Source organism: Equus caballus, chromosome 3 (genome assembly GCF_041296265.1).
Source record: "Equus caballus isolate H_3958 breed thoroughbred chromosome 3, TB-T2T, whole genome shotgun sequence".
Classification (NCBI taxonomy): domain Eukaryota; kingdom Metazoa; phylum Chordata; class Mammalia; order Perissodactyla; family Equidae; genus Equus; species Equus caballus.
In genome coordinates, this window is record NC_091686.1 from 8,317,336 (window position 1) to 8,461,514 (window position 144,179).

At 44.7% G+C, this 144,179-nt stretch overlaps 1 protein-coding gene, 1 long non-coding RNA gene and 1 pseudogene across 7 annotated transcripts; 1 reads left to right on the forward strand and 2 right to left on the reverse strand.

Moving 5' to 3' along the window:
• Positions 1–2,314: 2,314 nt before the first annotated feature.
• LOC100051210 (liver carboxylesterase-like) lies at positions 2,315–37,639 on the reverse strand (annotated as a pseudogene).
• Positions 37,640–56,372: 18,733 nt separating this feature from the next.
• CES5A (carboxylesterase 5A) lies at positions 56,373–91,617 on the reverse strand. 6 transcript variants are annotated; one of them, XM_070262958.1, is made up of 14 exons: positions 88,644–88,771; positions 88,319–88,424; positions 87,202–87,406; positions 84,975–85,113; positions 83,398–83,531; positions 80,131–80,284; positions 78,545–78,649; positions 76,604–76,708; positions 75,127–75,267; positions 72,380–72,448; positions 69,884–70,031; positions 58,876–59,025; positions 56,965–57,037; positions 56,373–56,885 (listed from the first exon to the last, which is right to left on the reverse strand). In XM_070262958.1, the coding sequence occupies exons 3-14, from the start codon at positions 87,324–87,326 to the stop codon at positions 56,654–56,656; spliced, it is 1,575 nt and encodes a 524-aa protein (XP_070119059.1). In that variant the 5' UTR covers positions 87,327–87,406; positions 88,319–88,424; positions 88,644–88,771; the 3' UTR covers positions 56,373–56,653. The 6 variants fall into 6 exon arrangements, with proteins under 6 accessions (XP_070119059.1, XP_070119058.1, XP_070119056.1 ...); XM_070262957.1 differs by having other exon boundaries at positions 88,526–88,760; XM_070262955.1 differs by lacking the exons at positions 88,319–88,424; positions 88,644–88,771 and adding an exon at positions 91,497–91,617.
• LOC138923568 (uncharacterized) lies at positions 88,176–91,952 on the forward strand. The gene is made up of 2 exons (XR_011437322.1): positions 88,176–90,033; positions 91,366–91,952. It is a non-coding gene; the product is annotated as an uncharacterized lncRNA (long non-coding RNA).
• Positions 91,953–144,179: the final 52,227 nt, after the last annotated feature.

The window sequence follows — 144,179 nt, forward strand, 5'->3', positions numbered from 1 at the left end:
TGAAAAATCAGAAAATAAAGTTTTTAAATGCTAATTATAATATCATCAAAAAACATCAAATACTCATGGATACTTTCAATGGAAGATACGAAGACCCCTGATTTAAGGACAATAAAACATTCATAGAGAAATTAAAGAAGATCCAAAGAAGTGGAAAGAGGAACCATGTTCATACATTTGAGCTCTCGTTATTGAGATATCAAATCTCCCCAAACGGATCTGCAGAATGAATTCAATCCAAATGAGAAATCCAGCAGGCTTTTCTTTTGCGATAAATTTAAACACTGACTCTAAAACTTATACGGAAACTGAAAGGACCTTGAAAAATGTCGGAGGACTTACACTACCAAATATCAACACTTACCATAAAGGTCCGTGGACACCTACCTCACCATACACAAAAATTAACTGAGGACACATCAAACTAAATGTGGAAACTAAACTATAAAGCTTTCAGAAGAAAACGTAGGAGAATATTTTCATGATATCAGGATGGACAAAGCTTTCTCAGAGAGGATACAAAAGCATTAATCAGAAAAGAAACGAATGATAAATTGGACTTCATCTAAATTGAAAACTTCTGCTTATCAAGAGACATCATTAGGAAGGCAAGAAGACAAGCCACAGACTGGGAAAAACATTCACAATATGTACATCTCACAAAGGAATCAAACATGGAATATATGAGAATTCTCACCCCAAGAATAAAAAGACAAAAACCTCATTAAAAATGGGCGAAAGACTTGAGCAGACATTTGACAAATGAAGCTGTCCAAATTGCCAATAAGCACATGGAAGGAAGCTCAGTATCATCAGCCGTCCAGGGAACGTGACTGAAACCACAGTGAGTACCATTACACACCCACCCAAAGGGCTGAAAATAAAAAATAAAGCAACTAACTACACCACGTACTGGCACAGATGCAGAGTGTACATTGCTGGGAGGAGTTAAAATGTAAAACCACTTTGTAAAACTGGGTGCTGGCATCCAGGAGTGGTTTCTCTTGTCCTGGTCGGGCCTCAGCCTTAGGCAGACCCTGTGTCCCTTGGTCGTGGAGAGGGGGCTTTCTCAGTGGTTCTGCCTCTCCCCAGCAGTAAAAGATCTCTAGGGACAAGGAACCACATGGGTCTCCTGTCCCTTTCACAGGAGTAGAGGGATTTTAAATTTTCCTCTTCTGCAGCCTCAATAGCTCTTCCCCGGGGCCCTGAGGGAGGCGGGTTTGCTGCCCTTGCCCCTATGGTTTAGGGAGTTTCTTCCTAAGGGAGGAGTGTCTGAGCAGCACTTCATGCCTGTACCCTTGAGGCAGGCTTTCTCTGGTCTTCCTACCTGTTCCCCATCTTTCTCAGGAGCCCCTGATGGAGGTCCATGGAGAAGAGTCTGTGTACAATCCCACGTGAGTCAGTGGCTCTGAGGACTTTATAGCCTCATACCAACCCACATTTGGCCGTTAGCACTTGACCAGGAATTTTAGAGTAGTTCTACTCACACCCACGGTGAACCCATCTTCCAACTGCAGGAGACAGGGAGTCAGCATCCACATCCCATCTCTGCTCCACAATGCCTGTCTTCCTGAGACCTCAAGCTGATTGCTCACCCGCAACCTCAGCTCTTTGAATGGTTCGGGAAAGTCATGATTTTGAGGATAGTCCAGCATTTTCTTGCGGTTAGGGTGGGAGTGTCACTCCCTAGAGCTTTCTACAACCACCAGAAGCCACAAGACACCCCAGGGATTCTGAAAGAGGCAGTTTTAGGGTGACACTTGAGGGACTCCTTCCAAGGTGGTCACTGCTTGGACCTTGAGTGGTCCAGGCTACAGAAGGGGCTCAGACAAGTTGTTGGAAGAGACGGCCTCAGTGAGTGGCCTGCGAGGATACTGTGCATGTTGAAGAAAGGATTGTGGGCCTACGGAAACGACAATAAGGTCCACAAAACATGCCACTGAGTCACCACGGCACCTCCTTCCCTCTCCTACTCCAGGTACATCATCAGTCTATGCCACCTCCACCTCCACCTCTGCATTTAGCTCCACATGGCAGAGAGGGACACTACACCCTCGCTACCCCACATCTTGTTACTGGAAGTTGTTGAGGGCCCAGAGACCCCAGCAGTTCCCAGGCCCAACCTGCTGGATTCTGTTTATCCAGAGGCCAACCTAGACTGGCCAGAGGCACCTTTCTGCTTATGGCGCCCTTTCTCTTCATCCTTCTCTCTCTAAGGAGGATGGCTTAACCTCCAGCCCAAGACACAGACTCGGACTTGGTGTCCAAAAGAACATTTATTCCCAAAATTGACCATTGATACAGAAATTCCCCCTCCCTGGCCACTACCCCCTCCTATGAGACAATTCCCCAGCCTCCACAATAAGACGCCTCTTTGGGTCATAAACATCTCTTCTAGAACAGCCCTGTGCTAGCTCCCCCAGGCCCCTGAAGCCGGCTGGGCCGCTCATTCACAGCTCAACATGTTCTGTCTGGCATCGCTTCTCCACTGCCTGCTTGGCCAGGAGCTCGGTCCAGAAAGCCACTTCCTTGTCTTTCAGCTTCTGGGCTGCCTGGGTGGGGATGCCAATCTGCAGGTACCCTTCCTTCTGGTCATAGGCCAGCCAGTGGGGCAGTCCCTTGCCATTGGGGTTCCTGGGAACAGAATCAAGCAGAAATTCCCCAAAACTACTGTGTGATCTCAACAACCCTCTGAGATTTACACAGAACCCATGGTGTCATCTCCGCCAAGAGGCTCGTAAGCACAGGGAGCTCACCATCTCCTGAGAAGCCTGTCCATTTTTAGGGCGCTTTCATGTCAGAGGACACAGAGCCAGGAATTTGACAATCAAACATTAGAAACTACCACTTCCCAAAAGATATGCCTCACAGCTTCCCAACCCTGCTCCATCTTGGCCACCAGCCTCACCCATTCTGAGCAAAGTTGGCCCAGAATTTCATCACCATCTTGCTGAGTTTGATCTCCTCTTCTGAGGCACCCTCTGTGGTGAAGAAGACAAAAACATTTTGCTACTCAAAGTGTGGTTCATGAGCCTGCAGCATCACTTGAAAGCTTGTTAGTAATTGAGAATCAGAGCCCTTACTCCAAACCTGCTGAGTCAAAAGATGCATTCTAAGAAGTTCTGGGTAATTTACGAGCACATTAAGATTGAGAGTTACTAACCTAGGACTCAGCAAAGGAATGCAGTCAATTCATGAATGGGCTCCCCTCAGGGTCGCAATGCCAAATCCCAGGGTTTCCACTACAGCAACCCCACCTCCTAGGATTGCTCTTCTTTGGCTCTTGTCTCAATCTCCTTCACCCACCAACATATGTGCAAAATCTGACAAATAACGGAGCTGCAACGGCCCTAAGGATTCACCCAACCAGGAAATGCCCAGAGGCACTGGTATGTTACAAACAGGTCTGAGGGGGGTACAAGTTGCCTATAACTATTGAGAGTTAAGGTACTGAAGACATTTGGGAAAGATTTTCTTTAAAATATTACCTTCCTAAATATATTAAATTTAATAAGGTATGAGTTTTAGATAGATATATAGATGGTGGGATAGATAGACAGTTAGATACACATTTTCCCTAATTCAAGGTCAACACCCATTCTAACCTTACTCCCACTCATTCTGATATGCTTTGCTGAGTGGGAAGTGGGTGGTGGCCCTTGAGGAGGACCCTGCCAGTGACCCACCACTCGTCATATTGATGCCGAGGGATGGATTCTTATAATGATCATGAATGAGAGCACATGTCACATTAGAGCAAGAGAAAGACTGGGAACCTTCATAGTTCAACTCTGTTATGGTGAATTTCAGAGATTAAGACCTGGAGAGGAGGAATTTGTCGAAGGGCACCAAACTGAGACTTGAACCCAGATCTCCTAATCCCAAGTTCGTAGTCACCAAAGGTTCATCACCTTTTAAAAATGGGGCCCCGAAGACTGAGAAGAGCTCATCCGTGTGGTCCCCTGTCACTGCCTTGGGTCTCATGTCTGATAAGAAGCTTGGGCTATACTGAAACTCATACACGCAGGTGAGGGCTCCAGCGTCTAAGGAGACATGGATTCACGCACAGTTCATTTTACCTGAGACACACCAGGATGGTCTCCAGAGGCCCTGACCACTCAGGGAATTGGTGGCACACCTGGGTCCTGAGTACACAACAACAATAACATTAACAACAGCTGCCCATTGTGAGTGTCAGCTGTGTGCTGGACACTGTGTGGCCCTGCAGGAAAACCCTGGTTATCAGCATAATAGAGAAACAGTGTTTCAGAAAACTTCCTTGATTTGCCCAAGGGTACATAGCTGATGGAGGTGGAACTGGGTTTTGAGCCAGGTGCTTGTTGAAGGAATGAGCGAATGAAGACTGGCTGAATGAATGAATGAGTGAATCTTGAAACCCTGGGTAAATCCATTCAAAATAACTATCATTATGGGGGCACTGGGTGAAGACACATAAACCCCTTCACCTACTGATGCATTCACACTCAAGAACATCTACATACATGCAGTTGACACCACTGTATTTCATTGATAACAGGCTAGTTTTCATTCCTTTGGAGAATACCTGCAGCTCAACAAACCGCAAACTCAGCCTTTCCTTTTTCTCTGTCACCTCACATCTCTTGCCTCCTGCTCGGCCTGGTGGTGGCTGAAGAGAGATGAGGGGGTGTAGGAAGGACAAGTTGCCTCTCTGCTGCCCTCTCTCCTCCTCTCCCCTGTCTCCCCCGTCACCTCACCCTCTCCAAGCCCCAGAGATGTCAGTTTTCCTGCTGACGGCTTCACCAGAGCTGCCCATCCCTGCTCCCTCAGGGCTAACTCTTGAGCCACCGGGCCCAGGGAAGTTGGCAGTTTGCAACAATGATAATGCCCACAAGTCAGGCTGGTGGAGAAATTTTACAACTTTTTGGGTACAATATCACATCTGGAAAATGAAGACAGAAGGGAAATGAACAAAAGGATCACTTATAGCCCCACTACTCAGAGACGTCTGCTAATATTTTCACTCATATCCCTTTTATATATACAAAATTGGGGTACATTTTTTGTTATTTTCTAATGACAATAATCAGATCTTTAATTGTTAAAGATTCAACCACAAAATGATTTAACAATATACACCACCCCGACATGAGGATGTAGAATAGTTTATGTAATTGCCTCCCTCACCTCCTATAATTGCACCCTTAATTTAGCAAGAGGTGTCGTTTGGAAGAATCACAAGAAATCCAATTGTTAAATAATTGCTTCAAGGCCAAGCAGAACTCATTGAAAGGAGGGGTTTAACCTTGCCTCTGCCACTCAAAAATTTTAGATCATGTTCAGAACCCAACCACAGAAGAAAGACTGTCTGTGAACGAGAGAACTTATTTTTGGCAGGATGCTGCACCAAAAAAAAAATCTTTTTTTTTTTTTTAACATTCTGCCTTAAACCACTGTGATTTATAAAATTCCCACAATCACAACATGTCTTCAGAGGAAAGTAGGGCACAAATTTGGATAATAACAATTAGGAACAACAAGAAAAGCAGAGCCAAAGAGAGAGCTACTAATCAAAACTACGCAATTTAAAAGTGTCATGCTCTTTTTTATTATTATTTTTTATTTTTTTGGTGAGGAAGGACCTAATAAAATAATGGTAACATTATTTTATTATTTTAACTGACTATCCCAAGTGAGAGAACTAAGAAATTCACACTTTTATACACTGGAAGCCAATTTTGCCAACTGCATCAAGAACTTTAAATGCCCCTACAGTCCAGCCTAGTAATTTCACTTCTAAAAACCAATCCTAAGAAAATTATTAGAGACTTCATAAGATTTATGAACACGAGATCGAGCATAATGCTTTTTGGAGCACCAAAATATGAGCAGCAATCCTAAATAGCCAATAGGACAGGAACACTAAAGTAAATTTTAATCCATGAAATAATGGATGTTTTCAACGAGTTTTTAATGACATTGGGAAAATACCTACAATACAAGATTCTATGAACAAAAATATAGTATAAATTAATTTTTAAATTATATCTAAGACATGGAAATACTATTAGAAGAAAATATATCAAAGATTTATAGAAGATACTTCTAGGTAGAGGAGTGATGAGTAGTGCCTAGTTTCTCCTCCATGTCTTCCCGTATTTTCACAACTTTCTACAACTGTAAGAAATTGATTTTATATTCCGAAAAGTTCTGTTTTTTATCAAAGAGGGAGTGAGACAAAGACAAAAATGAGAGAACAATGTTGATAAAATCTGTGTAGACCTGGCAAAAGACCCTGAACTCTAGTCATGAAATATCAGATAAAAAACACAAGTCTGCTATAGCTGGACCAGCAGACAGTGCAGACAGGGATCCCACAAAGTAGACACATGGCAGGAGGCAAGACCAAGTTCATGAAAGAACAGATTTGACCCCAGGTGGCCCTTGCTGAAGAGTTTCCTCAGGACCCTTGGGAGGAGGAAATGGTAACCAGCACCTGTACGTTACTGTCCCGAGTGCCTGGGGACATAATAGGTAGCTGTAGCTACTTTTTATCATGCTTATTATGTCCTTAATTCACAGCCCTCCCAGCACAGTTAGAGGGAGAGGTATGGACAAGTGAACCATTTCCTGGCTTGCAGACTAGATGAAGGAGGGCTCCTAGAAAAGGAGGGGTCCTGTGAGGACCTCAGAATGGACCCAGAAGGGACACCTCCTCTCTAGGCGAGTTCATCCACCATGACCTCACATTCCACCCACAATGGCTTGGGCCAATGTAGAAGGTCCTGTGGTAGACCCAGCACACACTGGGATGGACAAAAACTAGCCGCAGACATTGAGAATTCCAGGCCACCTGCCCTCTCATGTCTCATTGCTCAGTTCTTTGGGCTTTCTTGGTCCCGGACAACTCTCAGGATCCTGTGCTTGGCTTCACTGTACCCACAGCTCCACTGGTTAATAAACTAGTTTCCAGCTAGCTCTGACCTTAGAAATCTTCCAAGACACGTCCTCCAAGATTTCCCATATAGACATAACTTTAGGTGATGAGTCCCTTTAGCACATGTTGACTGTACCTCACCATACCCCCTACTTCTGGGTATGCCAGCCTGACTTCTGCGTCTGGCACCTATAGATCTTTGGCCACCAGAGACCACTCTTGCCATATGTGCAGCAGGTCAAATCATGAGGGAATTAACCTGGGAACCAATTAACCTTGGGAACTGCCTTCAACCAATGACTTATGGGAGTTGGAGGATAAATGCCCCAGCGGCCATGCTGCTGACACGAGATAACCCTGAGAATGTCTTCTGCTAGTTTCTCAGAGCTCCCCAACTCCAGTGTCCATGTGGATACTTGCTTGACAGGGTAGCATGAATTGGCTTCCTTCTCCTTCCCATGTCACTTCCATACTCCTCTACTGGTATTTTCTGGGATCACCTCCCAAATAAACTACTTGTCTTCAGATCCTTTTCTCAGAGTCAGCTTCTGGTGGAACCAAAATAGGACATTGTCCCAACCCAGGCCGTATGGAAGTGATCTCAGAGGACTACCTCTTGGCGGTTTCCACTTATCTGTCTATGCTGCAAGGTGGGCAGGATAAGCAGTGAAGCTGGTGGGATCAGTGTCCCTTTGCTATCCAACCTCTAGGACTTACCTCTGTGGTAACAGGCTATGGTCACAGATGGGACACCAAACATCCCATCTCCAAGCAAGACCAGGAAGAGGTCACTCTTTTTGACAGGGTCATCAGTTCCTCCTAAATACGTCTTGGTGGCCACTGGAGTCAGTTCCTCAGGGATATTCTGAAATTGATCAAGAGTGAAAGTGACTGCCACTCACTGGTGAGTGACACAGCTTCTCTTCTTAGGTTAGTGGTTGATTCCTGTGCAACCACCCTTTACCCAAAGTGGCAGGAAAAGGCAGAAAAATGGGGGTAGATCCCTCTGGCCCCAGTCTTCACTCTGTCATTTAATGGGTCTGTGATTTGAGGCAAGCCCCTCCTCTCTTTGGTCTCAGCCAGTTCCTGGGATTCCCTAGACTCTTACAACAATGGAGTAGGACTTCTACAAGAGAGACGTGGCTGTCGTCTGGTCCAGCTTGCCTTCAGAGAGTGGGTAGCCCATCATCTGTTAAAACAATGGTTAAGCAATTCTGAATTATTAGGAATTAGCAGGAAGAAACAAACGGACCAACCAACCAAATCAATGGAGTCTGAAGATCACCTTGTCATGTCTTGATGGGCATGGGTTTTGGATAAGCTGGGAAAAATCAGTGAGTCAGAAGGACTTATCATATCCAGAAACTCAAGGAGTGCAAAGAGGATAGAGTAAATGTTAAGAGAAACTGTCCCAGCTCTTTGCAGTACATATGTGCATATATATGTCAGGCTAGAGTCCCCATAATGGTCACCATGAGAGAGAGGGAAGGCTTAAGCCAGACTTGTGTGGAAGTGAAGGGCTCTGGGCAGAGGACACAGAGCTCACAAATAGCCTCCCTGTCTCAATGACTGAGGACAACCCAAATCCTGCCTTTATGGCTTTAGTCCTTCAATGTAACCTCTAAATTGTTCTGAAGTGAGAACCGCAGAACTCTGCACATAACTACTCCATCCAAACCTCTGCACTAAGGGACTTGACCAAACTCTATCAAGCCTTCTAGGAGCTCAAGGCCCTGTCTTTAGGATGACCCAGTGCCCTTTCAAACCCCTGCCTGAGAAAGCTCCCTGCTGCTAGGAGAATTTACTATTTCTTCTACCCACAGCTGCACATAGGTAGGTAGGTGTCTGAAACCCCTCCTAGAGCAGTTACTTTAAAGAATTTGCAAGTAGAAATCCTTTCTCTGATGTTTAAGATATAAATAAACTACCCCAACTGTTTCCTCAAGGACCTGAGAGCCATCTCTTTGGAACGCAGACTTCAGGAGATGACTTTTGCTCTCTCTCATTCTCTGTGGGAGGGTAAACAGCTAACCTCTTTGGGCACCTTGCTCCAACTTATGCCACTGCCTCCTGTCATAAACACAAGAGAGTTTGTTTCTCCTCTGGGTAGGCACCAATTAACTAATCCAGATAGACCACTCACATGGACAAACCCACACTTCCATCCCATAGACTTTCCCTGAGCACACTCAGCCTTTAAATAGGCTCCAGGAGTTTCCATACTGGGGAACCAGAATGCTTCCACATGTCACTGTGCTGGGCCCCAAGCTCCACAAGGACAGAAGCTCCTTTATTCGGGACCTTGTCCTATGTCTCTCTTCATCTGGCTGTTGGATATCCATATAGCATCTCAGGATGCGTGAGAGACCCACGCTGATATACATCAGAAGGTGGACGGACTTCCCTCTGGGAGGAGGTAGAGATAGGTGAAAATTCTCCTACCCCGACCCCCAAACAGCCTAGTACCTGCAAGTGGCTTTCTTCCAGCGGACGCCCCCAGAACATCACCACACACCAAGGGCAGGAGGGAGCACACACCAGAGGAGCAATGGTGGAAACAGGTGACCAGAGCCCTACCTAAGCCCCCGCAATTACATCTAAGCCCAGAGGGAAGCTCCAGAGGTACACACCTGAGGTGGCGGGGAAAACCCCTACCCACAATTAGCGGAGAGGCCCCACCTAGCATCCACAATGCCGGGAGGCTCCCGGAGAGAATCCCAAATGGCACGGCAGCCCGCCAGCTGCCGCTGCCGGCTCCACTGACCGGGCTTTCACCCAGGAGGGGCTCGGGACTACCAGAGATCTCCTGGGAGAGGACTGGGGCTGGGTGGAGCTCCAGCAGCTGGCTCCGCAGCCCGGGAGGGAAACTCCAGAGTTCTGTCCGGGCAGCAGGCAAAGTCTCTACCTGCCACTAGCGGAGAGGCCCCGCCCAGCATCCACAATGCTGGGAGGGTCCCGAAGAGGAGAATCCCAGGCAGGGCAGCAGCCGGCCAGCTGCCACTGAACTCAAGGTCTCCAGCTATCCCCCAGACAGGGCAAGGGGCTCCCTGAGATCCTAGGCGAGAGGACTGGGGTGGGGTGGAGTTCCAGTGACCTGGCTCTGTGGCCCAGGGGGAAACTCTACAGTCTCACAGCAGCCTCAGCTATAGCTTCTGCACAGCACTAGTAGAGAGCACCCACCCAGCAACCACAAGGCTGGAAGACCCTGGGACAAAAGTAGCATAGCTAGATGAGCTAACCACAGACTGCAGAAGATGCCCATAGCTCTGCTGTGACCCATAGTGGACAAGTGAGATTTTGTGGGCGCCAACAGTGACAGAGCTGCAAATATAAGTGATCCTACCCCTGGCCGCTGGGAAAGCCTGTAACACCGCTGCAGACCCTAAGGAGGGAGCATGTCTAGGTGGTCTGCAACAGTAGGCACCAGCAGCCTGAAGCCCCCTTGTGATGGCCCACACAGCTGAAGAGGGAACCCACAGGATCACTGTGACTGCAAGGAGGGGCCCAGGCCCAGTTAGCAACAGCTGATAGGGTTCCTGGTTGGTGCAGTATAAACAGCTTTCCCCCCACCACACCAGTAGAAACAAGTGGAAGCAGTAACTAAACTCTATCTCTATGTGGAGGCGCAAATCTACACCATCAAGCAATGTGAAAAAATATATTAAATCTCCAGAACAGAAGGAAAATGACAAACACACGGAAAACAATCCCAAAGACAATGAAATATATAACCTAAATAATGATGACTTCAAAACAGCCATCATTAAAAAACTGAATGAGTTAAAAGAGAATTCAGATAGACTACTCAACGAGTTCAGGAGCTATGTCACAAAAGAGTTCAATACTATAAAGAAGAACCAAACAGAAATACTGGAAATGAAGAACACAATAGAGGAGATTAAGAAAAATCTAGATGCGCTGAACAGTAGGGCCAATAATATGGAGGAAAGAATCAGCAATTTGGAAGATAGGAATATAGAAATGCTGCAGGCAGAGGAGAAGAGAGAACTAAGACTAAAAAGAAATGAAGAAACTCTCCGAGAATTATCTGACGCAATTAGGAGATGCAACCTAAGGATTATAGGTATACCAGAGGGAGAAGAGAGGGAGAAGGGGGCAGAAAGCCTATTCAAAGAAATAATGGCTGAGAATTTCCCAAACTTGGGGAGAGAGATGGAACTTCATGTGACAGAAGCCAATAGATCTCCAAACTTTATCAATGCAAGTAGACCAACCCCAAGGCATATAGTAGTGAAGCTAGCAAAAGTCAATGACAAGGAGAGAATACTAAGGGCAGCCAGGCAGAAGACACTAACCTACAAAGGAACCCCCATCAGCCTATCAGCAGATTTCTCAGCAGAAACTTTACAGGCTAGAAGAGAGTGGAATGATATATTCAAAAATCTGAAGGACAAAACCTGCAGCCGAGAATTCTCTACCAAGCGAAAATATCCTTCAAATACGATGGAGAAATAAAAACTTTCCCAGATAAACAAAAATTAAGGGAGTTCATTGCCACAAAACCTCCTCTTCAAGAAATGCTCAGGAAAACCATCATTCCTGAAAAATCAAAAAAAGGAAAGGGGCTACAAAACCAAGAGCAAAAGAGATAAGTAGAAGGACAACAACAGAGAGTAGCAGCTCTCCATCAGAACAGACTAAACCATGGGACGAGAAACAAAGGAAATTGAAGAGAACCGGAAAACAAGACATAAAATGGCAGCGGTAGGCCCCCACATTTCAATAATCACTCTAAATGTAAATGGGTTGAACTCTCCAATCAAAAGACACAGAGTGGCAGGATGGATCAAAGAACAAGACCCAACAATATGCTGCCTCCAGGAAACACACCTCAGCCCCAAAGACAAACACAGACTCAGAGTGAAGGGATGGAAGACAATACTCCAAGCTAATAATGAACAAAAGAAAGCAGGTGTCACTATACTAATATCAGACAAAGTCGGCTTCAAAGCAAAACAGATAAAGAAAGACAAAGAGGGACAGTATATAATGATAAAAGGGACTCTCCACCAAGAAGACATAACACTTATAAATATATACGCACCCAACACAGGAGCACCGACATTTGTAAAGCAACTCTTAACAGAACTAAAAGAAGACATCAACAACAATACAATAATAGTAGGGGACCTCAACACCCTATTAACACCAACGGATAGAACATCCAGACAGAAAATCAACAGGGAAATTATAGAATTAAATGAAAAATTAGACCAGATGGACTTAATAGATATATATAGAACACTTCATCCAAAAACAGCAGGCTACACATTCTTCTCAAGTGCGCATGGAACATTCTCAAGAATAGACCATATTTTGGGAAACAAAGCAAGCATCAATAAATACAAGAGAGTTGAAATAATATCAAGCATGTTTTCTGATCATAATGCTATGAAACTAGAAATCAACTACAAGAATAAAGCAGAGAAAGGTGCAAAAATGTGGAGACTAAACAACACACTACTGAACAAACAATGGATTATTGAAGAAATTAAAGAAGAAATCAAATATTATCTGGAGACAAATGAAAATGAGAACACGTCATAGCAAATCATTTGGGATGCAGCAAAAGCAGTCCTAAGAGGGAAATTCATTGCAATACAGGCTCACCTCACTAACCAAGAAAAAGCTCACATAAGCAATCTCAAACAACACCTAACAGAATTAGAAAAAGAAGAACAAACAAAGCCCAGAGTCAGTAGAAGGAGAGAAATAATAAAAATAAGAGCAGAAATAAATGATATTGAAACAAAAAAGACAGTAGAAAGGATCAATGAAACAAAGAGTTGGTTCTTCGAAAAAATTAACAAAATCGACACACCCTTAGCCAGACTCACCAAGAAAAGAAGAGAGAAATCTCAAATAAATAAAATTAGGAATGAGAGAGGAGAAATCACAACAGATACCAAAGAAATACAAGGGATCATAAGAGAATACTATGAAAAACTATATGCCAACAGATTGAACAACCTAGAAGAAATGGACAAATTCCTGGACTCTTACAACCTCCCCAAACTGAATCAGGAAGAAATGGAGAATCTGAATAGGCCAATCACAAGTAAAGAAATAGAAACAGTAATCAAAAACCTCCCCAAAAATAAGAGTCCAGGACCAGGCGGCTTCTCTGGAGAATTCTACCAGACATTCAAAGAAGATTTAATATCTATCCTTCTCAAACTATTCCAGAAAATTGAGGAAGATGGAGTACTCCATAACATATTCTATGAAGCCAACATCACTCTGATCGCCAAACCTGACAAGGACAACACAAAGAAGGAGAACCACAGGCCAATATCACTGAGGAACATAGATGCAAAAATCCTCAACAAAATTCTGGCAAACCGAATACAGCAATACAGCAAAAAGATTATACACCATGATCAAGTGGGATTTATACCAGGGACACAGGGACAGTGCAACATCCGCAAGTCAATCAACGTGATACACTACATTAACAAAATGAGAAACAAAAACCACATGATCATCTCAATAGATGCAGAGAAAGCATTCGACAAGATCCAACACCCATTTATGATAAAAACCCTCAATAAAATGGGTATAGAAGGAAAATACCTCAACATAATAAAGGCCATATATGACAAACCCACAGCCAACATCATACTCAACGGACAAAAACTGAAAGCCATCCCTCTGAGGACAGGAACAAGACAAGGGTGCCCACTTTCACCACTCCTATTCAACATAGTACTGAAGGTGTTGGCCAGAGCAATTCAGCAGGAAAAAGAAATAAAAGGAATCCAAATAGGCAATGAAGAAGTAAAACTCTCGCTGTTTGCAGACAACATGATCTTATATATAGAAAAACCCAAAGAATCCATAGGAAAACTATTAGAAACAATCAACAGCTACAGCAAAGTTGCAGGGTATAAAATCAACATACATAAATCAGTAACATTTCTATACTCTAACAATGAACCAACAGAAAAAGAACTCAAGAACTCAATCCCATTCACAATCGCAATGAAAAGAATAAAATACCTTGGGATAAATTTAACCAAGGAAGTGAAAGATTTATACAATGAAAACTACAAGACTTTCTTGAAAGAAATTGACGACGACATAAAGAGATGGAAAGACATTCCATGCACATGGATTGGAAGAATAAACATAGTTAAATTGTCCACACTGCCTAAAGCAATCTACAGATTCAACGCTATCCCAATCAGAATCCCAAGAACATTCTTCACAGAAATTGAACAAAGAATCCTCAAATTCATATGGGGCAGCAAAAGACTGCGAATTGCTAAAGCAATCCTGAGTAAGAAAAACAAAGCCAGAGGCATCACAATCCCCGACTTCAAAACATACTACAAAGCTACAGTGATCAAAACAGCATGGTACTGGTACAAAAACAGGTGCACAGATCAATGGAACAGAATTGAAAGCCCAGAGATAAAACCACACACCTATGGACAGCTAATCTTTGACAAAAGAGCTGAGGGCCTACAATGGAGAAAAGAAAGTCTCTTCAACAAATGGTGCTGGGAAAACTGGACAGCCACATGTAAAAGAATGAAAATTGACCATTCTTTTTCACCATTCACAAAAATAAACTCAAAATGGATCAAAGACCTAAAGATTAGGCCTGAAAAAATAAGTCTTCTAGAAGAGAATATAGGCAGTACACTCTTTGATATCAGTTTCAAAAGAATCTTTTCGGACACTATAACTCCTCAGATGAGGGAAACAATAGAAAGAATAAACAAATGGGACTTCATCAGACTAAAGAGTTTCTTCAAGGCAAGGGAAAACAGGATTGAAACAAAAAAACAGCCCACTAACTGGGAAAAAATATTTACAAGCTACTTATCCGACAAAGGATTAATCTCCATAATATACAAAGAACTCACACAGCTTAACAACAAAAAAACAAACAACCCGATCAAACAATGGGCAGAGGACATGAACAGACATTTCTCCAAAGAAGATATAAGTATGGCCAATAGACACATGAAAAGATGTTCATCATCACTAATCATCAGGGAAATGCAAATCAAAACTACACTAAGATATCACCTTACACCCGTTAGATTGGCAAAAATATCCAAAACCAAAAGTGACAAATGTTGGAGAGGTTGTGGAGAAAAAGGAACCCTCATACACTGTTGGTGGGAATGCAAACTAGTGCAGCCACTATGGAAAACAGTATGGAGATTTCTCAAAAAGTTAAAAATAGAAATACCCTATGACCCAGCCATCCCACTACTGGGTATCTATCCTAAGAACCTGAAATCAGCAATCCCAAGAGTCCCATGCACCCCGATGTTCATCGCAGCATTATTTACAATAGCCAATATGTAGAACCAACCTACATGCCCAGAAACTGACGACTGGATAAAGAAGATACGGTATATATGCACAATGGAATACTACTCAGCCATAAAAAAGGACCAAATTGTTCCATTCACATCAACATGGATGGACATTGAGGGTATTATGTTAAGTGAAATAAGCCAGACAGAGAAAGATGAACTCTATATGACTCCACTTATAGGTGGAAGTTAACATATAGACAAGGAGAACCGATCGGTGGTTACCAGGGCAAATGGGGGGTGGGGGGGGAGGGCACAAAGGGTGAAGTGGTGTGCCCACAACATTACTAACAATAATGTACAACTGAAATCTCACAAGGTTGTAATCTGTCATAATCTTAATAAAAAAAAATAGGCTCCAGCCTTTAGCTTCAGGGACTCCAGCTCGGTTCACGCTGGACTCTTTTCCTGGTGGTATAAATGAATAAAACCTGTCCTCACCTCTTCAGCTACTGGTGGCTTTGTTTATCTTTAACAGAAGGGAAAGATCTTCCTAGCTTTTAGCAGTCAATTTTAACAAAAGAGGCAGCAAGCTCCCCCTGAAACTTCCCATTTAAATGATTGGGAGTGCGTGTGGGATTTATGGAGAAACCATGAAAGCACCAAGCCCAAGGGGAGAGGCTGCAGGGCCCCAGCCTCACACTCCTTCAGCCCCGAGCTCCTTCCCTTTCCAGGTCTCGGTTTTCTCATCTTTCTTGTGATTGTCTCTACAGGCCCTCCCAGCATTGACATTTCTGCATTCTTAGATTGGAGCGCAATCAGAGAGGCTTTGGGGAGAGAGGTCCCCAAGGCTGCACACTCAGGTGGCAGTTGGGCCATTGCTGAGAAGGTTTCCACGGAGATATCAACTTGTGTGAAAAGGACTGCGGTCCTGGACCCCGAGGAGGGTCTGGAGAAGATGGAGCTCCCATGACCTGAGATGGGAGAGGTGATGTGAAGGGCAGGGGAGGTGAGTCTGAGAGACCAGCACATTCTCACCATTGGAATAATCCAGCCAAACTCTTGCTTGTTGATTCCGATGATGTAGGGAACAGTGTTGAACGTCTTTTCAGCCAGAATCTCCTCAGGCATCTTTGGCAGCAGCACTCCATCAACCACAGTGGGCAGGAAGGGATGGCTCTGGGGAAGAGGGAGCATAGCGTCTGTGCTTCCTCTCTCAAGGAAACACCTGCCTCCGCATCTCCACCTGGCTGAGCACAAGGCCAGCACCACAGAGCTGCATGCCCATGACAGTGAACACAGAACTGAGAGTCGCGTCAAAGGAGGCTAAGTCTGTGTGACCCCAGAGGGCAGCACTTCGACCAGGGGCTAGAGGTGGTAAGGTGATGGAGGCAAGTCTCTCACAAATGGGAACATACATGCATATATATCCATATTTACATATACTAATAAGCATATATTTAAGTATTCAGATGTATACACACATACATATTTATATATATTTCAATTTGAAGTATATGTATATCTATGTGTGTATCTCTCATATAGCCAGCCCTCATTATAATATGCTCTTTATCATCATCATCTCATGAATCCACAACTGTAGCCATTTTTCCACAGCTTCATCACACCCTACGGATGTTACTCTAGCCTTTCCAGAGAAGCCTGACAGCAAATTTCCTCCTCCTTTTTCTGGGTGGGCTGCAGGGTTGATCCATTAACACTGAACGCACAGCTGACAGCGCTGTGACCCACGCCTGAACGAAGCTCATCAAACACACGCACTTTCTCCCATGTTGGGGCACATATCACCCCCTTCTTGTGCTGAGAAAAACTAGACAGCATGTCACCACTATGCTTGGGGGAGATTTTCAACAGAGAAACCACCAATAGTAAGCAGAAAAATCTGAAAAACATGGCACTAAATAGACCATGAAAAAGACACTTGTGAACACTATGAAAGATGAAACAAGAAGACACAGTGTTGCCTTGTTGGATATCAGATGGGAATATACGTGTCATCACATGACTCACACTTTCGGCCCCTCTGTGCATGTCCGTGAATGACCACAAAAGTGCCCGGAGTCTTGATTTCATGTAACAAATACATTTCAGTGGTAGTGAATTCACAAAAACAGAATTCACGATTAATGACAACTGACAGTATCTCTCTGTCTATATTTAAACATGAGCTATTCTTGATGAGTGGTTTGCTTCAAGGAGGCCGTGAGCTCCTCATCACCCAAGGTGCCTAAATTAAGACTTGACTCCCTATCAGAGAGGAATAGCAGGAGAAAAAGAATCAGGGATGGGCTCACGTTGTGTGGATAAATGTCTTAATTTTAGGTTTTACTGTTGATGGGAAATATTTGCATGACCACAGATCCTGCAAAGCCTGACTCACACGTCAGCACCTGGAAAGCTGGTTGTGGGTACAGTTATATTTCATAGTTGGTCACAGCAGTTACTAAGAGCGTGGGTTGTGGAGCCAGACTATCTGGATTTGAAACCCGGCTCTGCCAATTACTAGCTGGTCCCTTGGGAAAGCGATTTCACCTGTTTGTGCCTCACTTTCCTCATCTATAAGACAATTTCTTTTGGGGCTTAGATGGCTGAAGCCAAGCAGAATGCTCAGCACAGTCCCTGGTACCTGGAAAGGGCTGGGTAAACATTAGATATTATTCATGAGCAGCGTTGTTCCATATCCCTCGCATAGACCCCAGCCCCTTGTGCCATATTTCCAGCTCCACATACTTGTGTCATATTCCCCCCTGGATGGCAGGTGAAACTGGACAACCCCCAGGCTTTGAGACCCTGTGATTCCCAGGACCTGTGTCTGCTCCACAAGGGCCAATGACGATGAGCCAGTTCTGGCTGCAGAGGAGAAGTTGTGCCAAGTGATCTGACTCAGCAGGTCAAGGGCCCACATCCTAATGCAATATGGCTGAAAATAGGGCCAAGGATCTGGGTGCCACACTGCTCTCTTCTAAAGGCTGTGCAGTTCAGAAAGGGCTGTTGTGGGAAGCCACCTAAAGGAGCAACTCCTTCTGGGAGGAAGACACACGGCAGCCCACATGGGGGAGGTGCCTGCCATCTGCAGTGGGCCTGAGGAATGAACAGTATTCCAAACAATGGGAATGGCGTGAGCACAGTGACAGAGGTGTCACTGTGTAGCACTAATCCCAGGAACCTCAGACCCCAGGAGCCCTGGGCTTGGAGGAAGGCTATGGGGCATGGACAGAGAGAGAGCAGATGGTGCAGCACACTTTCTGCACCATGTTCGGCACAGAGCAGGGGCTCAGATATGCTTTGCAGGATAACTCCATGGAGGTGAGGGGACTTGTCTCGTAGGAGGGTCAGACTTTTAAGAAGGGGCGACATGCCCTGACCTGTGTCTTCAAGGGTAAGTCTGGCTGCACCGTGGGGCATGGGACTAGGAGGGAGCATAGAGGTGGAAGATAGTGAAATTCCAGGAGACAGGCAACGAAGGCCCAATTGAAGCAGCATCTAGTGGGGGCTGATGGACACCAGCAACAGTGGGAAGGGCAGTGATCACCACTGTCCAGAGTGGCTGCGGGTGGCTGCCCTGTGTGGGGCTCCTGCATCCCCTGGCTCAGGTCAGAAACCCAGGGTCCTGCTTCATTCCTTTTCTTTCTCTTATGCTCTACATCCTGTCCATTAGCAAATCCTGTCAGCTGTTTCTTCAAAAGTTCCAGACCAGGCCCCCCCAGCTGCTGTCCTCGCATCTGCTTTGCCCCTTCCCCACCTTCCTTTTAACACAGCCATCAGTGAGCCCTTTGTAACATCCAAGGTCACTCACTCCTCTGTTCAGGACCCTCCCAAGACTTCCCATCACACTTGGAATCAAAATCCAAGTCCTTGAAAGGACCGCCCCCCACCTCCCATTCCCTTTTCAGCCTCAGACCTATTCCTCTCTCCCTCCACTCCAGCTACACTGGCCTCCTGCCTCAGGGCCTTTGCAGCTGCTCTTCCTTCTGCCTGGAACACTCCTGACAGCTGGCAAGTCCTCCAACACTTGGCTCAAATGTCACCTTCTCATGGAGCATTCCAAACTCTGCCATGTAAATTCAGATCACTGGCAAACTCCAGCCCCATTTCCCAATTACTTTTCCACCCTAATGCTGACCATCATCACACACAGTATTGTTTTATTTGTCTATTTATTGACTCTTCCCTCACTAGAGGGGGGCAGGGATTCCCTGTTTTGCCTGTTTCGCTGCTATATACTCACCTCCTGAATCAGGTCCTGGCACATGGTAAGTGCTAACTAAATCTTTGCTGAATGACTGAATGAATCTCATTTAATCCTCACTACACCTCTTAAGGTGTTACTATCCCAAGGGACAGAGTAGAGAGGACAGAATAGTAAGATGGTAATGTCATTGGAACCTGGAAACCTTGGAAGGTAGGGGAAGAGGATGAAGAAGATGGGACGGATGCTGTTGGAGTTTCCTGCATGGCTGGGAGGAGGGTGGAGTCCTCAGGACTGAGATTCTTGGCTCCCTTCCTGACGGCCCTGCAGACAGTGCAGCTGGCACAGCTAACCAGCCCCGCAGCCTCCCATGAGAAGATCTGGGCTCCTCAGTGAAGGTTCCTAAAGAAATCTCTTCTCCAGTTATCTCCATCTCCCCATAGTGGAAGTCCCTAGTCCAGCCTTCTCTTTTGGGGGCATTTTTGGGATCAGGAAGTGGAAACAAGAAGGGGGATAGGTTGAAGAGTTGATGACTGGGAGCACTGGGCTGGCAGTCAGGGGAACGGGTTCCAGTCCTACTTCTGGCCCTCATGGCTGTGTTATCCAGGCAGTCACTGTCCCTCTCTGGGCCTTGGCAGTGTGAACACAGGGAGTTACTATGAGTCCACAGGGAGAATTCTTTCATTCATATTTAACTGGAGCTTAAAGGTCTCAAGACTTAAAACCTGTAATCAAGAAACCAAAGGTCCTTACCTCTCTGGGGTCTCCATGGAAATCAACGGTGAAAAATTTCTGTGAAGACGAAGTCAGAGGATGTCCGTCAGAAGGCTTCCTGGGAAAAAGCTGGACCCTGGCTGCCCTGGGCATGAGCACAGGGTGTAGGTGTAGGACAGGGGAGGTGGCTCTGGAGAGGATGTCTGTGGTGGTGCCTGCCCCCCCCCATCCATTTCCCCTTCTTGTTTCCCCAGGCAACAGCACCCTCTTTGTCTTTTGGGGGACCTCCTTCTTCCCCACTCTCAGTCCATGAATTCAAGCATCTATATGTCACCTGGGGTGCCCCATCTCCCTGACCACAGACAGTAGTTCAGGAAGGGACACATGCCTATGTCAGTTCAATAGAATTTACCCCATAAACTTTGCTGGCACTATTTGGAAAGAGGGTCTCTAGGCAGATAGAATGTAAGTCTAGAGTGCTGCTGTTCTCTGTATCTTCCCCAGGGGACAGATACAATCTTAAAAATATATTTGGATGCTGCTGGATCCAGCCATGTCTGAAGCCATCTACCTCTGAGCTGGAGTTTAGTGGTCAGTTAGTCACCTGAAGATTCTATTACAACACAATCCTTTTTCTGCTCCAGGCAATTTGAGATGAGATTTCTCATCTTGCATTTCAAAGTCCTGACTCCTACATGCTCACAGAAATTAACCCCACCCTACACTTCTCTTTGTTGTGTTTTCGCCTAGACTGCACTGATTGTAACATTACACTGTAGTTAACAGGTCTGATCAGTATGCAGCAAATGACCAGTAAGGTCTGTCTCCTATGGGTTGTAGCCGTAGCAGCTGTATGTATGAGTTTATGTCTGTAAGAGGGTAGGGTGGATAATCATGGAAACACTCCCGCATGATCTCAGAAAATCTCAGAAGGATAACATGGACCCGTAGGTTCTATGGGTTTTCCAAAAGTCACCAAATCTCCCCTTAGAGGATACTTTTGAGCCCCGTGGAGAACTCTTGAAATAAATTTTCCTCTTTCCAGGCATCAGAAAAGAGTTGTGTTTTGGTTCTTTGAACACTTTGGTCACCTTATTTGAGCGTGAGAAACAAAGATTCAAGCCCCAAGGCCTCACGGGCGTCAACCATGGAAATGGAGCAGAGCGCAGTGCTAGAGGACTGTTCCTGGGGGTCCAGGAGAATCCTCAGGAGCCCTGGGTCCAGACAGAGAATGTAGGGCTCAGGCTACTCCTGGGCTCACATTAACACCCTTCCCCTACAAAGTGAACGGTTGTCTTTGGCCCTAGATGCTTTATTCTCTAGGTGTCTGCCCCTGTGATGGCCCATTGCCATAGCTATCCATCAATCCTCATTCTCTGTGAAGTATCCCTGCTGACTATAATAAGTTTATCTCTTCTCTCTACTCCCACCAAATTTAACCCAGGAAACATATGGAGTGGTTCTCCTTGGGTAGTTCTTTTTGAGCAGGGACTCTATCTGATTCATGTCTATGTCACCTGCCATTTTACCACCTGCCCCCACACACCTAGCTTGGATGGATGTATGGATGTATGGATGGAGTTGGTCAATACATGGAGTATGGGTGAACTGGATGAATAAGTGGATGGTTGGATGAAAACTAGCTTATAGGTGATAGATGGATCATTGATTTTAGAAGGATGAATGATGGAGTGAAGATATATGGTGGCTGCATAATGCATGGATGATTGATAATGGCTGAATGAATGTAATGGATAGATTGATATTAGATTGATGAAAGGATATCGATGAATTGGATAGATTGGTGGGTGGATAGCTGGATAATAAGATGATGAAAGGATGGAGGAATGGATGGATGGTTGGTTGAATGGATGAACGGGTGAATGTATACTTATCCTAGAATCACAATAGAGGCAGAGTCCCAGAAAATCTAGAAAATTGGGTCACAACTGGGTTATAATTGAAGCAGCTCCTAAATTAGCCAAGATAAATTTGGACAACCTTCCCAAAAATCTTTGTTCTTAAAATCCTCATCCCTAAAATTCAAGATGGTAGTTACCTCTGGGAATATGTAACATTTAATTTCTTAAAAATATATCTGAAAACAAGACGGCAAAATAGTAAGTTTTAATAGAGCTGAGGAATAATTACACAATTGTTCATTGTTATTTTTAGGCTTTGCTAATTTTTGACATATTTCTTAACAAAAAAGAGATTTCCCATTCAGATACCAAGGCTGACACTGCTCCTGAGGCAAGACATAGTCCCAGGCAGCTTTTCCAGGGCAAGGAGACAGCTGAAGTTGGAGCCAAGTTGACAGGGTACGGGGCTTGTGTGGCCACGAGAATAGATGCACCTACCATCTTCAGTGACGTCTCCAAGAGCTCGTCCTCTGTCTTCTGGCGTAGGCAGTGAACAATGACATCCGAGCTCGAACTTTTACACCCAGCATACAGAGCAATTTGCTGCAGAGATCACAGGCAACAGCAGAATTCAGAGCCATGTCCCTTCCCTTGGTCAATGAAGGGGTGTTCCATGCCAACCTCAATTTCTAAAGGCAGCAGGGGTGGCAGAAAATGCTCTAGACCAGTAGGTGTGTGTCCTGGTCCCAGTCATGCCACTTACACAGCCTCTATCTCTGTTACCTTGTCTCTTAGAACGGGCACAATGATCTCAGAGCTGAACATCGAAGGAGAGGCTGCAAGAGTGGGGCTAAGAGCAGGGAGTCCAGAATCACTCTGTCCTGTTTCAGATCTCAGCTCATTCACTTACTAGTCATTTGGCCTTAGGCAAGTCCCTTACAAAGTGACCAGAGGAGAAGATGCAGATGGAGAGAAGGCAGGTTCCATGATGGTGGGGCCGTGGATTGTGTGCATGACTCCCCAGAGCCAAGAACAGTGTCTGGCACAGATTCAGTGCTCAGAATGTAATTGTTGAATAAATAGAAAGATACAGAGGGAAGTAGAGATTGAGAGAGAGCAAGAGGGAAAGAGCAAGAATAAGAGTCTTAGATTCCCTTCATTTTGCCAATTTCTGGTTCCTAATTGATAGTGAAATCGAGCCCCATCTCTGGCACTTCTCACCTAAATCTCCCCTTCTCAACTTAAGCCTGGTCAAGTGGGCTTCTTTTATAAATATCCAGAGAATTCCGAAAAATATTCTCAAAAATTCTAAAAATTCCTGGTGTCTTCCTTTTTTCTCCTCCTACTCACCAGTCCCTTTCAGTCTGGCTGCTGCCCCCACTGCTCCATGAAACCAGCTCTCACAGCCCTACATAAACGCCCCACATCACCGACTCCAGTGGGCTCTCCTCAGCAGAGCCTCCTGTGGCTCACTCTTCCTTGGCTTCCTAACAGACTCCAGATAAAGACAAAGTCCTCACCAGGGTCCTGTGCAGCCCCCGCAATGTCCCCATCCTCAGCTCACTCCACGTTCCCTCTGCTCCTTCTGCTCTGGCCACATCAGCCTTTCTCTCTCTTGCCAACTCTCTACTTCTTCCTGCTCTAGGACATTTGCATGCCGTTTCCTCTTTCTAGAATATTCTTTTCTCACCAAGTTAATTACCGTTCATCCTTCTTATCTTAACTCATTGATCATTTTTTCAGGAAGCCTTTCATGATACCCTCCCGCAACTCACTGGACTAACTGCTCCTTTGGATCCTGTTGTGACGTCAGCTCTCTCTGCTTTATTGCCTTGTCAGAGTTGACATTTTATAAGTTTAGAATTTGTGTGATTATGTAGTCATTAATCTGTCGCCTCCATTAGAATGGAAGCCTCATGAGGTTGCTAGATGTCTGGCTATAGCAAAATTATTTGTTGAGTGAATGAATGAATTCTCTAGAAAGCACTCCCAGGCACAGGCCCTCAGAGAGGACCCACTCAGGCTCATATGCTGCAAGTGGGTTCACCAGAACTCAGACCCTGAGAGACACAACACACAGCAACAGTCCACTGCCCACTGTCCAGCCCGGCACCCCACCTTGGCACACTTTGCGAAGTGTGGTCCGTGGACAGTGCCCTGAGCTGGCAGTCCAGTATCGTGAGCTTGAGTCCCAGCTCTGCCCCCATCACTCTCTGACCTTGGCCAGCTGCTTCCACTCTCTGTCCGAGTCTGCTCAGCTGGATAACTGGGAGGTTGGCTGAGGTGTCTCTTCAACCTTCCTACCCAGCCATTCTCACTTCTGTGATGCTTTGAGGGTCTCATCTGGATCCCATGGCAAGAAAGACCCCTGAAGACTCCAGGAGAGCAGACCTCAGGGTACAGGGGTGTCCCAGTGTGAGACCCACCTGAGCTGCGGCCTTTGAGTCCTCCTTGGCCAGGGCGGTAGTAAGGGCCACGCCACTCTCAGAGATGGCCCGGTGGAAGAGGTTCTTGGCCAGTGGAGATAACACCTGGGAGGAAAGTGGAGATGAAGAGAGTTTATGCTTATGGAAAGGGGTCTTCAGGAGACACCCCCATCCACAGCTCTGCCCTGGCCCTTCCCCTGGAGACTGTGTGGCTCAGTGGACATGACATATCCTTGCCTGGCCTGGCCTGTTCCCCAGGTTGACACTGGGACCCGGCTTCTCCAAGAAAACTCCCTCAGCTGGAGGGAGCCAGGAGCACAGAGTGTGGGACAGAACGGGAAGTAGTGGCACATGGTGATTATAACAATCAAACATATCTGAAAGACTCTTGGAAAGTCCTAGCATCACTTTAAAGACACAGTTCTGATTCCGTATTTCCATTACTCAGAATATATCCTAAGAAAAATAATCATGGAGACACACAATTATTTCTAAGAATGCTTATGCTGTTTATAAGAGTAAAAATTGGAGATAATCTAAGGACCCAATATTATGAGATTGGGTAAATAAGCTATCTTTCATTCTTACCACGGAATACGACACGACTTTTAAAATAAAATTATAGAAGAATACTTAATGATTAGGGAAATATTTATGTTGTATTATAATGTTGAGGAAGGTTTTTTTGTTTAAAAATATCCTAGGTAGATAAACAGAGAGAGAGAGACAGATAGAGAGATGATAGAAGATAGATTAATAGATAGATAAATATATAGATGATGATAGATCAAAGATAGACAAATATAGATGATGATTGATAGAAAGATAGATAGGGTGAGTCATGTCAAAAGTCATGTCATACATGTCAAAATGTCATGGGTATTCCTTGATAATTAAATTATGGATGGCTCTTTTCCTTTTTAGGGTTATCTATACTTTTCCTTTTTCTCCATTTTGTAAAACATTTCCCTCTGCATATTCAACAATAAAACCAATACGTGTTTTAATAGTACAGTAATAGTGCTGACCCTCTGCTCAACAGTGAGGCAGCTGGAGGGTTCCTTACAGCTTCCAGGACCTCTAACCTGGTTTTCTATCTTTGCTTCCCTCAGTGTCTCCCTCAGCCCCCTTCCCCACAGCAGGCTCCCAGGTCATGTCTGCGTGCCACATCCCCTCTCACATCCCTCCCCATCCCACCTTCTGGCCCCTCTTCCCTTTCACTCACCTTCCCCAGCCCAGTTCCATCCCGCATCCCAGAGACTGCTGCCCTCCCTCTTGGGCATGGACAAGGCATCAGACCACTTCAGAGGAGGCCTCTGAACGGTTCTTAGTGCTCATGGCCCCCTGACACATTTGGCTTCAAACCAAATGATGACACTCTGCCCAACTCTCAGGGTTGATTCTTGTTACTCATAAATGATACCAACCCCTATTTCCAAGAGAAGGGAGGTGAGCCCTGATGTCAAAATGATTGGGAAGGAGAGAGAGAGCTCACCAAGTGAGAAGAGAAGAACATCATTATTGCACCTGCAGCGGGAGATTCTTATGGCCTCAGGACACTAACCTGAGCTCTGAGCTTCCTGGGGGCCAAGGAGAGGTTGGCCATTAGTCTTCTCCCATCTGATGCTGTGCAGGGTGGGTTCAGTCTTGAATCCAGGTCTTGTCAATAAAGGGACTCCTGGCTACACTGGCTAGTCTCTAAAGGGTCCCATCAGGGCCAGGAACAGGGCCAGGAACACTTACAAGAACAGAGACACTTTCACCTCCAGCTGACTGTCCAAAGACGGTCACGGAGCCTGGGTCCCCTCCAAAGTTGGCAATGTTCTCCTGGACCCAGCGCAGTGCGGCCACCTGGTCCAAGTGACCCCAGTTTCCCAGGCTGTGTTCGTCCCCTGTGCTGTCAGTAAGAGAACAGGGTGGGGTGGGAGAAGAGATGTCATGGCAGGGCTCTCAGGACCACAGATGGGGCTGTGGGCTCTAGGAAAGCCTTCTGGAATAAGATGGGGCTTCCACAACCCTAACCGAAGGCTCTTCATCTGCCTTTCTCTCCTGTAGTATTGTTCTGTTGTGGGCTCTACATTCCTTCATCCAGCGGCTATTTATGGAGCATCTACCATGTGCCAACACTGTTCTAAGAGCCAGGAGCTCATCTGAGAACAAAACAGGCAAACCTCTGACTACACAGAGCTCACACTACAGGTCATAAACAAATAAAGAGAGAAGTATACAATCTATGTCAGGAAGTGAAAGTGCTTTCAGGAGAAATAAAATCTGGTAAGGGAAATGGCAGAGGTGGGGCAGTGGGATCCTATTTCAGATCACATGACCAGGGAAGGCCTCTGGAGGCTGTGGCATTTGAGTAGATACCTGAATGAATGAGAACATGAGCCTTGCAAATATCCAAAGAAGAGAATTCCAGGTGGAAGAAACAGCAAATGCAAAGGTCCCAGGGTCCAGTGAATAAAGAGTGACTGTAAGACACCCAGCTACAGAGGGCACTGTGGGCCTTGGTAAGGACATCGAAGTCAATGTAAGTAAGGGGGGAAGTCACTGCTGGGGAAAGTCATGACTCCGTTTATGTCTTAAATGATCACTCTGGCTACTGTGCAGATCAGACAGAGTATAAAAGTAGCAGGATTATAAAAGAGGAGGTTGTTACAATAATCCAGGTGAAAGGCACAGAGGGCTTAGATTAGGGTGGGTGCAAGGAGATGAGAAGTGTCGGGATTCTGAATGAATCTTAACGGTGTACCCAAGAGGATTTTCTGGTCCACTGGATGTGGATGTGAGATAAAGGGAAGAGTCAAGGCAGACCACAAGGCCTTTATCCTGAGCAAGCAGGATGGTAATGTGAGTTGGAGCAGGAGGTGCTGTGGGGAAAGTAGGAGTGTTTGGGGGGAGGGACAGTGGGAGTCAAGGGTTAAGTTTATCCAAGTGAAGTGGGAGGTGCCCTTTAGACGTCCAGTGGAGACAGCAGGAGGTAGAAGGAGGTAGTCAATGATGTGCATCTGGGTTTCAAAGAAGTTGGGCTAAAAGTTGGGACAGTGAAAGTGTCCCTGAGGTCACTCAGGGCACCAATACAAATGCAGAGGGAGACAAGCACAGAGGCTCTAGGACAAGGAGGAAAACAGTGCAGTGAAGGGGCTGAGAAGGATCAGTCTGTGAGGTAGGAGGTGGCCAGGAGCCAAGAGAAGGAAGCATTTCATAAAGGAGTGAGCAACTGTGTATGGATGCTGCCAAGATCGTTTGCGAACTTTTGCCAAGGGTGGGCCAAGAGCCAGTGGTCATTGGTTACCTGGATCAGAACGGTGATGGCATTGTCGGGGTGAATACTTGGCTGGCACAAGTTTGAGGATAGACTGGGAAGAGAGGAAGCATGAAGGTGTAAAGTAGCAGTTTTACTATAATGGGGAGCAGAGAGAAGGACCTTGGGTGAAAGGGATGAGGAGTCTTAATAAAGGCAATACATCCTGCGACATGACTCACTGAAATAACCTTCCTGAAGCTCAACAGGTCTTTCTAGGATGAAGTCCATCCCTCCCCTAGGCTTCCCATCAGCCACCTCAGGGTCACAGGTTCTGGGTCAGCACATTCTGAAAAGGTTCATAGTAAGTGTGTCCTACAGGAAACCTGGTTCTGGTTCCGTGTTGATGCAACGGAGAAAACTCTAGCCTTGTCTCACTCATGTGCCAAATGCAGAAAGAAATGGGATGAATCAACCCAAACTTCCTCCTGGGAAGTTGTCCACTGGGCTTACATGCTGGACGATCACCCAGCTCCAACCACCCATTCCTTCACCCACAAGCATTCATTGAGCTCCCACCATGAGTCCGTTCGTGCCTACCTTTCCCATGAGGTAAGATGTGTAAGCCTCTAACTGCTGTGCTGCATGCTAACTGTCACTTTAGAGGCTGCAATGTGCTGGGGCAGCACAGGTGAAAAGGAGATGAGCATTTCTGAGGAGGTAACACTTGGGTCAGGCCCTGCATAATAAATAGGAGTATGTCAGCTAGAACAGGCATTCCAGGCAGAGGGAACATTACATTCAAAAGATCAGAAGCAAGGGGACCAGTGTGCCTGGGGAATGAGGAGGTAGGTGGAGCGAAATTATGAAAGGACTTGCAGGCCTTACTAGGGAATTTAGCAAAGATCCCCCTGAGCACTGACATGACAAGAGCTGAGTCCTAGCACCCTTGCTTTGGGCACCAATGTGGAGTGAGGAGAGTCCAATATCTTACCTGAAGAATCCCCAGATGCCCAGGCGGTACTGAATGGTCACCACCACCACGTTTTCAAGGGCAGAGAGGGGCAGCCCATCATAGGTTGATGCTCCACCTACAACCAGACCACCTTTGTGGATCCACACCATCACCTGGACAGGGAGGAAGCAAGAACACTGGTTATAAGCAGCAGAGTTGAGAAGGACCTCAACAGGCCGTCTGCTTTGGTCGCCTACCTCTTAGCAATGACTCAAGGAGCCCTGAAGTCCAGCAGTCCCCAGCCACGTTGGAGCAGGCAGTTGCTCTCCTCCCCCACTCTCCCAGCTGGGGCCCAGGCCACCACCCCACTCAATGCATCCTCGTTGCCCCTGCCTGTCTCCCCAGCCTCAGTGCCTCCTCCTTCCAGGGCTCTTCCTGCTGAGACCACCATCATGGGAACAGCCAAGGCTCAGAGTGACATCTCCCCAGCACTCCCATCATCCTCATGCCTGGACTCCTCACCCAGCTCAATATACTCTGCGTGTGGCAGCCCTTGTACTTCAGCTTCATCTTAGTTACCTCTTATGTGGTGAATTAAACTTCTTTCATGCGTGAATGATTATCTCAAGAGGCACACATGCCCCCAGTGGTATGTCTTCCTGATACGACTTCCCTCTGCCCCCTCCCGATTCCTCTGCATCCCCAAATCCCACCGATACTCCAAAGCCCAGCCTAAAAGCCACCTCCTCCAAGAAGTCCTCAATCATTTGACTAAACTGATCTGAGAACCTACTATCTGCCGGGACTGTGATAAGAATTGAGGATCAGTGTGCATACAACAATTCAGGACTCAAGGCTCCATTTAAAGAGCATTTAAAGAGCTCACGTGGCAAGGAAGTGAGAGTGGTTAAAATAATAATATTGTAATAATTTTCCTAATCTCTTTACTTCTTGTGAGGAACATTGGCCCTGAGCTAACATCTGTGCCAATCTTCTTCCATTTTTTGTAGGATGCTGCCACAGCATGCCTGACAAGTGGTGCTAGGTCCAGGCCCAGGATTGGAACCTGTGAACCCTGAGCCGCCAAAGAGGAGCATGGGAACTTAACCACCACACCACCGGGCCAGCCCCTGTAACAATTCTGTTAATAAAACAACTCATAGCACAAACTATGTGCCAAGTACTCTTTAAGCATTTAAAATTAAACCATCCAATAGCTAGGCACTGCTATTGTCCCATTTAACCGACAGGGAAACTGAGGCACTTAACCTGCCCAAGGTCACGCAGCTAATAAGTGGTGGAAGCAGGACTTGAACCCAGGCGGTCTGGCTCCAGATCCACATGATGGGCCACCCAGCACACTGCATCTAATGTCAAGGGTGCAGTAGGTCGGCTGTTAGGGAAGGAGGAAGATCTTGCCTTCAACTCTAAGTGACGTGTCAGGAGAACTGTCCTGGCTTCCAGGCACTGAGAGAAAGCCTGATCATCATCATTGAATCCTCACACATGATTATTCTCCTTTTGAGGAAACAGAGCCAGGTGTCTCAGCGAGTAAAAGGCAGAATCAGGATTTCAGCGGAGACTCTAGTTCCAGAAACTGTGTCCAAAACTAGAGGTCTCCTGCCTGCAGGGTCCCAGAGCCCCTGTTCCTCCCACACCTCCGATCCCCACCTGCCTCCAGGTAGAGCGGCTGAGTCTGAGTCATCTCTGAGTGAAGGCTGAGCCGAGGTCGGGGCAGCAGAGATCGACTGAAGTTAGTCTCCGTCTGTGCAGCCCAGACACTAAGACCCTCGAGAGCAGGGGCTGCTTGGTAATGCTTTGATGTCCCTCCTTTCTCCTAACCCCCAAATCTAGCTCTTCATATGGAGCACTGAGTACAAAACAGAAGAATGAAAGAATGGGTGAACCTTTGTCCCCACCACATGCAGTGCCACTTCTAGTCACAAGTTCACAGATGCCCTCCTCCACTCCTGGGCATCATGTCAGGTGTGCCTTGGGAGATGGCTGGGTGCTCACACCCCTCACTTCTCCAACCTAGGGATCCCCTCCTTTTCCAGAAGAACCTTCCCCAACCTCTAGCTTGAGTCTGAAAAGCCTTGACCAGTGGTTCCCACCACTTACCGGCAGCCTGCTTTTCTTTGTCAAGTCGGCGGGAGTGTAAATATTTAGGTAAAGACAGTCTTCGGAAAACTTGAGAGCAATCTCCTCCTTTCTGTTGGTAATGATGTCAGAGACCATCTGCCCCACCACTGCATACTGGGAGCATCTGGGAGGAGTGGGGAGAAAGAAGTCCTGAGCCAGTCAGAGCTAAGCAAGGAGAAGTCTCCTGCAGTCAGTCTGGGCCTTGGACTGGGAGGGTTAGACCTGTAACAGAGGTGTTCTTAGCAGACTGGAGACACTGGAATGGGCAGGAAAGCATCTGAGAATCTGGGTGGGGGACTCTGGGATTCACAAAGGTCTTCCAGACCAGCATATGGTGAGGAGGCCTGGCGCCTGTCCCCTTCCCAGATCCTTTGGGATGCCCTGGGTCAAGAATAGGAGGCTGACTCTACACCTGGGAGAGGACCATTTCCTGCATGCCCTTGACTCAGCCTGGCTCCCAACTGGCCTCCATACGTTGGGATGCATGGCGACCATGCATCTCCACCAGGTAAACCAAGTGTTCTAGTCCATAGCACACTTCCATAAAGCATGAGAAGTCACTCAAATGGCAGATATTTAATGTGAGAAGCAATTCAGGGGTGTAATATTTGTGGGGCCACACCGAGAGAACTGTGTTCTAGTCCTGCCTCAGTCACTAATTTGCTGGGTCCACTTGGGTGAACTCCTTTCCTGCTCTGGGCCTAAATCTGAAAGGCCTAGGTGAGAGGAGTGATTTCTACAAGGGTCTTACAGCCCTGATATGCCGAGATTCTACCATCAACTGATCCCAGGGAAGCGCTATTGGCTGACTTAATAACAGATCTTAAAGATCCAACAGAGAATATACTTGGTAACGTTTATTGAGTGCTCCCAGCATGCCAGCCTCTTTTAGCTCTTTTTAAGTCCTCCTCTGTACTAACTCATTTAATCTTCACATCAGCCCCATAACATAAGTTCTATTATTATCCCCACTTTACAGTGGGGAACACTGAGGCACAGTGATGTTAGAGAACCTTCCCAAGGTCACACAGCCAGGAAGATCCATACTATGGAGTGTTTATGTTTCCAAGGATATTATAAGCAATGTGTCCTGATCTCAATGTACCCAGAAGGCAGGCATCACTGCCCCCAGTATGTAGATGAGGAAACTGAGGCACTAAAGTGCTTGGATGGCACAGCTGTCAAGTGGCACTGTCAGAGCCCATAAAGATGACTTCCTGATTTCCATTCTGGGGGAACTTTGCCCAGATTACCAAGAGCAAGGGGCATAATATTCATAAAACAAGAAATTAAAAAGTCAAAGAAGGGAAAAACACTTCAACATCACTAGGATTCAGGGGCCGGCCCGGTGGTGCAGTGGTTAAGTTCACACGTTCCGCTTCTTGGTGTCTCAGGGTTCATTGGTTCGGATCCTGGGTGCAGACATGGCACCGCTTGGCATGCCATGCTGTGGTAGGCGTCTCAAGTATAAAGTAGAGGAAGATGAGCACAATGTTAGCTCAGAGCCAGGCCTCCTCAGCAAATAGAGGAGGACTGGCAGTCGCTAGCTCAGGGCTAATCTTCCTCAAAAAAAAAAAAAAATCACTAGGATTCAAACAAAACCAGTATTAATTACATGGCACTGAATGAACTGAGGAAGGTGATTACCACTTTTTATGACTTTTTGTTTGAAACATTGCTGGTTCCTTAATGTTTTGTTTTTCCAGATTTAAGGAAAGCTTTTCTCTTAAGCTATCTATGACTTATAGCAATTTGGTAAAGTATACCTTTGTGAACAAAGATGAGACATTTACTTTCTCCCTACTTGATCACTCCAGAATTCAGGAACTCTTGAACATTCTTTTCATGACAATAGAGTTAGTTAATTGCATAAGTTCAGTAAGAATCTGTTCTCCTTATAACAGAATACAATTGGAAACACTGGCTTTACTACCAAGGCATTGACTGAAATGTCAAATTTCAGAGAGATGTCCATAGGCTCAGCTATGACCAGACATCTTTATGCAACTTCCTGGAAAATCTGGCCTGGTACCTTGCTTGTAGGATTCTCAGCAGCCTTACCAGATGAGTAAAGAAGGTCACGTCCTAGCAGGCCCAGGAACCTCAGGATATTTTCAGGGACCTTGAGAAGAGAGGAACTCACCCAAACTACAGGTATTGCAGGTAAACTGTGATGACAAGTCTTTGGTTTGGCTTCCTGACCACAGAGGCTACATAAGATTACTAAACAAGCCACTTGGCATAAGAAAGGGACTCCCTCAATGCGGTCTTTCTTTAACTTGTTTCATTTTGATTGGTGTCGGTCTTGGGAACCATGGCTCTGAAATGCTTTCCAGATATTGAGAATTATCCTGCCTACAATAATCGCAGAAGTCTCCCTGCTGTCCTGTATTCTCTAAAAAGCTTTAAATGCATGTTTGCAGCCACTAACCACCAAACAAATGATTTCCTGACACTTGAAAGTCAGAAAAGGAATGAAGAGAATGACCAACTGGGAACCTAAAGTCAGGACCTGTGAATATCACAGAGATTCAGCAAAAAATGTCATGACCTATGAATACCACACAGAGGATCAGAAAAAGTGTGAGAACTTCATACTGGTAGTGGAGAGTGGCACCAATGCCTTATGTTTTGATCACAATTCCCAGCCAAGCTCTGAGGCTGATCAAAAGGAGGGAATTGTTAAAGAGAGACAAGAGGCACAATTGGAGTCACACGTGCTAAGTCCATGTCACCAAACTCAGATTTAATGCCTAACAATGACAGTTTCAACATCTCCTACAAGTGAAATCTTAAACAAGTCAATCTGGAATTACCAGGTCAGCACTAACGAGGTAATTTCCCTGACCAACCCTAGCCTTCCCCTAAATGAAGTGGCCTTGCTACCAATAGTTTTTTTCGGTGACTTTTTTGTCCCTCTCCCTTCTGCCTATAAGTCTTTCATTTTGTCCAGCCCTTTGGAGCCCCTTTCTATCTGCTAGAAGGGATGCTGCCCAATTCATGAATCACTGAGTAAATCCAACTAAGATCTTTAAAACTGACTCAGTGAATTTTGTTTTTGAACAAACGCAAAAGGATGAAGTTCAGAGAGCTTCCAGGGTGGTGAACAACCATGCTTTCACATGCCATTGTGCTGAGCCCCAAACTCCACAAGGATGGAAGCTCCTTTCTTCAAGACCTTGCCCTATGGATCTCTTAATCTGGCTACTGATTCATATCCTTCAATATCCTTTGTAATAAACTGGTCATCTACTGAGTAAACTAGTTTCCTGAGTTCTGTGAGCCGCCTGAGAAAATTAGTGGAACCCAAGGAGGGGGTCAAGGGAAATTTTTATTTATAACCGGTCAGTCAGTCACACAAGTAACAAGTTGGACTTAGAATTGGTATACAAAGCTGAGGGCAGTGTTACATGACTGAGCCCTTAACCTCTAAAATCTGATGCTGTCTCGGGATGGATTATGTCAGAATTAGTTGAATTGTAAGATACCCAGTTGGTGTCAGAGAATTGTTTGTTAGTGTGGAAAACAAACATGCACAAATGCGTAGGGTGCAGAATCTTATGTGGTTCTCTTTTTAAGGGAGAAAATATGCAATGATCAAAAACTGGAAAAGCACAATCTAAAATATAAACAGCAGTTCTCTCCAGGGGGTAGAATCGCATATGATTTTCAGTCTCTTAAGTTTACTTACCTGTATTTCCTCACTTTTCCGTAGTAAGTATCTATTACACTTGCAATCAGGAAGTAAAAACAGTGAATCTTATTTTTAAAAGAAAGGAAAAAAAGGAGAGAAAGATAGAGAAGAGGAAAAAAGAAAAGAAGGGAGCACGAGGAAGGACCCGGGAAATTTCCAGAAATGCCGTCCTGAGAAGTATAAGGTCTGAATGGATGCACGAAAGCCTCCTAGGTGCCCTCTGGGGCGGCTGAAAGGCTGGGTGGCCAGGGTTACTGAACACACCAACCAATGCTCTGCTCATGAGTAGGTGGCTAGACGCACCTGGAAGTTGAGAACTTGCCTAGCCAACAACCCAAAGCACTCCCCACCTACACACCTCCTGGCTCACCCTACTCGCAAACTATGGCAAACTGCAAGACAGAAGAATAAATAGAGTCATTACTACTGATCCCCCCAACTGCTCAACTTGTTATTTTTTTTCCAAGGCACTGACCGTTTTCTACCATATGACATAATTCACTTGTCAATTTGCATGTTGTTTATTATCTGTCTCCCCTCCTAGAATGCAAACTCCATGAAGATGGGATCTTGGTTCTGTTCACTAGAGGATCCCAGGAATGCAGAACATGCCTGGCACACAGTAGGTACTCAATAACCATGTGTTGAATACAGGGCTCTAGAATGGTGTGAGAGTTCTGGAATGTCTCTAAGGATCTACGATATCTTGAGGATTCCAGAACAAAGTGTGAGGCACCTGGAGGATGGCCTTGGCTCCTTCCTGTGTTACTTTGAGGTGCACACCCACTGAAAGATGCCAAAGCCCCCGGCTTACATGGGAGGGTAGGAGGTGGTGTTCTTCACGAAGGGCCATGGATCTGCAGGCTGCAGCGGAGCAAACCTCAGGGATCCTAGGGGGGGCTTGGCAAAAGGGACCCCCAGGAAAACGGCCACGGGCTGTGCAAATCCTTCCAGGCTGACATGCTTCCCCAGGACCTTGCCCTGCGCGGTGTCCACCACAGGTGGCGAGAATGGGTGCCCTGCTGGACAGCAAGAGGAAATGAGACAGGTTAGCAGTGAAAGGTTTGACCTGGATTCCAGGGGTCTTGCCACTCTCAGCATGCAACCTTGAATGACCCACCTCAACTCTCTAGGCCTCAGTCTCTTCTTATGTAAAAGGGAGAGGAGGTTAACTGTGCTTCCTAACTCCCAGGACTGTCTTAAGGAGAAAATTGGACATGGAGGTAAAATAGCATCAAGTGAGAAGGAAATGCAAGAAGGAGAGCTGCTGGGAGTGAAGCAGACATTGGGGTTGCACTCTCAGGAGCCCTGGAGACAGTTATCCACTAGGATCCTGGCGCTGAGCTGTGTGCTGGAAGGGAGGATGGACAAGAGGCAGCCCATCTTCTCAGAAGCTCTGAACTTTCTAGGGAGAATGAGCCACAAACATACTTGACCGTGCTGCTGGGAAGAAAGTGGTCAGTGTCCTGAGAGAGGGACCAGTAAGGTCCTAACATCTATTGCCAGACTCCTCTCTCTACTTTTTTTTTCCTCTCTCTAAAACTGCAGTACATAGTTGTAAATTCTAGTTGTAAGTCCTTCTAGTGCTTCTGTGTGAGCCATCACCGCAGCATGGTTACTGAAGTGGTGTGGTTCCACACACGACTGATCCCTCCTAATTTTTATTCTGCCCTTAGACACAGTTCCAGGCCTCTCATGGTGTCACACCACCACAAAAGAAGATAAAGTCCACGTGGGGCCTGGGCTGTCAGGACACAGATGGCCAGAGCACAGGCTCTGGATTCAGGAGACACAGACAGATTCCAGAGTGTGATTTTCCAGTTGTCCTTGGACAAGTACATCTCCCTGTCTGAGTCTCAGTTTCTCCATCTATCAAATGGCACAGATGTATTCCGAGGACCTTGCTGCACCCTTGTATTAACTGTGTCTTTTAGTTTCTCTGCTCAGATGCTGAGACACTGGGGGCCTTGCTGACTCTGGAGGGACCACCCCTCCCAGAGTCGGCCATTCCTAGAGGCAGGAATCAGCTGGTCCTTTCCAGCATGCCAGAGCCCGTACCCCGATCCACTTTTTCACGGGGCTCTTACACGCCAAGCCACTGTCATCCTTCCATAATCACTCCAGGGCGAGGTACCTGGCAACTGTGGAGGGCACCCACTCCCCAGAGCAGTGTGTTTAGTTTGCATATCTTATACCCGCTTATCCTGCCCTACCTCTTCACTGTCCCACTTAATCCTGCTTACCCTGTATCAACCCCTTCCTTCCCACAGTAACCAGGATGTCCCCAATTCCTCATCCTCCCTCTGCTTCCTGACCCACCCGGACTCACCTTGTGGCCCACCAGGGTGGTGACGTGCTGCCTCACCTTGGGAACTGTTAGTTGCACACTATCTTTTCAATGGCAGTTGGCTCCTGAGCTGATGGTCATACTATACCTCAAATCCCTATTAATACACTATATTTTAAAACAACCCCTTTATTTACGATTTTTTTTTTTTTGCACTTTCTCCATACCAGGAACTATGCTCTTTAGAAACAATCACCCATTTCATTCTCACAATAGCCCAATGAGGTAGGTACTGTCCTCATCCACATTTGAGAGAGGGGGAAACTGATGCACAGAAAAATGAACTACCTTGCCTAAGGACACACAGCTGGTAAGTGCTGAGCTGGGATTCGAACGCGAGAATTCTAGCTCCAGAGTGAATACTTTTAAAATTCTGCTAAGCTGCTCTCCATGATTTGGCCATATGCAGACTAACAATCAGGAGAAAATAAACTGCAATGTCCAAAGTCCTCACCTGTGAGACATGAGGTTAGCTGGTGCCCTCCTGGACATGGCGCGGGCAGCTCCGGTCTCTGGTGTTAATGGTGCCCTGCGTCTCTGTCAAGCCCTGGGCTGGGGAGGCTCTGATGCTCCAAGTCTGGATGGAGGGCGCGCGCCGCTGCGGAACAACACCTGTCATGCGCCATAAACATCTCCCCCACCTCGTCCTAGGACAAGGATTTCCAAAAGTGATCCCCTCCCCTCGCTATTTGTATTTCAGAAAGACTCACCCCAAGCTGTGGAAGGGGCAAGGGAGACCAGGACCAGAGCCAAGAGCCACATCGTGGAAGGACAGCAGGTTCTGGGCCTGTGGCTCCTTGCGCCAATCTGAGGAGCTGGGTCTTTCCGCCCCAGAGCCCCAGACCCCGCCCTCACATCTCCCTCACCCACCCACCGCCCTATAGCCTAATCGGGAGATAACAGAAAAGCTCCCTCCCTTCCGAAGATCACCTGGGTGTTGGCACCTCCAAGCCACACCCACCGAGAATTATCCTCTTGGATGTACACGTGCTGGACTAAACTCTCCAATTATAGATAGCCACAGACTTTTTAAACAATCTGCTAAACAAAGATTGCTCCCTTCTGGGACTCTAACCTTAGTGCACTGGGAGCTTCCCAAAGGCAGACACAAGCAGATAGATGCTTTTTGGCAAGGTGAGGCTTTCTTGGCGTCCTCAGAATAAGCTTGAAAACTTTTAGAGCAACTCCCAGCCCCACAGCTGCTCAGCTGGGGAACTGAGGACAAATCTCTTCTTTTCCCTGGGTTTCTATTTCATAGAGCTCTATGCTGCCAAGTTTGGAAGCTTCTTAAATTTCATCCAGGCTCCCTTCTGCTGCCTAAATTAACTTTACAATATTCCCGCCAAGTGACTCAGATTCCTGTTGCACACCTCCAGGGTCAGTGAACTCACTACCTTTTCAGACAGGAATCTTGGGATAGAATTTTCTTACAGTAATGAAGTCCAGCTCTCTATAATCGTGGTGCCCAGAAATCATTTGGGTTCTCTGCCTCTCACACCGTTTCCAAAAGCTGTGAGTAATTTCCTCTTGGTTCTGAGCTCGGCTCTCTTTGCATCGAGCTTCACATCTAATTGGCTTTCTAGTCCAGGGCTTAGTGGATCAGCTTGAGCTGGCAGGCTGATCCTGAGTCCTGGAACTGAGTCCCTAGCACTGGGTTATTCTGCAGTCCCCATTTGTTGAACTCTTCTGGATAGTCGATGATCCCAGTCCAGGGCTCAGTGAGTCATCTTGAGTTGGCAGATTGTGCCACCCAGAACCCAAGGGTCTAGACCTTGATTAAGGCCACAGTCTTCACTGGTTGGTGTCTGCCACTTCAGTTCCTAGTTCCATATTGAGAACTACTGGTGGGGTGCGCCTAAGGCCTCTTCTTTTTTTGGCCAGTCTTCAGGAAGATCTCTTTTGTTCACTGCTTATGTGTTAATATGCACATACTTCTTTGTCTTTTTTTGTATAGTAAAAGGCTATTGCTAATGGGAATCTTGGAGGCCAAAAGCCACAAAATTGGTGGGCATGGGTCAAGCACTTCAAAGCTCTTAGAGCACTCACCACCTAACTCTAAGACTCCCTTGTGAGGATAAGTCGGTCACGAATAGGTTAGATTGATGCTGTGTCACCTGCTGGCCTCAAGCAAATTTCTGTGCAATGAGGTATGGTGTAAAACCTCACACAGTCTCCAACGCAGGGGCACATCACTCAGGTATTAATTTTGGCTCTGAGGGACGCAAGCTTTAGTTAAATAAATAGGATCTTTAAGTTTTTTAATTTTTTTTTCTTTTTCTCCCCCAAGCTCCCCAGTACATAGTTGTATATTCTTCGTTGTGGGTCCTTCTAGTTGTGGCATGTGGGACGCCGCCTCAGCGTGGCTTGATGAGCAGTGGCATGTCTGCGCCCAGGATTCGAACCAACGAGACACTGGGCCGCCTGCAGCGGAGTGCGCGAACTTAGCCACTCGGCCACCGGGCAAGCCCCAGGATCTTTAAGTTTTAAACAATTGAGTACACCACCTTCCAGCACAACCACTGATTTTATGTCTATGAACTGTGTTCCCAGAAGCTGGAGATATCTACAAAAATGGCAAAATATTACTAAGCTTGTTTTATGTCCAGAGAACTTGGCTTAATAACTGTCACATTGGGGGCCCCAACAGATGGCCAGAAAGAAGTGTGGATTGCACCTCATCTGTGGCTGGATATCTCGAGACAGAAATGTGGGTTGAACTTCATTTGCAGCTGGCATCCTACCAAATTGCTGCCAGCCCTTAACCTAAAATCACAATGACCATTATGAGGAATTTTGCAATTAGACAGCATTGTTCACTTAAGTGAATTTAAAAGCAAGTGCTCTCAAATCAAAAGACGAAATGGGATAACTATTTTAATTGATATGCAGAAGCGTCCAAAAGGCTTCAAGATCCCAAAGTAACTTCATTGAAAGATTCATTGCAAAACACTAAGGAAAAGTTAAAGACACAAGAGGTACATAAAACAAAAGACTAAGACAGGCAAGACTCCTATGGCTTCCGTCTATCCTCCTTTCACTGAGCACTCTACTACTGATAGTCCCCAAGCCTCTGTCCGAACTGTCTTTCCACCCTGAAGAGACTGTACGACCATAAACAGAAGTCCACCAAGTTAGTGGCCTGACAAACACGCTCCTATCTACCCTCATAAGAGGGCCCCCTTAAGGATGCTTCCCAGAGTTGATGGAACTCTTACGGATTTCTGGTAAACTGCTACATTATTCCTTTAAACGGCCAAGAGAAACTAAAATTGAAATTACACAAAATTTGCTAAATTCTAGTAGATACTAGAGCCTACAGAAGGGATCCTGGGAAAACTGACAGAAGCCAGCAAAGGGTGAGAATTCTTACCAGGGTCAGCTCTCCTGAATCTCTTTCGGCAGTGCCCAGTTGAGAGAGAAAAATAAAATTTCATGTTGCACCTACTTGTCCAGATCCTGACCCATTGGTTCTTTTGTATCCTCTTTAGGGATGCCCCTTGGGTCCATGGGGGTTGATCAATACTGCCAAAATACTTACTGTTTGTTCCAGCTGAAAACTGGCAAGATATTTGAAAGGATTTTTCAAGTATTTCTAATGTCAAAAGTTGACCAAAACTAAAGTTGATATTCAGAGACTGATAGAAACTTTGCCTAGGACTCACCCCCGACACTAAATGTACCAACAGGAAGAGAACAACATTCCAAAAGCAAAGTTCTAAATCCAGAACGTGAAAATCTTTTGATTTCCATCCTGCTTGGAAATAGTCTTTCAGATAATAAAAGAAAGAGCAATGTGGAGATAGCATGGTCGCACAGGCCGATTAGGCCCTTGATATGTTTTCAGCTGCAACCCAGTTCCTTGAAGAACTAAAAGCACCCGTCCTTCTCTTACAAATCTTTGCAAAACCAGAAATGCAGCTCTAGGAGCAATTCAAAGTCTACCTATCCTTTTTACCAATCCCAAAAACTCCCCGATTTCTCTCAAGAGGCTTGCAAATAGTATAAAAATTCTAACCTCAGAAAACAAACATCCTTCTTGGAGGAAGTTGCATTCTTTTCCTTTGCCTTTGAGATAGAAATATGCTACCTGGTCTTCTCCAGGAACACTATCTAGGTCATGTTTTTGAAATGCAAACTTCAAGGAGGAAATTCTTATCAGAAGAAAAACAAAATAGGGAAAGATTATTTGCAACTTAGGCAAATGAAAAATCTTAATCATCTTCTCCACAAATATTTGTAAAAAGCTTTAGCCATTTGAGCAGGTAACCTAAATTTATTCCATCTGCCAGAAACAAAATTTGGATCCAACTTCTTTCATAACTAGTGAGTTTGGTATTATCATACGTGTATCATGGATAAGACTTTCAGACAAAAGCTGTAAGATCTCTGTTTATGTTTGTCTGAATGTTTATATATGTCTATGTATGTATGTTATAGACGTATGATATTTTTCTACCTCCAGATGGTATTCCTAAAATTAACTTGTAAACTAGCTCTACTTAATTGGTTAAACACAAACTAGTGCTAAATTAAGTATTCCTAATATTCACAGAAATATAATAGGAATTAACCCAAAGGCTTTTCAGGTTCATGTGATCTGGGAATATATCGGATATTAAAGCTAGTTTAAGTTTGTTGGTTTAATTAAATTAGATATGTCTTCAGAGTTATAAGGATTAAATATAATGCACACATAAACTTTTTCTCTACCTGGGTTTACTAGTCAAAAATCTCACAGTATGTCCGTTACAAAATTCGTCACCAAGAAAAATAACAGAATGATGGCTTACTTTGTCTAATATCTCAAGAATTTTTCGTGGTTAGTCTACACATAATTTCGGGGAGCAATGATTTATATACTTATAAGTGAGATAAGAGTTTTTAGGAGAACTTCTCAGCAATACTTATATTATATGGTATGTCTACTTAAATAGTTTCCCCAAATCTTTTTGGTTACTTGACTTCTCATTGCTCCTGTAGTACACTGGCAGTGTGTGCTTATGGATGTGCTTGAAGGCCCTGGGTGCTTACGCTGCCAGATCACAAAGGGTTTCAATTTGTAGCCTGCAACATTGCCCTCAAGCAAGACTATTATCCTTTCCTAAAAGCCTTGAAATCTGGCATTGACTTGGCCTCCTTATGGATGACAGCCCTTTCAGGTATTCCTTTCCAGACTAGGGAGCTTTCATCCATATTGAATATTTGCTATGGCAAGTAATTTTCCTCCACAATCACCTTATCTGGAATTTCCAAAAATTATTCAGCTGCCTTCACATCAGCACTTGCAGACTCACCACTCACTTTCACATTTTGTGAGGAATACCAATCCTTGAGTTGTTTAAACCACTCAGAGCTAGCAGTAAATTTAATATGCATCAGCTCCAGCCTTTTCCTTCAAGAGCTGAATAAATTTATGCTTTGGCTGTGATCGTCATGGCACTGAGAGAGGGACGCTTCTGTATCTGGTTTTCAACTCAGGTAGAAGTTTCTCCATGATGGATATAGGCCCTTCTTGAAATTGTGTTAGTCTCGTTGCCTTCAATGTAGCAGATCCTTTAACAGCTTCCCGTCACTTTGTTCTTGTTCTTCAAGACCATAGCTATGGCGGAATGGGGCATGCCTGACTGGAGAACAATAACCATCACTAATTTTCCAACATTCTAGTCCATAATTACTTTTAAAGTTTTTTTCGGGTCAATCACTTGATAGGACCTCTTACTTGAAATGTTATCTATGGATTTTGTATGCCTAGGGCGTCTTGATAAACAAGAAAACACTAGACTAAATCAAAAACAAGAGGATAGATGCAAACGAGAGATGTGGTAAACACAAGATCATGAAGTGGCTGCTGACATAATACAGCATACTGTTTTATAGCAAATTTCTCTATAAGCAGAAAGAATACACTCTAAAATAATGAGAAAAAGTATAGAAGAATAAATTCATAAACTAGTCACAGTCATTTATTTTTATTCTCAAGTATTGTGTACTATATATAATTGTATGGGCTATCCATTTATATGACTGGCAGCACAAGAGGCTTGTGTACACCAGCATCACCACAAACACATGAGTAGTGCGTTGTGCTATGACATTACATTGACTATGATGTCACTGGCAATAGTTATTTTTCAGTTACATTATACCCATATGTAATCACCATCATATATGCCATCTGTTATTGAATAAAATGTTGTGATGCAGCACAAAACAGTATTAATAAATTTGCCAATCTAATGCATGCTGGCAGAACAGACAATCTACAATTGTTTACTCCTTAATTTTCACTGGAAATTAAGGCTTTTAAGGAATAAGAATTGTAATATATGTCATTAAACATACTAGAAATAATAAGGGAAACATCTCTGCATGCAAAGAAGGTAAGATGTGTGTTTTCAGTAAGAGAAGGTATGAGGAAGGGAGATACATTTTTCTTGAGGTAAAAGAAAGTAATTTTGCCCTAAATTGAGGATGGTTATTTCAAAATGAGGAAAAAGAAAAAGTATATATAGGACAAAATTATAGAAGTTTTGTGCAAAAGTAATCTTGGGAAAAGAATGATAGGTATGGTCAAGCTGGCTAAGATTGGAATATATCTAAGTTTTTAAAAAGATGAGTGAATGAATTTTAATATCAAAAGTACACTGAACAAGATTAGAATTGGTCTTCTCTCTGATAAAAGAACAAAGTTTTCTAGGACTATTGGTCTGCTCCTGATAAGAGATTGAGAAAGGTTTTCGTTTCCCTTTTAAATTAAACTGCCTAGGAAACAAAGATTCTGGGTTTTATCAAAGGAATTTCCTGTGTTTTATCTTGTCTATATCAGGTATTTGATTGATTAAGAAACTGAGTCTCCTCTATTAATAGAGCTAAGTATTTTAAAAACTATTTAACTTTCTGTTTTTGCCTACAAAGTCTTTAATTGTTACCATGGTTAAACAGATAACTAAGTATGCTTTCACAGTGACTTATGAGCCTATTTGACCAAGTGTTTTAAATTTTTTTGATATTTTTGACCAACTTCAGAAAAATCAAATTCTAAATGATGTCTTTTTGAACTGAAAAAGATTTGAGATTTTTCCAGAGGGCCCCTGGAACATCTCAAAGGATTTGTTTTCTCTCCTTATGAAGAAAAAGAGACATTAAACTAATTAGACTTATTTGACATATTAAATTGCATGGCAAGCATTATCAAATAAGAAGTAGTAACTACATTATATTTATATGAGTACATGTTATTAATATAAATGTTCTAAAAATTGTATGAAATTCCTGGAAATCTGATATGTCCTGGTATAATGTTATCAGTCATAATTCCAGTTATCTTAAAATAAAGCATGTCACAGAAATAACCACATTTCCTTATCAAGTGAGCTCTCATCTGATCTTTAACAGTGGGCATTTTTTAGGTCTGTTGTTACTTACAGACAGCTATTGTTTTACTCTCATGTTTTGGCAAAAACGAGACTCATGGAAAGGAACTTACCAAGTGCTCCTGACCACGGACACCGCTGCAAACAAGAAAGCATTGAACCTCAGGTACCCATCTCACACCTCGAGAAGGCTCCACCTGATATCAGTCCTGTGCAAACACTAGAGACCTCCAAATCACCCTGGTTAAGGAAAGATGTAGCTGACATCAAGGTATACTGCTTTCACCCAAGACAATGAATCAAGACTTCTTACTTTATCTAAGCATGAAACCCTTTCTTCTTGTCTTTCTTTCCTTTACTCGGCCATTGGCTGGAAAGATAACACCATCATCCGTATCTCCACTGCCATTGCAAGGGAGATGACCTTTCAGACTGCTGGACTGGTCATCAAAAACTCCAATCTGTCCATGACATTTGCACTGCCACATTCTTATCAGTATCCAAATCAGATCTACCCACAACCACGAAAACATCTCATCACCAGTACCTAAATCGACAGGGAATTTAGAAAAACATTTTCTTGCAGGTTAGGAGATTTACTTCCTGAATGCACTGAAAACCCAACTGACCTTCGGTTTGAACAGGCAAATGCAACAATCTCTGCAAATGGAATCCTTAACAGTGCCACCTTAGTGGGGATGGTTTGGCCCTGACAGGATTTATTTTTGTGGGAGTTATCATTCTCCTTGGTCCTCTGAAAGGACAGCTGATGCATAACCAGACAATGCCTCTTAGGTTATCTAACTGTGCCCCCAACTGTTTACCAACCAACTAAAGACACCTCATTGGTCAACTCCCCTGCGTTTATGTCGTTAAGATAAGAAAGACCTACCAGGAAGCATTCATGCTTTGACATTCACTTCCTTTGGTAGGGCCCTACTTCTCTGCTTAGGAGTGAGTACAAAGGAGGCTACGATCAGAAACCTTAAGTCTTGAAAATATTGCAGAATCTGCCACTCAAGAAATAGCTATACAAAAAAAATCCCTAGATTCTCTGGCCAAGATTGTTCTTGATAACAGAATAGCCTTGATTATTTTTAAACTGAACAAGGAGGTGTCTGTGCTGTGAACACCATCACTTGCTGCCCCTGGATTAACACTTTGGGGAAGTTGAAACAGCTACATAACATTAGTGAACAAGGCAATTGGCGTAAGAAAGCAATTCCTCCAATGGGGTCTTTCTTTGATTTATTTGATTTTGATTGGTTTGGGCCTTGGGGACCATGGCATCGAAGTGCACTCCACCATTGGGCAGGATGCTGCTTATGATGAACATAATAGTATTAGTATCCCTGGTGCACTGTGTTTCTCAAAGCATTAAATGCACGTTTGCAGCTTCTCACCACCAGGCAAGTGATCTCCCTAAGACTGGAACATCAGGAAAAAAAATGAAAAGAATGACCCACTTGAAAAAAATGTGAGCCCAAAGTCGTGACCTGTAAATACTACAGACATCCAGCAAAAAGAGGTCATGACCTGTAACTACCCCACAGGGAACTTCAAAAATGGGAGAACTTCAGAGCAGCAGCTGGGAGTCGTGCAAGTCTGTTAAATCTGATCACATCTCTCAGCTGAGAGTCTGGTCAGAAGCAGAGATTGTTAAACAGGACACAACTGGCCCAAAATGAAATCACCTGGGCTAAGCCCAACTCACCAATCAACCAAGACTTAATACCTAACAATTAGAGTTACAACCTCTCCCAAAAGCGGAATCTTACACCAGTCAATCAGGAAATACAAGGTCAGCACTAGTGAGTTCATCCGCCTGAAAGGCCCCTGCCTTCCCCTAAAGGAAGGTGACCTTTCCCCAAAAAGTCCTCTCTTTGCTAGTAACTTCCTTTTCCCACCTTTTTCTGCCTATACAAGTCTTTCCATTTTGTACGGCTCTTCAGAGCTACTTTCTATCTGCCAGATGGGATGCTGCCCAATTATAAATTGCTGAATAAAGCCAATAAGAACTGCAGAATGAACTCAGTTCAAGTTTGTTATTTAAAAGCTGAAACAAAGCTTCTGGAGACGCAGATTCAAAAAGGGATGCTCATTTGCACTACTTCTAGACAACGTGGCAGGCCAGAGAGGGAGCCCAGTGGTGGGGTGAAGACTCTGTGACAGCATTAGAGTCAGTCCCCAGAGCTCATTGCTTCTGTAAAGACTGACCCAGCCTGTGTTCCTCCCTTACTTTTATCCAGGAAAGAAACCCGGGTCATAAAGCACACCGCAATGGAGAGCACCCCTGTCTCTATCCACAGGGGACAATCTGGGTGGTTCCCATAGCAGACCACAAGGCTGTTTCTAATCACTTAGCGCGCGCGCGCGGGCACACACACACACACACACACACACCTGTTAAGGCATAACAATCATGCCTTTACCCTGGGCAGCTGACCTTTGCAACTTGGGAACACAGCCCTGCCTCTTAGCCTATGAAGATTCTAGGGTGCTGACTTAGCAAAATATAAAAGTCAGGGATGAATTATTTTCCCAACTCCAATGTTCAATCACATCTCTCCTTGTGATACCAACCAATCCTACAAACAGAGGGGGCCGCTCCCAGACCTTGCTGTCTGGCTGAAGCCTGGAAGCCGATTCCTGGCTCATGATGACTTTACAGAAGTGATGGGAGAGGTTGATGTCTGTGAAGCCTAAAGCCAGAGCTCAGTTTTACTTAACATGTGTAATCTCCCTGCCTCACATTAGCTGTAAGCGAATCAGCTCTTCTTGTTTCAGCGGAAGGTGACTGGGATTACCTTTTTTGCCTCGGGGAACTCCAGAAGTTATCCCAGGTGGAACTGCATGGTCTGAAGACTAAAATCCTAGGAACTGGCCTTAACTCCTAAGTGATTGGACAGGTCTTAGGAGAGAAGACACCTCTGGAGGCTCCAAATTAGCTCCCCAAACCTCTCCATCTCCATCAATTCATTCAGTAGGTATCTGGAGAACAAGCACTGAACTAGCATGAGCCCCTGTCCTACTGGGCCCTTCACTTGACTTTGTCTGTTAACCATGGGATTAATCAGGCAGAGCCTTCATGGTGGAGAGCAATGCACTGAGAGACCAGAGGTCAGGGAACCCCACTGGGTGATATCTGGGGTTCCTTTCTGGGAATGGGGAGGTGAGAAGTGGGGGAGGCTACGGGTTGGTGATCTCTCATGCAAAGTCCACCCTTGATCAACATTCTGTGAAACTAGAATTCTATGATATTTTCCAGTGCAACCCAGACATAAGCAGTGTTTTTGGAACCTCAGTTATTCTCATACTAACATGTTTTTTACCGTATCAGCATACCATCTGTACTATTATTAGCAGTTTTTCTTAAATGAGTTCATTCTTTGTACTTTTATACACTCATTCACAAAGGAAATTTTACTGGGCCAGCCCCACGGTCAAGGGATTACATTTGTGCGCTCCACTTCGGTGGCCCAGGGATTCACTGGTTTGGATCCCGGGCCCAGACATGGCACCACTCATCAGGCCACCCTGAGACAGCATCTCACATAGCACAACCAGAAGGGCCTACAACTGGAATGTACAACTATGTACTGGGGGGCTTTGGGGAGACACAAAAGAAAAAAAAAATGATTGGCAACAGATGTTAGCTCAGGTGCCAATCTTTAAAAACAAAAATTGCGCATTGAGATCATGCTAACATGATAAAAAAAAAAAAAGAAAGAAAATTTCACACTATTTCCATAAAAGGAAGACTGATATAACTTACTGTGAATTAAAGGTAAGCGTGGAAAATGTGTCATCGTATATTTAAAAACTAAAAGGATAGTAAAAATAAAAAGTGAAGAAAGAAACATAATTACCCCTCTAACTGATTTACAAAAGCATATAACCAAAACTAAGTTGCTCAATGGGAAAAGAGGACCATTGATGTCACTTTGTAACATAAGGGCAGGGGTAACGTTGTCCACCATCGTGACTGCCAGTTAAGTGACCAGACATTGCCTTTGTTGAGAGTCATTGTTACTGTAGCCCTTTTCTCGAACTTCAAAGACCTTCTTCCTTCCGATACTCAGATCAATGAGCAGAAATCTCATTATATTCACCCCTCCCAAGACCCTTGATGCTGGGCTGTAATTAGGGGTTCAGACCCCCTGGGATCCATCTGGTCGTAGGACTGAGTAAGGGAGATCACCTGTGGGAAGTTTTGGCCTGGGGGTGAGTCCTGGAGGGGAGCACTGCCCCATGGGCAGAAGTGGTCATCCTGTCGGGCACTAACAACTGGCAGTCAGGTCATCTGCATCAGGTGATCCCATGGGACTGCCTAGTCTGGCTCCTGCTGAGTAAGAATGTACTGTGAGAGTAGGGTAAACTGTGGGAGCAAATGGGCCCAGAATTTCAGGGACCTGTTTCCTGCTGATGTAAAGAACTGCAGTGCTGTCAGGTCAACAAAGTGGCTGTCCTCCACACGGTCATTCAGGGACCTAACCAGGAGGTGGTGTAAAGGGCCAGATGGTAAATATTTTAGGCTTTAAGAGTCATATGGTCTCTGTGGCACCTCCTCAACTCTGCTGTCATAGCAAAGGCAGCATAGACAATACCTAGGCAAGTGGGCATGGCTGTGTTTTAATATAATTTTATTTTAAAATCAAGTGGTGGGCCAGATATGGCTCATAGGACAGAACTTGTAGATCACTGATCTAAACCACGTGGCTTTGCCATCTTTAACTCATGGTTTCTAATGTTGTTATGGGTGTTGAGTCCAGTCAACTGAAGAGGGGAGGAGCATGAAGAAGTGAACACGGAGCAGGAGGGTGCATTTGGGGTCAGACCTGGATGTGGCCCTCCTTACTACCGCTCACATTCCACTGGTAAGAGTTTAGCCACCTGGCCAATCTAATTGCAAGGAAGGCTGGGAAATGTGGTGTTGTGCGCCAAAGAAGGCAGGACAGACTTTAATGGACAGCTAGCAATTCTCATCACAAAGAACCCATTAAATCCTGGATTTGATAGGAGGGATTTTTTCTAATACACAGCAATGCAAATGCATAACCACTACATGAATGCTTGAAAGTTTGTTTGCATGCCATCTAAAATGATCTTGCACAACTCTGAGAATAAGTTTACTACACTTTGGTAAACACTGAGCTTTTGTATTTCTTTGATTTAAATTCCAAGAGCCTGATGGTAAACCCAGTCCCTATTTGCTAGGTCTACTCTCTAAAGGTTTCTTTCAGCCTTTTATGAGTAAAGAACATAAATGGGTGGATCAGAAAGACAGGTAAACATCTAGTCCCAGAAAAGTTAAGATTTAATTACATTCTGGAAAGGGCTCAGCAAACTCAAATTATTATTACAGACATCTGGGGGAATACAGTGACCTCAACTAGAGAAGGCTTTATGTGTTTTCTTATCCTGAAAGTTTATGTATATAATGCCCCATATTCCCTGTGATGTCTCCTGATTGTATTGGGCATTAACAGGGGAGTGAGATTTGGAGGAGCAGGCAACAGAGAACATTAGCAGTGGTGCAAGGTGGGTTGGGGGCTTTTTGGGGAGGTCACTGGGGCTGGATGAGTGAATAAGGAGCAAGGGCTTGAATGCTAACCTAAGGAAAGCTGACTTTCACCCTGGGCAATGGGGAGCTATTGAAAGGCTTTAATCCAGGGATTGACAAGATAAAAAGGGCGTTTCTGAAATTAGAACGTGGCAGAAGCAGGCAAACCACTGGAGAGGCCAAGAGGGTCACTCTGAAAAGGAACCTCCCACACACTCGATGGAAGGGTGGAAGGTGAGCTCTTCTTTCCAAAGATAGCTAAGCTGTTTGCGTGCAAGAACTCAGCCTTTTGGACTCCCCGAGGCCTCAGCAAGAATAATGACACAATTATTTTTTCTTTGGGCTCCAAAATACTAGACTGCACAAAGTTTTGCCAGACCCTATTGTCTATGATGCTGGCCCTTAGTTCTCACTTTCGAAGGTCACAGAAGCCACGGAGAAGTTGTAACCCTCTGAGATCCCCCAAATGATTGTCTGTTCTGTCCTAGTCGTCCTTCTATGGAAGCAGGTCAGGAGCACATTGGGGGCGGGCACAAGAGTGTGTGTGGGAGGATGAGTCAGTCCACGGTCCTCCATCCCATCACCAGGTTCCAAGGGCCTTTCAAGCTATGCACATGTAAAATGTCATTTCAACATCCCAATAAGAATGAACAGTGAGAGGCTGAAATCAAAACCAGATGCTCAAAGTGCCTATCCAATTGGAAAGGATCCGTACAATTATTATTTTAGTGGTCATGCCAAGTATTGGCAAGAGTATGGAAACACAGGAACTTTCACCACTGATGCGGAGATAAACTGCTACAAGTTGTGTGGGGGCAATTTGGCAAAATCAAACCAAAAACTTAAGAAGGGCATCTCTGTTGTCCTATCTATTCATCTCCAGGAACAATTCTGGAAGATGTATGTGCCAGATGGCTCACCTCAGTGATATTGACAGTGGTAAAAGCTATGAAAAACCTCAGTGACTGGCAACAGTAAATGGTTAAAGAATTTATTAAGTATTCCTACTATGGGATGTTATACAGTTGTCAAAAATGAAGAAATATAGATAATATTGTTTTTTAATGTTCATTAAAAAACAGAATTTGCCACTTCCTATTAAAGAAGGATTAGACATTTTCATCATTTCTACTCGCTCCCCAAGTTATTCTAAAAGAGCAGTAAAATAAAGTCTTTAAAGACACAAGCCCACATGGACAAACAGAATGTAAGCGTTTTGGAAGCTGGGAGATGCACAGAGTAATGACAACTGCTCTTCGAGCAAAGTGAAAGTCAAAGAAGAGGGGGGATGGAGGGCCCAGACACAGGGATTCAAAATGAAGGCAGGACCCGTGAAAGCGGGGTGCAGATATCCCCATCTATGCACATGGGGAGTGCAACTCTCCTGTCTGAGATTTGCCCCAAGGCCAATTTGCCTACAGATGCTCTGCCTCTGCCAGTCCATGAATTGGACTGAATCCAGGGAATCTCATCCCCTGATTACAACAGAGCATCAGAAGGGCCTTGGCATTGTCAACGTGATGTGATTTCTGTCCAGAGATCTGAGTGTCTAAAAGTTCCCTGAAGTTCAAGGAAATGGCTGCAGTGACAGTGACACTTGAAACCAATGCGTGGTCACCTACCTAGTGGCCATGATGGTGGACAAGGTTGTTCTTGCATTTATATTAGTCACTGGCCACCAATGGTCCACTTTTCCCATTGAGTAACTTATTTTCTGGAATGCAATTTTGTAAATCAATTGTTGCATGTAGTAACACTAAGCAAAGAAATTTACAGTAATGAGGACACAGGGTCAAAGGTGGCAGCATTGGAAGCCCTGCAATCATCTCCTTCCACAGACACATTGAACCTCCACCTACACATAGAGCAATTCTTCCTGAAGAAGAACTGAGGTCTGATTGAACAGCTTCTTCACAACAAGCAGCAGAGGAACCACACAGAGACGGGTAGGAGAGACGGAGACATGGCGTCAGTGGGAACCCCGCCCCTGATGCCGTGATCTGCAGCAGGGAGGAATATCACTGAGGGCCCCGTGCCCAAACTCAAACATAACACTGAAAAAAATCAAAACACAAAGGAACAGGTGAAGAGAAGAAAGAAACAGAGAAGAACTACAAAAACAACCAGAAACAACTAACAAAATGGCAGTAAGTACATATCCATCAACAATTACTTAAAATGCGAATGGACAAAATGCTCCAATCAAAAGACACAGGGTATATATATATACATATATATATATATATATATATATATATATGTATATATATACATGTACACTTTTTTGTTTGTGTATTATATCCACTAAAAGCTCAAAGACTTCTACCTGTACCATATCTTAAGAACTTATTATTTAATAGAGGAGAGAAGATTGTTATAGATAAAATTACCAAGGACTATATAAATTATAGAAGTAGAATAGATGTAAATAGTCAAACGTGCAATTATTTCCATCAGGACTCTATTGTATGTACGAACAAGAATCCTACCTAAACTTACCTAAAGTACATCTTTAATACATTGGCTCTTGTATATGAAAAGTCTAGGAGGTAAAGAGAGTTTCGAGTGTAATTGTATCAAGGGGCCCAGATAGAGAGAGAGATAATAGGTAGATATAGATAGGTAGGTGGATAGATAGAGATAGATGATAGATACATGGATGGATCAAGGAACAGATAGATGATAGATGGATAGATGAATGGATGGATGGATAGATGGATGGATGGATAGGTAGATGGACAGACATGGCTAGATGATAGATGGATGAATGGATGGATGGGTACATGGACTGATAGCTAGATTGGGAGATAAACTCATTATCAATGATCCCTCTGTAAAGAAAGAAATCTGTTTCCTACAGGTCAAGGTATAAAAGCTGTTCCTCTAAGCCATCAGGGTGCTCCAGAAAACTTGTCAATACCAGCTATGCTGCCACTGGGCTAGCTCCCTCACCACCACTGAACATTCATGGCCATGCTGCCACCACACCTCTCCTGGCCTTTATCCCCCTATCCATCCTTTATGCCCCAACTTGAGTTCCAGTTCATCCAGACAGACAGCAATATCTCTGTCAACAAATTCCCTTTTATGGGCCAGGAAAGTGCCAAGTTAGGTTCTCTCTCCCTGCTCCTCCTTCCCTGGGACTAACATGAGGCACACCCTTAACACATACTTTCAGCAGAGCACAAGGGCCATGACCCAGTGGGTCTGTCTGAGCTGGGGGAAGGGAAGCTTACCCTGTAGATGTGTTACCTGAGGTGCGCCAGGCAGGGCAGCTTCCCAGGTGCAGGGCCTCAGCCCACCTCCCTCCCTCCCCACCTCTGCCCAGGGGAAGCCCCTGACTTGCAGCCAGGGCTACAGGCTCAGAGGGAGGCAAATTGGACCTCGGGGTGGGGCAGGCAAATTAGGAAAGAAAAAGACTGCTGGCCCAACCTCTGTTCTGCCTGTGAGTCTAGTCATTTCAGTCAGACTTTTCAGGTGATGGATTGTACGTTTCCCCTTTCCAGATGTTACAGGGAACGTGGACAATGATGAACGGTGCTGTTTCCCGTGGTTTTCTTTTCCGTTCAAGCTCTACAGCATCACATCAGCACCCCAGGAGCCTCAGATGGAGGGGAGCTTTTTTTCCTTTGTAATGCTGCCCTCTGCTGGACATTACGACACTCACAGGCAAACACTGATTTTGGGTCGTCTCCAAAGTTTGTTTTGGTTGATTTAGTGATTCAGGCCCAAGGTTGTTTGGAAAAGAAGAAAGAAAGAAAGAGAGAATATTCTGTGAACAAATAAGTTATTTAATATACACTATAGAAGTAATTAAATATTTTATGTTTTACAATGATGGAAAAGCAGAGGCGACTGACATACAAGCACCTGTGTTGCTGAGGAGGATGAAGTGAGGGGACCCTTTAGGGAAGTGAATGTGTAGAACACAAGGAGACAGGTTGAAAATGGCATGACCTTTGCCCCGGTCCATCTTCTCCTGCAATTCCAATGCCAGAAATCATTTTAAAAGTAAAAGTACTCATTCCCAAAAGTGCTCATCAAATTATGCCCATGAGTGTCCAGGAGCAGCTGGTGGCTAAAGAGATTGTGATGGATCCTCATCAGGCAGAGATGAAAGCTGATTTTTGGAAAACCCTCTAGCATCGTGGAAAATGCTTATGCCACATTGTTAACACTCAACAGTTCTTAATCAGGGTGTGCATTGAAAGCCTGAAAACTGAAAATACGGATTTCCAGGTCCCATCCCAGAAGATTCTGATTCGGTTGGACTGGGGAGGGTCCTGGGCATTGGAATTTAGGAAATTCCTCCAAGTGAGTCTCCTCTTACAGCCCACAGAAAACCCTGAATTCAATGAGAAAAAGCAGGATGCCAAGTGGCATTGATATTTCAACTTCAACTCAATAAAACATCTGATTACATGTGGACGGGAACAATGATGGAAGAGGGCCCTGTATCAGCATGACTTAGAAACATGCTCCCTCTTGTAAGACACCTATTCAATTTAGACCCTTATTTGAAGATGCTGGGACTGAAAAGGACATAAATCATAGGTATAATGTCATTTAGTATGATGGTATTTTTTTAAATGAGTTATGTGTTGTTTTCGAGCTGTTAGTTTTGCCAAATATCAATGTAGACCTTAGCTTTCTGCAGCTGCAGAGGAAACTGAATTCCCAGCTTGCTTGCACTTGGTCTGGTCTCTCTTCCTAGAGCCTTACAGTGCCCCAAGCATCCCCGATCCTCCCCTCCCACAGCCACCTAAGCCAGAGACAATCAACAGCTTTGGACCATCTGCTGAGGGAGGCAGGCAGCTCGGCAGGAAGAGTCCTGCTCTGGAGAAACAAGAGACTCAAGGTCTGGTCTGGACTTGCTGCTAACTCAGTGAGTGATGCTGGGTGACTCCCTTCACCATTCCACAGATTACTGTAAAATGAGAGGTCAGGGGTCCAAACTTAAATACCTGGAGGGATCAGGTAATATCAGTGAGTGAAATAGGCCAGGAGAAAGACAAAGGGAATAGTGAGGACTGTGGAAAGTTGAGAGCTCATGCCGTTGTAAACGGGCAGCCAATACTCAGTTCCTGTAGATCAGTTATCACTGGGAACAGTCGTGCAGGATGTGCACTGCATGAGGGCACTACTCCAGAGGAGGTGTCATTCACATCATAGATGTTGACATTTATCAATGGCAGTTTCCTGGAAGATGTCTGTAGAGTGTTTAGAGGGAAGGGCACCCTCTAATTGCACAAAAGAGCTGTATGGGCTGTCAGAAACCCTGGTTACCATCCGTGAATGCAACTCCAATGTGGCCAGATTTTTTAAGGTGGAGAAGCTGGAAATATGGCTGGTAACGTGAAATTTCCCTAACTTAAATTTAGCTGGAAACTAATTACAAGGCATTTTTGACATTGTGTGGGCTAAACAAAACACTCCTGGGGGCCAGATTCAGGCTATGATTGGAGATCTCTGATCCAGAGGACTCTAAGTTACTGACATCCTCTGTGCTCCTCATGTGTAATCCTGGGGCAATCACAAAGGAAAACTAATTATCCTGGTGCATTATACGGGCGTTATATTGGTGATACAGATATAATAGGGATGACATGGATATAATAGGGATGATATGGATATGATAGGGATGGCATGGATATAATAGGGATGATATGGATATAAGAAGTGAGAGTGCATCCTTTCAATGATGGTATGTACAACATTCTCCCCACCTATCATCTGGGTAACTTTAGTTAGTCCTTTTTAATATAAATTATTTCTCAGGGAGAATCTCCTAACACTTCAACCTAAATTCAGTTCCCCCATTACACTTTTTTTTTTTTTTTTTTTGAGGAAGATCAGCCCTGAGCTAACGACTGCCAATCCTCCTCTTTTTACTGAGGAAGACTGGCCCTGAGCTAACATCCATGCCCATCTTCTTTCTACTTTATACGTGGGATGCCCACCACAGCATGCCTTTTGCCAAGCAGTGCCATGTCCACACCCAGGATCCAAACTGACAAACTTCAGGCCGCCAAGAAGCGGAACGTGCGAACTTAACCGCTGCTCCACAGGGCCGGCCCTACACTTTCTTAAAACACCTTACTTTTCCTGGGCGAACTTATCAATTTTACATCATAAGATGTTCGCTTGTGTGAATGTTTCCTTTCTGTCTGTTTGCTAACCATTTAGTGAAGAGCATTTCTTTATTCACCATTCGTGTCTGGAACACATCAGATGCCCAATGTAGATCTATTGAATGACGGATTAACATCGACCCCATCAGGGTCAAAAACATCTTTTCTCCTCGGTGTCCCTGAACTGACCTTGCTGCCTGGCATTCAACTTCTGGGTTCCTGACCTTGGAGACATCTGACTTCTATCGCTGAGCAGGAGGCTCTCCAGCATTTCTCCCTCCCCCACATAACTCCTGAGCCAGAGAAGAGCCCAGCTCAAGCCAGTGATGTTCAGGACATCCGTGCTTGGCTTGTGGCTGAAACCCACCTGGATTGGGGCTGGAGGACTCATATTTCAGTAACACACAGACAGCTTCCCTGATAGAAAATCTACTTCATCCTGGATCCTGGGGGTGAATCAGGGAGTCTTCATCACAGAATTAAATTCTTTCCCCTGTGTATATTTTACATTATGATTTATTTCATATGAGTAACAACATCATGATTATGCCCAATAATGGGCCAGCCCTTCTGCAGATTTACTGTAGAAATCTGGTACCCTTCCAGGCAAACTGCATTTTTCGATGTTGAAAAGAATTCCCTAAGAATCATCTCCAGTCCATAAAACATCAGCAAATGCAACTGATTCCACAAAGTAGCTAAACTTAGAATGAAGCTAATGATTGCAGGAGAAATTGCAGAAGGAGAAGGAAAATGGAAATCACATGGAGATAACTTCTTTAAGGAGCAAAAGAGAAAAAGGCAGGCAGGAGCAGAGACAGCAAGACTAAGGAGGAGAGAGGACTGAGGAGCGCCCCGGAAGTGGACATTATCAGGGGGAGGGTTTCCGTCCAAAACTCCACCTCCAGCTCCTTCAGACTCTGTCCCAGGCTCACATTCAGGTCCAGCTGCAGGTACCACTCGGTCTTATTGTAGACCGGCCACAGAGGCAGGCCTTCCCCGTTAGGATCCCTGGAAGTGAGAGCAGAAAAGGGATGAGGTTTTCATCCTCAGACACCTGCTTGTGGGCGAAGCCAGGAGGTCTTCTTACCCAGTGCGAGCAAAGTTAGCCCAGTATCGCATCATCTTCCTGCTCAGCAATCTCTCCTCCTCTGTGGCTCCTTCTGAAGCAGATAATCACAAAATCTGACTCTCACCATGATTCCCAGACGCCGAGGTGCCCCACACGTGACGAATCACTTGCACACTCTCCTCCCCTTGGATCCTCACCAGCCTACCGAGTCACTGTGTTCATTTTGTCCATGCAGATACTGAGGCTCAGAGCAGCCATGACTTGCCCAAGGAGTCCTGGCTTCCAAGTGTCAGAGGCTGGACACACGTCTTCCCTGTCCCCCCAGTGCTCTTCCAGCCATTCTCATGAGGCTGCAGGTGCCTCGGAGACAGAGACTATTGCTCTATCTCCCTCAAAGAACTAATTAATTATTGTATTTCTTTACTTGAAAAAGTAATACTTGCTCAAAGTACAAAATCCAAAATGCAGGAAAGGAATCTAATGAAAATAAGTTTCCCTCCCATCTCTTCCCTGCAGACACCCAGTTCCCAGCCTCAGAGGCAAGGATTGTTACCAGCTTCTTGAGCACCCTCCGAAGGCAGGCTAGACATGTGCAAGTGTTTAAGGAGATACCTTTTACATACTCAGGATAATATGGAAACGTATTCTGCACCTTTCTCTTTTTACTAAAATTGTATCTAGGAGATAGTCCCACATTGTCACTTGTAAAGCCTATAAATTCATACTCTATCTGAGAAGCTCTGTCCTCATTGTCAGGAGGCCAGCATGAACTGGGTAAGACCCTGTTTTGTCTAATTTTTTTAGCTAAATATTTTAGCAAAAACCTCCTATGTGCAGTTCCTATAATTTTTTCTATTGATAACCTCATCTGATTGGCTTATTATTTTAGGCGCAGAACAGGTCATAAATTCAGGAATAAGTGAACTAACCTCATAGTAACAGTTCACATGCATTTACAATAGATCATCTGGATCCAGATCACTTTGGGCTGGAATTATGAAAAACATGGTTCTTACCTTTCAAAGCCCTAGGTGATAGCCTCATGGGTATTCTTGGAAGTGCAGGTGTGACCAGGCAAAGAAAGGGTTACTGAGGATCTGGTCAACAACTAACAAGATCTGTCAAATGTTTTTCAGACAAGAAGAAACTATGTGTCATGTTTTGCAGAGACTGATGTCCATGTTTCGCAGATGTTGCAATCTTGCGGAGAAATTCACATGTTTGCAGCAAGACCCCAAGCATTCTAAAGTTATCTAAACTCACTGGCATCTTAAATTCTCCTCCTCTGGGAGGGTCCAAACAGCCATTTTTAGATCATGAGATGTATATACTAACATGTTTACCTGCTACCCATGTGCCCTAGATAAACACAGTTGTTATGTGGTTGTTACAAATAAACCTGTTATCCTCTGCTCCCTTGTGTATAGTCTCCATTGGACCTGGGCTGGGAAAACAGTGCTTTGGGAGCGATCCCTGCTGTTCCCCATTGCTTGTGCAAGCAATAAACCCTTCTTCACCTACTTCTGCCTTGGTTGTGCTTTTTGGCTCCACACGCACCAAGAGACAAACCCACTGTTTGGTTACACAGGGAAGGTGAGACCAGAGGTAGGAGAAAAAGAAGAAAGTGGTTCTAATTTTCCCTAATTGCTCACCCCAATAGGCTTTAGTACAAAGAGAAACACTCATCAAGCAACTGTTGGCAGCTCTTTTTCATCTTGGTTTCTAAAGATGCTAGTGGATGGCATTTTCTAGGGAAAGATTGTCTCTGTAATCAGTAGATTAAATCCAACCCAGCAGTCCTCTCAGGCCCTTGCATAGTGTTGGGGCAGGTAAGGGACTTCGTGCTCAGTAGGGAGGAGTGTCTTCTCCCCAGCTAATCCCAAGCTCATGTTTCTGCAAGGGCAGGAGCCGCTGAGGCCAGTTCCTTACCAAACATGACAACGTCGCCTTTCAGGAAGGCACCTCCAAAGACAAAACGAATTTCATCAGAGTGATCTGCTTTGACAAAAGCCGGCTTTATGTCCTTTAAGCAGTGGGGCCGATGCTGAAACTCGTAGAAGTAGACCGATGCACCAGCATCTGCAGAAATTAGGAAAGGAATCATGTCAGGCTTGCAGGGTGGAGCAGGGTCCCGCCTTGCATGCCCATCCATCTGCTCCTGGATTCACAGACCCATGGGTGGGACAGCCCAGAGACAAGAGGCAATCTGAACCAAGCTAACTTCCCTCTTCCTCATTTGAGGCTAGAGTTTCCTGCTACAGCAGCACTCACACCCCGTGACAAAGAGCTCACTACCCCTCACAGTAGCCTGATAGAGCAATGGTTCTACCTCTCTAAGAAACCTTTCATACTGAGCCAAGATCTTCCTCTCTGTGACTTCCTCTCGCTGACTCTGGTTCAACTGTCTGAAGACAAAGGGAACAAAGTTATTCCCTGATTCCAAGATGCTCTCTGCATCCTGCATTTCTTCAGCTGTCTTATACTAATGGTCTTTGCACTGTAATTACCCCCTGCTCTTTCTCTGCATGATCCATTTTTCTCTGCTGGGTCATCACCATGAGTAGCAAACAAGTAGTAAGTAAGCTTTGTAGCTTACAAAGTCTCCTATTAAAGTACACACACACAAACACACGTGCACACAGGAACTTATGCATGCCCACACTTACACATGCATAGACACACACACAGACACACACAAACATGCTTACTCTTTGTCTCAGCTTCTCCTCCAATTACTGTCTTATTTCTCTAAATCCCTTCTAGCAAACCCCCACAATACAGTTGCCTTATACTCACTCTCTATGCTTCCTCTCCTCTCATTCTCTCTTTCTCTTTTTTAATTGAAGTATCATTTATGGACAATAAAAAGCACAAGTTTTAAGTGCACAGTTTGGTAAGTTTTTACAAATGTATATACATTCACATAACCACCTCTCCAATCAGGATACAGAACATTTCCAACATCCCAGAAAGTTCCCTCATGTCTCCTTCTAATCACTCTACCAAGAGATAATCAATGTTTTCATTCCTATCACCATGGATTAATCTTGCCTATTCCTGACCTCCACATAAATGGAATAACACACTATATATACTCTTTCATGTCTGGCTTCTTTTGCTCAGCATAATGTTTTTGAGAATCGTCCACATTGTTGCATGTATCGAGAGTTGATTCCATTTTATCTCCAAGTATTGCCTGAATATACCACAATTTATTTATCCATTCATCTGATGAGAGACATTCGGGTTCTTTCTAGTTCGAGGCTATTATGAAGTAGCTGCTATGGATATCCATATGTAAGTCTTGTGTAAGAACAAATGCTTTCACTCCTCTCCCATGAATACATAAGAGTAGAATGGTTGAGTAATAGAGTAGCTACACATTAAACTTTAGAAGAAACTGACAGTTTTCCAGAGTGGCTGTACCATTTTACATTCCCCACAGGAGTACATGAAAGTTCTGAACTTTACACATCCTTGGCAATACTTCCTGGTATAGTTTGTGTTTTTAACATTGGCCATTCTAGTAAGTGCAAATGGTTTCCTCATTTGGGGTTTACTTTGCATTTTCCTGATGACTAACAATATTGAGCACCTTTCCAAGTGCTTTTGGCTTTCATATATATTTTTTGTGAAGTGTCTTTTCAAGCCTTTTACCTATTTGTAATTAGATTGTTTATTTTTTTCATTATTGACCTGTAAGAGTTCTTTTTCTCTAGATATAATGTTTTCGTCAGATAATTGTGAATATTTTCTTCTAGTCTGTGGCTTGCCTTTTCATTTTCTTAATAGCATTGTTTTTCAGGTAAAATACACATAATGTACAATTTTAACCATTTCAAAGTGTGTAAATCAATAGATTATAGTACGTTCAGAATATTGTGCAACCACTACCACTATCTAGGTCCAGAACATTTTCAGCACTCCAAACAGAAACCCCAGACCCAGTAAGCAGTCACTCATCACTTGCCCCTCCCCCAGCCCCTGAAAACCACAGGCAAATCCAGAGACACAGAAAGTAGTTTTGTACAAACGCAGCCTTTTGTAGCTGGCTTCTTTCACTTTGCATATGTTTTCATGGTTCATCCATATTGTAGCATGTATCAATATTTCATTTCTTTTTATGACAAAATAATAATCCACTGTATGTAGATACTACATTTTGTTTATCCATTCATCAGTTGATGGACCTTTGTGTTGTTACTACTTTTTGGCTACTCTGAATAAGGCTGCTGTGAACATCCATGTAGAATTTTTTTTGACCATCCGTTTTCACTTATCTTGAGTATATCCCTAGGAGTGGAATTGCTGGGTTATATGGTAATTCTCTTTGTTTTGTCTTTTTGCTGAAGAAGATTCCTGCTGAGCTAACATCTATTGCTAATCTTCCCCGTTTTGCTAAGGAAGATTGAACCTGAGCTAACACCTGTTGCCAATCTTCCTCTTTTTGTATGTGAGACACCACCACAGCATGGCCACTGAGAGACAAGTGGTGTAGGTTTACGCCTGGGAAACGAACCCAGGACACTGAAGCAGAGGGTGCAGAACTTAACCACTAGGCCCCCGGGGCTGGCCCTATGTTTAACTTTTTGAGGAACAGCCAAACTGTTTTCCACAACAGGTGCACCATTTTACATTCACACCAGCGGTATATGAGGGTTCTAGTCTCTCCACATTCTCGATAACACTTGTTATTTTCCATTTTTTTTTGTTTTTTGTTCTTTTATTATAGCCACCCTTGTGGGTGTGAAGTGGTATCTCATTGTGGTTTTGATTTGCATTTCCTTGATAGCTAATAATATTGATCATCTTTTCACGTCCTTATTAACCATTTGTATGTCTTCTTTCGAAAAATGTCCAATCAATCCTTTACCCATTTTGAATTGTTTGTGTTTTTTGTTGTTGAGTTGTAAGAGTCTTTTATATATTCTGAATAATAGGCCCTTGTCAGATATATGATTTGCAGATTTTTTTTCCCAATATTTGAGTTGTCTTTTCAGTTTCTTTGTATTGCCCTTTGATGCACAATAATTTTTAATTTTGATGAAGTCCATTTTATCTATTTTTTTCTTTTTTCATTATGCTTTTCATGTTAAGTCTAAGAATCCATTGCCAAATCTGAGGTAATGGAAATTCACACCTTTATGTTTTCTTCCAACAAGTTGGCAGTTTTAGCTCTTACATTTAGATCTTTGATCCACTATGAGATAATTGTTGTATATAATATGAGGGTAGGGTCCAACTTCATTCTTTTGTATGTGTTATCCATGATTCCTGCACCATTTGTTGAAAAGCCTATTCTTTCCACATCAAATGGTCTTGACAGCCTTATTGAAATCAACTGACCATAGATAAATAGGTTTATTTCTGGATCTCAATTCTATTCCATTGATCTATACGTCTATCCTTGCGCCAGTATTACACCCTCTTGATTGGCATTGTTTTGTAGGGACTGAGTTTTGAAATCTAAAAGTGTGAATCTTCTGACTTTACTCCTTTTTTTCAAGATTATTTTGTCTATTTTTGGTCCCTTGAAATTCCATATGAATTTTAGGATCAGTTTGTCCATTTTTGCGAAAAAGGAAGTTGGCATTTTGATAGAGATTGCATTGAATTTCAGGAGTACTGCCATCTTAACAATATTAAGTCTTCCAATCTATAAACACTTGATGTTTTCCCACTTATTCTTGAATTTCTTCCAACAATGCTTTGCAGTTTTCAGTGTACAAGTCTCATAGCTCCTTGGTTATATTTATTGCTGAGTATTTCATTATTTTTAATACTATTCTATATGGAGTTGTTTTCTTAACTTCACTTTTGGATCATTCATTGCTAGTGTGGAGAAATACAATTCATTTTTGTATAGTGATTTTGTGTCCTGAAGCTTTGATAAATTTGCTTGTTAGCCCTAAAACTCATTTTGTGAATTCTTTAGGATTTCCTATATATAAGATCATGTCATCTATGAATAGATAGTTTTGCTTCTTTCTTTACAGTTTAGACTGATTTTAATTTTTTTTCTTGTCTAATTGATCTGGCTGGATCTTCTAGTTCAAGGTTGAATAGAAGTGGTAAGAAGAGACTTCCTTATCTTCTTCTTGATGTTCGAGGGGAAACTTTCAGTCTAATTCCATTAAGTAAAATATCAGCTGTGGGTTTTCATGGAAGCCCTTTATCAGGTTGAGCAAGTTTTCTTCTATTCCTAGTTTGTTGAGTGTTCTCATCATGAAAGTGTGTTAGATTTTGTGAAATGCTTTTTCTGCATCTATTAAGATAATCATGTGGGGTTTTTTCCTTTATTCTATTAATACGGTATATTATATTGATTGATTTTTATATGTCAAACCATCCTTGCATTCCTGGGATAAATTTCAATTAGTCATAGTATGTAATCCTTTTAATATGCAGCTATATTCAGTTTGCTAGTATTTTCTTGAGGACTTTGCATCTATACTCATAAGGGATATTGGTCTGTATTTTTCTCTTCTTGTGATGTCTTTGTCTGGCTTTACTATCAGGGTGATATTGGCCTCAGAGAATGAGTTAGGAAATGTTCCCTCCTCTTTCACTTTTTTAAAAAGTTGAGAATAATTGATTTTAGTCCTTCTTTATATATTTATTAAAATTCACCAGTGAAGCCAGCTGGTCCTGGGATTCCTTTGTTGGCAAGTTTTGCTTACTGATTAAATGTCTTTATTTGTTATAGGTATGTTCATATTTTCTATTTCTTCCTGAGTTGGTTTTGGTAGTTTGTGTGTTTCTAGTAATTTTCTAATTTCATCTAGTTTGTTGCCATACAATTGTTCATAGTAGTCTCTTATAATCCTTTGTATTTCTGTAATGTTTGTAGTAATGTCACCACTTTCAACCCTAAATTTAGCAATTTGAGTCTTGTTTCTTTCTTTCTTGGTCAGTCTGGCTAAAAGATTTTCAATTTTGTTGATTTTTTCAAAGAACCAGCTTTTGGGTTCAACCACCCTCTTTATTAATTTCCTGTCCTCTATTTCACTGATCTCTGTTCTAATCTGTATAATATTCTTCCTTCTGTTTGCTTTGTTTTTACTTTGTTCTTCTTTTCCTAGTTCCTTAAGGTGAAAAGTTATGCTATTGATTTGAGATCTTTCTTCTTTATAATGCATGGATTTATGGCAATAAATACCCCTCTAAGCACTGCTTTTACTGTGTCCCATTAGTTTCAGTTTGCTATGTTTTTGCTTTCATTCATTTCAAAGAATTTTCTAATTTCCCTTGTGATTTCTTCTTTGACCTATTGATTATTTAACAATGTATTGTTTGTTTAAAAACTTCAAAGCACACTACCAACAAAGTAAAAAGGCAGTCCGTAGAATGGAAGAAAATATTTTCAAGTCATATATCTGACAAGGGATTAATATCTAGAATGTACAAAGAACTCCTAAAACTTAACAACAACAAACAACTGAATTCAAAAATGGGCAAAGAACTTGAATAGATATATCTCCAAGGAATCATGTAAATGACCAACAAGTATATGAAAAGGTGCTCAGTATCACTAATCATTAGGGAAATGCAAATCATAACCACAAGGAGATACCACTTTACACCCATTAGGATGGGTTTTATAAAAACAAAAAACCAGTAAATAAGTGCTGATGAGGATGTGGAGAAATTGGAACCCTTATGCATTGCTGGTGGGAATACAAAATGCTGCAGCCACAGTGGAAAATAATATGACCATTCCTCAAAAAATTAAACATAGAATTACTATATGATCCAGCAATTCTATCTCTGGGCATATGCTCAAAAGAATTGAATGTAGAGATTAGAACAGATATTTGCTTACCAATATTCACGGCAGCATTATTCACAATAACCAAAAGGTGGAAACAACCCAAATGTCCATTGATGGCTGAAGGGATAAAGAAAATATAATATACAGCAAAATATTATTCAGCCTTAAAACTGAGTGAAATTCTGATACATGGTATAATAAGGATGAACCTTGAAGGCATTATGCTAAGTCAGTTAAGCCAGATACAAAAGGACAAACCTTGTATGAATCCACTTATGTGAAGTACCTAGAAGAGTCAAATTCTAGAGACAGAAGTAGTGGGGAGTTATTGTTTAACAGGTACTGAATTTCAGTTCAGGGTGATGAAAAGCTCCGGAGATGGATAGTGATGATGGTTGCACAACAATGTGAATGAACTTTAATTCCACTGAACTGTACATTTATAAAGGATTAAAGTGGTAAATTTTTTCTTATGCACATTGACACAATTTTTTAATGTAAAAAAAAACAATGTGCTGTTTTGATCTCTAAATACTTGTGAATTTTCCAAATATCCTTTTGTTATTGATTTCTAATTTCATTCCATTGAGATTGGAGAAGATACTGTGTATGATTTACATCTTTTTAAACTTATTGAGACTTGTTTTGTAGCCCAATATATGTTTTATTCTAGAAGATGTCCCACATGTACTTGAGAAGAATGTGTATTCTGCTGTTGTTGAGTGAAGTGCTCTTTACATGTCTGTTAGATCTAGTTGGTTTATAGTATTGTTCAAGTCTTCTATTTCCTTGTCTATCTTTTGTATAATTGTTCTAACTATTATTGAAAGTGGGGTTGAAGTTTCCAACTATTAATGTAAAACTGCCTATTTCTTCCCTTAATTCTGTCACTTTTTCCTTCATATATTTTGGAGCTCTGTTGTAAGCTTCATATGGGTTTATAATTATTATATCATCCTAATTGCTTCACTCTTTTCTCTTTATATAATGTGCTTCTCTGTCTCTTTTAGTCTAACAATTTCTCTGTAACAAATTAGTCTTAAGGTGTATTTTGTCTGATATTAGCATAGCCAAGCCAACTCTCTTTTGGTTTCTGTTTGCATGGAACATCTTTTTCCATTCTTTCATTTGCAACCTATTCGTATCTTTGGTTCTAAAGTGAGTCTCTGGTAGACAACATATAGTTGGATCATGATTTTTTTTAATCCATTCAATCTGCAATCTCTGCCTTTTGAGAGCCTAACCCATTTACATTTAATGTAATTACTGATAAGGAAGAACATATTTCTGTCATTTTGCTACTTGTTTCCTATATGTCTTATATCATTTTTGTTTTTCAGTTGCTCCACCATTACTCCTTTCTTTTGTGTTAGATATATATTTTCTAATGCACCATTTTGATTCCCCTTTTGTTTCTTTTACTATATATTTTTTAGTTTTTTTCTAAGCAGTTGCCCTAAGGATTACAATTAACATCTTAATTTATGATAATCTACTTCAAATTAATGCCAACTTAGTTTCAATAGAACACAAAAAAATTTCCCCTATATAGATCTGCTCCCTTTATGTTGTTATTGTCACAAATTGCATCTTTATATATTGTGTGTCAATAACATGGTTATATAATTATTGTTTTATGCAGTTGTCTTTTAAATCATACAGGAAAAAAGAGAAGTAAGAAACCAAAAGCACATTAATAGTAACTTTTATATTATAAGTAAACATAGCATAAGTAGTGTAGTTAACTTTACTGATGTTCTTTTTTCTTCTTATGGATTTGAATTACCATCTAGTGACTTTTTTCAGCCTTAAGGACTCCCTTTAGTATTTCTTGTCAGGTAGGTTTACAAGTGATAAACTCTCTCAGTTCTTGGTTATCTTGGAACATCTTAATTTCTCCTTCATTTTTGAAAGATAGTTTTGACATATGTAGAATTATTGGTTGAACACGTGTTGTTTTTTTTTTTTCTTTCAGCACTTTGAATATGTCATCCTATTGCCTTCTAGTCTCCATGGTTTCTGATGAGAAATCAGCTGTTGATCTTATTGAAGATACTTTGTACAGGATTAGTCTCACCTCTCTTACTGCTCTCAGGAATTTCTCTTTGTCTTTGGCTTTTGATTGTTTGATTATAATGTATGCTTGTGTGGGTCTCTTTGAGTTTCTTCTACTTGGGATTCATTTAAATTCTTGGACATCAATATTCATGTCTTTCATTAAAATTGGGGGCATTTTGATCATTATTTCTTCCAATATTATTTTTGCCTCTTTTCTCTCTCCTTTCCTTCTGGAATGCCTACTATGCATATGTTGGAATGCTTGATGGTGCCTCACAGGTCTCTTAGGCTCTGTTCATTTTTGTCATTCCTTTTTCTTTCTGATGCTCACGTTGTGTAATCTCAATGGATTTATCTTAAAGTTCTCTGTTTCTTTTTTCCCTATGCTCATATCTGCCATTGATCTCTTCTAGTCAATTTTGCATTTCAGTTATTGTACTTTTTAATACTAGAATTTCTATTTGGTTCATTTTATAATATTATAAATCCTATTCTTTTATTGCTATTATTTAATTGGTGAGACATCATTGTCATCATTTACTTTGGTATTTTGTACACAGTTTCCTTTAACTATTTGACTATATTTAAAATAGTTGATTTAAAATCTTTGTTGAGTAAGTCCAACATCTAAGCTTCCTCAGGGACAGTTTCCATTAGTTTCTTTTTTTCCTGTGTATATTCCATACTTTCCTGTTTCTTTGCATGCTTTGTAATATTTTCTTGAGAACTGGAGGTTTTTAATATCATAATGTGGCAACTCTGGACATCAGAATCTACCCTCTCCCTACAGTGTATTGTTACAGCTTTTTGTGGTTGCTGTTATTTGTTTAGCATCGTTTGTGCACTAATTTTGTAAAGTCTGCATTCTTTGCTATTTGTGGCCACTGAAGGCTTTCTTCTGTTTGCTTAGTGGTCAGCCAATAATTTTATAGGTCAGCTGAGGTGTTCCTAAGTGCCAGAACAAACAAAAAAACTCCTAGTCTTTGAAGGTAGGCTCTGTGTGTGTTGGAGCACTCCCTCAATACTCAGCCAGGTAGTTAACAATTCTTTCCTAGCCTTCACTTTCTGTTTGAGTAGAGCCTGTAGGTCAGCCAAATGTGAGAGCTTAGAGCCTTCTCTGGCCTTTTCTGAGCATGCTCCCCACTCTGGACATGCACATGGCCTTCTAGAATCCCAGGAATATAAGTGAGCTTTTCAAGCCTTTATTCCCCAAAGCATCTTGTTGCCCAGACTTTCCTCTTAAGCTTTGTCTATTGTTTGCTCCAGCTGTTATCCCTTGCCCTTAGTGGCAGCAGCAAATGCACTTAACTTTAAATGTTTATTAAAAATGCCCTCCAGGTAGCTACCTCAGCCTTAAGAGTGTTCTGAGTTAGGTGAAATAAAAGCAAGCCCTTTGAGCTTAGTTCAGAGTGCCATCAGACAGGTCAAAACAAACAACCACAATTCTTTGAGAATAAGGTCCATGCTTCTCCCTCCAGTACTAGGAATCTATACTATAAATGCAGGCTGTCTACAAGGCCACTGCCTAGCTGGATAGCAGGAGATGGTGCGGAGTAAATTAAAATGACACAAAGCTCTCTTGCTGAAACTCAAAAGCTTATGTCTTGATGAAGTGTTCACTTGCTTGCTGTAAACCCTTGATTTGTTTCCACAGTTTTGATAAAGTTGATTCTGACAGTCTTTGCCATTTTATTCACTCCTTTTATAGCGGGACAGGCTGTGGGAGTTCCCTACTCCACCATTTTTGCTGATACTGTCAACAAACAGTGTCTTTTGACAAGCAAAAATGTTAATTTTGCTTAAGTACAATTTTATCCTTTACATTTGGATCGATCATTCATCTCAAACTAATTTTTGCGTATGGTGTGAGTTAGGGTGGTTGAGATTCACTTTTTCTACACAGATATCTAGCTATTCCAGCTCCAACTGTTGAACAGAATTTCTTTTCTCTACTGAATTACCTCAGCACCTTTGTCGAAAATTGGTTAACTGTCTATTTTCTGGACTCTTCACTCTGTTTTGTATTTTCTACCCTTCAGCCAATACCAGACTTTCTTAATTACTGTAGCTCAAAGATAAGTCTTGAAATCAGGTGTCTTGTCAGTCTTCCAGCTTTGTTATTTTGTTTCAAGATTATTTTGGCTATCTTTTAATTTCCATATAAATTTTTATAATTAGCTTATTCACTTCTCCAAAACCACTGCTGAGATTTTGGTTGAGATTTGGATTGTATAGAGTCTGGAAATCAGTTTGTCCACTTTCTCTTGAATCCATTTTAGTCAGGCTTTTACCTCCATCATTCCATCATGATAGGTCCTGTCAAGGTCATCAGTGATCTCCATGTTGCCAAATTTAAGAGTCGATTCTTACCTGTCACCTTAACAGACCTTATAATACAGGATCCTCCCACAGCACCCTGTCACTGCTATCCCCTACTTTGCTGTATTTTACACTACAGCACTTATTACCATCTAACAAGCATGCATTCTATATTTACTTGTTTCTTTGTTATCAGTCTTCCTGATTAGAATATGAGTCTCACAGTAGCAGAGTCTTTGCTTTGTTCACTGCTGTGTCTTCTGGGCCTAGAATAGGGCCAGGCACACAGTAGGCCTATGATAAATATTTGTGGAAAGGAATATAGAAGAAAGAAAGGATGGAAGGAGGAAAGAGACAGAGACAGAGAGACAGAGGGGGAAAGAAGGAAGGGAGGGAGGGAGGAAGGCTGGGTTTGTGCCCTTACAAGTAATATTCTCTTTCTGATTGCTCCACTACTCCTTAAAGCTAAGAAGTTTGGGAAGACCCTTCCAAAGAAAAAGGAATGTGGGGGCAGGCCCCAGAAAATTACGGGGAGATGGGAATTTTCTACGTGGTCTTGAAGAAGGGGAAGGAACAGAAACAACAAGAACTGATCAACATTCCTGAACACTGTAAGGCAGGGAATTACAAAGGTCGGCATGCAGGGTTCTATCCCAGACACCCTTGGGACCTCCCTCTCAGTGAGAGAGCCGAAGGGCGGAGCAGGCGGCTGGTCAGCAGGCAATGAGGATCCCTCCAGCCACCAGCCTTGCTGGGCTGTGGTCCTGCAGGGGGTGTTCAGAGACTCACCTCTGTGATATTGAGCTGTGACCAGCGCAGGGACCACAAAAAATACATCTCCAAGCAGGTCCAGAAAACTATTTCGTATTTCAAACAGGGAGTGCTTGTTGTAGAAGTATTCATTAGCCACAAGGTGTAAATGCTGGACAGGGACATGCTGTAAAACAATCATGGTCACATGAGATCTAGGTCAGCACCAACAGCCAAAACATTAAACATTTGCTGTGCAGGGGTGACTCCACGTGCTTTGTATGCATTGCCTCATTGAATCCACACAGTGATCCTATAATGCAAGTATTAAAATTAGCCCACATCACAGACAGGGGAACTGAGGCTTAGGCAGATTAAGCACTTTGTCTAAACTGCTAGAACCACGATTCTTTCATTAGTCTGTTTGCATCCAAATTCCATGCTCCTAATCACAGTATGCACGCCTCTCTGAAATGTATCAGAAATAACCACCCCTGGCCAGAGCTGGCTGTATTATTAGTAGGGCCCAGTGCAACATGAAAATATGGGGGCCCCTGTTCAAAAATTCTAAGAATTTCAAGATGGTGACAACAGAACTTTTAACCAAGTGTATGACCCTTCTCAGCGCGAGGTCCTTGTGACTACACAGGTCATACATCCATGAAGACAGCCCTGCTCCTGGTATCAGCACTGCCTCCAGGCCTTTGCTATTTGGCCCAGGCTAAGTGGTCTTTTGGAGTTCCCTCATCTATAAAAAATGAGTTGTTCAGAGGATTACATGAGAAGCAAGGAGAAAAGCATGCTGCCTGTCAGAGAGAAGGTATTCAGTCCTGTCAGTTCCCCCTGAGACCCATTGTCAAGACCTGTAACAGGACATTCCATGCTTTCTTTGATTTGGCACCAGGCTGCCTCCCAGTCTTCAATCCCTCAACTTGCCGTAAGCACTAATGTCAGAGTGTGAAGGGTAAACTTCACGAAGATTCAGAGTCTGCCACTTTGGTGATATTTTTAGGGGTCTGGTACTCTGCGGAGTGCTGGAACAAGTTATTACACCATACCCCTAACACTAAGACAGGCGCATGGTCTGTTGTTTGTTTCTTTGGAATTTGGAAGAAGCATCTACCACAGCAGGGGGCGCTTGCTTGGACTCATTCATTGGGTCCTCCAAAGGCTGAGTGTTTGAAATCAGATCAGAGCAAGGGAGGGCTCTGCAGCGGGTCCAGGCTGTGGTGCAAGTGCCCCTCACATGGGCCATATGAACAGCAGACCGCTCAGTGCTTGAGATATCCAAGGTGAGTACAGATGCTGTGTGGAGCCTCTGGCGAGCGCCAACAAGACAGTCACAGTGCGGAACCCCGAAATTCTGGAACAAGGCTATGCCTTCTGCATCAGAGAACTACTTACCATTTGAAAAACAGCTCCTGCCATGCTACTAGGCCCTAGGAGAGACTGCACACTCTTCTGGTCCTCCTGCACCTGCACACTCTACTTCCCACCCGTGGAACCTGGCTCAAGATACCTTCTCCTCTTGAAATGTCCTCCTGCTCAAATGTTCCCCTTCCCTAAGACCCAGGTCAATGACCACCTCCTCTGTATGGCCATATACAATCAAGCCTGAGAGATTCCACTGTCTGATTTGTATTTTAAATATCTCTCAAATCTTTGTCTCAATTCTCATCACCAGATAACCAAGATGGCCTAGGACATTCCTCTGCTCAGGTTTGTATAGCACTTTACTGAAGGGTCTTGTCATGTCCATCCACCCCATCAGTCTACAAGTTTCTCAAGTGCAGGAAGAGTGTCTGCTTATCACTGCTCTCCAGTCCCTGGAGAAGTGGTGGGGCATGTGGACTCTCAATAAAAATTTGTTCAGTGAGTAAATGAATGAAACAAACCTGGCACGGAGTACACACTGAATAAACATGTATGGCAAGAAGAAAGGAAGAGAGGAAATTAATCCATCTCTACATCATAGCGTCTAGGATATATTTGTCCAGGGAATGAATGAACAAATGATTTAGTAATGGTCCTTGGTGTTGCTAGAACCTAGCACAGTGCCTGGCTGGCATGTAGTAAATACAGTCCCTAGTCCCAGGTGGGTTTCAGAATTCAGAACTTTTCAGGTTGTAGATAGGCAATTCAGTACATATGCTGCCTATTATGTAACAGGCTCACTAGGTGGGGAGGGGCCAGGCCAGCACTCCAGCCCCCACCTTATTGTGTCCGCAGAGAAACGTATGAATAGTGGGATAAATAAAGTGAATGAAAGTGTGGGAACAATAAAGACTAACGGCTACGTATCGGTCTAGTTCAAGACTAGCTGCCGTGTGGGTTACAAAAAGTCTTTGGATTTTCAGAACTCTTTGGTTTTTGAGATTGTGGGTAGGGGATTGCTGAATTCTACTTAGCAAAGATCTACTGAACGAATGAACGAGGAATGTCACTGCCCCCACCCCCTATTCCTGAGCGTGACCCAGGGAGGTTTGTTAAATGAATGGAGAGTCCAAGGTCACGTAGTCGCCCAAGGTCACTTACCAGGATTGTGTGTATCAAGCGCAGGGCGAGAGACTTGTTGGAGTCCCCAAGGATCTCAGGAAACTCCTTCTGTGGATAGAAGCAGGGTGTCCTCTGTGAGTACATCAGGTCACCAAAAGGGAAACTGGTCTCTCCAAGGGCCTAGGCATCCGCCATTCAGAGGGGACACTGGGAAGAGCAGGAACCCTCTCAGCTCCCAGGCGTTCACATGTAGGAACAGCCTCTGTGGGTTGGTCCAGCAATGAAGCTGCTGCTTCTCACATTTGATGAAAGGCAGCCATTCCCTGTCACATCTACAGTCTTGTGGGACCTGAATGGCTGCCTTGCGTAAAGGCTGTATTATGGGTTGAATGGTGTCCTCTCCTAAATTCCTATGTTGAAGCTCTAACCCCAAGGACCTCAAAATGTGACTGTATGTGGAGACAGTTAAAGAGGTGACAAAGCTAAAGTGAGGATGCTACGGTGGGCCCTACCCCAATCTGACTGATGTCCTTATAAGAGGAGGAAATTTGGACACACAAAGAGACACCAGTGATACACACACAGAGGAGAGACCATGTGAGTACTCAGGGAGAACACGGCCACGTGCAAGCCAAGGAGCAAGGCCTCAGAAGAAACCAACTCTGCTGACACCTTGAATTTGGACCTCCAGCTTCCAGAACTATGAGGAAACAAGCTTCTGTGATTTAAGCCACTCCATCTGTGGCATGTTGTCATGGCAGCCTTAGCAAACTAATACAGGCCACAACTTGGCTTCAACACCAAGTTCAAAGAAAAGCCAGAAAAATCTCAAAACTAATGGTCTGTTGTTCTCTTTCCAAACACCTTTACAATCAGGACCGCTGAGAAGCAGTTGGCAGGTGCTGCTTGGTAGGAAGTAAAAGCTACAGGTAATCATTTATGAATGACCCTCCCCTGGCCAACATTACAGCTTAAAAACATGAAGGGGTAGAAATTACTACTCACTTGTCAATGAATTTTCCTGGTATATTTTCTGCTGTAATCTTGGGGTAATGAATCACTGGGGTAGATATTTAAACATATCTGTCTCCTGGAATCTGAGGGAACCCCTAGAGTCACTCAAATAATCCACAAGTATATTTTAACTACTAGGAACCCTCTCTGTATGCTCAGGAGCTGGGGTTGGTTTGGGAGGATTTCCCAGGTCTCCATGGCCAGCAGTGGCTGTAACTGCAAGGTCCCATGGAATATCAGCAGCGATGCAGGCTCTTGAGCTGCACAGACCTGGGCACCAATTCCCATTCTGCCATTTGAATACTTCCAATATCTAACATTTACTGAGCACTTACTATACATCAGGCTATTTGATGTGTACCTGTGAGGCGGGTAGTAAAATTATCCCTGTTTCTCAGATGAGGCAACTCCATTCAGAGAGGTTAGGCAGCTCACTTAAGGCCACACATCAGGTAAACAGAGAACCCAGCATTTACAGGCAGAGCCTAACTGCATTTATACACCGTCTCCTCACTGGCTGGGAGACTTAGGAAAGTCATGTTAGCTTGTCTGAAGCTCAGTTTCTTTAGCTGGAAAATGGGATGATAATGCCTGTTTGGTCATAGTGGTTATGTTGGTGGTGGTCATCATCAGTAGTAACTGCCTTCTTCCTAAAACAGACCCAGATGACATTGAAAGGCCTCACTTTCGTCACAGTCTGTGAATCAGTTTCCTCATTTACAACAGAAGGAGAGAAATCTCCATCACCGCTCACCCCAAAACATTGCTCTGTAGGCAAATTAATAATGGAAGACAAGTCTCACAGTCCAGCGAACTCAGGGCTCTGATTCTAGACGGCCACCAACTGCTCTCATCACTTCTATTTCACCAATGCTCTCATCACTTCTATTTCATAGCCTCATTTCCCCAGCTTAAAAGGAGGAGGTCGGTCTACATAAATGAGCTTTGACAGTATTATGAATTTGAGCACTCCACTCATCTGAGGACAGACGAAAAGTTTATTGCAAATGAGGAGGGTCTTCTCAGACAGCAGGGGCAAGAAATCATGGCTCCTTCTCTGTGTTAAGACTTCACGCAAAGGATTCCTCCTCAGAGAAGCCTTTCCCGACCACCCCTTCTCTTTCCTAAAGAAGCCTTCTCTGCAGTATATGTCCTTCCTGGCACTTGTCACTCTCAGAAACCTGGTATCTCATTTGTCTATCACCACCAGCATGTGAGCTTGCAGAGAGCTGTAACCCTGTGACTTGTTCACTGTTGACTGCACAGTTTTTAAGAGTGTGTAGTGCTTATAGGAAATGCCCGGTTCGTGCTTGTTGAATGAATACAAGGAGTCAATAATTTTGCAACTTGTACAAACTTAGAGAGCATCCTTGGAAGTCAGATGCCAGAACCGAGGCTGGACATGAGTGTGTAAGGCCCTGAAGTTGTCCAAACCTTTATGAATTTCATTTTTGAAGTAGTAACTGTGCTTATTTGAAACAATCATATGTAATGTTTTGAACAAAGCTCAAATGGACCCCATCCTCTCTTAGTTGGTTATAGCGTTGTATCTATTGCCATAAACCTGTACGAGGATCAGGGCGGACACTTGCTGTGGCCGCCCCAATCCTCAGTTACCCTCCTTCCAATACAGGAAATATGACCACAGTGTACTTGGCTGACGGGCTCCAGCCCTCATGTGCTTGGTGTCATCTATGGGAATACCAAGCTGTGGAAGCAAATGGCTGCCTCTCTGCTGAGGTCACAACAGGAGGCACAACCAGAATTCTTACCATGGGCAGCAGGAAGCCACACTCGTGGTTATTGACGCCGATGATAGAAGGGATTGGATTAAATGTTTTTTTAGTCAATAGGTCTACAGGCTCTTCAGGAAAGACAAAACCATCAACCACTCGAGTGAAAGCCTTGGTTTTCTGAAATAAGGAAGAAGAGAAAAACGGGCAGCTGTTTCTGTTCACAAAATCTGCTGTCCCAAAACCCTAGCCAAGCTGAGCCAACCCTCTCTAAAAAATGCATTAAGAAAAGAAAAATAAGCCACTCTTGGCCTATCCCAACATATCAGTGCTACCTGGCCAGCTCTGCCACTTATCTGGACAAAGGGGCTCGACTTTTCTGTGCCTTGCTTCCTCATCTGCTAGATGAGGATAATAATAGTATCTACTGAGAAAAACAATAGCCTCACACAATGGTTCTCATAGCGTGGCTCCTGGACCAGCAGCATCAGCCTCCCTTGGGAAGTTGTTAGAAATGCAAATTCTCAGGCCTCACTCCAGGCCCATTGAATATGAAACTCTGGGGGTGCAGCCCAGAAAACTTGGTTTAACAAGCTCTCCAAGTGAGTCTGATGCATGCTCAAGTGTGGAACGACTGACCAAATGCAACAGGCAGAGTGGTGAGGGGAAGCAATGGCCAGGGTCATGGAGATTGGCATAAGCATCTTCCTGAGATGTCTTCCTCAGCTCTGTGCTTTGGATCTGGCTGGATATTTCTTGGGTCTCAGGAAGCAACACCTGGCTCTAATCATGGTTTTTTAGGTTTCTATATTGAGAGTGGTAGAAGGGAGCACATAAAAGAGCTTTCACAGTACACTGGGTCAAGGACTTATCGTCCATTTTCCAGACTCCAGTGCAGCTCACTGCAGATCCTGAATCCATGCCAAGTCACTCCTGAACAAATGTTGGAATCTGACAGATGTTGACCTCACTCTCTCAACGACTAACAGAGGCTCTTGAGATTGGAACAGACATAAATGTTCATCCATCCAATGAATCATCCTGTGATTGAAATTTGTCAGTGCTCATCTAGACCCAGCTTGCATACCTACAGAGGTGGGGATCTCATGCCTTCTAAAGGAGCTTTTTCAGACAACTGAGTTTTTAGAAAGTTCTTGGTTACACCAAGCCAAAATGGCTCCCTAACAGAATTTCCACTTCTAGATCTTGACTTTAGCTTCTGGCAGCATGGGGAACAAGTGTGGTCCCTCTTCCCAGTGCAAGGCCTTCACTGACATAGAGACAACCTCATATTTTTCTGGATCTTATCCAGTTTAATCAGAACTCCAGGCCCTTCAAGTTCCTTAAATTACCTGTAAGGTTTCTATATTTCACATTTTTTCTTAACAGCCATTACTATAAACCCCAACCCCCATCTTTCCAAGCCCAAATCAAAATAAACAAAAGAGTGGTAGGATTTGTCTACGTCTCCATTCAAAGGGCAACCCTACACCCAAACTCTCCCTTCCCTCTTCACCTGGCTGATGATCAGCAACTCCTCAGAGGGTTTTGCCCTCAGACACTGAAGCAGGGCCACGGAGTCTGATGAATTGCAACCACAGATATCCGCAACCACCTGCAACTATTTCCAGAGAAGGACCAGGTCAGAACACAGTACTGAAAACCTCTAGGAAATTGAAAGTTGGAAAGAGACCTCAATCCAGCCACAGGCGGATCTTTCATCTATGAAGTCCAGCCTGCTGCACATCCCCACCCCATGTGCCCATAATTGACTGTACACATTGAGGACCAGTTGGCACTGCATCACCCTTACTCTCTTACCTGACCCTCCTTGCCATCCTTAGCAATCTCCAGAGCTGGGGGAGGTGGTTTGTCAGTCTGTGGCCATGGAATGGAGTCACGATTCTTGGTCACAAAGACACCAGTCCTGTGGTGTTGGCTTCATTGGCACTAGGTCCCACAGAGCCCAGAAGCCCGACTCTGGGGGACTAAATGGAGCCAGGAGCCCAAAGAGTGAGGAACAGCTTTGCAAGCTCCTCCATTGTCATTTGAGGCATGACTCCAGCCTCAGTCTCAGCTTAGCTCTGCTCAAACCTCACCCCCACCCACCTGGAATGCCCTGAACATTTTTTTTTTTCTGCTCTACACCAATTCCACTCATTCTTTAAGGCTCAATCCCACCGACTCAAAGATGTCCTTTCAGATCCCTTCAGCCTCCATGAACCCCTTCCTCCTCTAGTCTCCTGTCACCCCAAGGATCTCCACCTTCTCTACCTAGCCCTTTGCTAAACACCTTCTTTCCCTGTCACTGGACTTTCCACATATGTAGAACTTGTCCCTTGAATGAGGTGGTTTTTGCTCTTCTGGGAGTCATAGATGCTCTGAGAATCCAATGAAAGCTAAAGACCCTCTCCCTGGGAAAATGCACAAACATATAGAGTCTGCATACAATTGTAGAAGTTCAAGGACCACCTCCAAAACATATCCATGGGTTCCAGGTTAGAGTATAGTCTTCTCAAGTTAGTTTACGCCTTCTCTACTAATAAGCCACAGGTCTTAACATACAGCCAGGAAAACGATGGGCACTCAATGTGTGGGTGGCGAATGAACAAATATACACACAAACTGAAAGTAGCTTGATATATCATGTAACCAAAGTCAGTATTCCCTGTGTAGTGAGGGTATTTTTGCAGTATTATAACTCTGTTTCTACTCTCAGTGTACACTGTTATTTTCTATAAGGTGTTTCAGAAAATATACCACTAAAATGAATAATACCCAGTAGATGAATCCACAGCCCAGTGCTTAATTAACATTCTTTAAATGAATCAGTTCATTTGTTAACTCATTCATTCAGCAAACATTCATAGCCGCCTAATATACATCAGGCATTATCCTGGGATGTGAAAGATATAGACGATTTGCTCTCCAGGTCCTCACCAGCTGGTAGTGCACTAAGACGAGATGACAAATGACAAATATCTGGGGCATATGCCTCACCTCCCCCTCACGTTCTCATACCAGACAGCATTAATCAGTCACAGTGTTTTTTCCCACTGACCTGCAAACAGCCTCAGAATAGTTCTTAACATAACACTCTAGGTGGTGTATGGTAGGTACAGAAGAGCAATATATGATACAGGGAACTGAGTTATATATCACAGGCAAAGAATAATGAATAAGATGTAAGAACTGCCTCACACACTTACTCATGCATACATAGAAACACACACATGCACACACACAATCATGCACGCCAGCGGTAGTGCATTGTGTACCTCAACCCATTTCCTTTTGAACCAGACCTCCCATGGAGCAACAAGGTTCACCTTGGGCCAGCATCAGGTCTCCTGGCTATGGTTAGCAAGGACAGCCAAGCACACGGTCTGTGGACACCTGACCACATTCTCTCCTGATCAAGGAGAGGAACTTAGAGAGGTGTTAACAGTATACCTACAGCCTCATTCCTCTCATCATCAGAGGCCTTCAGGTAAGGGATGACGGCCACCCCACTCTCCATGATGGCTTTGTGGAATAAGCCATTGGCCATGGGGGACAGAATCTGGAGAGAGAACACAGGAGACCAAAGAAGTTATCCAGGGGGCTGCCCACACATCACACACCACCCATCCCTTCTTGAAAGACACCTTCCCAGGAAGTCTTCTTAAGAGTACTAACCTTAGAGGGGGAAAAGTCCTGGTTTGGGGGTTCAAGGACTAGCTGTGAAGGTTTGGGCAAGATATTTAACCTATACAAGCCCCAGGTTCCTCATGAACTTTGAGGTCAAACATTCTGGCATGTGAGTGCTAGCTCCTTCACTCCCCAGCTGGGCAACATCAGCCAAGCTGCTTAATACTTCTAAGCATCAACTTAGTCCCTTATAAAAGTGGAGTAAAAATTATGCCCATGTCACAAAATTGTTGTGAGGCGTGAGAGAAGTAATGAATATAGAAGGCTTTGCATAGTGCCGCTCAAATAGTGAGTGCTCATGAAATGGTGGCTGTTATCATGTATGTGAAGTCGAGTTAATACAATCCACCTTAGAAGGTTATTTTGAAGATATAGAAATACCTTGTACATTGTCAAGGGTTGTACAGCAGAAGCTCTCTGAACCCATCTCCGTGTAACTGACTTCTGTGATTAACATACTAAATGACGCCCAGGAAATACTGACCATTCAGAGCCAGTGGGCCATTTTCTGGCACCTCTGCCCATTTCTATTCCCACCAAGTTCTTGCCAACGGGCCAGTGTGTTTCCTTCCCAACTTATTTTGTCAGTTACATTTGCTATTATAATTACATAATCAATGAATTATGATGGGAACCAATGAAGTGTGCATGTAAAAAGAAAACAAAATTGCGTTTTGGGGGGAAAAAAACTTTGATAAAGTCAGGTAGCTAAAAAATACTGCTGTCAAATTAGATGTGAACAAGAAAAGAATGAAATATGTGGAGGGACAAAGCTCCCTCAGTGCACTGTATTCACAGACCACTCTGAAGGCATCTTTAAGTTTGCGCTCGCTGTAAACACACTGCAACTACAATTTGAGGGCAGTGAACTCTGCAGTGGTTTATGCAAGAAAGCCCACGTTGGCCCTCAAGTCGGCAAATCGACTCTGGAAAGATAAGGCACTGTATCAAACCAACGGAGGAGAAATGTACATTTTATGTTTGGGTTAAAATAAGAAGTTTATATGCATCCTTTGTTATATTATGCTTTAGCTGAGCTTTTCTATTAAACAAGTAACTACTAGTCCTGGTAATTGGATACCAGGCTTTCAATTCCACAAAAATAAGGGATTTTTCCTCAAATTATCACTCACTGTGTGACCTTGGGCAATTCATTTCAACTCTCCGGATGACAGCTCTTGTCCTCGAAATGAGCCTGGGCCCCTGACTCGTGAGGCACTTGTGAGGGTCAAGGGAGACAATGTGTATAAAAGTATTTGTTCAACATGAAGCACCAACCAACCGCGAGTGATCATCATCCTCATTTTTTAACCTCCCCCACCAAGGTTCCTTCAAGTCCCAAAGAGAACTCACAAGGCTGGACACGCTTATGGCTCCTGCTGACTCCCCAAAGATGGTCACAGAGCGTGGGTCCCCACCAAAGAATTCGATATTCTCCTGGACCCAGTGCAGCGCGGCCATCTGGTCCATGAAGGCCCAGTTCCCCAGTGCGTGCTGGTTCCCTGTGCTGGGAGACAGAGTGAGAATGCTCAGTTGACAACGTGCTTCCTGCGGCCCAGGGAGTTGGTGGTGGAGGCTGCAGGCTGGTGTCAGGGCATTCCCACTCCCACTGGGGAGGGGCTGAGAGTGGAGGCCTGGGAAGCTGGGAAAACTGGGCTTAGTTCTCACCCTCTGCTGGGATTTCGGTTTCTTTGAGAATCTGATGAAAGCTACACACCCCAGAAGAAATGCACAGACAATCTTGTCTGTGCATTTTCAGGGTATTCTTAGGCTCCCCTGAATCCGTAGATTCCAGAAAAGTCTTTCTCCTGAGAGTTGGTCTGCACCAGGGAGTAAGACCTCCCTGGGTAGAGAGTTTCCAATGAATGACTAAATGAATAACAATGATAATAACTGCAGCGTGGCAGCAATGTGCATGACACTGTCCTAAGGGCTTTACAGCTGATGCTCCTATAATCTGCCCCAACCTGAGAGGTCGATGGTGCTAGGTTTTTTTCCTTTGCCTCTCTGGTGCCCTTTTCTCCACCCTTCTCTGCCCTGCTTCCAAATGGCTGAGCTCCACGAACTACATCACCCATGCCTCCAGCAGTGTGCGGTCAGCAGGAGGCAACGCCAGGGGCTTCAGGGCGAGATATCCAGAGACTAGGAAGTTTATTCTACTCCATGCCCCCTCTCTGCTGGGAAGTGGTCTGGGCAGGGGCTGCATGTCTCCAGGGCTGCAGTTCACGCCACCCACATCAATGAAATCTGCGAGCATGCCCTAAGGTTACTGACAGATACACACAATCTCCTTCTTACAGACAGGACATCGAGGCACAGAGAGGTGAATCCCTTGCCCAGGGTCTAGAAAGTTGCAGATTCAAACCCAATGTGTCTGGCCCCAGAGTCCACGCTCCTACCCATGCCCCTGTGCCCCTACAGAATAGCATGTTTCCCAGGATGGGTGAGCAATTAATGGGGAAACAAGGGAAAATACGATAGAATCAAAGAAATGCCTAGACCAAAACATCCACGTGGTACACACCACATATATGAGTAATCTGGGAATCTATTCTATGCCCCTCCATTCTCCAGCCTTCCCACTGCTCCTCCCCTTGGGTCCCTTTGTCTATCCATGACCCCTGGACTGGTTCTAACTCTGCCTTCTCTTTCCCACGACCCCCACATATGCAGGAGCCAAGCCCTGTCAATTTTACCTCCAATCCATTGTGGCTCCCACATAAGTCCCCATTGTGCCATTTCTATTTATCCTGATTCATAAACTGGTCACTTATGATCTGGATGACCTTGGGCCATTCACTTAACCTGCTTTGCCTCAATGTTTCCATGTCTAAAATGGGGCTAATAATGGTGCCTGCTTGGCACAGTTGTCTTTAAGAGTGACAGTGCAAGCCCATGTATGTACGTGTGAGCCATCACTCTAATTATTCAGCCACGCTGCCTCACTCCATGGCCTCTATCAAGACTATGCAGTAGCCTCTCCATCAGCAACCTGGGCACTCCTAGCCCAGCCTGCACTCTGCTCTGGAATGACCTTCTTGCTATCCTGCTCTCTAGGGCACTCCTGGGTCCCTCACTCTTTATTGGAGAAAGCCCAGCCTCCGTGCACAGCCCGGCATTCAAGGCCTTTCCCAATCATGCCCATCCTTGCCTTTCCACCTCCATCTCCTGCTGATCCTCATCTACCTGCCTACTAGAACCCAGATACTATAAACAATCTTTGGAAACCTTTCCGCTAAAGGAATCTCATGCAGAATCCCAACATACAGAGCAGCTAAGAATGTAATTGCTCTGGTCAGGGCACCCCTCTCAGCCCTCTTTGTCTCCACTGCAGCCCCAGAGCCACCTCCCAGAGCTACAAGCCCAGAGCACAGTTTGCAAATATTGCTCTAGGCCCACATGCTGCTGCATTCCCTGCCTGTTTCCTAGCCTTTGCTCAGGGAGCCCGTCTGCTGAGCGTGCTCTCTCCCAACCCTCCTTCCCATACCCAACCTCATCTTTAAGGTGCAATTTGAATGAAGCCTCCCTAATTCCTTCTAGCTCCCTCCTCTGTTTCTACAGCCTCACTGACTCGCACTCTCAGAGCGTTAATCATGTCCCCCCTGGCAGCACGGGTGCTTGTGTCTCTGTGTTATCTCCCTCACCACACTTCCAGAAAGCCTCTTGAGGATAGAATTTATGCCGGATTCACTGCTCCCTTCCCCACAGTGTCTGACAGTGACCCCTCACTACTCCTCTTGGCTCATACTGCACGTTAGACAGGGCTTAGGTTCTGCTGTGTCCTAAGTAGGATAATAAAAGTGGCCAAGAACCCCAGCTCTGTCCTGTGACCTCTGGGAAATTCTTTACCTTTCTGTGCCTCCATTTTTCTACTGACAAATGGAAATAACAACAGTATGTTTCTCATAGGATTATTCTGAAGGTGAGTTGAAACAATGCATGGCCAGTGCACAGAACTGTACCTGGCTCACAGTGAGTACTCGATACACGCCAGATATTATTGGAGGGAGGGGAGCCAATGCAATGGAGTGACCATTCTCAGGTGAGTCTTTGAGGAGCCTTGAGGTGGGGACCCATGACAGAGACTGCTAACGCACGGTTAGTAGTCTCACACACGGTTTCCTCATCTTCCTGGGCACACAGCTGAGCTGCATTTCCCATCTGCCTTGCAGTTGGGTGTGGCCATGTAACTGAGTTCTGCCAACAGTATGCGAACAGAAGTGATGAGGGCCACTTCCAGGCTGACGCAGAAAGACCTCCCTCACATGATCCTCCATGCTCTTTCTCCATCTGCTGGCCAAATGCAGAGGGTCTGGGGCCCTACAGGAGGGCAGAGCACAAGACGGAAGGAGCACGGGTCCCTGATTGATCATGTGGAAGGATGTCTATCAGTCAGCAACATTCAATTGGACTTCACTTGAGTGAGAAAGAGACTTATTATTGTTTTAAGCCACTAAGACATGGAGGTTTATCTATTATTGCTGTTGAAATCGTGTAACAAATTTGGGCCAAATTTGTTCAATGTCATTCCTCCTTAGGTTGCTGGGCAGTGAATCCCCTGTGGCTGCCGCCCAGCTGCCTCTTGGGGATCCAGGGTGTCGATCATTTGGGAAGACTCACTTGAAGAAGCCAAGCATTCCTAGCCGGTACTGGGTGGTCACAACCAGCACGTCCTCGTAGGCAGCCAGGGCAGACCCATCGAAGAGGGAGGCTGAGCCACTCTCGAAGGCACCCCCAGGGAACCACACCATGACCTAAGGAGGGGAAAGGAACTCTCCAGTCAGCCCATCAGACACCCACATCCCCTCCCCATGCATGTTTGGACCTTCTTTCTTTAGGGAAGTATAAATGTCTCACTTTCCTTCCTAAACAGCATCAGAGGTTTTGTCTTTCGAAGAAGTCTCAGGACTAAGCATGTGAACTCTGGCATCTGAGTACCTGGGTTTGATTCCCAGCTCTGCCCCTGACTAGCTGTGTGACCTTGGGCAGATTACTTACCTCTCTGAGGCTTGTTTTCTCATGTGTAAGATGCGAAAGATGAAAGTATCTCATTTATCAGGTTATCGTGAGGTTTAAAAAAGATTCTGCTTCTAAAGTTCATAGAACAATGTTGGCACATTTCAAGTGCTCAGAAAGTGTTAACTAAATATCATTGAACTTGTGATGCACAGGAAGATAGAAATTGTTGTAAGCCACATATGAGAGCAAAAGCAGCTTAAGCCGTTTTAATCTGAGGCTTTTTCCTACCTACAGACAGAAGAGAAAAGAGGAGAGAGAAAAAGGGAAGAGAAGTGAGGAAATCTTACAGTATGAATTAGAAAAGTTGGAGCCAGGGAATATAAAACATTACTCAAATGGTATTATCACTACTTATATATTAATAATAAATCCCTTCTGTTCTCTTTTTAAAGGTCATGTTAGGGACCACAGCACTTGGGACAGGAAAAGAGAAGGAAGTCACTGAGAAGAAAGGAGAACTGGACGCAGCATTAGCTTTGGCACCAGGATCTGCCACTTACTGTGTGTACAACATGCAGCAAGTCGCTATGCCCTCCCTGTCATTGTCGTCATCTGTAGAATGGGTCCAATAATCCTCACCCTCTGGTCCGTTATGGGGGTTAGATGAGATGATGCACAGTGCCTGGCATGCAGTCTGTGCTCAATAGATGTTGCTGTTACAACACGATAGAGCGAGTCTCCCATCGCAGTGGCGTGGAGAGAGAGGACGACGGGGGTGTGCTTAAAACTAGATGGTGGACTGTACCTTTCCCAATCACTTACACAGGGATCTTTTACATTCTTACACGAAATACTTCACATTATTATCTGTCTTCATTGTAAACAGAAAAATTGGAGAATGTAATTAGCCTCTTTAAAAAATGATTTTCCAAACAAAAAAAATCGAAGTCCTCCAGGCAGTGTTTTCTCTAAATGTTTCCAGACCCTCAACAGAGGGGAAAACAAAACAAAGTAAAAATCAAAGGTCAAGTCACTGCCGATAAAGAAGCAATCAGAAAAGAAGAGGAAGTGAATCTGTCATCAGAACGGCTCTTTAAGAAAGTTATTGGCATGTCAAGTGATTCCATTTCCCTTTTACCCAACAGGGCTCCATCCCATTGGAGACACCCAGCCGCTCGGCCCGGATCCCAGGCCGAGAACCTGCTAGCTGGAGCCCCAAGCACGGTAGGCGGCCTTACAGGGAGCTTGGAGCCCGTGTCCGCGTGGGCCGGCGCGTAGATGTTGAGGTACAGGCAGTCTTCCGACACGTGGAATTTGGGGTAACGCACCCTGAGAATGTGTTGATCCAAGAGCAGCCACTCTGTGTTCTGGAGGCACCTTAGAAGAGGGGAGGAGAAGCCCGGGAGTTGCTGTCAGTAGAGCTGCTCGGGAGGGGCCAGTTCTTGCGATGGGAGGGGGGCCTGGCGGTCTCCAGTGCCTGAGCAGAAGAGGCACACGGGAGATACTGGCACAAAGTCTAAGGATACCCCACTCCACCCCGTGGTGGCACAAACCGACCAACAAACTCTAACTCTGTTTTATCAGGTTCCCAGGTAGGAAAGCACATTGTGCAGAACAATTGTACCATTAGCCCCAGCATCCACCCATGCCTACATCCACCACCACCATCCAGACACACACACGCAGACTCGAACTGGCTCATGATTCCTCAAACTGTAGAGGGCAAGATGCTGGTCACGTCTCAAGGGCTTTGCTCTGGCATCTCCCTCTTCTGCCCCCAGAGGAACAAAAGAACATTTCCAGGCCTCTCCACCAGGAACCAACTGAGGTAGGCGGCAGGGGACTCGTGCATTCAGGCCATCGTTCAAGTGGTCCCTCTGCCCAGACCGCTCTCTTCCCACATCTGCTTGCTCATATCCTTCCCTTTCTTTCAGATTCGGTCCAAGTGCCACCTCCTCTAAGAAGCCTTCGGAGATTTCTCTGGTTAGACCATGGCTCTTCTTTGGAAACACCCACATATTTTGTGTTCTTTCCTAGAACTTCTAGGCTTGTGTACGAGCATTATCATCTTCCGCAACTCAACTACAAGCAGCTTAAAGCCTAGGACTCTGTATTAGTCACCTCAGTACCTCATAGCCCCTAGCACAGAGCCTGACACACATTAAGTGAGATTATATATGTGAATATCTCTACTAAGCGCTCAATTAATGTTAGTTCGTTTTTTAAATAGAATAATGTACAGATTGGGCAGCAGGAAACCATCGCTGCAAATCCACTCTGACAGGTGTTTGTACCTTTTTGCCCCTTTGTATGCTGTTTATCAGAAATCAAGAACTCATACTTTCCACAAAGCCATCCCCGAGTTCCCTTCAGGCAGAGCTAGGGGCTTCTTCCTCGGCACCCTGCTCTGACCGCCTAATGATTGCCTTTGTCATTCTATATTTTAATTGTCATTATTATGTCCACACCACCACTCTCCACCTACACGTTCCTCGAGGGCAGCCGTGTCTAACCCACTGTGGGTCCCCCAGGGCCTAACGGAGAGAAAGTTGTTGAGTTGGTTCTCAGCAGGTATTAGTTGAATGGATAAATGAAGGAATGAGTGAATAGATGAGTTTCAGCCTAGTGTCCTCAGTCCCTGGGCCGTGTGGGGTCTTCTATGGTTTAGGGAGATTCCTGGCACCAGGGTACTCTCTCTGCCTGGGACTCCAATGCCAGGAACTGATGTGACCAACCCGAGGGCTTCACATATTCTGAACAATCAGAAGATTCTTGTGGGTTTCCACGTCTCACCTCCCACCCAGTGCACGAGGACCCTCCACAAGTCACCTGGGAACTGGCTGCCCACCGAAGCTTGAAGATTTGCAGTGACGGGGAGCTCCTTACCTCCCAGTCCTCCTGTGTCACAGAGACACACTCATGGATTCATTCCACAGGTGTTTGTGGATTTCTCTCTATGAGCCAGGCCCTGCACTAGGCGCAGTGTTGACCGCTAGAGCTAACATCCATCTAGCACAGTTCTTCGCTCTAGAGTCCTCACCTGCCTGACCTTGGAGACTAAGCCTGGGAAAGGGGTCACGCGGAAACACCTCGACAGTGCCTTCCAACCAAAAGACTCATTAAGTCCATCACAGAGGTTCCCAAACCTGACTGGTCCTCGGAATCCCTAGAGGGTTTTCAGACCACCCAGTCTCCTGGGTCCAGCTCTGGAGACTCTGACCTAGAAGCAGGGAGCTGAGCCCAGAGAAGCTGCATGCTTGGAACAATGCCTGCAGAGACTCCGCCGGCCAGCCAGCTGGGGAGCCACGCGGTGACTGAAGCACCCTTCCACTGCGGCAGCCAGCCCTCCTTCTCCCATCGCATGCCCTCTCCCTTCCCATTGGGCTGTGTGACCTTTATTCCCCCTCAATTCTCTGTGCCCACTCCTAGGTCGCAGGCTACCCATGGGACCCAGCCCGGTCTTACAATTTAGGATAGGATGTGGCATCTCGGAAGTCATTCCAGGGTAACGCAGGCTTCGGTTTCGCAAATCTCAGGGGTCCTAAAGGGGGTGCAGCATAGGGGACCCCGAGGAACACATTCACAGGCATGGCACTTCCAAGCACAGTGGCTTGCTTCCCTCGGATCCATCCCAGCCTGGTGCTCCTCACTGGTGCATCTGCAGCTGGCCCTGAGGGAACACAAGGGAGGAATCAGGAGCTGGCTGGGAAGAGGCTGGAATAAGCCGAACTCGGATCTCCCCCAGTGGGGGCGCTCTTTCTCAGCCCAGAGGCTGTGCAACAGGAAGTATCTGGGGTCCTTCTCAATGAACCCATGTCCACTGCTTCCTTCAAGATTGCCTTAGAAGTCACCTGCATCAGAACACCGACCTATTTTCTCCCAGGAGCACAGCACCAAGCCACAAAATTTTCCCCAACTAATTTGGAAGCTGTGTCTGCACAGAAGCTTTCCCTTACTGTGGGACTGATATACGCCAGGCTCTGCAGATGTACAAAATCATCTGGCCCAGAGTTTCCCACTTTGGGCCCAGACTTTCAGTCATTTTCATATTTACTATCACCATTGCTGGCGTGTATGTACATCATCTATATGACTACTGGATTTTTATTTTTCTTAAAATTACATTGAAATAAACTTTTAAAATTTTACCTAGAGGAATCCTAAGCAATAACATCTATGGAATTGTGGTTTTCATGAGTTAGGTATATGCTTTTGAATACACATGGAAATCAATAGACGGCAATGAAAATAAAAAATTCTCCTGCAGATGTCTCCTGAAGTCAGGTCACCCGCCTCCAGGTGTCTGCGGATGACACTTCTGAGACTGAGAGGGCAAGCTCCTCGGTTTCCATAGAGAATATGGAGCCCTGAGAAGTTAATTACCCAGCGATTTACTTAGCAGGACCCAGGTGTCTTAGCACTGCCTGTTCTGATGCCATTTCAATAGTGAGGATGCAGACAGCACTACAGAAGCATGGGCTCCACCCCAGGCCCCTCCCCAGTGCCCAAGACCGAGGGCTCTCCAAGCCCCCCACAGGGTGCAAACAAGTCAAGGGTAAGACCAGGGTCCTCCGTGCTCTACCTGTGCCTGAGAAGGAGACTCTGTCCCTGGGGATGTCAGCAACACCAAGACAACGGTGAGGTGCCCTGAGGCTACTGCACAGCCCTCCACGGGCCCTTAGGGACTTCTGAGAAATAAGTTCATTCCTATGAGTGGAAAATCCTCCAAGGTAGGAAAGTGCCCCCACCCCACCTTCTGAAAGCCCTCCTCTCCCACTGGGAGTCTCACCCTCGGTGGCAGCTGCAAGGACCCCAACAATCCAGATCAGGGTCTTGCCTGGGTACACCCACTCCCCACTCATCTGGGTGGCCCGCCTGAACTCCCTGGTCTCCTGGACACTGCTGACCTCGGGCAGCTTCGGTCAGGGACAAGAAAGGGCTTCCTGTTAGTAGACAAATTTTGAGCAGGCAGACACAGGAGACAGGGTTGGTGAAGAATAGCATCAAACCACGATTTTCAGAGGACTTGACCAAGCAAGACTTTCCTGTTCTGATTTACATAAGAAGAAGCTGATGATTAACTCTTGAGCTGGAGAAGGATAATTTGTTAGGCTTTGGGCTCATAGGATGGTAGAAGTAAAAAGAACGTTTGGGATCAGGTATGTCAGAGACCTCAATTCAGATTCACGCAGGGGTGGAGAGGCAGCAAATAACTGTGAATGAAGCTAATCAGGAGCAACAATAGGGAGTGATGGGGACTGAGGAAAACTAGACAGCACATGCTCTGTATAAAGGGCCAATTACTTTTCAACTCCAGTAAACATTTGGCTTGTGACAACGTAGGTACACCAAACCAGAAGTCTGCACTCTCTCTCGAGTTTTAGACGTGGCTTCAATTTTTAAAAATCACGGTGTGACCCCAATGCAGCATTTCTGCTGGCTTGAGCTGTGTCATGGGTGAAGCCTCTACAATTCTGATCTAGACCCAGGCCCTCCAGTGTAGAAATGAGGAGACAAGCGTGAAGTTACTATACGTGATTTTGTCAGAGCCTATTTTCAGCATTCTGGGTTCTCATTGCAGTGCTGGTGGGTCACAGATGATCTGGCTCAGGACCCAGAAGCAGCACCTCACTTAGGGTAAAGGGCCCAGGATGGGGCTTCCCTAACACTTGAGACTGGGCTGGTGGAGCAAGAATTATCTGGGGCACTTGAAAATGCATCCTTCTGCCTCACGCCCTGGGGACGTGAAGGCAGGAACTTAACAACATCAAAAGTGGTTTTGGGAAGCAGCAACCTAATGCACAGGAGGTTTCCCAGAGTAGTCACTTCCTGAGAAATAGGGGAAACACAAGCAGGTATTAGGTGCCTACTGGATACAGAACTCTACACAACAAGCAGGGAAGGCCTTCCTCAAGGTCAGAGCAAAGGCATGCCTGATGTACTTTGCTCAGAGCCAGTGCTCCTTAAACCTTTGCAGCTTTGAAGTCCCCCAGTCAATACTATTTTTCTCTCCAGCTCCATTTCTCATACGCCACTGACAGCATCAGGAATTATAGAAAGAGGACTTCAGTGGAGTCTTATTTGGGGGTTTGATTCTTAATTCAGCAAAAATCACATATGGTCCAATAAGGCTTGAAAATCTCTCAGATTGTCCCTGAAACCCAGTGACCAACTGTGGACAGCAGTCTCTCTGTATGACGATGGTTGAGAACTGTGGACGGTGGCTAAGGAAGAAAGGGACTGCCTCTATCAGACGTCTGGATGGGGGTGACATGAGGCAACCATAAATCCTGGGAGGTGAGTCGGGGATGGGGTGAGAATTTCTAAAATGTTTCCAGCTTCTCTGCAGGGTTTACTCATTTAGAACATTAGGCTGACAAACATCTTAACTCCAGTTTACAGACATGTTTGTTGTTGGTAGGTTTAAAGACTTACAGCCTTTTGAATATCAAAGCACTTAGCTCATGTCCGGGTCATATAGTAGGTGGTCAATGGTGTTTGCGAGGCTGGACTCTAAGCCCTGCTTGCTCAGACCCACCAAACACCGTTCTTTAAAAAGCTGTCAAGGAGAAGGCAACTTGTTTTCCTGCCTTTCCAAGTGGGCCCTTCCTCTTATGGCCCCTAGGCAGCTGTATGCTCTTGCTGTGGCCTTGAGATGCTTTACAGAGACCTGGGTTCTAGCTTGATTCTTCCTCAGAATCAAGGATGGCCTTGAACAAATCCCTCCATGAAATCAGAAATAATATTAATTCTCTGTACCACTACTCATGCAACAGTTTTTAAAGTGCCTCCACATGTGCTGTCTTATTGTCGCATCTTTCCCCCCTACACACAGTCACATTCTGGATGACTTTCTTCTCCACCTTCTTACACTTTAAAGCCCAGTCAACGGCCACCTCTTCCAAGAAGCTTTCCTAGATTCTCTCGAACTTCTCAGTGCTTTGCTCTTCCAGCCCCTCCTGGTTCCACATTAGTTGTGTCCATGACTGCCTTCCTCCTTGAGAAGGTCTTTCCCACTTATGTGTCCATCTCAGCTTCTTCTATGTATCCCGGTGTTTCCCTAAACTCAGCCATTGACCCTCTAGCTTCACAATTTATACCATTCCCACTACTGACCTGACTATCAATTTGCTTAATATTTTTCTTTAAATTGACCTTTTAAAAAGGTATTCATTATCAAAGAAATATTTATATATGTAACGCAATGGGGAGTTTTGAAAAGAGTAAACCAGTGTGTATTTCTATAACACAAAATCATTCCTCTTACCCTGGCAACCATTGTGGAGAAGTAGGAGGGCATGGTGAAGAGGACTCCAAAATAGGCACAACAGAGTAGAGAATGTAGCCTTCCTACACTGTGGATCTTGGAAAGGAGAAGGAACAGAGCAGGGAAAGCAGGGGATGGCACAAGGCACCATCAGTCCCCCTTCTAGACCTAAATCCCAAAGTGGGAGTTGTGCTAGATGGGGGAAGCTCACAGCAGCCTCAGTTCTCCAGGAGGAGGCTGCCACCGGCACACCCCACATCTCTGAATCTGCCTGCAGCAGCCACAACAAAGTAGAGGAGTTTGGGCAAAGAGAGATCTCAGTTGATATTTCTGCTTCCCTCTGATTCTCTGTTCCTTGGAAGGGCCCCAGACATAACCTTGAAGGGAACTCAGAAGTGATTGGGAATCTGGCTGGGAACTGGATGGGGAGGAGGAAAAGGGGCCTACAGAGGTGCCTCCTGGACTTGAGAAAAAAGTGGAACAACAACCTGACCTGGGTGGAGCTGAAAGCTGGTCAGGGCTGAGGTGGAGCACCGAATCAGCAGGGGAAGACCCATGAGCTTTGACCATGAGAAGAGGACAGACCACAAGCTCGCCATGTCAGAATTCATCATCCTCTCAGGAACCCCGTGCAGAAGGAAGTTGCTCTGGAGACCACAACAACATAAGGACCTTTGCAAGTAGATCCAGGATCCCTCTACCCCTCCACTAGTGTGGGCATATAAGCTTCCCCCAACTCTTGTAGACAGACACCATCATGGAGAGGAGCAGGGAGGATGGGAAGCAAATCTGAGAGGTTATTTTATTTGAAAAAGCTTATGTTACTTAAAGAGACTGTTCAAATTATTGAATAGGACTGAGTTTACCAGACTGAGCTCAATGTAATTATCTACCATTAATCAAGGGGACAAGGTGTTCTCTCTTTGATAAAAAGGGAAATTAACAAATATTTTATGTGTATATATATGTGTGTGTATTATATATATATATAAACATGCTACCACCAAAGTGAGTCTATCTCTTCTACAAAATCAATATTGAGGGCTGGCCCTGTGGCCAAGTGGTTAAGTTTGCGCACTCCGCTTCATCAGCCCAGGGGTTCGCCAGTTTGGATCCTGGGCACAGACACAGCACCACTCATCAAGCCATCCTGAGGCAGTGTCCCACATATCACAACAGAAGGACCTACAACTAGAATATACAACTATGTACTGGGGGGCTTTGGGGAGAAGAAGAAGAAGAAAAAAAAGGGAAGATTGGCAACACATGCCAATCTTTGGAGAAAAAAATCAACATTGAAAGAGATCTGTGGAGAACATGGCTTCCCAATTGCATAGCTTCTATTTGCTGTTCTGTCTAGGTACCACCTCTGATTATCTCGGGCATCCCTAATGTACAGGGCCTACACTCTGGGAAATATGAATATGTCAGGTAACATTGATTCCAGCTTTCATTTATGGAATGTCTTGTAGGTATCAGACCCCTGGCTAAACGCTTTGCAGCTATTACCGAATTTAATGCAATTATTTCCATTCTGTAGATGAGGAAGCTGAGGCTCTGCAAGGTATGAAGAATTGCCAAATATCACAAGGCTGAGAAACAGCACATCTGGGACTTGAGCCCAGATTCCCTGCCTCCAAGTGGCAGGCTTTGCCAGGTAGGGAGGAGAGAGTGGGAAATGAGGAGTAATAGGAAGATCAGGGAGATGGGCTGACTTCTACAGTTCTTGGGCCATGAAAAATCATTTAATCTTCTAGGAAGCTGAGTAACCACTTGACAGCACCTCCTTGGACCTTGATGTCCCCATCAGTAGCACAGACCAGTGGCCTGGATGGCCCCTGAGAGATATAGACCTTGATGGACTCTCTCCGTTCCCTCAGATTGCTTTGCTGACACCCTGAGGGAGAAACCAGAATGAGAGAGGACCTCAGTTTGAGGCCTGGCTTAAACATACACTAATCTACCACTGCTGATAGTCAGTGGAGATGAAAGCTCACTTCCCGGTTCTCATAAGGGAAGGCTAAAGGAACCCTGAAGGCATCAGAGCAACGACAGTGGCCTCAAGGTGGAGACTGGCCTGCAGGTGGACAAAACAAAAGGAGGATGCACTGGAGAAGGAATTGGGTCACTGGGCAATGCCCTTCTTGCCCCACATGGACCCAGAGCTGGACCCTTAGAACTCCCTTCTCATAACCTTTCTTCAAACCCACCTCACATTCATGTTACATCCAAACAGTTTAACAGGATGTCCAAATCTTTTTCCATCTGCCATTCCAGATGGATGCCTTACTGCATCCTCATCACTCTCATCACTCACCCCATCACTACACCCCTACCTCTATACTGCCATCACTGCACCACCATCACAGCACCACTATCATTGCACCCCCCATCACTGCCCACTATCATCCTATCCCATAACTACGCCCCCATCACTACAACTCCATCACCACACCTCATCACTACACCATCATCATTGCACTCCCATCACTACACCCATCATTACACCACATTACTGCTCCCTCATCACTGCATCCAGTCTTGGTTAATTACATTTTCCTCTCCTGGAATGTTTTGCCTTTACTTCACCTGGTGAGATCCTACTTCTCTTTCAAAATCCCATGGAAATACCATCTCCTCCATACAGTCCTCCTTATTCTCAAATGCTAGAATCATTTCGTGCTTTCCTCTAATATACTTTGTTGATGTCTCTAGTATACTATTACAATACCCTGTCCTCGTTCTATAGCTGGTTTGGACACAGGTGATCATGATGATGACAACAATGACGTCACTCATCTCCTGGTCACATAAACTCAGCACATTTCTGATTTAAGTCATAGCTGCAGTGGACAGTTCTGTGCAAGCTCAGCCTCACCTTGCACTTACAGTATACCACTTGAAACATGGGTGGGCCACGTATCTTTGTATTTTCCTCACCAGGACTTTGTCCCCCATCACAAAAGTCCCCTCTGTCTTTGCTCAAGTGAGACTGAAATTACAGGACAGCTCAAGTGCCCAGAAGGATCCTCAACAAAGGGTCAGGAGACCTGGGAGATGCATGCTCCACCTCTGGAGGCATTCTGACACTGCTCGGGAGGCAGGAGATCCTAGAGAAACTAGGCTCTCACTGCTCACGGCAGCAGCCTCAGTAATATACTCTTACCTTGTCTTTTTCTCCCCTGCCTCAGCCTCTGCTCTATGGGAACCAAAGTCCATTGGTACTAGAAGGAGACCTATAAAGTAGACCCTCAGTGTGATTCTGTAACTGAATCCCTCACCAGTCAGACAGCATCATGCCTCTGAGGCTTTCAGTGGTGGGTTGGGATCTGGTCCAGCTGGAGGGACAGCACTGAGGTATGCATTGACCCAGCACCTCTAAGGCACAGAGGCAATGGTAATTGTAAAGATTGTGGTGTTGACTGGATTTTGTTAGCTACCTCAGAAACCTGGAAGAAATTACAGGTTCAGTTCAATCAGCTCTCAACACAGAGAATGCCATGAAAATTAGAAGGCCTCCTGGCAGATTTTAAATACAACCTTATCTCCTAGAACCATAGTTAGACCATGCCATGAATTGGACCCAGGATTTAACCACAAGAGTGAGAGAGCTACAAAGGAAGTGGAAACATCTCTTATGTGACAGTCAGGGCCAAGATAAGGAATGATTAGGACCCTGACACATGGATAGAGACATTTGGATAGATGCATTTGAGAACCACGAAGAACCAGATTCTCCTAAAGTCTTCAAACTAGCAGGAGCAGCCCTCTCCTTACTAGAGGAGAGCAGACTTGATCTGTGACATGTGTCTCACATAAAAATGCATTTCCTCAGCAAGATCACCCTATTCCATGCCTTGCCCCAGGCCAAGAACTAGGGCCAGGTCTCAACATAGCCTGAACAGGGAAATATAGTCCCTTTCCTGGGAAAAAATGGCTTTCTCACTGAATTAGTTGCATCATGGGGCTAGTATGTCCTGGTAGGAGCTGATAAAAACATGTGTGGGAGTGGATCTTGAAGGCAATGGACCTGAGGCATGAGGCGGAAGAAAAGACTAGGTAGGAGAGAATTGATTAATACAAGATCACATTCCCGTGACTCAGGACTTATTGTCCTGAAAGAATGCCTCAGGCTGGTCTAATATGCTGCAGGAATCGCTCCTTGAAGCTTGGACATGATGACTGCTTGCAGTAAGTGAAATGGAGATGCTAGAATTACCATACAAGAGTACTGATGAAGAGATTAGAAGGTTTTGGGATGTGGGTCTGTTACAATAAATGTATTTCTTAGAATGAGGGGATCAACCACCTGATTTTGTTTACCAGGAGTGCCCAGGAGATCTCATCACTAGGGCAGTAAGAAACATACTACTGTAGAGGGCAACAGCATCTTTGAGAAGTCTGATGGTGACAGTCTTTCTTAGGTGAGGACTGACAGTAGATATTGCTACCACGAAAATAGGCTTCATTCAGATTCAGCCAATGTGAATAAATCTGGAGTAGCAGAGGCCAGGTAGTGCTATCTAACCCTCATAGATAGGGTGGAAATAATTAACCTTAATAGGCAGCAAAGACAGTGGCAACCAGGGTGCCTGGTCCACAAAGATCTATGACAGTGGCTAATGGACCACAGTATTCATAGAAGTAAGACATGTGGGAAGCCAACTGGAACATTGTTTAATTTTTAAAACAAGAGAAAGTTAAGAGCTGGTGAGCAGACGTTTTATGCCAGCCATAACAATGAAAAAATCACAATCCCTTACCAGATCTTTCTAAACCACTTCTCAAACCTACTGAGCCCATTAGTTAAAGGATGCTGGGTCCCCTGAAGGAAGAACTATGCAAATATATGTGCATATATATTTTCAAGAACTATGCAAATATGCCACTACAAATAAATACTATAAATATTCCCCCAATCCTTCTCTAAAGGGGTTTCTAGCCAGGAACCATCCAATAATGGGAAGTTTCAGATGCGTGGTCACTTGGTGCCCAAAGTCTAGCCTTTCTACTCTACCAGGACCCAGTAACACACCAGGATGCTTCTCAAAAGTCATGTAATTCCCTGATGCAGTTGGCATGACCTTACTCTAGAATTTCAGGGACCAGTACCATGATTCTCCCACTGGAGCTTGCCATAAACTCCATACTACATCTTTTCCTATCCCTGACATCTCCAACATCATAGGGCCTGGCAGACCCTATCACTCAAAAAGCAGGGCTGATTAGTTCACAGTGCCATTTCCTCTCCAGACCCCACTCGCACCTGGTAGCCTTTCATGTCACCTGGTCCCACAAGAAAATATGGCCCATACATAGGAGGAAAAAGAAATTAATAAAAATATCCCTAAGGAAGTACAGTAAAAAGAATTTAAATAACTATATTAAATATTCCCAAGAGCTAAATGAAACTATGTAGAAAGAACTAGGAAACCATGAGAAAGATGTCTTACCATATATAGAGTATCAATGAAGAGATCAAAATTTTAAAAGGAACCAAATAGAGATTCTGGAGTTAAAAAGTACAATAACTGAAATGAAAAATTCACAAGAGGGGTTCAACAGTAGATTGGAGAAGGCAGAAGATAAGTGAACTTGAAGATAGGTCAACTGAGATTACTCAATCCAAGGAGCATAAATAAAAAAGAATGAAGAAAAATGAGCAAAGCCAAACCTGTGGGATACCACCAAGCCTCCCATATACACATAATAGGAGTCCCAAAAGGAGAGGAGAGTGAGAAGGGGCAGAAAGAATAGTTGAAGAAATAATGGCCAAAAATCTCCCAAATTTGATGAAAGATATAAATCTACACATCCAAGAAATTCAAAAAGCCCCTAGAAGAGACCCATACTAAGACATATAATCAACTGTTGAAAGTCAAAGACAAAGAAAGAATTCTTAAAGCAATCAGAGAGAAGCAACTTGTCACATACAAGCTATCCTCAATAAGATTAATAGCTGATATTTCATTATAACCATGGAGGCCAGAGGCAGTGGGATGACATATTTGAAGTGCTGAAAACAATAAAAAAAAAAAAAAAGAAAAGAAAAGAAATAAATAATGAACAAAACTTGTGAACTAAGAATCATATATCCAACAAAACTATGCTTCAAAAAAGAGGGAGAAATTAAGACAATCCTAGAAAAATAAAAGGTAGGAGGGTTTCTCGCTAGTATATCCTGCTCTACAAGAAATGCCAAAGGGAGCTCTTCTGGCTGAAATGAAAGGAGAATAGACAGTAACTTGAATCCATATGAAGAAATAAACAACACTAGTAAACGTAACTACATAGCAAGGTTAAAAATCAGTATTAATGCATTTTTTAATTGGCAATGCCTCCTTCTTTTCTATATGATTTAAAATAAAATTACATAAAACAATAATTATAATTGATATTGATAGGCACAAAATGCGTAAAGATGTTATTTGTGACAAAAACAACATAAGAGGATGTAGAGCTATATAGGAGAAAAGGTTTCATATACTATCACAACTAAATATTAATCTGAACTAAATTGTTATAAATTAAGATGTTAAGTGTGACCCCAAAGGAAGCACCAAAAAACTAATAGGAAAATGTATATGAGAGATGAGAAGGGGAACAAAATGGTACTGCAAAATATCTATCTAACACAAAAGAAGACCATAACGGAGAAATTTAACAAAAAGAGACAAGACATATAGAAAATAAATAGCAAAATGACAGAAGTAAATCCTTCCTTATCAGTTGTTACGTTAAATATAAAAGGATTAAACTCTCCGTTTAAAAGGCAGAGATCAGCAGAATAGATTAAAAACACGTGATCCAATTACATGCTTTCTACAAGAGAATCACTTTATAATGAAAGACACAAATCAGTTGAAAGTTAAAGAATGGTACAAGATATTCTCTGCAAACAGTAATCAAAAGAGAGCTGGAGTGGCTATACTAATCTGAGACAAAATGGACTTTAAGACAAAAATTGTTACAAGAGACCAAGAAGGACATTATATAATGATAAAAGGGCTACCCCACCAAGAAGATATAACAATTATAAACATATATGTACCTAACATCAGAGTCTAAAACTGTTTGACGTAGAAACTGACAGGACTGAAGGGAGAAAGAGACATTTTTACAATAATAGTTGGTCCCTTCAAGAACCCACTTTCAATTATAGATAGACCATCTAGACAGAAGATTGGCAAGGAAATAAAAGACTTCAAAAACACTATAAACCAACTAGACCTAAAAGACATATATAGCACATTCTATCCAACAAAAGCAGAATAGATATTCTTCTCAAGTGTACACAGGACATTCTCCAAAGTATACTATATGTTAGGACATAAAACAAGTCTCAATAAATTTAAAAAGTTTGAAATCATACAATATGTCTTTTCCTACCACAATGGAATGAAAGTAGAAATCAATAACAAAAGGAAATTCAGAAAATTGACAAATATGTGAAATATACACAAGACACTCTCAAGCAACCAATAGGTCAAAGAAGAAATCATGAAGGAGCTAAAAAATTCTTTGAGATGAATGAAAGTGAAGCACAACATATCACAACTTATGGGGTGCAGTGAAAGCAGTGTTCAGAGGGAAACTCATAGCTATAAATGCCTCTGTTAAAAAAGAAGAAAGATCTCCAATAAATAACCTAAGCTTCCACTTTAAGAGACTAGAAAAAGAAGAGCAAACCAAATCCAAAGCAAGCAGAAGGAAGGAATTAATAAATATGAGAGTGGAGATAAACAAAATAAAGAACAGAAAACAATTTTTAAAAAATCAATGTAACCAAAAGGTGATTGTTTGAAAAGATCAATAAAATTGACAATCCTTTTTTCTAGATTGACCAAGACAAAAAGAGAAAAGACTCAAAATACTAAAATGAGTAATGAATGAGGGAACATTACAGGATATTCTTACAGGATATTCTTCAGGCTGAAAGAAAATGATAAATCAAATATAATGCAAATGTATTATGGGGTTCTAAGATGCACAGAGGTAAAATATATGATAAAAATAACACAAAAGGGGTAAAGAGAATTATGTTGTATGAAGTTTCATAGACTTAAATTGGCAGACTTAAATCTACCAATATTAGTAAACATATTTAATGAAATGAACTAAGCACTGCAATTTAAATCATAGGTTTTTCACTATAGTAGATTTCAAGATAAGAAATATTACCAGAGATAAAGAGGATGATTTTTGAGTGATGGAAAGAAAATACAATGATCATAAAGATATAACAATCCTAATTGTGTATGCATCTACAACAGAGTCTCAAGGTACACAAAGGAAAAACTGAACTAAAAGAAGAAATTGAAAATGTTACAATTATAGAAGTTTTAACACAGCTCTCTCATGTAATTAACAGGATATGTAGAAAAAAATCTGTAAAGATATAGATTTGAACAGTGTTAATCAATTTGACCTAATTGACATATACTAGATTAACAACTGCAAATTATATATTCTTTCCAGATGCACGTGGAACATTTACCAACACAGACCGTATGCCGAGACCTAAAACAAATTTTAATAAATTGCAAAGTACTAAAATAATACAGATTATATTCTCTGAATACAATGCAGAAATCAATGACAAAAAGATAATTAGAAAATGTCCAAACACTTGGAAATCAAACAAGAAGCAACACGCTTCCAATTTACCCACGGGTCAAAGAAAAAAAATAACCAGGGAAATTAGACAGTGAGTTCAAGGATTGGTAGACTTATAAAAGTATTGACATCACCTGTACAAGCATGGTTACTTGGGTGAGACTGATGTTGACTGGTTGGCACTCAGAAGTGTGGTTCTGGAAGTGAGCTTGTCCCTCATGGGCTGATTTTCAGAAGCGAGAGGCTAAGAATGATTTGGTGATTTGCAAAAGTCTGTTCACTGAAGCAAGCATTAGTCATCAATTGAACAAGTTGAAAACCAGTTCTGGTGGCTACTCGTTATCATGGCTATAGAATAATCAATCTATTGCTAAGTTTGTGAGAATATGTTTATTTTCAATATAAAAACATCAATTTTTTTCTACCAACAAAAAAATCAAGAAGTGAATTTTTTTCCTGTTCCTTTGCTTGGAATGTATTCCTTTTCCTCCTCATTATGCCTCTTTCTCTGTGCTTGTATCTATGTATTAGGTGAGTCAGCTATGTCTCCTGAGCTTGGAGAAGTGGCCTTAGGTAAGAGATGCCTTTTGAGGCTCAGCAGTCTGATCAAGGAGTGACCACTGTTTGGGTTATTTGTGTCCTTCTGCTGTGGCAGGGTTGCTCGTAGTGCAGGTACCCAGGGAGTCTAGTCTTTTCCTCCCTGGCCTGCTGTTTGTAAATTGGGGTTGGGGAGCCCCAGCACCATTGGCTGGAAGGTCCAATAGCACACTCCTGTTGCAGTTTTCCTGTTAATTGAGTATGTACCTACCGTAGCTGATTGCTAGGATCAGGGGCTTACAGTTGCTGTAGGCCTCAGGCCTGCAGGGCTGTTGTCAGCTCTCTTAGGATTGCAGCTGAGTAGGGCTGGCCCTAGGCATGGAAGCACCCAATTGTTTCAGGCTTTGGAAGGTGGAGTCAATCCTCTTTGTGGCTGATTGTGAAGCACAGGTCTTCTGCCATTGATAAGCCCCACCCCCCCACAGGTCCACACACACACCGTCAACACACCCCTGGTCTGTGCACACTTCCCAACCCTCTGGAGCTTACCCAGTTGCCCAACTGTAGAGGCCCCCACCTCTCTGCCAATGCCCCCCACAGTTCACCTGGTCTTCACACAGGCCCTGCCCCACAGAGGTGGACACACTTGCCTGCCTGTAGAGGATCAAGGCACCCAGTCTACACAGGCTGACAAGTAACCTGAGGGCTTGCTGTTGGGTGGGGCCAGTCTCTAGGGCAGGCTTCCTGCCCTGGCTGAACTGGATTAAGTCTGTGCTCTAGCGGGTGTGGCAGACCCTTGGGCTAACAGGCCAGGGGAAGAACTTCAATGGCATCTGCCAGAGTCTGTGTCAGAACGCCTGTACTAGGTCACAACAATGGCCGCCACCAGTGTCTCAGTCTCTGGAGAGGTCTAACCTCTCACGAAGATGCACCCAGAGCCTACAGGTGAGACTATGCAGCTGTCTTTTTGGTGATTTTAGGTTGTCCTGTGAGACGGGCAAATTTGTACATGGGCCCTTTAAGAGCCAGGTTTTTTCGGCTTTCCTCTGATAGCTTTTCTGGGGGTATTCCTCTTTGCAGTTAATAGCAGTGAAGCCAGATAGTAGGACACTCGTCCCAGTTGTGCTGAGTCTGAAGGATGCTTATAGCAGTAATGTGCCCCTGTTAAGGTCCCCACTTCTCCAGGGAGGACTGTGTACTTTAGGGTGGCTCCCACCTGGCCAGCTGTGAAGGTCCATGGCTTGCAAAGGTGGCTTTTTTCTCTCCAGAAGGAACTTTTGCCTCTTCCCCCTCAGTCAGGACTGTCCCTTGTTGTGGGGGTTCTTTTTATCCAGTTTTCAGTCTTCTCTCCAGGGTAATTTTTCCAAGAATAGTTGTAACCTGGTTGTGTTTGTGAGAGGAGGTGAGTTCAGAGTCTGCCTACACCATCATCTTGGTGAGATCTCCTGAAATTTTTTAAATGCTAATTATAACAGCAGTGAAAAATATCAAATACTCAGGAATATATTTGACAGAGGATTTGAAAGACCTCTGACTTAAAACTACAAAACATTGCTAAGAAGAACTAAAGAATACCTAGATAAATCAAGAGAGAAACCACGTTCACGGATTTGAGGACTCAACAGTATTAAGATGTCAGTTCTCCCTAAATTGATCTATAGAGTGGAATTCAACCCAAATGAAACCTCCAGCAGGCTATTTTTCTTTTGGCATAAATTGAAAAGCTGATTCTAAAACTTATGTGAAAAACCAAAGGATCTTGAACAACATCGGAGAACTTATACTATCACATTTCACGTTTTCTTACTATAAAGGTACATTGACTCCTACTTCATCATACACAAAAATTAATTTAGGACAGATCATAAACCTAAATGTGAAAACTAAACTGTAAAGCTTCTAGAAGAAAACATAGAAGACTATTTTCATGATATTAGGATAGGTAAAGATTTCTGAGACAGGATATAAAAGGCACTAATCAGAAAAGAAAAAAAAATTGATAAATTGGACTTTATCAAAATTTAAAACTTCTGCTCATCAAGAGACACCATTAAGAAAGTGAAAAGATAAGCCACAAGCTGGGAGGAAACATTCATAATACATATATTTGACAGAGAAATCATATCTTGCATATATAAGAATTCCCACACCTCAATAATTAAAAGACAAACAACTTAATTAAAAATGGACAAAAGACTTGAGCAGGCATTTTACAAATGCAGCTGTCCAAATAGCTAATAAGCACATGAAAGAGTGCTCAATATCAATAGCCATGAGGGTAATGTGAGTAAAATCACAGTGAGTCCCATTACACACCCACCAAGAGGGCTGAAAAATATTAAATAAAAAAACTAACTATATCAAATATTAGCAAGGATACATTGCTGGGAGGAGTTAAAATGGTAAAACTACTTTGTAAAACTGCATAGCAGTTTCTAATAAAGCTAAACATTCACTTACCCCAGGACTGAGCAACTCTACTCCTAGGTAGATAACCAAGAGAAATAAATGCTTATGTCCGCAAAAAGACATGCAAGAATGTTTACAGCAGCTTTATTCATAATAGCCCCAAACTAGAGACAAACGAATGTACATCAAGAGGAGAATGGATAAATAAATTGTGGTTGGCCACTTGACTTGCTTTGGGCAATAAAACAACAGCACATATAGCACAAGCAGAGATTTGAAAAGTGTTTGTACATCGGCGTTTGCCTTCTCTTGCTGCCCTTTGAGACCCTACACATGTGAACCAGTCTGGCTAGCCTGCTGGATGATGAGAATCATGAGCCCAGTGTCCCCATTGCTCCAGCTGACAGCCATCCAAACCACACTGGTAGGGTTTCCTAGCTGACAGACAGCTGACCACAGATGCATGAGTGAGCTGAGCCGAAGAACTGCCCGAATAACCCCAGCCCAAACTGCTAACCCAGAGAAAAATGAATAAATGGTTACTTTTTAAGCCACTATGTTCTGGGATGGTTTATTACACAGCAATACATAACTGAGACATAAGTTGGTATGTAGAGATGGTGTGCTGCCGTGACAATAACCTAAAATTCACCAGACAGAATGCTGTGTCATTAGTGTGCTCCTAGCTGCTTATGATAAGACAAAGGAAGCATGTGGCAAGGCAGAAAAAGAATCAATTTCTGCCAAACATTTCAGTTCTAGATTACTGTTTCCAGAAGGTCCGGAACCAGAGTAGAGAAGGGTGGAGAGGAGTGGGGAGAAGGAGAAACCGGTAAGTCCTGAACAGAGAGGATCTGCATTGTGCTTCCTGGCTGGAGACGGGGTGAGTACAGGACCCCAAGGTGGAAGGGTAACATGCACTCAGGCACAAGACCCCACAGGCCATCTCACAAGAGGCCGAATCCCATGCCCCAAACGCAACCCCCAAAGGACATGGATCTTCTGGACCTGTAGGACCACAGGATGATGGATGCTGAACTTGTGTGGACCAACGATTGAGAAGTACACATGGCCCTGTAAACCTCTTGCCCCCAACCCACACCTTGGCACTGAAGCCCAGAGGTTATGACCCAATCTCCAGACTGGGTAGGAAGCTCAGAACAAGTTCAGGCTAAATTTTCCCACCATTTGAACAAAGTGAGGGCTTTGCATCCGAACTTAGCATTACAAAGAATAAAGAACATTATATTTTTGTCCTAAATTTGGGATAGTTATATTACAACACACTCCTCTACTCTCAGTGATTGTCAAGGAAGTCAAGCTTTAAAAGTTCAGCTCTTCACAAGGGAGGAAATTAATTATCTAAATTGATTATGAGTAATCATATTAATATTATGCAATTGTTACATCATATCCACTGTTTTTGTTATTATTGTCATGGCCTCCACCATGCTAAGTAATATGCATACATTATTTAATCTTACTACAACTGTATGAAATGGCCATTATTACTCCCATTTTATAGATGAGAGCATTAAGACTTAGGAGAACTAAGTACTTATTTCCTCGACTTCTATGTGCTTTTTACCTATGACCCTACATTACAAATTTGTCTTTGGAAGAAGCAACTATGGCTACACAGACTCCAAGAGAATTACAACTAGGAAGGGTCTGGAGATGACCAAAGCCAGCCTCCTTAACAGGGTGATGGGAACACTGAGAGGGTAGAGCTGGGCCTGAAACCTGGGTTCTTGACTCTGGACCACTGTTCTTCTCCACGCAGATGGCAGAGGAGTCTCACTTTCCTCTCCCAGGGTACCAATCTTACAATGTGTAAGCAAGCCCTGTGGACTAAAAGGCTGACACGCTGTCTCATTTAATCCTGATGACAACCCTGGGAGATGGGGTTTATCCTCATCTTAAAGATGACAAAACTGTGGTTTTCAAAAGTTATTAGCTTGCTGAGGTCCTGGATGCTGAATGGCAGAGACAGCATTTGAAAGTAGAACTCTATTAGAATGCCTGTGCTTTTAACACCTATTCTGCCTGCCTGGGGAGAGTGGTGCTCATCCCGGGAGTGGGTTCACAAAGGTAGATTTCCTGTTAGTTGGGGGTCTTGGGAGAATTCCCATATCCCTAGACCAGCCCCCACCTCCCCGTGGCCCACCTTGGGGTCTGTGTAAGGCCTGGACTATTCACTCGTGTGCAAAGAGCTCTGATTCTGCTTTTCTCCAGCTTGTGTCTCCAGGGAACTGATAAGTGTTCTGCTTGCCCAAGGCCCATGCCAAGAGCACCTAACTGCCAGGGAACCACTCCCTGGCCAGAAGCCAGGGGCAGGGGGAGTGATCTGCTCGTTCGTCCAACCAAAAGGCCAAGACACCTCCAGGGCTAAGAGGGTGAGAGTTTTCAGGGAAGAGAAAGAAATGGTCCCTAGACCCTCTAAGTGACCCAGGGTCCTGGAGGGGGGCCAAAACGAAGGCTTTGTCTTTCTTATGAGCTGTCGCTCAATACCCAAACTGAAGGGACTAGTCCTATGGAAGCCTGCTGTAATAGTTAATTTTATGTGTCAACTTGATTGAGCTAAAGGATGCCTAGATAGCTTTGGACCCACACTGAATCATATCACCGGCTTTCCTGGTTCTCCAGCTTGCAGATGGCAGATCATAGGACTTTTGGGCCTCCATAACCACGTGAACCAATTCCTACAATTACTCTCCTCTTATATATATCTCTACATATACTATTGGCTCTGTTTCTCTGGAGAACGTTGACTAATGTATCTGCCTTAGCCTGGAGAAGGACCAGGCAGGTGCCTGGAGGTAGAGATGCATTCCCAGGATCTCCTCATGTCCCCAGTGGAAGTACCCTGAGAGAGCATCTCCTCTGAGCTTCTCAACATACAATGGGGAAACTAAGATCCAGCATGGGGCAGGTGTTTCTACATTTACTTTTTGCTTAAAAGGCACTGAGAGTTGACAGTATGTCTTTACCATCAGGCTTTAGAAAGTTAATTTACCATGCATAGCAGCATTATTTGTTATAGTCAAAAACTGGAATCAACTCAAATGTCCAGCATTAGTAGAATAAATAAATGTATTAATAGGCTAAATAAATGTGGCATATCCATAAAATGGAACACTATACAGCAATGAAAAAGAATGAACAGCAACCATATGCCATGAAATGAACAAATCCCCCAGATAATGACAAACTGAAAAAGCCAGACACAAAAAAGTATACACTGCAGAAATCCCATAATGTAAAGTTCAAACACAGTCAAGCTAGTCTATGATGACAGAAGTCAGCATAGTGGTTGCCTTGGTGAAACAGGCAATGACTACAGTTGGGGTGCTGGGAATCCGGGGCTCTATATTTTGATCTGTGCAGTGTGGTCACATAAATTCATAAAAATTTTATTTTTGCATTAAGGATTTGTGTACTTTTCTATATGCGTGTTATATATTATACTTTAATAAAAAGGTAAAGCAAATAGTGACTATTCCTTGAGTGCACGCATGTAAAATCACATGTAGAAGGATCAGAAACTCTGAAGGGGGGACCACAAGATGTCAAGAGTGGGTGGATCTTTGAGATGGGAATCTGAACAATTTTTACTTTTTTCTTACTTTTCTATATTGTTTGAAACTTTCTTTACAATGAGCATGTAATATTTTTATAATAAAAAGACGGTTATTTTTGTTTTGGGAAAGACATAATCGAAGCAAAATAAAAACACATAACCCTTAAGAAAAAAAGAGGAAGTCTCCAAATGAAGTGTAATGGCACATCCTAAACACTCAATAAATGTCTGTGGAATGAACATATGACCCCATTGAAACCGGCAGAGAGTTAGCCATTGATGATTAAGTAGCTAGGAACTAAAGGTTTTTTTCCTCTTTTTTTTTTTTTAAGGAAGATTAGCCCTGAGCTAACTGCTGCCAAATCTCCTCTTTTTGCTGAGGAAGACTGGCCCTGAGCTAGCATCCACGCCCACCTTCCTCTACTTTATACATGGGACGCCTGCCACAGCGTGGCCTGCCAAGCAGTGCCATGTCTGCCCCCAGGATCTGAACTGGTGAACCCCGGACTGCCGAAGCAGAACGTGCGCACTTAACCGCTGTGCCACTGGGCCAGCCCTGGGTTTTTCCTTTTTGATTACTGATTATAGTTTTTAGCTGTTTAACCCGCCCATCGTTAACTATGCTGCTTAGGCAATACGCTGTGTGACTCCCACTAGGTTCCTATAGATAACATCTCCCTGGAGCCTGGGTCACCATGGCAATGGGTGTGTGAGCTGTTTTTCGGGAATTAGAACTTCTTGTCCACTTCAGGCCAGTTGAGACCACCAACTCATCAACTGGGCCCGCACAGATGTCCAATAGGCGATCTTTTGACGTCAAGAGGCTAAAAACTCCACTCTCAGTTCATGCTAATGCCACCATTTTGTGAACATGGATCCTATGAAGAGGCATGAAGTCTGACTATGCTTGCACAGACCATCAATTACCTCACCTCTCCTCACCTCCAATCACCTCTCTCCACATTTCAGACCACCTTGCTCCCTATCCCATAACTATCCGTGAGCCCCTGTTTTCAGGGAAGCAGATTTGAGACTCATGCTCTTGCCTCCTCACATGGCTGCCTTGTGAGTAAACCCTCTCTGCTGCAATCTCATCGTCTCAGTGTTTGGCTTTCTGGGCGGCAGGCAAAAACGAACCTGGTTCAGTAATACCATGAGGTTGCTTCACTAGACCAGGAAATTGAGATCCTGTGAAGAGAAGTCCTTTGGAGCTTCATCTCTAATTATGGAACACAGGTTTTGTCCTAATAAAGGGATGTGTTCCTGAGAGGCATCTGGGGCCCAGGAGCCTTTGCCCTAGTCTGGTCAGGTATCAACCACCATGGGAGAGGCCAGGGGCATCCTGGGAAGATTGTCTGACCAAGGAGACTGGGGCACGGTGGTGCCAACACTGAAATCTTCACAGACCTCGTCATCCTCGTGACCACTTTCCAAGAGACCACTGTGTAGGGATTTGAGTAGGTAATCTAATATACTCTTCTCAGCCATCCCATAAAGGCAGGCTTAGTGGCTGCATTTTGTAGAAGAGGAAGCAAAGGTTTGCCCAAGTTCTCACAGCTGGTGTGGTGGAAGCAGGTGGAGGCTGAGATGGAAGTTCTGAGGTAAGGGCCCTGGAGACACGCATATGACTCAGCGTGGATCCAAATACAACACGGATTTGTTTCCTGCCACGCCCCAAGCCTGGCCAAGCACAGCACGTGCCCAGCCTGCCTTTCTGGAGATGCTCATGCACAATACCCGCCCTAGGTCCCAACACCAGCATCTCAAAGAACCTGAGTGCCTGAGCCTGTAGAAGGGAAGAGGCAACTCGGTTTCGTGGAACAGAATGGACATGTCCTTTTCAGAATAGATACAGGAGTCAAGAGTGTGTTCTCTCATTGCCATGATGATGGAAGTCTTCCTGGAGAAGGTGTCCAAATGAGAATGCCTAGAAAAATCAGCTTGTACTCTATGCATCCTTCCAAATTGGGAGCTGAGGAAGCTGCTGACTATCCCTCCAAAGCCCCCTCCTTTGCCTTTCCAATTAAAAATCTAATTTGGAAAGAGGACCCTGGATTCACATGGAATTTTTGAGCTGAGAGACGCTTGAGTAAATCAGTGTTTAAACTTCTGTCTCCTGAAATACTGGTAGGTCAGAAGAGCCTCTGGGGCCACAGGGAATGGACCTAGGTAACACCCTCTTCCACCCCGCTTCAAAGGAGACTCTCGCTTTTTAATTGTTTTATTAGATTAAAGCAGTGGGTCTCAACTAGGGGCAATTTTGCCCTTCAGGTGACATTTGGAAATGTCTGAAGACATTTTTGGTTGTCACAACTTGGGGAGTGCTACTGGTATCCAGTGAGTAGAGGCCAGGAATACTAACCATCCTACACGTCAGCCTCCGACAATTATCCACTCCCAAGGTCAACAGTGCTGAAGTTGAGAAACCCTGAGCTAAACCATAAGATATAGCCTATATTTGACATTTTTGACCCACAAAAACAGTGATTTCACATGATTCATACTGGGTTTCTATAGATTTCAATTTAAGGGAGGGTTCCAAACATTCTTAAACTTTGCAAACCCTTAATCAAATCCAAACCTCTCATTGGATGGAAAGAATTTGGCCCAGAGGGGACAAGGGGATTTCCCAAGGTCACACAGCAAGTAAGCGTGGATCCAGACCTGAACTCTGGTCCCCTTCACCCCTATTAACCCTTCGTGTCAACACAGAAGCCTGACCTCAACTGCAGGCTCATTTCTCCAACCACAGCAAATGGCTTCTTCTCTGCTTGCTGCTGGAAGGCCCTGCCCCAGGAGAAGTGGTTTCAGAGAGAGCTGCTGCCCACCAAAAACTTGGAATGACGTTCATCCAGAACGCAAAAGAAAATCTGTTTGGTTAAAAACAAAGAAAAGGGGAACAAAAGAACCTTATCCCCAAATAGCCATGCAAAGTGAGGCCAGGTGCAGAGAATTAGTGAGATTAACACCCACTCACGTTGATCAGGAGCAAAAAGGCACATGAGAAGCACACTGGGAATGACAAGGCTTTCCACTCGAGGAATAATCGCTTTGCTTCAGATGGACAAGGAGGCTTTCACTCTGAAAGAATGAGCCCAGTGCCACCCCATAATAAAGCCTGCAGGGGCCTGCAGGAGTCCAGGGGAACTTGTCCTCAAGAAAACGTGAAACTGCGATGCGCCAGCCTCTTCCAAAGGCTGAGGACCCACAGCCTCCAGCAGAGCTCTGCTTGTCAGAGCTGGGAAGAACCTTGGAGGTTGTCCAGGGGAAGAGCAGCAAGCTGAGCGAAGCAGATTTGGGGCGAGGAACAAGAGTCAAGCTTGCCCTCACTCTGCTGCCAAAAGCCAGGGAGCTGGATGGCAGTTTCCATGCCAAACTGGATTTAACCCACATGCACTCAGTTTAGTAGCAAGACACTTAAACCCCATCCTCCGAGGGCCTTGCCCAAGTTTTGTTTAAACACTTTTCTAAAGAGGGCATCTGGCTAATCTCTTATCCTCATTGTATGATGGGAAAATTGCGGCACAAAGAGGAGGAAGGGTTTGCTTGAGTCAGGGGTTTGCCTGCTCACCTCTGCTCTATCCAGGCTAAGTGGCTTTCCCAGACAGGGAGAGAAATAAAGCCAGCAAGCAAATACCTTGTGGGCACCCTATTCAAAATTTTAGGGTTTTTTAAAAAATAAATGGCTTACTACAAAGTTAAAATCAACCCCTATGGATACAAAATACACAAAGTTGCCGACCATACAGTTTGGGAAGCAGATTCCCCATCATCAGTGAGGAAGCCTTCCCGTCAAAATGCGTCCGATGAGCCTCTCCAGATTTCCTATTGATTGAGGGCTCAATTATTTCCCCTGGAACGCTGGGTGCCCGCAACACTGGAGGACTAGAAACACATGCCAAGAACTGAATTCCCTCAGCTTCCCTCTAACGGTTTCCATGGCAAACACTTACACCACTCATCTTATATGTAGGATTTAGGACAACTCGCAGGCTCTTGAAACTGGTCTTCTGACCCCACTAGTGTTGACCTTCTTTTCCTCCTATAAATCAACGGATTTTATTTTAATTTCAAGGCTTACAAATACATTGCAGCTGTTCCGGGATCATCTGTCTGTCAGCGCATGGCTTCAACAGCCAGCTGCAGCCCAAATTCCTCATCCTTGCTTCTTTCAATAGAGAATGATAGAAATCTTAGCAGGAGAGTTCACTCTCAAATGAAACATTTCCCCTTTGACCTTAGCCTTTTTGACTGTGCCTTTGGCTTCTGAGTACTGCTTTGATCCTTTGCCTGCCAGAAGCCACCCAAGATTTTCCACATCCTCTGCTCCATTTAGAATGAAACAGAAGCTTCACCACCTGACAGGCCAGGGCAGCCAGCGGCAGGGAATGAGAAACGTGAAGATCCACTTTCTAGTGGTGATGGACATTTGGGAGGCTACGATCAATGAGCCAGGGACTGGGCAGTAGAAATTTCCTTATATGCTGCCTTCTGTCCAGTTTGGCCAAGCCCCTGGAGGACTGTCCTCTGCCCTCGGGTGGGAAGAAATGGCACAACTTCTTCACTGACCATCAGGACTGACCTCCTAAGGACCTACCCATAGAAGACATGAGTGCAAATAAAAGAAGAGATCATGTTGGCTTCTTCTCTCAGTCCTGACCAATACCCTGTGAAATTGTTGTTTATTCAAACCTTCCCGAGAAAACATTCACAACAGAGTAGGCTTATCAGAGGCATCATCCACAGCTGTCAGAGTCCAGGGCCGAGTGCAATTTGAAGGGGACCCAGAGTACACGACAGTGTGGTCCCTGCTCGATACAACCTTATACCCCTTGATTTATAGGAAAACGTGGAGAGCATCATCTGAATTTCCATCTCCGTGTTGCTTGAAAGGCCACCATTGGTGCTTCCTTCTTTACAACACAAATGCCCTGGAGGAGGAGGAGGAGGAGTGGTGAAACTCCAGGCCCTCAAATGAGGCAGTGAATTTTTTAGACCAGAAGAATCCAGGTCGATATGGAAGTACTGGCAGGAGATGGAAAGATGGGGGAAGAGAGATGAAAGAAAGACATAAGGAAGAGGAGGCAACAAAGACTAACTCTGCCTCTTTCACAATTCTGACTGGGTCAACCTGGGGGAGGGCCATTTTACTCCTATCTAGTCATCAGCCTTAACTAAGACCCCTTTGGACACAGAACCCTAGACCAGAACCTGTTTTAAAGGTATACAGAGAAGTGGCAGGCTTCAGATCAGTATTCCCAGACCTAAACAAGCAGTTAAGTCCAACTTCTGAAGCCTAGGAGGAGAGATGAACTCCTCATACAAGGTAGGAGACCAAAGAGAGGTCCCAGACCTGTATCTGGGCTGTGGCCCATCCTTCCTGCTTGTCTGAGATGAGTCTGGACAGGCTTAGAAAACCCTGGCAACCAGGACTTGTCCAAGTGATCTGCTGACTCACTTAGCTTGCAATAACCATACAGAATGAGACCTCCTACACATACCAACATAAGGCCTGGATCTGAACTGAGAGCCTAAGAAGATGAATGGAAACAACACACACACACACACACATACACACACAACCGGAGAGTGATGAGCATAGAGAGAAAAAAGAAAACAAAAACTCTCACCAAAAAATATGAACTCACAAACAATGTCATGGTAAGCTAGCTAACAAACCCAACAAACCTGAGAATTTATACTAGCAGAGGAAAGAAAAAGCAGAGAAAAAGGAAACATTAACAATGAAACAGAAGGCAGCAAAAGAGGAAAAAAGAAAGGAAAGCATGTAAAGTAGGAACTATAAGATAAGGTTGTATAAATAAAACCAAATATAATGGTAATCACAATAAATGTAAATGGTGTAAACTCATTTATTAAAAGGCGGAGGTTATCAGATTGGACAAAGTCTAGCTACGTGTAGTTTACAAAAGACACACCTGGAACACAATAAGAAAAGGGTTGAAAATAAAAGGATAGAGAAATATATTTCACAATATTGAAACCAGACAAAATGGAATTTAAGTTGAAAAACATGAATAGAGACAAGGATGGACACTCTATGATGAAAAAATCCACCAAGAAGTTATTGCAATCATGAACGTATAGGCAGTCAATAACATAGCTTCAAAATATATAAAGCAAAACCTGACATGAATATAAGGGAGAAAATGACAAATTAACTGACAGAAAAATATAGAGAAATTGAAAAATCTATATTCATATTGAGATGATTTGAACACAGCACCTGCTAAATAAAGAACCCAGAATATACTTGGGCACCCCAGAGGGAGACCTCTCGTGGGACTGAGGATAACAAAAAGAAACTGAGGAACAGGAGGTTTCTAGACTTTAGCTTCTCTGTGGAAATGAAGGATTGATTTGATGACAAGAGGGGTTCAGCTCAACTCACTGTGGTTTCATTGGAATTTATGGCCAAAGTCCAAGCTGCACTTGTGTTTGTTCTCTACGAATCTCTTTCTTACCATACCTGGCTGGGAGGAACATTAGGATGAGGGAATATCTGAACTGAACTGTGGTAGAACCAGCCAGTTCTTGATGAGATTGGGAAGAGAATTTATGAGCTTCATAGAAAATATGAGAAGGCTGAGAGAAGAAAGATCATAAAGCATCAACTGTAGATTCACTCTGAAATTCTGACTCCTCCTTTCTTGGCCCTCTCAGGGTAAAATCACTACCACTATCCCACCACCAGCTACTGGGTGATTATACAGGCACTGTGTAAGTGTGTTATATGCATTGTCTCTCTTAATCTTCACAAAAACCATTTCAAGTAGGAGTTTTGATCACTATTCCCATTATACATAAAAGGAATGTGAGGCTCAGAAAAAGTCAGTGACTTGCCTAGAGTAAAACATCTAGGAAATGACAGAGTCAGGATTGAACCCAGGTTTGCCTGACTTCTGTTAACCACTACATGACACGGTTTTTGGCTGTTAAATTGAAAACACTCACCTGGTACATCATAATAGCAAGAGATCCCTTATCCTTCAAGTCTCAGGTCAGGGCTCCCCTTGCCCCCAGGCAGAAGTCAGCAACCCATGTTGCTAGTTCATACCTCACCATACGTTATTCTGGAAGACAGTGAGTACCACAAGAGTGGCAACTTGTCTTGTCCTTCCCTGGGTCCCCAACTCCTACCACTACGTCTAACCCAAAGAGGGTATCAGGATATTTTATTAAATTGAATTGAATGGATTGGCAAGAAGTCAAGTTCTGCCACACCCAAACACCATCCATGCAAATGGAGGCACCTGGCCACTTGAGTCTCAGGGTTTATAAACATTCTTTCCAAACTGACTGCTAAATGACCCAGTGGGCCAGAACAAGAAGGTCTTCTTCCTACAGCAGCTAAGTCTTGCCCTGGCCGTCCATGGTGCTCCCCAGGCTCAGCATGTGGGCCTCCATCTCACAGGCAACTTCCTCTGCAGACAAATCTTCAGTGGTTCCTGCAGTGGTTCCCAAAGTGAGAGTAGTTTTGTGGTTGGGGGTCTTCCAATTCCCAGTTTTCCTTTTCTCCAGAATACCCTGCTACCCCATAAAAGAGCTATAAATCTGATGTTAAACATGATTCTTTCTCCCATGACCAGATCAAGCCCTGGTTTCTCCAGGAAAGCTTCTCTACATAGGTAACTCTGTGCTCTGCAAGAAAGTCTGGAATGTAGATAGGGTTGGGACTTCCTATCTAGCTGCTGACACAAAGCCCCAGTGATTACGAAACCATACCCCTAATAGAGAACAAAGAACCCAATAATCAATTAAGAAGTAGGAGGAAACAGAAGCTTTCTCCGTGTTACCTATGAGAACACTGAAACTCAGAGAAGCTTGTCCAAATTCACAGAGAGACAGCGACAGATGGGATTTGAATTTAGGTCTGTCTGCCTCTAGGGGCCTGCGGTCTCAGACTATACAAATGGTACATCCTACAGGCTCCATTACAGATGGTCAATGCTGGTGTCCCTCTGGGTATCACACACTCCCTGGGCACCAGAAAGACACTTGGGCTTAAACAAGACAGCATCTTACTGAGATTGTCCTTGTTTCCTGGCAAGAGTGTTTGAGGAGAGGGACGTTGATTGATGCAGATTGTAATAATACTTACTTGTCTGTAATCACTCTTTGAATTCCAGCCAAAATGGGCCACACTGAGCTGCAAGATGTCTTGTCTCTCCCACACAGCAAAAAGTCAGGAACAGAGTGGTCAGGAAAGGAGCTGAGTGGGGGCAAAAAGACGACTCCATTCAATGAATTTTTGTTGCACCTCTGCTCCACACCAGACGTTGGCGGGGAAGAGAGAGGAAAGGCATGAATTTGAACAAAATGTAGTTCCTTTATATGCCAATTAAATGTTTACTTAAAAATGTAAAAATTTAAAAAAGGAGCGGTTCCTTCCTTTGAGAGAAATAATAGGCACATGAACAAAAACCAGCAGCACGATGTGACCAACACCATAATCAAGGTGAGCTGGGGAGGCCTAGAGAAAGTTGCTCCCCAGGGAGCTGGGGAAGACTTTCCAGATGAGGTGACTCTTAAGCTAGGTCTTGAAAGCCAAGTCTTGTGTGGCTGTCCAGCAGGTGGAGAGAAGCCAAGAGTGGGGAAGAAAACCAGGTGGAGGGACAGCATGAGGAAAGGCTGCGTGGCATGGCCCAGCATGGCATGCAAGAAGTTCGGTGTCTGGTACATCCACTGTCCTGCCACGTGCTCACTGAGAGACCTTGGGCCGCTTCACTTTTCTGTGCCTCATCTGCCTCTTCTGTTAGATGGAGAGAATGATAGTTCCTACCTATAGGGTTGTAGTAAAGATTAAATGTTACTACATTTAACTTAGATGCTTAGAAGAGTTCCTGGCACATACAGGCACACATCCCAACACCTCTCTTCACTTCTCATGTCTATAAATGTCTACAAACTGGCAACATTTTTCCCCTGTTCTAGATTCTCTATGCATTTTATTCTCTTTGGGGGAAAAAAAGCTAGTTACTTTTAATTTTATTATTAACATCATGATGATAATGATGATGATAGGATAATAATGAGAAATGAGGATAGGCCATTAGGCCAGGGCCAAGTTATTGAGAGCTTCAAGTGCTATGGGAAGGAACAGGAATTTCATCTCATGGGCAACAAGGAATGAAGCTGCAGCAGACAGAAGATTTTTGATCTCAGCGTAAAGTGTTTTCATGCCAGTTACTCACAGGTAAGCCCCTCACAGCTTTGGCTGTGGCCAGGCCAGCTTGCTCATCCCAGGTATCCTTGGGGCAGGCTTGGGAGAGATGAGCTCAACCTGACAGCACGAGACTCCCCCTCCCCCACCATCCAGCCCCTGTCACTGTTCCTCAGTATGTCCTGGCTGGCAAGTCTGTGGGATTCATGAGGACATCTCGAGGCCTTCTGGGGTTTGAGATATATCGCACTTCACAAGAAACTACCCATCTACCCTCTTTCTGCCCCACTCACTGGATCTCTCAATCCCCACCCATCCCATCTCCCAAACAGCTCTTGGAAAATGGATATGGATAGTCCACTGTCCCAAGAAGTCTTCCCAGGCCATCAGCCATCTGGTGTTGACTAACTGGCCCCCAGCCTAGACTTGGCATTGGATAACTGCCCATTCCTCCCCATGTCCTGCCTATTCCTTGCCAGTTTGCTCCCTCCCCCAGCCACCATCCACCCATCCCTGAAATTAACCTTTCTCTCTAGCTTTGCTCCTGCTCCTTCACAGCACAGGGCCCCTGGTTTCTTCACTGTTCCTCCTAAACACTGGAGCTCGCTGTTCCTGCTCCTCTTCTCATCCTGCCCAGTTCCTATCTGTCAGCATTCCGTTGAAGGTTTCTTGTTCCACAGCGCCCTCTCTAACTACAGTAGTCCACACTGATCTTTCCTTCTTGCTACCTGTACGTTTAGGATGCCCCCTGACCCCCCACGACTAGTTTAGTCCATCTTATATCTTGTATTGGCCCTAAGCAACTTGCCTTGTAGTCTGATTGCCCAAATAGACAGGGCGCCCTCAAAGGCCTCTCTACTTGCCCACCTGCACTGGGCACAGGCACGTAGCACTAGCTACAGAGGGATTCCCCGTCCTCGTTTGGGACTGAAGGCTGCACCCCTTCCTCTTCCCTTCTCTCCATTCCAGACATGAACTTCCCAAAGAGAGCAAAGAAAGCAGCTCAGATTTTTCCAAAGAGAATAAAATGCATAGAGAATCTAAAACAGGGAAAAAATGTTCCCTGTTTGTAGACATTTATAGACATGAAGATTGAGGAGAGGTGATGGGATTTGCAACAAGCCAGCAACTAGCCTGGATCTGGGTCAAGGCTGTACAGCCCACTGGCCTCTGAGAGGCACTGCCTTGCACCCTCACCTCCAGAGCCTGGGACCTGGACAACTGGGACCCGGGGAGCCTGGGGGGACTACCTCATTCTTTTCTACCAGTCCTCAATCCACAGAGGCGGAGGGCTGGAGTCTTCCTTCCATCCCCTTTCCCACAGAAATAGGACAGAGAATGAGGGCAAAGTGGATTTACTGATTTCAACCCACTCCTCATGGTCATCAGCCAAACCAATCTGTATCTAGAGGCTAAAATAAATCAAAGCAAAAGTAAAACAGGAATGACTGCAATTGGACACCAAGGAGAACTGACAGATCACTGTGGCAGAGCACACAGAGGCGGCAGAGAGGAGCTATAGGTATCTGAAAGCAAGGAAAGGTAACCTCAAGCCGGCTGCTGTGATTGAGGATGCACACGTGCCTGGAGGCAGAGGGCCCTGATCTGATCATCTCTTGAGTTCTGTTCTAGTCCTGAGGTTCTGTGAATAAGTAAAAGGGGCCACAAATGGAACAAATAGCGCAGAGGTGGCTGGCAGCAGATCTGAGGGCTGCAGCCCTGCCTATCTCTATGTCAGCTGCACCCTCTATCCTGGGAAGTCAGGACATCTGGATTCAGGTTCCTCTGCTGGTGTTGGAAGTTCATTCCCTTCTCTGGCCTAGTGCCTAGTTACCATCCTCAGAATGAGGAGGCTAGACCAGATGATCCCTAAGGGACCCCTGGCTCTGCCTTCCAAGACAGTCTGAGTGCTCACTGTATGCTGAGACTATTGGACACAGTGCCCATGTGACTGCCCAGCCCAGGTTGGTCACCCAGCCCCAGTGCACTATAGGACACTCACCTCTGCTCCCTCGCTGTGGGCAGCCCACAGCCTCAGTGAGCCCTGACAGCCACCTGGGCATTCGTGGCATCAGGTGTGTGATAAAAGCCACGGCCACTAGCTTCCCCTCCTCAGAACACAGGAAACAATGGTGATGGACCCCCTCCACTGAGCCACTCCCAGCCAAGAGGCATCCTGCAGCCCCGTCCTCTGAATGCATACTGCAGCCAAATCCAGCACCCACTGGCCTGAGACCACACTGCAGTGATACAAGCCAAAGTACCTGCGTCCCCCTCACCTGATGGAGGAGCTACCCTATGATTCATGAGGATGCCCTCACCTCATCTCTCCAAGTCTTCTCCAGCAACTTCAGTCCACCTCCTCCAGGAAGCCTTCTCTGACTATGTCAGTCCACACTCATCTACCCCTTCTCTGAGGACCTAAACCATTTACTGCCTGAGCATCAGAAATACCATGCAACACATGCTCTGTTGAAACACTCTGATACTTAGCATTAACCTTGTGTCCCCAACCATGACATAACCTCCATTAACATCACATGGACTCTAGAAGCTTGGAGAGATTACATAAAGTCAAAACTTCCCATATGCATAGCATTTGGAAATTAAATTAGTTAGGGTAAAAGTTAAGCCTCAAGGAATCCTCAATATATAGTGGCTTGAAGAACACAGAACTTTATTGCTCTTTCTGAAGAACCATAGCTGATGCTGCTGATGCTGGGCTTGCATCCCTGCAGACCCTCTTACCATGTCCCTGCCCACCAGCCTGGCATCTGATGGCCAGCACCTGCATCTCTGGCAGAGGGCTGCTGGCATTCACTCTGCCCACAAGCACATGGAAGACTGGAAGTGTCTGGGAACTGATGCCCCCCAGTGACTGATAGACGTGAGGATGAACATGGCCCAGTTCCCTCGCCCTTGGCTAGCTCTGAAGGCTGTGTTTTTCATGATTTCCCGGAGCTTCCCCATGGAATTAAGCCCTAGTCATCCACTGTGGTGGCTGGCCTTTATTGGCTGCCTTCTCTTCCCTTTGTCACGTCCCTACTCACCCACCAGTGCCCTGTGCCCTCCCAAGCAAACCATGCACTCAGTCCTCTTCCTAGTATGTGGACCCAGGTTCCTTCCATCTTGTTGCTCTGCGACCCCCTCCTCCACTCCCAGCATGTCATCCTGTTCTGCATGGTCAAAGTGCTGTCACAGGCCTATCCATGCCCTGGCTTACAGGAAGGAAAAGAGAGAGGACATCAGGGAAGCAATTTCCTACAAGTGAGTGAGGTAGAAGTTGCACCCATCCTTCCTTTCTCGTGTTCTTGGTGAGAACTTGGCTGCCATGGAGGCTGGAGGCTGCCATGGAGGCTGCCCAGCTTGAAGTATCAATATGGATGAGGAGAAATAATTGCAGTGGAAACTTTACAGTCTCTGCTACAGATATGAAATAATACCTACCCATTTCCCAGGCTCCAAATCAAGGTGCTGAGCTGCATACCTTCCACATGCTGCTTGTTGAATCCCCACAACACAGTGAGAGTGTGACTGCTGTTTACAAATTAGGAAACTGAGGCACTGAGAAGTTCAGTATCTTTCCTGAAGTCACACAGGAGCAGTAAGGGGTAAAGTCAGGATCTGAACCCAGGTCTAGCTTGTGCCTTTTTCTAGTCTGTGGTTATTCTGGTTTTTATCCCTATAAATGCATTTTATCTGGTTCAAAATCCTTACTTTGGAGGTGACAAAATTGGGGGCCAGAGAAGGAAAGGGAGTCATCCCAAATCACCCAGAAAGCAAAAGGCAGAATTGGACCAGAACCCAGGGGTCCTGGCCACCAGCCAGCTGATTCATCCATGGAGCTTGCTCTGGGCTGACTGCCTCCAAACAGCTCGTGCTCTGACTCAGACCAGCGCCCAAGGGGCTGCCAGGGTGAGGGATGTATATCTTTTGGACTCACTGAGTCCAGAGCACAGCCTTAAGCAACAGTAGCATCTAAACTTTCTAAAGTTTCTAAATAGAAAATCTACGAATCCAGATGGCAATGATGGCCCAGTGTCCCTTGTTACCTGTACAGCATCCTCTGTGCTTAGCTCACAGGCCTTGAACCAGTTCCCTGGCTTCTCTCAGAAGGAAAGGGGTGCTTATTCCCGCGGCTCTGGCTGTCAGCGTGCGGGAATTAGACAGTGGAGAGGGATCAGGCCACCAGGGTCCCCAGATCCTCCATGAAGTCATCCCCTTGCTGTCGTCAGTGTCAGTTGCCTAGCAACTGCCTTTGGCAGATGGTGGCACTGAGAGCACGCCAATCTCTCCCACAGCTAAAAATACATTCCGACGACAACGGGTCTATTTTAAAAGATAACAATGTGCTCCCAACGTCTTCCCTTGTCTGTGAGGAGCTGTGCTGTGCCGGGTCTCTCTGGGCCTCTGATTTCGTCTGACAGGGTGGAAGGGAGCATTTGAGGAAAGGAACCCAAGGCCAGTCACATGGGGGTGCTTAGAAAATTGTCACGGAGGAGGAGGAAGGAGAGGAAGAAGAAGGGAGAGAAAAAATAGCGAGCTGGGAAGTAAATACCGCAGCCGGCAGCAAATTCTCTAATTTGTCTGTATTTTTTATCTACTCAGGAGGGTGGTGTTAGGAAGAAAAATCACAGAATCACAGAGCTCAGAGGGACCCAATCCCATTTCCCGGGTGAGAAAGCAGAGGCCCTGAGAGGTTGAGAGAAGAGCTGGCTCCTTGCCCTCGTTCAGGGTACAAGGGCTGGGCCCCCAGATGACGGCATGAGGCCTGGGACACTCGAATTCCTCTTGCGTTCCTATCGGCAAGTTTGTCGCTCCACACCTCACCAGCTTAGCCTTTCCCTTCAATCACCATCACTGGCAGCTTTCTTCGGTACAAAGAGAGCCGTGAGTCCACTCATGCATGCACTTATCCATTCATTTATTCAACGAATGTTTATTGAGCTACTGCTGTATTTATTAAGCACCAAGCCCTGGAGACACAGCAGGGGACAAATACACATGGTCCCCACCTCCTGTTGCTTGTGGTCCAGCAGGTGAGGGAGGAATGGAGCAGGTAAGCACAGGGCGCCCCAGGCTACAGACATCGGAGCCAGATCCAGGTAGAGGCCTACTTACCAGGCCTACAACCAAAGGATATCACTTAATAAGGGTTGCAAGATCAAATACAGGAGGCCCAGTTAATTTGAATTTCAGATGAACAACAATTATTTCTTGAGATTAGTGTGTCCTCAGGATTGCATTATCTGACTCTCAAATTTAACTGGAACTCCTGTACTAGTGTTTGCTAAATCTGGCAACCCTATACTGAGTATCACTATTGTTCAGTTTCCTCATCTATAAAATGGGAAAACTAGCATCTACTTATGGGTTGTTTTGCAGATTAAATGAGGAAACGTATATATCTGTGACTGGCCTCCTCTCCTCTCCAAGCAGGGCTTCCCTGCGGCTTTGCCCTGGCCAGCATGTTAGCCCAGCCCTTCCCCCAACACTGGCGCTAGGTGACGGGTAGGGGGAGCCCAGCTCTGTCCTAAGACCAAGCCAGGGGAGGAGGGAAATCTTCAGGTTGACAAACTACTTGTCAAAGAAACTAGAAACCAACCCGACTTTGGAGTGTTGGTCAGGGCCAGCAAGCCTCCGTTGCCTGGGGTGCTTGTTAAAAATATAGATGCCAGGGCCCCACTCAAGATTTACTGAATCACGATGTCTATGGAAGGACGTGCCTTTTAAACAAAATCCCTGGTGACTCTCTGGACTCTAAAATTTGAAAACCACTGGCCTGGGGCCTGGGGAGGGATTGCCATCCGTGCAGAGGCGCCATCACAAAAGCCTCTTTTGGAATGTGGGGTCCTGGATCGGATCCTGGAACAGAAAAAGGACATTAGTGGGAAACTGAGTGAAATCCAAAAAACATCAGTAGGCTCATTAATGGTATTGTACCCCTGTTTATTTCTTAGTTTTGATCACTGTACCATGCTTATGTAAGATGTTAGCATCAGGGAAAGCTCAGTGCAGGGTATTCGGGAACTCTCTGTACTATCGTCAAAACTCTTGTATAAATCTCAAATTATTTCCAAATAAAATTTATTTCTTAAAAAAAAGCTGCTTTGGCTCAAAGCCTACCTCGGGCCTTTCCCCTGCCCAGTGGTGCATCAGAAGGCCCAGCTGCGGGCTGCCTTGACTTTAAGCCAGCATTAGTTAAGCAAGCACGGGTAGCTGAGAGGGCCCCCCCCACACACAGGGTGCTGGGAGAGCATCCTTCTCTTCCCTGCCATTCACACTGGGGCTTAAATGTCAACCTCAGCGAATTACATTTTAATCTATCTGTGTTATCAACCTGACCAAGGCCCTAATTGGATGCCAGGCACACCCGCTGAAGGACATGCATAATTCATCAGCTGGGAGGCCATGGAAGGCCTTTCATCATGGACCAGGAAAGGAGGAGGGAGAGAGGGAGAAGGGGAGAAGGAGAGAGGGGAAGGAGGAGGAGTTGGAAAAGGAGGGAGAGCAGGGGGGGTTGGAGCAGAGGGGAGAGAAGGGACCTGAAATAATCTTCCCAGCACAGTGTCAGCTGCTCGGCCTTCAAACCTCTGCTCCAGGCAGTCTTTACTCACTGCTTCACTCACTTCTTCATTCGCTGTTCCCCCAGGCAAGCTCAGGCCCTCCTTCCCTCACTTTCCCACAGCACGGGATGTACCTCTGTTATACTTGACTAATCTCAAGGTCCTATAATGTTTCTTTAAACTCCCCCAAGACCTTGAATCTTCTCCTTTTGGGGTGATATCTGACTCAATTGCAGATCACCTCTGCCTGGCAGTCCCTGCACATAGTAAGTGTTTGTTGAATGACTGAAAGGCAGATTTGTAGCTCAGGCCATACAAAGAAACTGTCTTAACTAAGGAACTCTTCTGCTTGAGCTCCCCGGCTCTGCCACCAAACTTGCTCCAGTTGCACCCTGCTCCCCAAAGCCACCCTCCACTCTGCCCAACTTTTGTCTTCTTCTCCTGCCTGCCATCTCCCAAGGCCAAGAACGACACAGAAAAACAAACACAGTTGTACTGGAACTGAAATGGAAAGGCCATATTTCTTTGGGCATGCCTCATATAGTCAGGCACATACCACCCCACCCCCACTTTCCCCAGTCCTCTCCATTTGGGCTTCCACTCCACTCAAACTGCTCTTCTTCGGGTCACCAACCAACTCCATATTGGTCAAAGCCAAAGGGCACTTCTCTGTCTTCACCTTCCCCGACCTCTCAGCAGCATTGATCCCTCCTTCCTTCTTGACACATGACCTTCTCTTGACTCTGACACCACACCCTTCTGCTTTAGCCACTTGGTGTCCACTTGCTTTGCTGAATCTTTCACCTTTGCCCAACCGTGTAGCCCCAAGGCTCACTCCTCAGACCTATGCTGTTTTCTGGCTACTGTTCCTACTCAAAGAACATTATTCAATTCCATGACTTTAAATTCCATCAGACACTAATGGTTCCTAAACATATATGTCCACCCTTGACCTCTCCCTTAAGTTCCAAGCACAGATATTCACTTGAGTGTCTGTATTAACTATCTATCGCTATGTAAGAAACGACCCCCCAAATTTAGCAGCTTTAAACAGTAAACATGTATTATCTCACGGTCTCTGTGAGTCAGGAAGCTGGTGCCACTTGTCTGGGTGCCTCTGGCTCAGCTTCTCAAGCGGCTGGCTGGGGCTGCAGTCTCTCCTGAAGGTGCGACTGGGGGAGCATCTGCTTCCAAGCCCACTCATGTGGCTTTTGGCAGGATTCAGTTCCCTACAGTTCATCGGACTGCGGCTTCCAGTTTCTCACTGGCTGTTGGCCAGGGGTCTCCCTCAGCTTCTTGCCATGGGATCCTCCCTATCGATTACTCACAACATGGCAGCTGCCTTGCTTCAGAAAATGTGAGCAAAAGAACAAGAAAGAGTACCCAAGACAGAAGCCACAGTCTTTTTGTAACCCGGTCTCAGAAGTGACATTCTATCACCTTTGCCCAATTCTGTTTGCTAGAAGTGAGTCACTGAATCCAGCCCACACTCAAGGGGAGAGGATTACACAGGGCATGAACAGCAGGACACAGGGATCATTGGGGGCCATCTTAAACAGGCATCTCAAATTAAACACGGCCACGATAGGACTCCTGATTTTTCCCACCTCAAACTTGCTCCTCTCCAATTTTTCTCTATCTTAGTAACCAGAGTGCCAGCATTGGTACGGATTGCAGTATCAACATGGATAAGCGAAAACGCCATCCTCCAGAATCTCCTTATTGTGTGGTTCTGGTATAGAGTTGTCCAATATGGGAGGTTGCACAGGATTTGGAAGGAGGAAGTGAAGCATCCACCATTATTCTTGAAAGATTGTGGCAGTCAGATATGCTGATGAGCAGACACAGATGTACCCAGACCATCCCAGCTTGTCCTCGCTCTCCTCTTCTCTGTGTCAAGCTTATTTTCCCAACTTCAGGTCTTGCTGACCAATAGCTACTCAATACCTGCCTCCAGGTGCATGGCTGCAGGTCCAGAGCAGAGGAAGACATACAGAGGCAACAGCACCCCATAGCCCTCTCCAGGAGCTCCCCTCATGGCCTTACCTTCCTGGCTGGATGTGCTTGATGTCTTGGATCTCCCTATTGCTCCAACTTATCCACCCAAACAGGAGCTTCATGAGCCATGTTACTGGCTCTTTCTCTGACCCTCCAATTCCCCCTTCCCCTTCCAGACTTCACTTCCCCAGTTCCTCCCATTGTAAGACTATAATGAATTCCTATAGTGAACCCTTAATGCTCATAATGATGCCTCCCTTTTATCTCAGTTGAAGTGATACCTTCTTAGAGAGGCCTTTCCTGAATTCACCACCCTGTCTGTGCTCTAATCCCCCTAGACCATTAGATTCTGAATGAGATAATAATGAGCAATCCTTACCTTCTTACTATGTCCCATCTACTGTACTATGTACTTTAATTGTGTGACTGTGGATAATTTTAACATCAGTCCTGCAAAAAGGGCATATTTATCCCTACTTTTTGATGGAGAAATGAATGCACAAAGAAGTGATTTGCCCATGATCTCACAGAGTAAGCAAGAAAACAGACAGTCAGAGGGGATCAGAACCCAGTTCTGCCTGACTTGCAGTCCATTCTCTTCATCATGTGCCTCCCTGTGCCTGAAGCTGGAGTTGGGAGAGTTTCTCAACCTCTCGATCTCAGTGTCTTCATTTGTAAACCATAGGTACCTCAGAGATTGACTGTGAGCATTAATAGTACTTAGTAAACTTTTGTCCCTTCCTACTTCCCCACCGCTACAGATTTCAAAAGCCAAGGTCAGTATCTCCCCAAGGGTGGATGCCCAGAGTGGAATTAAGGATGCTCAAGATTCCTTTGAGCAGAGGACCCAGGTGCCTTCTCTAAGAGTATGTGGCAGATTTCATCCTGGAGCCTTGGCAACGTCCTGCCAGAGCTCCTTCCTACCCCACTCCCACCTCAGCTCATGATCTCAGCTGGGCTGGTGCCCAACTCTCAACCACACACAGAATCAATAACAGAAGGCCCCAGGCCACAGACCAAACCTGGTGCTGGGCAGTGTTTATTGCAGGAGCCAAGGGACTCCTAGACAGCAGGCCTCCCCTCCTTCAGTGCTTTCACCAGCTTCCGGGCAATTGCATCCTGTGTCCCCCCGTGGCAGGGCTGGGCTGTGTCAGGCCTTCAAGGCCCACTTGGAGCTCTTCTGAGGTTTGTGCTACATGGAAGCCACACAGCTAGAGAAACAGACTTGTAATCCACAGGTCAAAGGGCCACACAGAAGCCAGTGTCACTATGATCTGTTTCATCTCCAGTGCCTGCTGGTAAAGCCCAAAGTCATCGCCTACCACCCGGGCCCTCTAGGGTCTGTCTTCATCCAGGACTCATTGCCCAGATGCTCTGATTCTCTCTCTCCCTAGAAAACACGAGCCCTTTTAGCCCCTTTGACTCTCAGCTCGGAGTGCGCCCCTCCTGGTGATCTCTCCTCGCCTCTTTACCTGGCTCCTACCTTTGCTCAAAGGGACAGGTCAAAACCAACCATTAACCACATACAGATAAAACAATGCTTGTGAATGATATTCTCTTAAGATTTAGAAAAATCACTACTTTTTCATCAATTTACACATTCCAAAAATGTTTACCCATCTGTTGTCTCATTTGATTTATCCAAAGTTTATTAGGCGGGTGTAACATACAGCAGCCCCATGGTAGAGTTGTGGAAACAATCATAGTGGGCACATTTTGAGTTCTTCCTCTTTGCCTGACAATGTGCCAAGCACTTTCCATGAGTTGAATACACCGAGTCCTTTCAAAAGCCCTAGGAGGTAGCTACTATTATTACCCCCAGTCTCCAGGAGAGAAAACTGAGGCTCAGAGATATTTAAAAACACACCTGTTCATTGCCCCTCAACTCACAAGTAGCAAAGCTGGGATTCGAACCCTGGTCTCCAACTGCAGTCAGTTGCTAAACTGTACCAGTCAGGAGGGAAGACCCGGGGAGGTCGAGTGACTTGTCCTGCTCCTCGACACAAATGCTTCTCAAATTTTAATGTACATATGGATCACCTGGGCCTCTAGTTAAAATCTATTAAAATGAAGATTTTGATTCTGCTGATCTGAGGAGGAGTGAAAGATTCTGCCTCTCTAACAAGCTGTTAGATGATGGTAATGTCGCTGATCCAAAGGTCAGCAGGGAAGTACCTGCCATCCTCTCTCCCACGTGAGACTCTCCTAGGTAGGTAAGCTCTTGTATTAAACATGGCACACTCTTGCCATTGCAAGTGACAGAAAACTCAATTCTAGATTGGTTTAAGACAGCAAAAGGAATTTATTGACTCATGTAACTGAGAAGTTCTGGCTTCAGGCATGGCTGTATCTAGGGGCTCCAATGATGTACCAGGACCTGGTCTCTTATAACTGCTCAGCTTTGCGTTTCAGGTTGGTTTAATTCCTAGGCTCCGCATGGTGATATAAAGTCCACCAGAGGAATGAAGACATGGTGGGATGATCTTGACAAGCTGAAGCTCAGGCTGGTGAGCTGACATCCAGGCCAGGAAAACCAAAAGAGCCAGCTGAAGGCAGCTACTGCATCCCTCTTAGTGTTGTCTCCAATATGGGAAGCTCCAGGTGTCCCATCACCCCACACCTAACCTGGGTTTCCTTGAAGTCTGAATTGGGTAGCAACACCAATGCCACTGGGCAAATTTGAGACTCTCAGCTAAGGAGCAGGTAGAGGTGGACTGGCCACACCCTGATGTGTAGCATCTTTTCATAGTCCCTAGGTTATTCCTGTCTTCCCCAACTATGGTGGGGAGACTTATTGGTCCCAACCCTTTACTCTCCTGTAGCAGTAGTGTACATCCACACGTTTGCCATAGTTTCATAGGTGAACTTCCCCACCTCTTGATTTGGAGGTTGGCCACATGACTTGCTTTGGCCAACAGATGCTGGAAGATATGAAGTGAGCAGAGGCTGGACACCTGCTGGCCCGGTTTGGCTTACGGTCTTGTGCCATGGTGACCACGGAGCAGAGTGTATACCCTGAAAATCTGCTGGCCCATGGAGAATGAGAGACATGTGGGATGAACCTGTACCCAGCCTGCAGCCTAGAGCCTGGGGGCCAGCCTAGCCTACCGGAGTGGCAGCTGACCTGCAGAACTGTGAGCATGAGGATAAATGATTGCTACGCTAAGGCGCTGACACTGAGCTTGGGGTTGACTTGCCACATGGCATCATTGTGGCAATAAGTGATATTGCAGCTTAATGATTCACTCTCAAGAACAGGACCATAAATTCTTCTCTTGAGCTCCTGCCACAGTACCTAGTATATATTCATATATCAGAAACACTAGGGCACCTCTAGCCTAATTTCCTAATGTGACGGACAGGGAAACTGAGGCTCAGAGAGGCAAAAGGCCTTGTCTAAGATCACGCCAGGTTAGCAGCCCAGTAGTCAGGACTAGAACCGGGACCTGCTGACTTCTGAGCCAGTGCTTTTTCTCCATCCCCTCTTCTCTTCTTATTTCTTTATTCAGAGCTTGAGGCAACATGCTCTTGACCTGACACCATCTTGACAATCCTACCCACATCCTTGAGACCCAGAAGTCCCACTTGACTCTGATCTTGCATCATGAAATGGCCTTCTAGCATGTACTCAAGGCCCTAAATGGGTGTCCAGGGTCTGCTTCTCAACTGCAGTCAGCAAGACCATGGAGGTAGGTTATGTTCAAGGTCTGGGCACAATCCGAGACATCAGGGACACAGGCAGGTCCACATGCCCATAGGGTCTTGAGGCCTGTGCCTGGTGGGCTCTGCACGGACCACAGGAAAGAAGTCACAGCCAGGACCATGGCTTCCATGGGCTGCAACCGAGGAGGAGAGTGGGTCAGAGTGGGTACCGGAGGGGCGCAGATAGGGGTTCATCGGCTCCTGGAGACCATATCAGATCAGCCCTAAGACAAGGCCAACTTTGACCATAAGGCACTTCCCACCTCTTGGGGAAATGTTTCCCCAGAAGCCTGGCTGAGGGAAGTGGGCGCTTGGCTCACAAGCCTGGTTGGCAGGCACGCAGCACAGATGGGCTGCTGACAGCATCCCCCTCTTGCCCCCTCCTCAGAATACTCCTAAGGGGGAGTGAGCAGCAGGCCTGCCCGCACATCTCCTCCCGCCTGCATTCACACAATCTGGCTGCATCTCTCACATGCACCCCACCCCCATTGCGCTGGCCCCACAGGCCTCCACTCCCCACAAGCCCACATTATGGCCTCAAAACCAGGGCCAGGACTAGGGTGAGGTGGGTGAGCATAAAATTTATTGAGGTGCCAAAATTTCTCATCAATCAAGATAATATTTTCATGCAATATTTTTAAAAATCTAAATTAATGCAAAAAAAAAAGTCCATGATGAGCAAAACACCGAAAATTTACAAAAAGACAGCCTCCGACAGGGCGTGGACTGGGTTGAGGCGAATGAGGCCACGTTGTGCAAGTGCAGAGGCAGATGTCTTTATTAAAAATTTTAGTATTTTGTTCACAGTGGATTTTTTTGCATTAATTTTAAATTTTTTAAACATTGCATTAAAATATTATTTATCCTAATTACTGATTTTTGGCCTCCACTTAAATTCTGCATACAAGGCAAGTGCCTTACTTTCTCCACCCTGGTCCCAATCCCTGTAAAACCCAGTTCTGGTCCTGTCACCCACCCTCCTCAGCCCCAGCAGTGTCTCCCCAATATTGTCAGGATGCAAGCAAAACTCTGTATGTGCCTTCTGAGTTCTCGTGGCTGGATCTCTGACCACCTCTCCATCCTAACCACTGGTAGTCAGCTGGAACACACCGGTATGGCCGTAGCAGTTATTAAAATATTAGAATACTTCCTAATCCCAAGTATCAGCAGCCCCATCCCAAGGGTCCTCTGCCATCCTAGCTCCTCCCCTAGGACCCTGTCAGAACTCCCCATGATCCAGCAACCAAAGGACCGATGCCTGACCAACTCGGAACCCCCAGATCCTGCCCAAGCAGTATTTCCAATAGTCGCCTGTCTGGCCTCACCCTATGCCAGGCTTCCCTGCTCTCTGCTCCAGCCACGCCAGCCTTCTCCCAGTTCTCTGCATGTGCTGTTCCCTCTGCCTGGCACACGCTACCCTCCTTTCTTTGCCCAGTTTTCTCTGACGCATCCCTCAGATCTCACGCCAAGTGTCACTTCTCCAGGGAAGCCGCCCCAGACTTTTCTGACCCCTGTTAAGAGAACCTCTTCTTGCTGTGTGTTACTTCCATGTTCTGGCTACAATGGCAACTCTCCATTATTTGTGTGGTTTATAAAATTCCTTTTCAGTGGTAGACGGTAGGCTCCATCGAGGCAGACTGGGCCCATCTCTGTTTTATCTCCATTGCTTATAAAAGTACCCGAGACATAGTAGGTCCATTTCCTTTGGAAGGGGCATGGGGGAGATGCGTAAGAGTCTTTCAGAGGATGTGTCTCAAAAGATAAAAATTAAAAAGTGACCCACTTTGGGGTGATGGTGCCTGAAATACCACCACGAGCATCATTTTGTAAGATTAGGCATTTTGGGGTGGATTACCACAGCAAGCCCAGAGCTCCATTCCCATGTAGGGAAATCAAGGCCCAGGGACAGAAAATGAGTTTCCCAAGGCCACGGGCTAATTAGTGACAAGCCAGGACCAGAACCTGGTCTCCTGACTCCTGGTCCAGTGCTCTCTCCACTCCATCCCCTGCTTCCCTCTCTTCCTTACAGGAATTACTTCCAATGTCCCCACTTCTCCCATTCTAAACATCCTTCTTTCTCCTTCCCTTCCCCCAGTCTGTATTAGTCTAGGTTCTCTAGAGAAATAGAACCCATAGAGATTTATTATAAGGAATCGGCTCATGCAATTATGGAGGCAGAGAAGTTCCACTAGACACTTGGAGTCAGTCAGTGACTGCCCACTGCCCGTAGGTCAGGTCCAAGCTTCTTAGCCTGACGCACCAGGCCTTTTACAGTCTGGTCCCTGCTCTCTTGCCACCCTCCTCTCCTACCGCTCCAACTCATATCCCACATGACAGCCATTCATGGACTGTCCATAGCCCTGAGCACCCATATTCTCACCCTTTTGATCTTTCATGCATGCCATTCCCACTTCCTAAAATGCCCTTCTCCTAATATTTGTTGGACCAACAGCCTCCAGTCTTTCAGGGCCTGCCTCAGGCATCCCTTCCTCCAGGAAGCCCTTCCATCCTTCCTCCAGATTCAGTTAGGTACCTGATCCTTGCAATCCCACAACACACTGCCCCTGGCCTCTCACTCAGAGCTCTTAGTTGCCTGCCTCCCTATTCAGCCGTGAGATTCCTGAGGACAGGGACCTCGCCTTAGGCACCTCTGTATCTCTGATGCTGAATCTTGGGATGGTATCTACCACTTGTCAAACACGGATCAGACACAAGTGGAACAGTGATGAACAGAGGTCCCAATCCTTGGGGATCTTACTTCCAGTGGGGGAGACAGAGAGTAGATTTGTTAGTTAATTAGTTCATTAAAGGATAGATTGTTACTAATGTTCAAAAGAAATAGGGTGTAACGACAGAGAATAATGGGCAGGGCAGGGCAGGGTGGGCGGCTCTAGGTAGAGTCATCAGGGAGGCCTCTCTGAAGAGGTGACATCTAAGTTGAAACCTGAAGGATGAGCAGGAGCCAGCCATGGGATGAACCTGGCAGAGGAAACGGCCAGGGCAAAGGCCCTGTGATGGGAGAGCTCGTTGTCATGGAGGCAGAGAAACAGGCTCAGTAAGCCAGGGGCCTGAAGAGATGGGGCTGGAGAGGGAGGCAGGGGGCAGATCACCTGCCAACTCGAGGACAAAGTCAAGAGGAACAGGAAGCCATTGAAGAGCTCTGACTCTTTTAATCCCTCTGCTATGTGAGAAGTGGATGTAGGGGATGCAAGGGGAGAAGTGGGGACACTAATTAGGTGGCTGTTCCACTAAATGTGGCAATGATGACGGACGCTCAGGTAGAGGCAGAGAGGTAAAACTGCGTTAGGATAAGGCCTGAAGTCTCAGTGGTTAATTAATACTCAACACATATAGTTATTTCTTGTATAAAAGCCCATTATGGCTTGGGAAGCCCTTCATCTTGTAGCTCTGCCATCTGAAACATGTGGCCTCCAAGGCACCCCGTCAGGGAACGAGAGGGATGAGGGAGGCACATGGGTTCTTAACTGCCTTGGCCAGGAAGTGCCTTGTGTCACTTCTGCTGACAGTTCATTGGCCAGAACCAGTCACGTGACTCCAAGCTGACTGCAAAGCACAATGGGAAATGCAGGGGAGGACATGGGACACCTGGTGAGTGCTTTGTCAGCCACAGAAATGGACTTACTCGGATAGATTTTGGAGCTAGAAGTGATCTGACTTGATGGACAGATGTAGGGTCGGGGGTGGTGGTGAGGGAATGGGAAAAGTCAAGGATAATTCCCAGGTTTCTGGCACTGGCGATTGGGTGTGGATTTATCATAGTCAAAACTAAACTGCTTTTCCCCTCCCATGAAGCTGCTTTCTTCCGCCATCTGGGTTGTTGCCAATTCCATGCTTCTGGTTGCCCAGTTCAGAAACCGTGGCATCTTTCTTGAATTGTAATTTTCAGTGGGTGAATTATCTGCTATATGAATTATATCTCAATAAAGCTGTGTGTGTGTGTGTGTGTGTATGTGTAGTATATAGGCATATATCCAGAATCTTATCACTTCCTCCACCTCCACTACTACCCTGATCCAAGCCACCATCTCTTGCCTAGACCACTGCAACACAGGGGCTGGAATATTTCTGTTACAAGGTAGAGCAGATTAGGTCATTCTTCTCAAAGCCCTGCAAGGGCTCCTGTCTCAGCATTAAAGCCACATTCTTTACAATTTCTTTACAATTCTTTACAAGGCCCTACACATTCTGACCTCTCCTTCTTTACCCTTGGCCTCGTCTCCTCCTTCTGTCCTCCTCACTCACTCCTAGACAGCCATGCCAACCTCCTTATCATTTCTCAAATGCAACAACCATGTTCTCACCTCAGGGCCTTTGCACTTGCTGTTCCCCCTGTCTGGTCCGTGATCCCCCAGACAGTTGCAGGGCTCACTCCTTCACCTCCTTCTCAATTCTTTGCTCAAATTTTACCTTCATCATAAGGCCTCATTGACCACCCTATTTAAAATTGCAAAAAATTGCATTATATTTCATCTTCTTTATTATACTCAACATTTTTATACTATTTATCATCTTCTAACATACTATGTAATTAACTTATTTGTTATATCTATTGTTTATTATTCTACCTTCCCCCACTAAAATGTAAACTTAAAGAGGATATGGATCATTATTTTGTTTTCTGATGGATTCCAAGCATTTAGTGGACACTAAGTAAATATTTGTTGATTAAATAAATGAATACATGAAGCGTGTCACCGCGTGGGATAGAGAAAACTCTTGCCCACAGTAGGTCCTCAATAAGTATTTGTCACAGGCCAGACTTAGAAATGTATCCCATAGCATGAGCCTAACGCTTAAGTGAGATCACGCAGAAAGTGACAAGCACAGCATTTGACCCGTAGTAGAGTCTCAGTAAGTATTCATTTACTACAACTTGCTTTAAAAATTATCTTCCTTATCTTGGAATGCCATTCCTTCTCCTTCCATACATCCAAAGTCCATCCTTCAAAGCCCAGTCAAGAATCACCTCTTCCTAGAAGTCTTCCAGCTCACTCTCTCCCAGCTCTGAATTCTACACCTTTTTAAAAAACAAGATCAGGCAACCTCAGGTTCTCTCTGGGGAGATGTGTGTGTCTGACTGCTTTGTCAGTGCATCTGTCCATGGACTCTCCTGGAAATCTGTTTCCATGATTAATGCCTTTTTTGGCACATCCTCCCTTCCACACACACTCCACCTAGTCCTCCCAGGACCATATGAAAGATGAGACAGGCGCGCCTGCCAACGCTTTCATCACAAAGTTATCAGGAATAGAATTTAATAAACAGGAAGCAACATGTAAAAACATTGAGTCATAGAAATGAGGCAGAAAAGCTAAAATTGCCTTTGCTGCCAAAATTCCAATCTGTAGATGGGTCCTTCACAGTTGCCAAAGAGGAGAGCCCATGTTCTCAGGTCTTCCCTCCTGACACCAGCTCGGCATTCTCTGATGTGGCACTTTGACTCTCCTACCTCCTTGGGGTGTCTGTCATTTCCAGTCTTCCCAGGACCCCCAGTAACTGTGCTGTCACTTCTGGACCATCCACAGCAGCATTCTTGACTTCCAGTGATATCTGGAGATCTACTTGCCATGCCCCAAAGAATGAATGGAGAACAAGAGAGGCATTTGCTTTTCACAGTGTCATCTTTGCAGCTCTGCAAGCCAACGTCTTCCCTTTCTTAGTATGTTGGTTTGGAGTACTTGCAGGAGAATCCATTTGAGAATGCACTGGGATCTCTCTGCCGAATCAGATGACTCCCCCATGCCCACCTTCCTGGCGATGATGCTCTCTATGTGAAAGCAGCTACAGGCTGGAAAGCAGGGTTGTCTTACATTGTCTCTTTCTGGTTGGATCCAAGCATACATTGTGTTTCTCCAGCTGGTCCCTAAGTCTTAGTGACAGGCCTGAGAGATCTATCATGTCTGTTTGACTTTTAGTAGTGGGTTATCCTTCGCTCCTGGCTGATTAGTGAGTGACCCCAATACAGATCAAAGAATTAGCTAATTCAAGGGAGGGATACCCTTTGAGAATAGGCATGAGGCTACTAGAAGCTCCCAACAGCCAGAATAAAGATTTTATTTTAGATGAGGGGTTACTTGAAGTTAAGGAACACTTTAATGAAGAAAGTATTTTTTGAGCATGTATTCTATATACAGTATTGTACTTGTTTAACTTTTACTGAGTGCTTACCACATGCAGGGTACTCCTCCGTATGCTTCATACATATTCATGTATATTAAACAATTTAATCCTCAAAACAACTTTAATGAGGGGGTGTTGTTCTTATTGTCACTTTGCAGATGAGGAAACTGAGGCACAAAGACGTTAAGCAGATGGACTGCAGGGGGCCAGGCACGCATGTGGTAGAATCAAGAAAAGCAGAGTAAGATAAATGTCACAAGGGAGGAAAGTGGAGAGCGCTGTCCCCTCGCTGGGATTCCCTTATGTGTCTTGCTCGCCTGGACAACTTGACGTGTCCTTCAAGAGTCAGCTCAGGATCTGTGTTTTTTGGTAAAGCTTTCTCTAACCCTTACCCCTCAGCAGAACTGACCACACCCTTCGCTGATCCATCCTGCCTAGGACACAGCATTGGCCCAGCCTGATCACCCCGTGTGACAACTGCTTCCATATCTGCTCCCCATGCTGGGCTGTGAGCTCCTGGATGGCAGGGGCAGACTGTGCTCCGAGGGCCTTCCCAGCACAGAGCATGGCACAAAATAGGTGTTCAAGAAACCCTTGTTGAACGGTACAGCAGTAAGTCAGGTTTACTCGAAGGCCTCTGTCCTGAAGCTACATATCATGTCACTTCCATTCATATCTCATTGCCCAAAGCAAGTTAAATGCTCTGCTTGCATTTTCCACACCTCAGACCTTGCCTGGTGAAACTCCACTATGCCAAACAGACCCCCACGGGGACTGCCAAAAGGAGGGTGGCAAGTTGGCATACCCATACCTTGGGAATATCCCACAAAGAGACACTTCTGGAAATGCAGAAAAGTTATACATGAGGTTCGTATTGTGTGGACCATGAAGGGATGGCTTTGGGACACAGATGGAGGAGCCTACGCCAGGGCATAATTCCTATCTTATTGTTAATTCTCCATATAACCTTGGGCACAGCCCTTTCCCTTAAGGATCCTCCTTCTCTCCACCAGTAAGATCTTGGGCTACAAGATTATGGTCCCCATGGTTCTAAGGTTCCACAACCCTGACAACCAAGCTGAGGCATACACCTCATCAAGATTCCAAAAATGTTATCTACCCCATTGTTTGGGAGCCCAGTGGATCTTAGCAAATGCAGCAAAAAAGAGAAATAGATAATATTCCACCTTTAAAAAGTCTGTCTTCCTTCCACCCTATCCCATTTTTTTCCTTCTTGAATCTCAAGTCCCAGGGGTGAACAAGCTACGTCATCTCCAAATTCCCAGCAATTTACATTCCATGCAGCGAGGGAAAGGAGGGATGAACAATGTTTTCCCCTACGTCACAGGAAGCTGCAGCACATTTCAAAACTGAGACAGGCTTCTGATTATTAAAAATAAACCCTGGCCCACAGCCTGCCTTGCACATTAATTTTGCCAACAGATGCAGACTTGCACTCATACTCTCTGGCTCTGTGCTGAGACCCAGCTTCTCTGGCCTATCTTCATGCTGCGATTCTCTAAGGACAACCATTTCTATTTGGACAATTATTAAATCAGCTGTTCGCTCTCTCAAAGAAGGGGATGCTACCCCAGAGCGTAAGGGGACAATGAGCCCCTAGAATCTTGGCTAAGGAACTTAAGGAGTTTGAAAGGAAACCTAAGACATGCATTGAGATTCTTTTAGTATTAAGTGGCAGAAATACTAACTGATATTACCTAATGCAGAGAAGGTGATTTTTTTTTTCGCTCATGTTCCTGATAAGTCCAGAATGTGGGGGATGCCCACTAACTGCAGGAATGGCTGGATCTAGGTGCTCAAACAAGCTTGCTAGAAGTTTGTCTTTCTCCCTCTCTAGCCCACTCTCTTCAATGTGCCTTTTCACTCTCAGGAAAACTCCTCCCAAGCTTGACAAGATTCTATCCTAGCAGTTAATTCCAGTGGAAAGAGATTCTGGTTCCCACTGGTTTCAACAAAAGTCTCAGAAATGACTCATGTTGCATAACTTGAGTCACGTGCCCATTCCTTGGCCAATCATTGTATCCTCCGGGTAGACTACATTAACTGGCCAGAGTAGGGCACATGGAACTGGGGGTGAGGGCTACCTCATTCTCACCTCGAGAACCAAGAGTGCCACGGGTAGTTCCCCAAAGATAAGTCAACTTTACAACCTGGACAGAATGTTGGGAGCATTCTGAGGACTCTTTATAGTAAATAATAACAGGTGGATATGGGAATAAGACTAGAATTCAAAGTACGGCTGATCCAGTAGTGAACTCCTTTCTCCCTCTGGTATCCCTGGATCTGAACACACACAGCTTAAAACCCTGAAGTGGACACTAACATGAACAGAGAGGTATAGGAGACCTCTGTCTACAGTTCTGGCTTGAGGAATAGGAAGGGAAACCCCTAACTCTCAGACACAGGTGAACAGAACAACACCACCAACAAATTACATCTTACTGACATTTATAGATTCCTTGTTTTTCCCAAATAAAAGCTGCATACACATTCTTTTCATGTGCACCATTAAATATTTAGCAAGATAGTCCATATCCTGGATCATAAAATAAACTTTAACAAATATAAAATAATTGAAATCATACAAAGCATGCTCCCAAACTATAATAGAATTAAACTAGAAATCAATAAGAGAAAGAGAAAAGGAAACCTTCAAACAGTATCATATTAACAACACACTTCTAAATAATTCCTAGTTCCAAAAATAAGTCGAAGAGAAATTAAAAAATATTGGAACTGAATTAAAATGAAAATACAATGTATCAAAATTTGTGGGATGTAGCTAAAGCAGTGCTTAGAGGGAAATTTATAGTATTAAGTGCTTACATTAGTAAAGAAGAAATGTCTCAAATCAGTACCCTAAACTTCCACAAGAAACTAGAAAAAGAAAAGCAGAATAAAACCAGAGCAACCAGAAGAAAGAAAACAATAAAGGCAGTGCAGAATCAAGGAAATTGAAAATGGAAAGATCATAGAGAAAATTAATCAAGCCAAAAGTGGCTGTTTTCTTAAATGATCAATAAAACTGAAATGCATCCAGCAAGACTCACAAAGAAAAAAGAAAGAAGACACAAATTATTAGTATCAGGAATGAAAGAGTGGCTATCATCACAGATCCTGTAGCCATTAAAAGAATAATAAGGAAATACTACAACATATCAACTCTTTTAAATTCAACAACTTAGATGAAATCAAACACTTCTTAGAAAACCACAAACAACTAAAAATCACGCAAAATGAAAAAGGCAACCTAAATAGTCCTATAAATATTAAAGAAATTGAATGTGTAGTTCAAAACCTTCCAAAAAAGAAATTCCCAAGCCCAGTTGTTTCACTGGCAAATTCTACAAAATATTTAAAAAGGAATAACAGTAATTCCATGCAATTTATTCCAGAAAATTGAAGTGAAGGGAACATATCCCCATTCATTTTATGAAGCCAGCATTACCTTGATGCCAAAAAAAATACACAGATGTAAAATAAGAAAACTACAGACTAACATCCTTTGTGAACATAGAAGCAAAATTTTCAACAGAATAACAGCAACCAAGTCCAGCAATATATAAAAAAGAATAAAACACATAACCAAGTTAGATTTAGAGTAGAAATACAAGGCTGGTTCAATATTAGAAAATCAATCAATGTAATCACTACATTAAAATTTTAAAGGGGCAAGAACACATGATCATATTAATCGATCCAGGAAAAGCATTTGACAAAATTCAATATCGATTCACGGTAAAAACTCTCAATAAGCCCAAAATAGAAGGAAACTTCCTCCACTTGATGAACAACATCTATTAAAAAAAAAGCTAGCATTATGCTTAATGGTGAAGGACTGAATGCTTTCCCCTCAGATCTGGTGGATGGCCACCAGAACGGCTATAATAAAAAAGACTGGCGATATCAAATGTTGAGTTTATGGGCCAACTGGAACTCTCGTGCACTGCTGTTGGGAATGTAAAATGGTACAACCATTTTACATATCTGTTTGGCAGTTTCTAATAAAGTTAAACATGCACTTATCGTATGCGCCAACATTCCACTCCCATTTCAACAGAAATGCAGACATATGTGCACCTAAAATATGCACAAGATTGCTCATTGCAGCCTTAATCATAATATCCAATAATCAGAAATCACTCAAATGTTCTCAACGGGAAAATGGATAAATAAATATGGTATATCCATACAATGGAATACTATTTGGAGTAAAGGAAGGAACAACCTGGATGAATCTCAAAAACATCATGGCAGGCAAAAGAAGCCAGGCATGAAAGAGTACATACTGTGTGATTTCATTCATGTGACGGACGTTCTAGAACAGGCACAACTAAGCTAAGATGATAGAAATCAGAACAGTCGTTGCCTGGGGGGTGGGAAAGTTGACTACAAATGGGCCCGAGGGAACTTTCTGGAGTGATGTCAATGCTTTCTATCTTGCCTTGGGTGATGATTTCACAGCTGATTACAATTGTCCAAACTGCAGGAACTGAACCTTTAAGAGTTGTGCCTTTCTATTGTATATAAATTTTACTTCAATTGAGTAAAAAGAAAAGAAATCCTTTATGAATATAGTAGTTGACTTTCTACAAACATTTTCACACCCATTCCTCTATTCCTTCTATCTGATTTGCTCAACAGCCCTAGGAACTAGGAAGATCAGATTATTTTATGAAAGGAAATGGAGAGGATAAGGCTCAGGGAATGACTCCCACACACAGTGGTGTGCCAGAGCCAGGCCCAGTGCCCAGGTTTAGGCTCCTTATACAATGCTCCACATCCAGTGCTCCTCGTACAATGCCTTGGTTCCCAGTCTGTGTTCTCCCTCACAATCAAGCATTGCAGAGATGCCCAGGGGCAGGGTGGCAGGGTGACTGTAGCCTCCACATCTCTCATCACTTTCATAACTCTACACTCAAGTTCTGCCGCCGATTTCATTTGAAAAGTTTGAGAATTGCTGATGTTTCAGATGCTAAAACAAAGATAAATGTCCAAATCTCCTCTCTTCCTCTGCACCCTTTGTGGTATGACTTGCAAGACACTAGAGTCTGATTTTCACTCTGAGCCAAAACAGTTATATCTGCCTAAAATAGTGCAGCCTCCAGGCACCAGCTACTACATCAGAGCGTGTAAAACAGAAAGACCAGCTGGAGAGGAAAGTCTTTAACCACGGTTCTGCCACTCTGTCATGTCAGCACAGTCACCCCCCTCTCTGGGTGTTGAGTCCCTCATCTCTAACGAGGGACCTGGACTAGATAAGTTCTAAGCAAGTGTCCCGTACTGGAGGAGTAGAATTCATCTTCTTCCAAAACTTCCCATGTGAACACTATTGGTCCAGACATCTCACCTGAGGATTCTCATTCCAGAGAAAAACTTCAGGAGTCATTGAGCTGAAGGAACTCCCCTCCATGTAGGGACGTGCCTGAGACCTCCAGGATAAAGCATCTTCCATTCCCTTGTCCAAGGAGACTTCAAAGGACCTGACAGCCACTCTGTGTCACTTCTGGGCCGAGAAATTGGCACTGTAAAGACTTGGGTCCCAGTCCTCATTCCACTGATAGCTGACAATGCAGCTCTTAAGCAAGACCCCTCCTCTGCAGGGCGTCGCCCATAAAATGGAGTCAAAGGCTCCTGCCTACCTCCCTGGATCGTTGAGAAAACCTTATGAAGTGAAAAGTGCAGGCATGCATTTGAAGAGAATAAAATTCCCTACCAAGATTCAGGGCTGTTATGTTCGAGGGAGGGACGCCCAAGCCATCTTCTAAGTCCATGTGGTCCAGAATCAACGTCTTTCCTGGTGCCTGTGCAGTGCTGCTCAGACCACTAGATGGCAGTAGCTGTCACCTGCAGATTCAGAAAGAAGGGTGTGGGAGAGCCAGGGGGCCGCCTGCTGTAGGAAAACTAGGCCAAAGCCAGCTCGTTACATCACTTCTAATGGAGGCAGCCAGCTCAGTCTGGATTTTGCTTTATTGCAGATGACAATGTGAGGAAACTTCCTGGCTCCTGCACATTGCGATGCTAATTATTTGACATGAATCAGTCTCTATCCCCCAGCAATTGCCTGCAGCCCCTGCCCCACCTTCCCTGGGTACAAGCCTTTCTCCCCCAAAGCCTCTTGCCCCTCTCTCCAACCGCCCCATGCCCCACCCTCAGCCATGCGTGAAGTGCTTTTCTTGTCCTGCCTTTAAATCTCAATTGAGTTCATCAAGCACTTATGTCTACTTAATACCAGGGGTCACGCTGAGTAAGTGTGATCCAGGCCCTGCACTCAAGGGAAAGAGCTACTGGCTGCTGGAGTTCAAATACCCCTCTGCCCGTTACTTGCTAAATGCATGATTTTGAACAAGTCATTCTAACTCCCTGTTCTTCACTTTCCTTAATTTTAAAATGGCATTAATAATAGGTTTGGTTTTTTTAATTAAATGACTTAGAACTGGTTCTTAGGGTGCTTGGAATAGAGTCTGGCACCTTATAGGCAATAATAATTATTTATTGAGCACCTACTAGGCATAGGTGCATTACCTGATTTAATGCCCACATCAATGGCTCAGAGAAGTTAAACAATTTGTCCAAGGTTGCACAGCAAGTCAGAAGTAATGGCAGGATTTGAAGCTGGTTCTGGCTGACTCCAGGAGCCCTGCCTTTGGCAGCTCTTAAAGAAAGAAAATGAGCAGCCAAAGGCAGGGAATCAAAAAACTAGCAAACTTGCAGACTACACTGTCAGCCCCAGGCTGGCTGCAAATCAGCCATCCTATACCATGCCGTTCGGGTCTCAGAAAATTTGTCCTCCATCAGCTCTGGCACCCACTGAGGCTTTGTGGTCTGGAACGAGACTCTCCTTGTGGCTCAGCTTACTCATCCATAAAACGAGGCAGCTTGATAGATCACTATTTTCCACACAAGCCTCGTTGACAAAATCACCTGGGGTCCTTCTTAGAAGTATGGATTTTTGGACCCCACTTCCGAGCTGCTAAAATAGAATCTCCAGGGGAGGGATCCGGATGGACATCTGTATTTTTAACATGATTCTTGGGACAAGGAAAGTTAGAAAAACATCCTAGGCCCAGGTGATGCTGGAATCCGTCTGTACTGGTCCACTACCGCTCAACCTGGCTCCTGATCCACCTGCCACAGACACCGCCACCAACAGCACAGAGCCTCTGCCTATGCCCCACAATTCGTTTGGACCCCCGGCGCCCCTCCCCACTTGCACGGGTTTGATGGCTCCTTCTTTCCTGTAAGTCGCTCGGGTCCTCGAGGGAGCTAAAGCTGTGTAAATAATAAATGGAATCTACAGTAGCACTTGGAATTCACTTAAGCACTAGAAACACAGTTGCAGTAACGTCTCCTTAAAGATCATCTTTTCAGGGGATAAGAAGGAATAAAGGTAGCTTCTCCCTTGACTTTCCTAAGATGCAAATCAGGATATTTTGACAAGACTTGATTCTAAATGCCCACATATCCATTTGGAAGGCTGAGACTCCATTGCCAGAACCGCAGGGCCCTGCTGCCCCAGTCGGGTATGCGCAGGAGCCCCAGGTCAGACCACTTTTAGGCCAAGGGCAGGGTTACTAGCTCTGTGTCCTGGTGGGAAGCCTTGTGGAAAGAACAGAAAGAAGCCCCAAGGCACAAAGCCGACTCCAGCCTCAGCAAACTAGCTCCTCTTGTAAATGTTTTCAGTCCTTGCTCTTCCTGTTTGCAGAATCCTCAAATGTACAACTGAGCAATAGTGGCTGCCCACTTTTCCTTCTTTCTGCCACAGGCCCTCTCTCAGTCCCCACAAACCACTGACCCCACTGACTTGAAACAGACCTGAAATTCATACTGTGAGGCTAAGTCTTTGGGTTAATGCAATGTTTTCTGGGAGAGTGAGCACCCTGGGCTGGGTTTCGAAGACTAGTGTATCAGTCAGCTATAGCCACAACAAAGCTGTGTGACAAACCACCCCAATACTCAGTGGTCTAAAGTAACCATTTATTCTCACTCATACATGCGAGGGCTGCCTGTTGATCTCACTGAGTCAGTCTCCGCTCAGCTGAGTTTGGCTCTGGGCTTGGGTTTGGTTCAGGTCTGTTCCAGGTAACTCTCAAATCTTCTTGGACCAGTGGGCTAGCCAGGGCATGTTTCTCTTATGGTGGTGGCAGAAACCCAAGAAGGCAAGTCCCCAGCCAAAGCTGACTTCAAGCCACTGCTGGTGTCATATCTGCTCACATCGCATTGACTAGAACAAAAGGTAAGGACATACGCTCTGCTAACATGAGGCCATAGCAAGTCACAGAACACAGGTTGGGGGCAGGAAGGCAAAAGTGGAAAAAGAGAGTCAAGGACCCTGGGGCTACTCCCTACAGGTGGGATGCCACAAGGCAGGGATCCTGGAGAAGCTGGAGCCAGGCTGCACGTGGAATGCACTCAAGCAACAGAAGCAGAGCTGCAGTAATGTCCCCATGAAGAGGGGGCTGGTAGGGAAGGAGAAAATAGAAACCAGGAAAAATAAAAAATAGAATGACTATCCCCAACTACACAGCAAGCTTTGCCTGGACCCCAGCTTTCTCAGGGAGAGGGGCCTGACCTCTTTCCCACAGCTGGTTGTTGGCTTTAAACAAGTCATAGCTCTATAAAAGATCAGACTGGGAAGGGACTCTGAGTAACCAGCATTTTCCACTCCCTCAGCTTCCAGAGATGAAAACGGGCTGTGGAAAGTCATTAGGCAGGTAAGAAGCAGAATGAGGAACACTGTCTGTGCTTAGGCAATTTTCCCACCTGATACATCTCCAAACAGCCAGGTAATTAAGATTTCATTTATTCAGCAAACATTTATTTAGCACCTGCTCTGTGCCAAGCACTGTGCTAGATGTTGGGGAAAAAGCCATGAACAAAACACTTCTCATGAAACTTCCGTTCTGCTGGGGGGAGGGATAGACAATAAGAAAGGAAACAAATAAATCATTTGTGTGGTGATGAGTGCTGTGAGAAAAATAAGCCAGGTAAAGGGGATGGTCAGTGTCGACGTCAGACGTGAGGAGGTTGGCATCAGATACTGGTGGTCAGGGCTAAGACGACATTTGATCAGTGCTACGGTCTGAATGTTTGTGTCCCTTCCCCCAAAATTCATATGTTGAAATCCTAATTCCCCAGGTGATAGTATTAGGAGGTGTGAGCATGAGAGCCCTCAAGATTAGGATCAGTACCCTTAAAAAAGAGGTCCCACAGGGCTCCCCAGCCCCTTCTGCCATGTGAGGGCTCAATAAGAACTCTGCAACCTGGAAGAGGGCCCCCACCTGATCATGCTGGCATGCTGATCTCAGACTCCCAGCCTCCAGAACTGTGAGAAATAAATTTCTGCCCTTTATAAGCCGCCAGTCTGTGGCATTTTGTTATGGCAGCCTGAACAGACCAAGACAACTGGGAAGTTGAAAGAAGCAAGTGTGGAGCCATGAAAATATCTGGCCTTTTCAGCAGAGGGATCCACAGGTGCAAAGGCTCTGAGTCAGGGATAAGCTTGGCACAGAGCAGGGTGAGCAAAGGGAAGTAGTGGAAGAAAAGGTCAGCAAGATGGTGTGGGGCTACGGCCGGGTCGTAAAGGGCCTTGGGGCTGTGATGGTTAATTTATGTGTCAGCTTGACTGGGCTATGGGATGCCCAGAGAGCTGGTAAAACATTATTTCTGAGTGTGTCTGTGAGGGTGTTTCTACAAGATATCAGTATTTGATTCAGTAGACTAAGTAGAGAAGATCCAGTGTCACCAAGGTGGGTGGGCATCGTGCAATCCACTGAGGGCCCAGCTGGAACAAAAAGGTGAAGCAAGGGCAAATTCCCCCTCTAGCTCCTTGACCTGGGATGTCCCTCTTCTCCTGCCCTCAGACATTGAGCTCCTGGTTCTTGGGCTTTTGAGAGTTACACTAGCAGCCCCCTGTCCTCAAGCCTTCGGCCTCGGATGAAATCATACCACGGCTTTCCTGGTTCTCCAGCTCTCAGACAGCAGATTATGGACTTCTTGGCCTCCATAACCATGTGAGCCAATTCCTACAATGTGTCCTCATCTATATCTATGTCTATGTCCATATCTATATCCATATCTATATCTATATCTATATCTATATCTATATCTATATATCCTATTGGTTCTGATTTTCTGGACAACTCTGACAGGGACCATGGAAGGATTTAGAGTTTTGCTTCAAATGAGATAGAAAGCACTGGGAGGCTTTGAGCCAAGGAGACACATGATTGGACTTTGGTTTTAAAAGATCCCTTTGGCTGCTGTGCTGAGAACAGATTGTAGAGGTTAAGGGTGGAAGCCTCTGATTGGGAGGTAACTGCAGTAATCCAAGCCAGCGATCGTAGTGGTGACTGGCACCAGTGGTTGGCATTCCAGATGGCAATACAAGGTCAGATTTTGGACCAATTTTGGTGGTAAAGT

Bases quoted from the DNA above. Each gene is read 5' to 3' on its own strand.
- CES5A (XM_070262954.1), bottom strand. From the start codon at position 91,154: ATGGTGCCTTGTGCCATCCCCTGCTTTCCCTGCTCTGTTCCTTCTCCT. The intron at 78,650-80,130 runs GTGAGTTCTCTT...TTCTCTCTCCAG, and splicing joins CCATAAGCGTGTCCAGCCTT to ATTCTGTCCCCCATGGCCAA. The intron at 59,026-69,883 runs GTGAGTCTCTGA...TAATTTCTGCAG, and splicing joins CACAGCTCAATATCACAGAG to ATGCTGGTGCATCGGTCTAC.